Genomic DNA, 129181 nt, shown 5'->3' with positions numbered 1-129181 from the left:
TTTTGATCAAGGACAGAGGCATTGGGTTCCCCACAGCTGGGATTATGTGTGGCTGTGAGCTGCCCTACACAGGTGAAACTGAACTCAAGCCCTCAGCAGGACCTGCACATGACCCTGACCACAGAGCTACCTCTCTAGCTCTGCTTCTTTGTTTCCTGACCTTAATCTTTTGATGGGTACAGGTTTTGCACAGCACCCTAAGATCTGGGTCTCCACATTAGGGCACATGAGTTCAGCCTGGTCCTCCCTCCCCCTTATATTAAAGGGTGCCCTACCCCAACTGGACGGTCACTGGAACATTTGTCTCAGGGTTTCCCTATGGAGAAGCTGCTCTCCTGGGATTTGCAAGTGCCATGTGGAGATATGTGGGGACCATCGATGTCCTCTCTGGCTCTGCCTCAGTAGCACCGCCTGGATTTTCTGATTCCTTCCCCCTTTTCTTATTGACTTCCTTCTGCAGGAAAGAGTTTCTCTTTCATCCCATTTATTCATTTTGTATTTTTAAGAATTTCATACCTATAAACAATGACATATAATCATATCTACTCCCGATTCCCCTCTAACCCCCTTATAATGTCCACACCCTCATTTCTTTTTTAAAAATGGCTACCTACTAAGTCCAGTTTGTGACGTTCATGCCTGCACGGGTGTGGGGCATCCACTGGATCATGGGAAGCTTACGAGTGGCCACACCCTTAAAGAAGAACGATTCTCCCTGCCTCAGATGCTATCAACTGCCCATAGCTCTTTGCTAAGGGGTACGGCCAAGAGAGCACCTCCCCCATCTATAGCAGAATATTGGCTGTCTTGATCTGGTGCAGATAACCATACTCATTGTGAGTTTGTGAGTGTGGTAGCCATTGTGAGTTCGTGAGTGTGGTAGCCATGTTGTGTCAGAAGATGGCGTTCACAGCACTCCTTCCATTCCTTTGACTCTAAAATTTTCCCCTCTCCTCTTCCACAGCCTTCCCTGAGCCTCACTGGTGGGTGGTGACATAGGTGTCCTGTTCAGGGCTGAGCACTCAGTCTCTGGTCCCCGGTACAGTGACCAGTGAGGCACCTCTCTGTTGGCTGTCTGCTATAAAAGCAAAAGCAGAAGAGTTTGAATGTGTATGTCCTCCATAATCTCACAGGGAGTGACACTCTTAGGAGGTGTGGTTGTGGTGGTGTGGGCGTGGCCTTGTCGAAGGAAGTGTGTCACTGTGGGGGCAGGCTCTGAGGTTTCCTATGCTCAGGATACTGCCCAGTGTCTCAGTCAATTTCCTGGTGCTTGCAAGATGTAGGACTCTCGGCTACTTCTCCAGTACCTGTATGTCACCATGTCACCGGCATGATGATAACTGACTGTACCTCTGAGACTGTAAACCAGCTACCTCAATTAAATGTTTCATTTATAACAGCTGTTGTGGTCATGGTGTCTCTTCACAGCAATAAAACCCCTAAGACTAGTTTGTCTCTTACCACATTTCTGAGGAGCCCAGGCCTGTCAGCACTGGGAACTGGGTGGACACCAGAAGTTTGTTTATTTATTTATTTACCCAGATTCAAAATTTTTATTTTCATACTTTTAAAAAGGAATTAACCAGTCAGCAAATGGCATGCTGAAAACCTTTGCACTCCTTATTGCACAGAAATGCCAAGGTCAGAGAAAAAGCAAGAAGACACTGCCTAAATTGACTTGGGCAGGGCTCTAGCAGATTGTCCGTTTTTTTCAGAGGTGAAACAAAGAAGAATCATATCCAAAGCAGTGTGGCAGGTCTGCGCTTGGGCACTGGCAGTTCTGGTATTGAACACCAGGGTCCTGCCTCCTCCATCTCCCCACACCCAGGAAGAGCAAGCAGATGGTACCCAAAGGGCACTGTGTGCACATGTTCTGACCTGCCAGCATGTACTGGGGTGGCACAGTTGCTGCTTCTGTTCTGCTTGACTTGAAAGAGCGGATTGCAGAGCTTAAAAATGCTTCTAGAGATCACAGACCCACAGACTCCTGGGGCAAAGAACACAGCTGGAAACCTTCTGCAAACTCATCTAAGACCTGTGTGAGCTGCAGGCCGTGTCTTTGAGAAACAAGAGCACCTACAAGCATCTATGTAACGGAAATTCACCACCAGTCTTGACTACAGTGCCGTAGGAGGCCTCAGCTCAGAGCCAAAGTGCAGAACAGGGAGAAGGCCCTGGAATTCAAGGAAATGCCCACCAAAACACTAGCGGAGATGCAAGTTAAAGAAACCAGAGCAGGAGTCTGAGCAGACAGCTCAGGGGGTACAGCACTTGATGAGGAAGTGTGAGGGACTGATACTGAATTTCCAGAACCTGTGTAAAGCAGGGCATGGTAGCACCAATGTCCTATGGTGAGATGAGACGAACAAAGGCCAATCTCCGGAAGTTCATGGACCAGCTAACCTAGGGTACGCAGTGGCAACCAACAAAAGAGACCGGTACCAAACAAGATGGAAGGTGAGGACGAACACCTGAGGTTGTCTCTGACCTCCTGCACTCACACAAATAAACACACACATGTGTGCACACACACACATCCATGCACGCGTATCATAAACGCAGAGGGCCTTCAGTGGCCACACAAGACAAAGACTAGTTTTTGCAAAACTAATTTGAAAACCTCTCAAACAAATAAAAAAAAAAACAGGTATGGAGCACGCCCTCCTTTGGGCTTCATATCCAGGCCCACACCTCCAGCTCCTATACTGAGGCCAGTCTGGTCCTAGGGACCACAGGTAAGAAATCACCCACTGCTTGTTAACATCTCTTAAAATCCACCCAAAAACCTCAGACTCCTCCCCCTCCCCTGGACTACATAAATCTGGCAAATACCTTTGGCATAAGACTTCAGTTTTACTGGTGGCCAGCTAGATCACAGGGACTCCATGTGAGACATTGCCCATCACCTGCTAACATTACTTAAAGCCTGTCCAACAGCCTCAGAATGTACCCTCTCTTCTGGGCTCCATATTTTGGCCCCAAAGCATCAGTAGAAGACTTCTGTTTCACCTGAGGCCACACCAATACTAGGGACCCAAGGAAAAACACTGCCAACAGCCAGCTAAAACTCCCTAAAGCTGGCCAAACAGTATCCCCTTTCCTGAACTTCATATCCTAACCCACAACCTCAGCAGAAAATTTTTGCCATGTAGGAGGCCACACTGCATTAGGAATCCCAGAGACCAAGCAGGTACCAAGAACCCCAAAGGACACATATATACTTGGAACCACAAGACGAAGTTGACACCCAAAACCTGAGGTCTTACAGGCCACAAAAATTCCACTGGAGACACCTTACTGGACCAGAACCCCTGACCACTTAGGTCAGAAGATCAGAAAGAAAACAGAAACCAAGGAACAAAACATCCATCCAACACAGACAAATTCAGGAACTAATACCTAGACCTATAATCATCCCAAACACAGATTCTAAACACCAGTGTAAGAGCACAATGAGCAACAGAAAGAGCAACATGGCACCACCAGAGCAAGACCCAAATAATGCAACGCAGCTGAAGCACAAGAGAATGACCTTAAAACCAACTCTAAGAAGTCCTTCAAGAGGAAATGAAAAAAATTCTCTTAAAGAAATTGAGTAAAAGACAAACAAAAAATTGGAGGGAATCAATAAATCTCTTAAAGAATGTCAAGAAAACCAAAAGAAAAAACCAAACAAATAGGTGAAGAAACTATTCAAGACTTGAAAATGGAAATAAAAGCAATAAAGAAAACACAAACAGAGGGAATTCTGGAAATGGAAAATCTAGGTAAATGAACAGGAACTACAGACACAAGTATCGCAGGCATTGAAGATATGATAGAAGCAGCAGATTCACAGGTCAAAGAAAATGTTAAATCTAAAAAATTCCTAACACAAAACATCCAGGAAATCTGGGAAATCATGAAAAGACCAAACCTAAGAATAAAAGGAATAGAAAAAGATTAGTCCCAGCTCAAAGGCCTAGAAAATAATATTCAACAAGATCATAGAAGAGAAATAGCTTAAAGAAGGACATGCTTATAAAGGTACAAGAAGCTTACATAACGCCAAGTAGACTAGACCAATAGAGAAAGTCCCCTCACTACATAATAATCGAACACTAAACATACAGAACAAAGAAAGAATATTAAAAGCTGCAAAGGAAAAGGGTCAAGTAACACATAAATGCAGACCTATTAGAATTTGGAATTACACCTGACTCTAAAAGCCAGAATGGCCTGGATTGATGTCTTGCAAACTCTAAGACAACATAGATGCCAGGCCAGACTACTATACTCAGCAAAACTTTCAATCACTATAGATGGAGAAAACAAGATATTTCATGACAAAGTCAAATTTAAACAATATCTAACCATACACCTAGTTCTACAGAAGGTATTAGAAGGAAAATTCCAATTCAAGGAGGTTAATTACACCCACAAAAACAAGGCAATAAATAATCTCACCCCAACAAAATCCAAAGCACACACACACACACACACACACACATTACCACCACCAACAAAATAACAGGAATTAACAATCGTTGGTCATTAACATCTCTCAACACCAATGGACTCAATTCCCCCCAATAAAAAGTCACAGGATAACAGAACAGCTACAAAAACATGATCCATCCTTCTGCTGCATACAAGAAACATACCTCAACACCAAATACAGACGTTACCTTAGAGTAAAAGGTAGGAATTTTTTCCAAGCAAATGAACCTAAGAAGCAAGCTAGTGTAGCCATTCTAAAATCTAACAAAATAGACTTCCAACTAAAGTTAATCAAAAGAGGTGGAGAAGAACATTTCACAGTTATCAAAGGAAAAATCTACCAGGAGGATATTGCAATTCTTAACATCTCTGTCCCAAATGCAAGAACACTCACATTTGCAAAAGAGACATTGCTAAAACTTAAATCATATATCAAGTCTCACATATTAATTATAGTAGATTTCAATACCCCTCTCTCACCAATGGACAGTCATCCAGACAAAAACTAAACAGAGAAATAATGGAGCTAATAGACATTATAACTCAAATGGACATAACAGATACCTACAGAACATTTCACCCAAACACAAAAGAATATACCTTCTTCTCAGCACCTCACAAAAAATTCTCCATCAGATACAAGAAAATTGATATAAACCCCTGTTCTTTATCAGAACACATGGGTTAAAGCTGGATTTCAACAAAGAAAACCTACAAACTCTTGAAAACTGAACAGCTCACTACTGAGTCAGCAATGGGTCAAGGAAGAAATAAAGAAATAAAAGACTTCCTATAACTCAATAAAAATGAATGCACAACATACCCAGACTTATGGGGCACAATGAAAGTGGTGCTAAGAGGAGAGGTCATGGCACTAAGTGCCTTCATCATAAGGAAACTAGAAAGATCTCATGCTGTTAACCTAACAGCACACCTGAAAGCTCTAAAACAAAAAGAAGCAAGCTCACCCAAGAGAAGTAGAAGGCAGGAAATAAGCAAACTGAGGGTTGAAATCAATAAAATAGAAACAAAGAGAACAATAAAAAGAATCAATGAAACAAAGAGTTGGTTCTTTGTGAAAATCAGCAAGATAGACAAACCTTTATATGAACTAACTAAAAGGGAGAGCAAGAATGTGCAAATTATAAAAAACAGAATTGGAAAGAAGGCTATAATAAAAACACTGAGGAAATCCAAAGAAGCATTAGGTCATATTTTAAAAAGCTGTACTCCACAAAATTGGAAAATCTAAAAGAAATGGATAATTGTCTCAATAGATACAGCTTACCAAATTTAAATTGAGACAAGATAAACAACTTAAAAGACTTCGTACTGACTGGTTTTGTGTGTCAACTTGACACAGAGAGGAAGGAGCCTCAGTTGAGGAAATGCTTCCTTGAGATCCAGCTATGAGGCATATTCTCATTTAGTGACCAATGTGGGAGGGCTCAGCCCATGGTGGGTGGGACCATCTGTGGGCTGCTGATCTTGGGTTCCTTCTATAAGAAGGTGGATTGAATGAGCCATGGGAAGGAGCTCCTCTCCATGGCCTCTGCATTAGCTCCTGCTTCCAGCTCCTGCCCTGAGTTCCTGTCATGACTTCCTTCAGTGATGAAAAGCAATGCTGAAGTGTAAGCCAAGTGAACCCTTTCCTTCTAACTTGCTTTTTGGTTGGGGTCTGGTGTTTTGTCACAGCAACAGAAATCAAACTAAGAAAGAGCTATAATAACCCCTAAGGAAATAGAAGCAGTCATTAAAAACCCACTCCCCAAAAAGCTCAGGGCCATATGGTTTTAGTGCAGATTTTCAAAGAAGAGCTAATTCCAACACTCCTCAAACTACTCCACAAAACAGAAACAGAAGAAACATTGCCAAATCCATTTAATGAGGCCACACTGATACCCAAGTCACACAAAGATGCAACAAAGAAAGAGAATTAGAGGCCAATTTCCCTCATGAACATTGGTGCAAAAATCCTCAATAAAATACAAACTGAATCCAAGAACACATCAAAAAGATCATCCACCACGATCAAGTAGGCTTCATCCCAGAGATGACAATGTAATCCACCATATAAATCTGACAACATAACCCACCATATAGACAAACTGAAAGAAAAAAAACACATGATCATCTTGTTAGATGTAGAAAAAGCCTTTTGACAAAATCCAACACCTTTCATGATAAAAGTTTTAGAGAGATCAGGGATACAGGAAAATATCTAAACATATAAAGTCAATATACAGCAAGCCAACAGCCAACATCAAATTAAATGGAGAAAAACTTAAAGCAATTCCACTAAAATCAGGAACAAGACAGGCTGCCTACTCTCTCCAAATCTATTTAATATAGTACTTGAACTTTTAGCTAGAGCAATATGACAACAAAAGAAGATCAAGGGGATACGATTTGGAAAGGAAGAAGTCAAAGAATCACTATTTTCAAACGATGTGATTGTATACATAAGTGACCCTAAAAATTCTACCAGGGAATTCCTATAGCTGATAAACAACCTTCAGTGTAGTGGCTAGATACAAAATAAAACAATCACTAGCCCTCCTATACACAAACAATAAATGGGCGGATAAAGAAATTAGGGAAACAACATCTTTCACACCAGCCACAAATAATATAAAATATCTTGGTGTAACTCTAACCAAGCAAGTGAAAGACCTATATGGCAAGAACTTCAAGTCTTTGAAGAAAGAAATTGAAGAAGATATCAGAAGATGGAAAGATTGCCCATGCTCATGGGTTGATAGGATTAACACAGCAAAAATGGCCATCTTACCAAAAGCAATCTACAGATTCAAAGCAATCCCTATCGAAAATCCAAAACAATCCTTCATAGACCATGAAAGAACAATACTCAACTTTATATGGAAAAACAAGCAAACAAAAACCCAGGATAGCCTAAAACAATCCTGTACAATAAAAGAACTTCTGGAGGTATCCTCACACTAGAGCCATAGTGGTAAAAAAACCACATGGTATTGGCATAAAAACAGACAGGTTGAATCAGTGGAACCGAATCAAAGATCCAGACATCCACATACCTATGGACACCTGATTTTTGATAAAGAAGCCAGAAATATAAAATGGAAAAAAGAAAGCATCTTCAACAAATGGTGCTGGTCTAACTGGATGTCAGCATGTAAAAGAATGCAAATAGATCCATAATTATCACCCTGAACACAATTCAAGTCTAAGTGGATCAAAGACCTCAACATTAAACCAGATACACTGATAGAAGATAAAATGAGGCTAACCTTGAATGCATTGGCACAGGCCTGAACAGAACACCAATTGTGCAGGCACTAAGATGAATAGTTAATAAATGGGACCTCTTGAAACTGAAATGTTTCTGTAATGCAAAGGACAAAATGGCACCCCGCATCTGACAGAGGGCTGATTTCCAAAATATAAAGAACTCAAGAAATTAGACCTCAACAAACCAAATAATCCATTTTAAAAATGGGGTACAGATCTAAACAGAGAATTCTCTCAACAGAAGAATCTCAAATGGCCCAAAAATACCCAAACAAATGTTCAACATCCTTGGTCATCAGGGAAGTGCAAATCAAAACAACTCTGAGATTCTATCTTTCCCCTGTCAGAACAGCTAAGATCAGGAACACAAGTGACAGCTCGGGTTGAGGAGAAGGAGGAGCAAGGGGAACACTCCTCCATTGCTGGAGGGAGTGCAAACTTGTACAGCCATTTTGGAAATCAATATGGTAGTTTCTCAGAAAATTAGGAATTGAGCTACCCCAAGAGCCAGTTATACCATTCCTGGTCATATACCCAAAGGATGCTCCACCATACCACATGACACTTGCTCAACTATGTTTTATTCATAATAGCCAGAAACTGGAAACAACCTAGATGTTCATCAACCAAAGGATAGATAAAGAAAATGTAGTACAATTACATAATGGAGTATTATTCATCTACTAAAAACAATGACATCATGAAAATTTTCAACAATTGCATGGAACTAGAAAAGATCATCTTGTGTGAGGTAATCCAGACCCAGAAAGACAAACATAGTATGTGCCCACTTCTAGGTGGATATTAGCTGTAAAGTACAGGATAACCATGCTACAATCCACAGATCCAAAGAAGGTAAGTAAAAGGGAAGGCTCAAGGAGGGACAAATGAATCCCGCTGTGAAGGGGAAATAGAATAGACATCACATGTGGACAGGGAGGAGAGGCCTCAGTGGGAGTGAGAGGGTGGGGATGGGCATGGGAACAGGAGGGATCAGGCTGGAAGAAGATAGAGAAGAGGGTACTGGGAAAGAAAATTAGAATGAGGGACATCTCTGGGATGAACTAGGAATCTATGAGGGTGACCCTAGCTAAGACTCCTAGCAATGGGAGATACAGAGCCTGATCTGGCCATCCCTAGTAACCAGATAAGACTTCCAGTGGAGGGATTGGGACCCCAACCCAAGCACATAACCTCTGACCTAAAATTTGCCCTGACTACAAGATATGCTGGGACAAAGGTGGAGCAGAAATTATGGGAGTGGCCAACCAATGACTGCTTCAGTTGAAATCCATACCGTGAAAGGGAGCCCACCCATGACAATGCCTGGAGGGTCAGGACTCAGAGGCTGAGCAGTTCAGAGATCTAAGACAGAACCAAATGTGTCTGGCAAAGAAGGGAAAAACAGTTAATGAAATGATTCCTAATGTAATCTGTTATAACCATAGATCATTGCCTAGCACAATTGTTATCAGAGAGGCTTCACCAAGAAACTGACAGAAGCACCCACAGCCTCAGGGAGTCCTATGGAAGAAGGAAAGGAAGGGGCCAAGAACACCACAGGAAAACACAGAGTCAACTTACCTGGGCTCATGGAGGCTCATGGAGACTGAACTTCCAGCCAGAGAACTTGCATGGGACTAACCTGGACCCTCTTCATATGTGTAGCAGTTGTGTGGTTTGGTTTTTTTGTGGGACTCCTGGCAGTGGGAGCAGAGGCTGTCTCTGACTCTGTTGCCTGCTCTTAGGACCCTTTCCTTCTTCTGAGTTGCCTTGTCTAGTCTTAATAGGAGAGGAGATACCTAGTCTTGCTGCAACTTGATATCCCACATCTGGCTGATATACACAGATGACTTGCACTTTTCTGAAGAGAAGGAAGAGGGAGTAGATTGGGGGTAGAGGGAGAAGGTTGTGGGGAGGGACTAGGAAGAGAGGATGGAGGGAGGGAGGAATAACTGTGATTGGCCTGAGGAAAAAAATAATTAATTAAAAAAACTATGAGCCAATACAACCTCCAACAATGTTAAAGAAGGAGAAGAAAGGACAGGTGGTGGTAGTAAAAATCTTTATTCCCAGCATTCGGGAGGCAGAGGCAGATAGATCTCGGTGAGTTCAAGGCTACCCTGGTCTACAGAGTGAGTGCCAGGATAGATAGGCTCCAAAGATACATAGAGAAACCTGTCTCAAAAAAACAAAAGAAAACAAAAGAATAATTTCTTTTAAAAAATAACCATCCGGGAGCCTTCATCCTGTGACTGATGGAAGCAGAGGCAAACACATAATTAAGCACTGAACTGAACCCAAGGAACCCAGTGACAGAGAGAGAGGAGTGATGAGCAAATAGGCAAAGAATGGGCTGGCAAAACCAGCAGAGACAGCTGATCTGAAGGGGAGAGCTCTTGGACCCTAGACTGACAGCGGGGAGGCCAGCATGGGACTGATCTGGACCCCCCAAATGTGAGTGTCAGCGAGAAGGCCTGGGCAACCTATGGGGCCCTGAGCTGTGGATCAGTGTCTATCCCTGGAATACAAACAGTCATCGTGTGCCTATAGCACAAAGAGGGATGCTCTCTCAGCCTGGACTCTTAGGGGAGTGCCTGGACCCTACCCAGAGTGAAATGACAGACTCTAGATATCCCCTATGTGGAAGGATTTGGCAATAGGGTGGGAGGGTGGGGGGGAAGGGGAGTGAAGGAGGAGGGAAGGGAGAGGGAACTGGGATTGACATGTAAAACAAGCTATTTAAAATTAAAATAAAAAATGATAAAAGAATTAAAAAAAATAAAGAGAAGAAAAAGAACAGCAAACACTGGAAAGCAGAATCTGATTGCAGATTTCTAAAGTCACCATATTCTTCCTGACTTTCAGCAAAAAAAATGACAAGACTTAACAAAAACTGTTTTCAAAATGTGACTTCTGGTAGGTAAAAATGCTCCAATGATGGCCTCATATCCAAGAGTATATGGGAAGTACAAATTAGTTAAGAAAAAAAAGAGAGATCATGAAGTTGGGAATTGGGGGTGATGGGACATGGATCTGAGAGGAGTTTGGTGGAAGGGTGGGAAGTGAATATTACCAAAATATATTGTATGAATGTTTGAGATTCTCAAAAAAATTAGCAAAAATATTACATAAGAATAAAAAGCCTGATAATGAAACAAGGAAATATGGCCTATTGAAAGGAACAGTGTAAGTTGTCAGGAAACTTGGTTGTGTTCAGATGCTGGGCTAGTAGACAAGACTCTAGTTTAACTACCCTTCAGAAAATAGGGAGAAGTCAGATCAACAAATGCTGAAGGATCTACCGCCACTAAACTCACCCTGCAAGAAATAAAAGGTCATTAGACACCAGCTCAAAACTGGACCAAGAAATTAATATCTCCTGTGAAACTAAATATGTAATACAAAAGCCAGTATTATTATAATGTTATTTTGTAACTCCATCACTCCACATATATCTTCAGCAGGTTTTAGAAGACAAATGCATAAAATAGTTATAAATTATTGAGTACATAAGTTTATAAAGATAAAATTATGACACCAGTAACATAGGAGACAGGCGATAGAGTTTCATGCAATTCAAGTTAATTTGGCATTGATCTGAGATGATTACAACTTTAGGGTGTTATACATGACTAAGGAAGCAAGCACACATCTACAGAAAACACAGAAGAGATGAGAAGGGCATCAGCAAGTGCCACTTCAAAAGTCTAAACACAAAAGACTGTGACAGAGTGAGGGACGGTGAGGCCAGCAGACAGCAAACAAGGCAAGAAGAGGAAATGGCGCTGAAAACTCCAAAAGGGAAGTGCACTGGAAGCTAGAGCAGTGACCAGCGGAGCAGAGCACTGGCAACCACCGTGAAAACCCTCGGAAGCAAAGGTGACCCTCTGAGAAGAACAGCAAATCTTGGGTTAGGTTTAGCTAAAGACAAGCTACCAAAATTAGAGGGAAAAAAGGGTTTTGCTATAGACTTTACAGAAATAAAAATGATGAGGCAAACTCTATGAACAAAGTATGCCAACATCTGATAATCTAGAATAAACACACAAATTCCTAGAAATACACAACTGGCCTGTGAAGGAGCTGGTAGGTGAACAGACATACCTGCTACAGATCTTGTGAGGAAACCAAACCTTCTGAAGAAAGCAAAGTTCCCTGGGACCTGCTGGCTTTACTGGTGAATTTGACAGTCTTCATTTGCTTTCTCTTACTGTGATAAAACACCATGACCAAAAGCAAGTTGGGGAGGAGAGGGCTTATTTTACTTAGACTTCCACATCACAGTCATTGAAGGCAGTCGGGGCAGGAACTCTAGGCAGGAGCCTGGAGGTGGAAACTGAAGCAGAGACCCTGGAGGAGTGCTGCTTAATGGCTTCCTCAAACTTATTTCTGATATCGTTCAGGACCACTTGCCTAGGGGTGACACTGTCCATAGTGGGCTGGCCCTTTCCATATCAGTCATTGGTTAAGGAACTGCACCCCAGACTTTTGCCACAGGCCAGTCTGGTGGAGTTATTTTCTCAGTCATGGTTCCCTTCTCTCAAATGACTCAAGTGCGTGTCAAATTAACATAAACCTGGGCAGCACATTTACCAAATGTTTAAGGAAGAATTAATAGCAATTCTTCTAAAACTCTTCTAAGATACTAGAGAGGAAGGAACATGTCTTGGATCTCCCCATGAAGCTCAACATCTAAGCTAGAAGAAGGTACCACAATACAGGAAGTCTAATTATGAATTTTAAAAAAGATTTCTAATTTTTTGTATGTCTATGAGTATATGCCATATGCTTGAAGTCCCTGCAGAGGCCAGAAGAGACATCAGATCATTTGGAACTGAAGTTACAGACAGTTGAGAGCTGTCATGTGGATGCTGAGAACAGAACCTGGGTCCTCTGAAAGAATACCAAGTATTCTTAGCCCCTGAACCATCTTTCCAGCCCACCACATTGATGAATATGTTTTAAAAATTATTTGTTTATTTATTTACTTTGCATGTGAGAGAGAAAGAGAGACAGAGACAGAGACAAAGACAGGAGAGAGAAACAGAGACAGACAGAGACAGAGACAGGAGAGAGAGACAGAGACTGACAGACAGAGAGACAGAGACAGAGAGAGACAGGAGAGAGAAACAGAGACAGACAGACAGAGACAGAGACAGAGAGAGGGGGTGTACAGTTCTTCCCAGCGGCCAGAAGAGGGTGTTAAATCCCCTGAACTAGGAGTTATGGGTAGTTGTGAGTCAACCTATGTGGTTGCTGGACACTGAATTACAGTCCTCTGCAAGAGTAGTACTCACTCTTAACTACTGAGACCCCAAGTATTCCATTATGAATTTTAGTGTAAAAATTTTCCCTGCCAAACACTAGCCAAGTGAATCAGGTAGTCCTTAAAACAACTGACAAGAAACCACTAAGAAACAAAGGGTTTATTTTGTCTCATGGTTTGAAGATGCACTCCATCATGATGGGGAAGGCATGGCAGCAGGAGTGTGATGCAGCTGGAAGGTGTAGGTGGGGGTCCCCATGAGGAGCTGGAGGGGGAGATGAGCTGCTATTATGATCAAGTTACACTGTATACACGTATGAGATGCTCAAAGAACAAACTACAAAATTTAAAAGAGAAGGATTATACAGCATGACCAAGAGCTTCATTCACGGGATGCAAAGATGGCTCTGGAAATGAAAAGTCCATCAGAGAGATATGCCACATTCATAGATTGAAGAACAGTAACTGTGGTCACCTCGATTGATATGGAAAAAACATTTGCAAAATTTCAAAACTGCTTTATGATTTTAACCACATACTCAACAGAGTAGGAACTGGAGGGAACAGATCAGACATAGTGGAGATCATGTGTGAAATCCCCACAGTTAATTCAGGGCAATGAAACCTCTCCCCATGTTCACTGTTGTGTTTGAATTTCTGGACAGAGAAAGGTAAAAAAAAGAATTCAAAGTCACCAAACTGGAAAAGAAGATGTGAAATTACTCAGTTGATAGAAACATCAGTTTACAGACAGAACCCTTGAAATCCCACCACAGAACTATTCAAGCTGATAAAAGCAGAAGTTGAATACTACCAAAAAACAGGTAGAGAAGGAAATTGAGAAAGTGATTTTGAGGTTGGAGAGACTGCTTGGTGGTTAAGAACACAGGTAGTTCTTGCAAAGGACCTTGCTTCAGTTTCCAGCACGGACATGATGACTCTCAATTGTCTACAACTCTAGATCCAGGGAATAGCACACCCACATCCATGCAAATACCCATACACATAAAATACAAATTTTAAGCAAGTTTAGAAAGAAATCAATTTCATTTGCACAGCATCAAGGAGAATAAAATATTTAGGAATAAATTTAATCAAGGAGGTAATACAGAGAACACAGGTAAGGTAACTTTAAAAACCCAAAGAGAAAAACACTCACAGTTACGGATTTCAAGACTATATTGATGTAACACAACTCAGAAGAACTTGTAATTCCATATGATCCATATCAATTTTCCAACAGTGAGGACTGGAAAAAAATGGTTCAAGGGTTAAAAACACTTGTTCTGCAAGAGCAAGGAACCTCATTTGAATCCCCAGTACACACTTAAGTATTGTACAGGAGTAATCGTTGGAGTAAGCTGGCCAGCTAGACTAGCTGTGGGAAATGCTGGGTTGAGTGAGAGACCATGGCTCAAGATATAAGTGGAGAACTATCAGGTAGATGCTTGGCACTAACCTCTGGCCTCCATATGCATGTGCACACACATACACACATGTGTGCATCACCCAATGGTTATCTTTTTTTTGATAAGTTGAAAAGCCACCCTAAATTCATATTGAGTATCAGGAGACTCCAAGATGGTTCTATTTATGTGAAAATAGTATGTATAATATATACATATGTAATACAAAATGAATAATATTCACAACCAAAATAGTGTCATGCCATCTTGGGGACAGACACATAGCTAGGGGCTGGAGCTGAGCACCCAGAGGCAGGGTCTCTTTGCCTATTGATAGTTGACCTGTGTGTCAAGAACACTGGATGTTTTTGAAAGATGGTGCTGGAAAAACTGGATAGATAGAAATAGACAGAAGCCCAAGAGTGAAGTTGGACCCTTACCTCTTATTAGTGGCACAATGGCCTCCAAGTATGTCAAGGGCATAAACATCAGAGCCAATTAACCAATATTCCGAAGTGCTTAAGAGAAAACAGAAAAATCTTTAAACAATTGAGTTTGGCAGTGATTTACCCCATAGCTCTTTTTTTGAGACAGAGTCTCTCTATTTAGCCCTGGTTGACCTAGAACTCTTTATATAGACCAGACTGGCCTTGAACTCACAGAGATCCACTTATCTCTGCCATTTAAAAAATGTGCCACAATACTCAGTTTGTACAACATATTTACGTAAAGCAATGTTCTAAGCTTTGACTATTTTAAGATCAAAGCTTCAACTAGCTCTAAAAACATCAAAGATTTTCTATGTCTTGCAGTACCAAATATTCAGCCAAGATGCAATTCTTCATGCAAAAATAAATTAGCATACCTGGCGCTAAAGGAACAGCCCAGTAACTGGGAGCACTTACTGCTCTTCTAGAGGATCAGAGTTCATTTCCTACCACTTACACTTGGAGGCGCATAATCACCTTGTAACTCCAGCTCCAGAAGACTGTACATTCTATTCTGGCCTCTGAACACAATACATACACACATGTGTGTACACACACACAAGCACAACACACTTGTATGCATTCACACATGCATGTGCACACATACACAATACTTAGTAAAAACCCAAGCAGTTCATCTCATTAGCATGTAAATTTGCTTTTATCTTTAACACATGGCAAAATTACATTTACACCCAGTAATTTTTAAATAAATAGATACTTTACTATATATATCCTTTTTTCTCGAGAAGGGGTCTTACTGTGTCTACCTTGGAACTCACTTTGTAAACTAGGCTAGTGTCGAACTCATGAAGATCTGCCTGCCTTTGCCTCCAGAGAGCTGGGATTAAAGGCATGCACTACTACCACCTGGTCAGGAATTGTTTTTAAATAAGTTTCCCTATGATTTATCATCAGCAATTATTTGATTTGTACCAATTGTATATAGCCAATGTCACATGTCACACAGGTGCAAAGATTTTAGGAGCCAAAGCTCAGGGAATGAAAGAAAGCAGGGAAGTCAAACTTGATCAAAATTAAAACCTGTTGGTTTTTTCAGAGATGCTACTTCATGTAGCCAAGCTGGCCTCAAACTCTTTGTGTCACTGAGGCTGGCCTTGAACTGTTGATCCTCCTCTTTCCAATTCCCAAGTGCTGGGATTACAGGACTGCACCACCATGTCTATTTAATGCAGTGCTAGGGATGGAACCCAGGGCCTTCTGTATGCTGGGCAAGCACTCTACCACCTGAAGCAGAACCTCAGTCCAGAGTCAGTGGATAAGAGCGCTATCTGCTCTTGCAGAGGACCCAGGTTTAGTTCCCAGCACATGCACAATAGCTTGCAATTATATGTAACTCCAGATCCAGAGGACCCGGTGCCCTTTTCTGACTTACAAGGGTACTGCATGCTCACAATGCACAGACATACATACATATAAAATAAACATATAAAAACATTCATACATATAAAATAAAAATAAATCCACTTTCTTCAGAGATAATCACAGGATAGGAAAAGTGTCAATCACATGTTAGATAAAGGATTAATGTCTAGAATATGTAAAATATCGAGTAACAAAACCAACAATAGACAGTTGGGAGAAACAAAGTCAAGAAACCCAGTTAGTAATAGACAAAAGATACCAATAGACATTTTCAAAGAAGGTTTATGACTATCCAATGAGGGCAAGAAGGGTTCTCACTGTCATCTACAGACAGGGAAATGTAAACCGAGCCACAGTGAGACACTACCTCACACCAACATGGTGGCTGTTACCAGGGGGAAATATTAGGAGTACAGGGTTGGAAAAGTTACAGATAAGCTGGAGCCTTACACATGCCTGGTGGGAACCTAAGATGGTACAAATGCAGAGAAAAACAGTCAGGAGGGTTCTCCAAAAGTTCAACAGAGAGACTATGCAAAATTATTCTACAGCCCAGCAACTTCCCCTCTTAGTCTTTATCCAAAGGACTAGAAAGTATTGATTCAGATACTTGTACATCAGCATCCATGGTAGTGTTGCTACAGCAACCAAAGTCTAGAGCCAGCCAAGCATGTCCATCACAGATGAATGGACACACTGGACTGTTACTCAGCCTTAAAGAGGGGATAAATTCTAGCACATGCCATTGCATGGATGAACTTGGAGGACAATATACTCAGATAATTGAACTAGTCACAAGAGGACACATGCTGCTGTGTCTTCTTCTGAGGCTTCCAGAGCATCAGGAGGTGAAGGATGGTGTATTAGTTAGGTTTTCTATTGCTGTGAAAAGGCACCATGACCATGGCAACTCTTATAAATGAAAACATTTAATTTGGCTTGCTTCCATTCCCTGTGAGCAGCTCTTACTGATAGGTATCTCATGACTCTGGCATCTCTAACATGTTGGGGTCTCCAAGGCAACCCAGGCTTCAACTTCACAGCTACATACAATAGCCTCTCTACTAACCCTCCATTCAGGGACACCCCTGACACAGGACTGGCTGGCCTCAGTGGCTTTCTTTAGTCCCAGAGACAAATTAACCCATTTAATCTATCTTTAACTCTAAAGCCAGATCTATAAGACTAAAGCTGCCGCTGCTTACTGAGGCTAGAACATGGCTCCCTAGTTCAATTACATCTTCACCAAGTTTCTATCCTTCACTGCCTAAGATTGGCTGTCTCAAAACTTGCTCTGTAGACTAAGCTGGTCTCAAACACAGACATCCATCAGCCTCTGCCTTTGGAATGCTGAGATTAAAATTGTGCTCCATCACACCAATCAAAGTTTTTTTCTTTTTAGTTCCTTTTTGAAAGTTGGGAATTTAGCTGGGTGGGATCTTGCCCTGAGGTCACCACTCCCTTTACTCCATTTCTTAATCCATTTATATCCTTGAACACAGAATTTAACTCTATTCCACTTCCTGGTGCTCCTTTTTCCTCAAAATTTTCATTTTGCAATTCACCCTGCTCAGCTTGCTCCTTTCCATTGTGATCTTCATGAGAGTCACTGCTAGTAACCATACAACAGTGTCTGTAGTAGGCTGTTTTGAGATTTTCTCTGCCAACAGAATTCATCCAAAAATTTTCTACTTCAACCTCAGGCAGACTCTTTAGACAAAGACAAAAGGCAGCCACTTTCTTCACCAAAATATCACAGGAACAATCTCTAGGCAACTTCCTAAAATTCTTCTAGGAAACTTCTTAAGTGAGACCCCACAGTGCATCAGATCACACTCAGCACCACTGTCTTCCATGCTCCTACTAGCATGGCCCATGAAGCAGCACTTAAAACATTCAACTGTTTTTCTAATCCACAGTCTCAAAGTCATATTACTCCAAACAAAAACATAGGGAGGCTTCTCACAGCAATACCCTACTTCTGGTACCAACTTCTGTCTTAGTTAGGGTTTTCTATTGCTGTGAAAAGACACCATAATCATGGATACTCTTATAAAGGAAACATTTAATTGGGGTGGCAGTTTACAGTTTCAGAGGTTCAGCCTATTACCATCATGATGGGGAACATGGCAACGTTCAGGCAGTCATGGTGCTGGGGCTGAGAATGTTAACATCTTTCAGCTAACAGGAAGTCAACTAACATGCTTGGTGGTATCCTGAGCATAGGTGGTATCCTCAAAGCGCATCCCCATAGTGACACATTTCCTCCAGCCAAGTCATATCCACTCCAAAAAGCCACACCTCCTAATAGTGCCACTCCCTATGAAATTATGGGGACCAATTACGTTCAAGCTACCACAGACGGGTTGTCAGAGCTGGAGGAAGTGAGATGGAGAGTCCATGTTCAACTGGACAATATTTGTTTTTGGAAGACTGGAAGTTCTGAAGGGAGATGATAGGAATCCCTTCACATGCTTCATGCTCCTGAGCTGTATGCTTAGGTGTGGAGAACATGGGGGAATTTTATGTTAGATCCCTTTTATGACACTCAAATCTCATGTAGTTCTGCTTAAATATTCCTGTTAATCTCCTCAACTCCTCCAACTAGAGAAGAACTCTGAAATCCCCCTTACCTGCCCTGCCCATTTGTCTTGCTCCCTTACTCTATGCCCCAGTCTTAGACACACCTTTAAAGGCTCCCTGAAGCAGCTAATCGATGCCCTAGGGTCTTTGCTCTGATGTTTAATCTCTGGTATCACCATTCTCTAATCTTCAGGAGGCTACCCATCACACACATGCTCTGATACAACAGGTGACCTTCTCTTGGCTCCTGGATAACTGTGTTGCTATCTCAAAGAGCCCAGCTTTGTTGTAGGATTTTAAGTGACACCATGGATCTTGTCATACCCCTGCCTGGGTCAGCACCAAATCACAGATAGGTTTATCAGATACAAAAAGGGTACAGAGGGAAAGACAAACAGAACCAGGAAGCATCTGTGTGAGGTCCATGGTAGACATAGGGGCAGCCAGGCACGCTCTGGGTACCGGGTTGGAGGTGTATATTGAGCCTTTCTCATGTGGTGACAGCTCAGAGGACCAAGATGCTAGAGTCAGGGTGATCTGTCCAACCCCAATAGCTTCTCCAGTGCCACCATACAGCATCTTTGGTAACAAGCTGGAGTTTGGCGGCCAGGAAAGCCATGTATTCTCTGTTTCCTCTTGGAGACTAGTCTTGCTAGAAACCTCTGAATGTATTGAGGACATGGGCCTGACCATTTTGAGTCAACATGGGCTCTCTGTAGTCCCGGAGAACCTTTGTCTATAGGGACCTTGTTCACCCCTAAGCTCTGTGTGGCCCAGTTCAGTTCCCTTTGTCCTGGCTGGCCCTGGACTCAGAGGCCAGGATGAAGGACAGGGTCCCGCCCCAGGCTCTGTGGTCAAAACCACAGGGCTGGTTCCTGGCATAGCCAAGGCACCCACACACACACACACACTCTGCACTCCAGGAGGCAGCTGGCCAGTCACTTGCTCTCCCCCCCCTGCCAAGCAGGAACAACCATATCCCTCCTGTCCCTCTCCTCCCTGTCCACAGCTTCCAACTCCCTCAACTGTGAAGAGGTAAACTCCGAAGGCTGTGCAAACAGGCTGGGTGGCCACCACATCCGGGATATCTCAACAGCCGCGACCCCAACAAGCTGTCACCCTTCCATCCCAAGAGATGTGCTCAGTGCCAGAAGAAGGGAAGGACTTGGGTGGGAGCTGCAGTGTGTGCATCTATTGGGTGCCTACTGTGTGCTGCCTGTGGGCACAAAGGCTACAGTGTTTTGTTTTTTTTCTGAGTGAGGATGGACAGGAGTTGGCAGTGTCACCTGAGCTGAGCTGGGGGTGGATGAGGCCCACTGGGCTTAGTTCAGTGAACACGGGGTGCCAGGTCCTGGGAAAGGGAGAGAAACTGGTAATGTCACCAGCTTTCCAGGAAGTAGGTCCTTCAGAGGTAGGAGTGCTTGGGATTCTCCAGCTGAGGGCAGCTTATCAGAGAATTAAGTGCAGTTGAACACCAGCTGTTGCCCAGTCTGTGCGCAGGTAGGAAGGCCCAGGAGAGCAAGTTGTAATAGAGGTCTAGGCAAGCCACTGCTGGTGACACATAGCTTCTAGGAAGGGGCATTCCACTCTCCAGACCATCTCTGGGTGCCCTTCAGCAACACCAGTTAGCAGTGGAAAGAGGAACTAGACATGATAGAGGACATTGCCGATCTGAAGGCGCAGGTGGGCAGCAGACAGAACTAAGGTCTGATGTGCCATCCCAGAGGCAGCAGCGGGCCTCTAAGCAGGAGCCAGAGCCCCATGTGTTATACACATTAATGTTCCTTGAATTAAGGAAACTACAGACAAAGGTGAAAAACAGAGTCAGCCTGGCAGCCAGCCTTAGCACACCTGGGGGCATCTGCCATGCCAGGAGCAAATGTGAGCAGTCTCTTGACATCATTATCGAGATAAATTCTACATGGTATATTTTTATCCCCCTGACTACATCCAAGGCCACAGCTCAGCAGCATGCACAGCTGCCCACATCCACCTCTAGAACTTTCCATCTTCCCATGAAAAACACACTCTTCAGCCTCTGGCATACCATCTTACTTTCTGCAGCTCTGACAACTCTGGGGTCCTTCCAATAGTGTAATCCTACAGGGCTCTCTCTTTAGAGGCTAGGATCCTCAAGGTGCACTCAGGGTATCAGAGTACCCTCTTTATTTGAATGTCTATATACTATTCTACTGTAGGGATGGGCCATTGCTTGCTTAGCCATTGCCCAAGCCTTTGGGGTACTCCTGTTTTAGCATCCATGGATGGGGTCCCTAGACCAGGAGTGACAGTATTAGTCATTTTTTTCTCTTTTTATGAGGAATGTACCTAAGAGGAGAACTGCTAGGCCATACAGAAGTTCTATTTTTAACTTAAGTATCAGGATGTCCCCTAGTACTAGCCCCACTTGACTGCCCACTGCCTGAGCAGGGTCCCCACCTCTCCACACCCTCACCAGCACTACCTGTGTTCTGCTGTTTGATGGTAGCTGCCATGTTGGTGGTGAGACAGTTCAAAGGCTTTTCATATGGACTGGCACACCCCTGGAAACTTTCTCAGACTGCTATGATCCAGTGTGCATTGCTGGTGGCCTCACAGCTGTAAGAGAAGGGATGGGAACATCTAACAGGAAAGCAGTGCTGAGACATGACATTCTGCTCTTTGAGCAGCCTAGAAATGGCATTGGTGGGTTTGTTCACTGTCGAGGAAATGGCTCTCCACAACCCTCGGGAAACCCAACCAAGACAACTGAGAGAGCTGAGCCTCTGGGACTCCCATTCGGGATGGGCAGTAGGGTCAGGAAACTCCCAGTTATTCCCTCGCCCCACTGTGCCCCTGGTATGGGTTTCACCAGTTCCATCAGTTGAAGCTCCAGACAGGTCCAAGGCCTTTTAGGACCCTTGGCCATCTCCTTTGTCAAGGCCTAGGGTTAATAAGCTGGTCCTGGGAAGAGGAAGAGGGAGGTCGGTGGCCTGCATTGGCCCAAACCAGTACTGGGCCTCACTTTCACCATGTACATGAGCTGTGGAGCAGACAGGAACCCAGAGATGCATCCTTTCTCAGAATCTGTGAGGGTTCCCCTCCTCCCTGGACCCCCAGAAACTACACAAAACAGGGACCCCTCCAGATCCATGGCCATCTGGATGGAACACAGTCAAAGTCCCCTGGCCCCCATTTTCCAGGCTGAGGAATGACTCAAAGAGGAGTGGGCTCACACTCAAGCCTTGTCCATTCTTTTGGAGCTCAGTGCTAAGCACCTGGGGTTAGCTTCCCAGGCAAATACAAGCCAAGGTTGCTGTCCCCTTGACCCTGATCCTTGTAGTGTCCAGGCTCTCAGAGGAGATGACATGGGGCTGCCTGACCAAATACCCACCCCACAGGTCCAGGGCTTCGAATCCAGAGTAGTTATCTCCACCCCCTGGCCAAGTGCTGGCCCTTCTTTGCCCTGTCCACTCCTTCCCAATTCTCAGAAGCTGCAGGGGGTGGGGGCACTGTGTCTGGTGGCACAATGCTACAAATCCTTCCTCCTCCATGGCCCTTTCCTGCCATGGCCCCTCCCCAAGAGCAAACACACGTGGCTGTTCAGGGAATAGACAGTGCCTGGCCTGGCCTAGGAACTGGGCTCTGGGCCAAGGTCTTCTGCTATATAAGTCCAGGCCCCCAGGGAGCAAGCGCCTTGTCTCAGTCCCTCCTGTCTGCCCTCTGTGCTGCCCCCAGGATGGGCAGCAGGAGCTGGAGCTGGGCTCTGATCTGGGCCTCTGTGGCCTTGTTCACGGTGTGGCCAGCAGGTAAGGCAGAAGCCCCTTGCCCTCTAAAAACCATCTTCCCAGAAAGATGACTTCCAGTTGGGGATTTCCCCTCTTGAGATGACTGGCACCTCCCACTGTTCCCAACACCCTGGTCCTAGGTCTTGCGGTTCTCCGGGCTCAGGATCCTATGCCCCACAGTCTAGCTATGTCAGTAGCCTAAAGGCCTGACTTCAATGGAGGTGTCTGGAAGAGGTTAGGTCCTCTAAACCTTGACATACGAACCCTGGAAAAAACCCTGCGACAGCCGTGGCTTTGAAAATGAGCAGGAATAGGAGGTGAATGTGGGGACCACAGAGGTCTTTTTGAGTCAGAGAGGTCCATATCAGATTAGCAGGGACAGAGACTCCTGGTTAGGACAGTCCCCACTCCCCCGCCCACTGCTGGGCTCACACGTACCAAGGTGATCTTCACCGAGGCTGGGGCCTTCTTGGTGAAGTGGATTCTACCTCCAGGTATTAGGGCTGGAGCCAGATCAGATGGATATAATACCCAGTGCTGTAGTCAGAACCCTGGGCTGAGTCAGGTGGGCTGTGTGACCCCTGTCAGTTTTCCTTGCCTGTTTGTTCTTGAGAAATCACAATACTAGTACTGCCAACAGAATTGGAAAGATGGCTCCCACAGGGCTCAGCAATAAGCACTCAGAGCTAGCCTAAATCCCCAAGTACCATGAACTCCCCCATCTCTGCTCCCTAGACTGAGGCTGAGCAGGAAGGAACCTTACTGTATCTGTGAAAGAAGACAGACAGTGAGGGAGAGTGGTGTCCCCAAAGCCCGGTCTTTGAGAGCCAGAGAAGCCATGGTTGTCCCTCTTGCTCCCAGGGTTATCTGCTGGCTGGTAACTACTCTCCTGGGCCATAGGCCTCCATAATGTGTCTCTCTATGTCAAGCCCTGTCTATCAGAGTGTTGAGTTCACCTGGTGAACAGTCAGCCCTCCTTCCCCTCTCATGTTACTTGGGAAGGGCAAATTGAAGCCCTGGGTTGGGGGAACATGCTTTTGTGACGACTGTGCCTGGGGTAAGGGTAGAGGCTGGGCCCTCACATAAAGAGGATTTGGTTCTTGTCTGGATTTTGTGGTGTGTGACTGACAACTCTCTGGATGAGTGGAGACAGAGATCTCAGCTTGAGGGGGCATAGATCAGAAGTGCTCGGGGTGGGGAGTATCTTCACCCATGGGGCCCTCCAGCAGATGGCACAGGACAGGCTGGGCCAAGCACACTTGGGAGAGGCTGTGGATCTGGGATCAGTGATGGACAGAGGGAGAGGCCGTGCCCTCTGAGAAATGCAGTCAAGCGGGGCCCTTGAGGAAGGATTAATGCACAGGACGGTCCCTGCGGTTTCCAAATGTCAGTTGGACACGCTGGGAAAATCAAACAGGAAGCCGCTCTGCCCATGGCACCGGAGCATGTAGCCATCTGGGTCTAGGCTTGGAGAACATGGTCTCCTGTAACAGATTGGCCTTAAGGAATCATCAGGCTTTGGAAGCTTGAAATGTGGAGGCTGAAGCTGTCTCCTGGGCTTCTAGCTGTTAGTCTGTGGAGGTGGCCTTGCCCAGAGGCAGTGGACAATCCAGGCCACTGAGAGTGGGCATTCTACACCAAGAACTGAACATTCTACTTGCCCTGACTCACAGATCCAGACTGGGGCTGCCTCTGATCATAGGTTTCTTTCTCTTTGCCCCTCTTAGAAATCTCTAATTGTGTTCTTCCTAACAAAGCCAGACTTCGTCTTTCAAGGGACTCAAGTGATGGGGCTGACAGTCACCTCTCAACAGAATATCACAGTTCTGATACTAACATCATTTCCTAATTTGCTTCCTTGAGCCACCAGCAACATCTGCCTTACTACCGGCAAGACCAGGTGTCACTCCATAGGTGCAGGCAGCGAGGGCTACTGCAGGGGAGGGACTGGTCTGGAATGGCCAGAACTCCTGAGGACACCTGGGTCTTTGGTGATGTTTAGTGACCGAAAGGTACTACAGCCGATGGGGTTGGCATCACCAGCCTCAAGTCTGTTCAGGTTTCTATAGATTACAGGAAGGCCTTGACCTGGGACCAGAGACAGTTCATGTGCTTCACAAGCCACAGCAGTGGCCATGGCCTGATGGCTTCTTCTTGACTCATGATCCCCTTTACTGCAGAGAGCCAGAGCCATCTAGAGCTGAGCTCGGAACACCCGGAACTCACTGCAGAGGGTCAGAAAGCATATAGTGGTACGTGGCTCAGACTCTGGGTTGGGGAGTTGTATTCTGGTGGCAGGGACAGCAGTGAGCGGGATGGGGCTCAGGTGGTACAGGCAGATGGTCTAGTCATTCTGCCTGAAGGCAGTGCTGGGCACACACAGCCAGGAGCATCCAAAAGAGGAAGAACTCCTGGGTGGACAGGAGATGGATTCCAGGGGAGAGTCTAGAATTTACCGTGGAGAAAATAGGTAGCCTGGAACCATCCTGTTAGTCGTGGGCTTCCTGATTTCCTTGAGGTGGGCATTGAATAGGGTGGGTGGCCAGGGAGGATATCCCCAACCACATTCCCAGTGTGACCTGGCCTTTCTCCTGCAGCTCCCACAGCCTTCTCTACCCAGCATGTTACCTTCATCCCGCCTATCACTGTCTTCCCCAGCATGAGCCGTAAGTGGACACTATCTATTGCCAGCCAGGCCAAGGCGTGGAGGAGGGGGTGGACTTGCCAGTCTGGCTGAAGCTGACATAGGGCGGGGCCCCTAAACAGCTCTGGAACTTGCCCTGGGAACATCTGTTGGTCACCTTGGGGTTTCTGGACTATAGCAAATGAAAGGGATGAGGAATGGGTCTGGGTCTTTAGGTTTTATTCAAGCAGTTCAGCCACTGGGATAGCAGAGAGCTGGCTCACATAGCTGTGGGTAGCTGGCCTCTCTGCTCCAAAGACATTGCCTTGGCCCCAGGAAGTTGTCCCTTGGGTATCTGGGTATGGAGTGGTGGCATCTGGTGACTCCATCTGGTTTCCCTGTAGCCGTAAAACTGGCACACAATGGAAGAGTGTGCAGCACATGGGGTGACTTCCACTATAAGACCTTCGACGGTGACATGTTCCGCTTCCCTGGCCTCTGTAACTATGTCTTCTCTTCACACTGTGGGGCCACCTACGAGGACTTCAACATCCAACTGCGTCGTGGTCTTGAGGGTTCCAGGCCCATGGTCACTCATGTGGTCCTCAGGGCCCAGGGACTGGTAATTGAGCTGTCCAATGGCTCTGTCCTGGTGGATGGACAGCGGTGAGTTGGACCTTGAAGAGAAGTATGTTCAGGTCAGGCCTTTAGAGCCTACTCTGCCCCCACTTGGTGCTCTGGGGAGGGGTCAGAAGCAGACCAAGTGGGGAGGACAGCCCCTGCTCATCCTTGCTGAACTTCCTGTCTAGGGTGGAGCTGCCCTACAGCCGTGCAGGTCTTCTGATGGAGAAGAGCAGTGGTTACGTGAAGGTCGGCATTCGGCTGGTCCTCACCTTCCTGTGGAATGAAGACAGTGCCTTGGTGAGGACATTCACCACAGTTCCCTACAGCCGCCATAACCCTGCAAAGGCCTTACACAGGCCCTTGCAGCCTTAAATAATCCCTCTCAGTTCCACAGATCTCCAGACACCCCCATAGTCTCCCACAGTCCCTCTATAACCCCCACAGTTTCCACAGACCCCACAAGCTCCCCACAGATTTCAGAAACTCTCAGAGTCTCGCATGGTTTCCCACAGTCTCCCATAGTCCTTACAGCCTTCCCCATATCCTCACAGTTCACCACAGCCCCCTGCAGCTCTCTTATAGGCCCTGTAGTCCCAGGTCCTATTACAGGGACTCTGCAGATTATTGGAGAGAATGTCTTCTCTAGCCCCATGGGCAAGTGAGGTGGGAAGCTGCCAGGTAGGCCCTGCAGGCAGAGCAGAAGCCCTGAGGCTGGAGTTGCTCTATGTCACCCTCAGCTGGAGCTGGACTCCAAATATACCAACCAGACGTGTGGGCTGTGCGGCGACTTCAACGGGCTCCCAGCTGTCAACGAGTTCTACGCCCACAGTGAGTACCACTGAGTCTTCAGGCTAGGTGGTCCCAAAGGCTAGAGAATCAAGGACATCCAGAAGGGACGTGGGAGGGGGTGTTGCAGAGACACTGAGTAGGTGTGTGTGTGTGTGTGTGTGTGTGTGTGTGTGTGTGTGTGTGTGTGTACATGTTCCAGATAGATTCCTCTGATAGCCACCTCAGGAGGTCTATCTCTTAATTGTGAGCTCTCTTTCGCAGACACCAGGCTGACCCCTGTGCAGTTTGGAAACCTGCAGAAGCTGGATGGTCCTACAGAGCAATGCCAGGACACCCTGCCCGCAGCTGTCAACAACTGCACAGACAGGGTGAGCACTTTGATCATGCCACAGTTCCCAAGGCTTGGGACAGTGAAAGTCCTGCATTAACTGATATAAGACCAGAGAACTCCCTGGCCAAAGTCTGAGGAACACCTTTGGGTGACCAGACAAGGACTTTCCAGCTCCCAAACAGTCAGGGAGTGGCCTCTGAGACCTGAGGAGGCTGCTGCTTGGGCCTGAGGGAGGCAGGGCAGGTTGGCTCCCCTCAGTGAGACCACATGAATCACATTTTGATGGAAGTCACAACCCATTCACCAGGGCACACAGATGTTCTCTGTGTGTAGATTATGTGTATGGAGGAAATGTGTGCCCACCACACAGAGGGCTGAGGTGGACACTCAAGGAGTCCCTTCTGTAAGCAGGGAGGACTCATCCTTTGGATCTGACCCTAGGATCCCTGAAGCTAGCAGAATATCTGAGTCCTACCTAAATTGTAAAGTGAATGAGAATGTTGTCAAAGCCTGGCCTAACTGGGGGTGCTGGGGTAGGAAGATGTTGAGTAGCAGCACTGAGTCCATGGGGGCCAACTAAGGGTGGGCGTTATCTTTATTCCCCTCTCTTTTGAGCCACCACACGGGGGTGCATTCTGCATCCTTCTGGGTGCACAAGTCACAAGTCAGCATGTTTTAGAGCCTTAAAGTAGAAGGTGGGAGAAGCAGAGAGTGTTGGGTGCCTCCCTCAGAGCAAAGGAGAGCTCTATACCTAGACATGGCACACTATTTGTGTAGAATAATGTATAAGGAAGATGGACAGATGGACGGATAGGTGGATAATTGAAATACGGGTAGATGAATGATGGATGAGTGGATGGATAGATAGAGTAGGTGATTGATGAATGGATGGGTAGATAAGTGATGAACTAATGGATGATGGATGGCAGATGGGAGGTGGTTGGATGACAGATAGATGTGGATGGACAGATGGACAAATGGATGTGTGGCTGTAAGGAACATCCAGGGAAAGAAGGGGCTTCCTGCATGGCCTAGGAGGGTCAGGGTCCCTACTACAAGTGTTATGACAATCCTGCTTGAGGGTCAGAAGGTGCTCATCTCTCTCTCTCTGTGCTCCCCAGGAGAACATCTGCCACCACGTCCTGCTTGGCCCTGCCTTTGCTGAGTGCACTGCCCTGGTAGATGTCAGCATGTACTTGGACGCCTGTGTCCAGGACCTGTGCCTCTGCCCCACGTGCCCATGTGCCACCTTTGCTGAGTATTCCCGCCAGTGTGCCCACGCAGGGGGCCATCCACAGAACTGGAGGAGTCCTGATCTCTGCAGTGAGTACCCTCACTACAGCATAGCCCAGGGTCTTTCTAAGTGCCAGTCTTGAGCATAGAGTCTGGTTGGGAAGTCAAGGTGGAGAGAGCCACTTGGGAGGGAGGGTGAATGTTAGGGTACTAGGAGGTAATGGGAAAACTGAGAGGAAGATGCTGTGCCTGAGGGTTCTTGTGGACCTGTTGGCCTCAGAGTAGGGACCCAGCTATGTCCCTGGGCACAGCAAGAAACTATGGCTCCAGAACCTCAAGGTAGGGTCTCCTGCAGAGCAGTGGCCTCAGATGGCCATAGGTAAAGATGGATGTGTGGGAAATGCTGGGCCCCTGGTTTCTAGCCTACTGCTTTGGCTGGCAGATGGCTTTTTTTTTTTTTTTTGGTTTTTCGAGACAGGGTTTCTCTGTAGCTTTGGAGGCTGTCCTGGAACTCACTTTGTAGACCAGGCTGGCCTCGAACTCACAGAGATCCGCCTGCCTCTGCCTCCCGAGTGCTGGGATTAAAGGCGTGCGCCACCAAATGCCCGGCCCTGGCAGATGGCTTTTTGGGACCTCAGTGGACATGGGAGCAGGGAGTGGGCATGGCTCTCTGACTGTCTGAAGCGACCAGGAATCACTTCTCCTAGGTCAAGTGCTATCTCTGTTACAGACTGGACATGCCCTTTCAACATGGAACACCACGAGTGCAGTTCACCCTGTGTGGACACCTGCTCCAACCCCCAACGCTCTCAGCTCTGCGAGGACCACTGCATGGATGGCTGCTTCTGTCCCCCAGGTAGACCCTGTGCCCTTTGCCCCCTACCTCCATGCCTTCCTTTGAGTCATGGTCTCCACTTCAGCTGACCCCCTCCACTTCTAAGGACAACGAGCCTGGCTAGGGGTTGCATACTATGGCTAAGGGTAGGGTGGAACATTATTAACAAGGCAGAGATATGATGATCTGCGTACAGAGAACAGGTGTCTTGAGTCCCTGAGGTCAGTTGGAGAAACTGAGGCCCAGAAGAGCTTATCCTAAACAGCTCAGGCTGAGGCAGCATTCTAGACTAGGGGACCCTTCCTCTTGCCTAGGACTGGGTTGTCTTGGAGGCAAGCTGCCGCATTCTGCCTGTGTGTGTTGGGGGGCATCTGTATTCACTGTCCCCTCCTCCAGGCACTGTGCTGGATGACATCAGACACTTGGGCTGCCTTCCCCTGGAGCAGTGCCACTGCACCCATGGTGGCCACACTTATGCTCCGGGAGAGTCCTTCAACACCAGCTGCAGCTCCTGGTAAGCTAACCAGCCTTTGTGGAGGAATGGGGGTGAGGCTTGCCTCTTCCTACTGTGCCCCTTCTGCTCATGGACTCTCCCACAGCACCTGCTTCGGGGGACTGTGGCAGTGCCAGGACCTGCCGTGCCCCGGGACCTGCTCTGTGCAAGGCGGGTCTCACATCTTCACCTATGATGAGAAACTCTACAACGTGCACGGGGACTGCGGCTACATCCTGTCCAAGGTGCGGCCACAATCCTGGCTCACAGATATCAGCTAGGGTCCTGTGAGGGTCCACAGAAGGGGTGAAAGTTACGGTGAACCCCTTTGCTGACAGGGAAGTCCCAGGCCCCAGGACAAGCTACCTGTGGTAAACCAGGGTACCCGAGGACAACTCTGGAACCCCTCCCGGTCTTGAGAAGTTGTTCATACGGGAACTCCACATCCAACCTTACGTCTTGAGTTTCTTGACAGAAATGTGCAGACAGCAGCTTCACTGTGCTGGTGGACCTGCAGAAGTGTGGAGTGACAGATACCGAGAACTGCCTCAAAGCTGTGACACTCAGCCTCAATAGTGGGGAAATGGTGAGCACTGGGGCTCTGACTACCAGTGACAGAGGTAGGAAAGCATATGGAGTAGTGACAAGTCAGATGCCCCCCAACACACAGAGAGGCCTCGACTCCCCCTCTAACACTCCAGGTGGTAAGCAGCCACTACCTAGGCGGTGAGAACCCACTGCTAGGCAGGCCTGAGCTTCCTTCCTGGCTCTGTCACTGGGCTGGGGAAGTTATTCGATCAGAATTCTTCCTATACGTGACTGGATGGATCCCATGGGTACTGACTGTGTCGCCATATACCAGGTCATCCGGATCCAGGCTAACGGTGCTGTGTTCCTGAACTCCATCTTTACCCAGTTGCCCCTGTCAGCAGGTGTGTGGCTCTCGGGGACAGCAAGCCAGGGCTGGCACCTTCAGTGAACAGTACTCTTTCAGGCTAGCTCCTGGCCTCAGGCAGCTCCAGTGTTTCCTATGGGGTACCCCTTGTTCTGTGGAAATGCTGTGTCTGGTAGTGCCTCCCATGCTCTATCTGGGACAACTGACAGTCATTTACAACCCAAGCATGTTTGGGGGCCTGGGGAATGGGACTTTTTTAGGTGCCCTACCTCCTGTCCCAGCCAGCACTGTCGTGTTTGGTTGGCCAGCTCCCAGCATGTCTAACACCTCTTACCTTACAGCCAACACCACCATCTTCAGCCCATCATCCTTCTTCATCGTGGTGCAGACAGGCATGGGGCTGCAGCTGCAAGTGCAGTTGGTGCCCATCATGCAGGTGTTTGTCAGGCTGGACCCTTCCTATCACGGCCAGATGTGTGGTGAGGCACCAGTGGGCTTGAGGATGGGACCATGGCAGAGGGACTAGTGGGGGGTTGGCTTGTCCTAGCTCTAGACTGTGAAGTGGGATCCCTTGGGAGCTGGGAAACGTTGGCTCCAGGACTCGGTGGAGACCCCATCAGCACCCAGCACACCTGACATCTAATCAGTAACCTATGGAGTGGTCTGGGAAGACATCCAGACGCGCTGCCCTGTTAGGGTCTCATCTGCGGATAAGTTCTGGAGTCAGACACGAGGAAGGGACTTTCCTCATTTGATCATGATTAGAGGTACAACAGCCCTGGGGAGAGGGGCCAGGTTGAACAACCTGCTGACCTCCTAACCCCGGTCCCTAGGCCTGTGTGGGAACTTCAACCAGAATCAGGCTGATGACTTCACAGCCCTAAGTGGGGTGGTGGAGGGCACAGGAGCCGCCTTCTCCAACACCTGGAAGACTCAAGCCTCCTGCCCCAATGCCAAGAACACCTTTGAGGACCCCTGCTCTTACAGCGTGGAGACTGGTAACCATCCTTTCCAGTCTTTGGCCACTCTGACAGCCCTTCCAGGCCACATGAACTCCTGGGGGAAGGGCTCAGAGGACCCCCATGTAGGCAGGAAGGCATGAAGGGTTAGGGTTGGGGACAGGGACAGGCTCTGGGAAGCAGGTGAGGGGCAGCCCATATTTCTTCCTTCCCTAGAGAACTATGCCCAGGAGTGGTGCTCCAAGCTCACTGAAAGCTCAGGAATCTTCTCGGCCTGCCATGCCACCGTCAGCCCAGCACCCTTCTATTCGGTGAGAACATGATCTGCTGGCCATGGGTGGGACATGTTTAGGAGTCCTTGGCTGTTGGATTCGCAAGGTCTCACACCACTACCCACTCTGGTGTTTACTTCTCAGTTAAAGGCTTTACCAACTGAGAAGCTGAAAAAAAAGGTTCTGGGGGCTCAGAAGGGTCCTTAATGGTCTTAGTGTGTGTCCAACCTCCCTCTTGCAAGGACAGCAGGTGCTGGAGCAGAGTTACCTCATGGTATTGTCTCCCCAAGCTCCCCCTTAAAGGTTTCTTTCTATGGTTGTCCCCATTAACATATGGCAGAGCACTCCAGAGCACCTTTTGAGGGGATACAACTTAACCCTAAATAGCACTCCAAAGCCCTAAAGCACATCACTCCATCTCCAAGGGTGTGTTTCCAGGATCCTACTTCCATGACACTTTACTGGACACACCATCCTGAGCCTAGCTGGCTTTTGTCTCAGTATTCCCTGCCTATCCCATCCAGGTCCTCTATGTGCAACCTAGTTAGGATGACACCTCAGATACAAATTAGACCTGCCCTTGTCTTGTGGAGACTCCTCTCCAGGGCCCCTGCCTTCCAGCTTCTATGCCCAGAACCCCCAGGTCTGGTCTCCGTTCTGGCTGCCACTTTGCCCTGTGACCTCTGACACTGTCCTTAACATGAATCCCAGGCCTCCCTTCCAAGACACTGCTTGTCAAAGTCTCTCATAGGGTGGCTCTTGCTGGGAGGCCACAGGTCCAAGCCTTGACTAGGGTTTGACTGATGTTGATAGGAAAGTTAAATAAGCAATGAGGGATGCTAGGAGACAGAGGTACCTGACTTCCTGCACTCTTGTCTCCCAGAACTGCCTGTTTGACACGTGCAACTGTGAGAAGAGTGAGGACTGCATGTGCGCGGCCCTGTCCTCCTATGTGCATGCTTGTGCCGCCAAAGGCGTGCTGCTCAGTGGCTGGAGGGATGGCGTCTGCTGTGAGTGTTCTGTGGAACAGCAAGGCTGCTGTCAAAGGTTATACCTCCCCACAGTAGCCATCTGGGTCCTGTCACTCTGGCATAGGGAGCACTTGGGACCCTTGACAGCAGCAGCTATCAGTCTCCTGTCCTGTTTCTACAAGAACCTTGCATCCTGTTGTGTCAACAATGGTGTCACTAGTCTTTAGCAGGGGAGAACAAGGGCTGGGCCAGTTCACCCTGCCATTGGTCTCTGTCTCATTCTTCTTCCTATAGCCAAGTACATGAACAACTGCCCCCAGAACAAGAGCTACTCCTATGCAGTGAGCACTTGTGAGCCGACCTGCCGCTCTCTGAGTGAGGCCGATGTCACCTGTGGCATCTCCTTTGTGCCCGTGGATGGCTGTACCTGCCCCGAAGGCACCTTCCTGAACGACAAGGGTCACTGTGTGCGTGATGAGGAGTGCCCCTGCTTCTTCCATGGGACTGTGGTGGCTCCCAGAGAGTTTGTTACGGACAATGGTGTGGTGTGGTAAGGAAGATCGCCCTCACCCATCCTCACAGTCTGTGTCAGCGGGATTGCTAGCTGCTAGTCCTTCTAAACCGGAAGTTTGTGTGGCTTCCTCACTGATGGTTTCAAGACATACTTGGGGCATGTTGGGTGTCGGGGGCACCTTTCAGATCCCCCGAGAAGGGGCCGAGAGGTTGTTCTGAGAGTCCTGCGGTATCAGGGCAGAAGCACTGATGAGCACTTCTCAGCTGAGACCTTACTCCCTCCTTGGCCTCAAAGGCAGTTCCTCTCAGCTCACCGTGTGGGCAAGCTTTCTATTACTACAACAAAAAAGCCTGGAAGACATAGAGAGGTCTGTCTTGGTTCACAGTTTTGGAGGTTCAGCCCATGATAGGATATGACTGAGTGGCCCCATGGTTTTGGGTTTGTTATAAGGTTGCACTTCATGATTTGTTTTATATGCCAACCCCAGTTTCTCCTTCCTCCTATCTTCCCATTCCTTCCCCCCACCTCCCATCTACCTCCATTCCCTCTTCCTTCCATGGCAGTCAGCAAAGCATGGTCTATCATGTTGAGGCAAGACCATGCTCCTCCCTGCATCAAGGTAGGGCCAGGCATCCCAGAATGGAGAAGATGTTCTGAAAAGCCAGCTCATGTGCCACTGACAGGTCCTGATCCCACTGCTAGGAACCCCACAAACAGACAAAGCTATACAACAGTCACCCACATGAAGAGGGCCTAGATCAGTCCCATGCAGACTCCCTAGCTCTTAGTCCAGAGTCTGTGGGCTTTGGTTTTCCTTCTTAAGAGCATCGCACCTTCAAGTATTACCATAGGCTAGTCACAATGTGGAGTCCAGGGTCTTCCCAAGGACCCCCAACAGCAGGCACCCTCTTGGCTTTGGGAGGAGACAAGGAGGCCCAGACCTTGGTGGGGTGTGGAAAGTACTGGGGGTAGGATGTAGGAGACACTGGGCCCAGAGCAGGGGTACTGCTGTTTCTTACAGCTCGTGTGAAAATGGGAAGTTGACCTGTCTTGGAGCCCTGATGCAGAGGAGCACAGGTACCATTCCACCCTGACTAGCCTGTACTTTGCTATGGCTGCTGTGGCAAGATGCTCTGGGGAGGAGGGCCCGTGGGCTTTCTGGCAATGTGGCCACAGAGCTCTTGGAATTGCGGGCTATATACCCTCTGGGATAGGTCCACAGAGCCTGGATGCTTGGGACAGAGCACAAAACCATGCAAAACTCAAGGTTGCTATAGTTCTAGCAGCAAGACAGGGTCAGGAGACCACAGGAACCAGAAATGTCCTGCTCTAGGCCTCTCTCACATGCTTGTCCTCCCCAGAGTGCCAGGCGCCTATGGTATATCTGGACTGCAACAATGCCTCAGTGGGTGACAAAGGGGCTGAATGCCTCAGAAGCTGCCACACACTGGATGTGGACTGTGTGAGTCCTCTTGCTTGCAACATCAACCTTCATCCACCATCCTAAACTACAGGAAGAGTGAGGTCGGGGGGGGTTGAGTCACTGGAAGGTTAGTGGCTTTGGGTCTTGCTGACCCTGGATGGCCTCCTCCTGAGCACTCCCAGGACAGGGTTTCCTTGGTTGGTGTCCTGGCCACCTGAATAGGGATGAGGGAACAGGGTGTTGTTTCAGAACCTGACCAGGCTACCTGTGCCCACAGTTCAGCACACACTGTGTCTCGGGCTGTGTGTGTCCCTCAGGGCTGGTAGCAGATGGGAATGGGGGCTGCATTGCTGAGGAGAACTGCCCCTGCGTACACAATGAAGCCACCTATAGACCTGGGGATATCATCCGGGTGGACTGCAATAACTGGTACGTTTGGGGGGCCTCAGAGGGGGGAGGGTCAGTAGTATCTCGAGCAACACTGGTCTGAGCTGACCTGGCCATTTCAGGACCCTCAGCATGTGTCTTGGGGACCAAGGTATCCATAGGACCCCATTCTATGGAGGAAGGGCTATTCCTCCAGCTTGGGGTAATTGGATACCCACCTACACAAGACCAAAGCTTGATGTACTCTGAACTTAATTCCCCAAGCAAAGTGGCATGTTGGTACAGAACTGGGACAGCCATCTCCAAGGACAATACCTTTGTCTGCAATGACCTCTCCTTTCACAGCACCTGCAGGAACCGCCGGTGGGAGTGTACTGATCGTCCCTGTATGGGTGCATGTGTGGCCTATGGGGATGGCCATTTTGTCACCTTTGATGGTGAACGCTACATCTTTGAAGGCAGCTGCGAGTATACCTTGGCTCAGGTGTGTGGTCCCTGGCCCCTCCCAATGAGTCACCATTCTCTATCCTTCCCACCACTCATTTTGAACTGTGACCAGAGCCTCATCTCTTCCCTTCTCAGGACTACTGTAGAGGCAATACCAGTACTGATGGGACCTTTCGTATTGTCACTGAGAATGTCCCTTGTGGAACCACGGGAACCACCTGTTCCAAGGCCATCAAGATCTTTGCGGAGGTTAGAGTATATTTGTAGCCAGTGGGGACTGCTTCCCTCCCTAGGTGGCTCTACCCCTGGTTCTCCAGCCATAAGTTATTCTCAAGGACAGAATAGCAAGTGATCCAAACCCAGGGCTTTACAATAGCAGACTACCGTCTTCCATCCTTGAGCCAGAGTTGGACCAAGACAAGCAGGATCATGCTTCCTGTAGGTCAGGAGGATCCTTCCTGCCTTCCTGACTAGGGGTTCCAGCAGTCCTTGGTTTGTGGCAGCATCACTCCAGTCTGTCTCTGTCTACTCATGACCTTCTGCTCTGTGTCTGTATGTCTCTGGTCATTGTTGGACAGTCACTGAATGGCTTAGATGATACCCAGGTAGTTTCAGAAAACCCATCTCAAGATCCTACAAAGGCTCTTTTTCTAGGAAAGTGTTATTTTAAAGTCCTGGGAATTGTGGGTATATTTGGGGGGATAGTATGCTCAGAACCCCATTTCTGGCAAAGGAAGTCAGAATTCACAGAGCAGAAAGCAGGGCTGCTGGCTTGGGATGTACCTTAGTTAGGGTTTCTATTGCTGCAATAAAACACCATGACCAAAAAGCAAGTTGGGAAGGAAAGAGTTTATTTGGTTTATACTTCCAGATCATAGCCCATCATTGGAGGAAGTCCAGACAGGAACTCAATCAGGGCAGGAACCTGGAGGCAGGAGCTGATGCAGAAGCCATGGAAGAGTACTACTTACTGGCTTTCTCAGCCTGCTTTCTTATAGAACCCAGGACCACCAGTCCAGGGATGGCATCATCCACAATGGACTGGCTCTCCCCCATTGATCAGCTCCCTGAAACTGTTGTATTGTATTTCTCCATCTGCAGAGCTATGAACTGATTCTTCATGAGGGGAACTTCAAGGTGGTAGAGAGAGGGCCAAGTGGGGACCTTCCATATAAGATCAGATACATGGGCATCTTCCTGGTCATTGAGATCCGCAGTGGGATAGTCGTGTCCTGGGACAGGAAGACCAGTGTGTTTGTCCGACTGCAGCAGCATTACAAGGCAAGTGTGGCCACCAAGCAACCTGCTTCTAGACCTAGCTAGGATAAGTCTAGGGCTGGCAACTGACAAGGCTATTGAGGAATGGGTCATATTGAGAAGCTCTAGTCACTGAGACCAGCCTTCTAAGAGAGATGAGTTGAAATTACAATGAATAATGGATGTACTGGATTCATGACTGATGAACCAGCTTTGCCCATGGGCCTTATAGAGACAGACTCTTCTAAAGAGAATAAGTTCAAATCACCCACCTGCTCCAGGACCCACTTCCCACATACATTTGCAAGTTCACTGTATAATCCCAAGATAGACTCTGTGCCACCTTACCTAACCTGCTCAGGATTCTCTCTCCTCATGTGTCTGCAGGGAAGGGTCTGTGGCTTGTGTGGGAACTTTGATGACAATGGCATCAATGACTTCACCACACGCAGCCAGTCTGTGGTGGGTGATGTGCTGGAGTTTGGAAATAGCTGGAAGTTCTCCCCATCCTGCCCAGATGCCCCAGTTCCCAAGGACCCCTGCACTACCAACCCTTACCGCAAGTCCTGGGCCCAGAAGAAGTGCAGCATCATCAACAGTGAGACCTTCGCTGCCTGCCACTCCCAGGTAGGGTATGGTCTTGGTTCACAGGACTTGAGGTTGCCTGCTTTTTCCTGGTAGGAATTGACTAGACATACAGTGGACATCTGAGGACCATCTTTGACCCAGTAAGAGCATATAGTCCATTGCCCTTGGTTTTTAAGTTCTAGGTCTAAATCTCCTACAATATGGGTAGGAAATCATGCATATATCCCCATCATGTAGTCATCAACACTATTTTGGGACCAATCTTTGACTACAGTCTCCATTCATGGCCCTCAATCAGGCATCTTCTTTACCCTCCTAGGTAACCCCCAAACCTATTCAGTGTGTATCAGGAAAACCATCAGAACTCCCCCAGAACAGAGTTCTGGCTCTCAGTAGATTTCCAAAGGCTACCTCCTGTTACTAAATCTAAGACTCAAGTGTCCAGCTAGGAAAGCTACTTCATAACACAGGCTTTCTGGCCATGATAAGATAGGGCTCATGTAGGGTCATGAGTAGCCAGTGCTACTCACTTGTGCTGAGCACCCTGGGTCACCTCACCCAACCTCATGAGCAGGTGAGCAGCAGTCTCTCTGGCTACCCTGATCCATGGTTTGGCTCACTGTGCCCTGACAAGGCTGACTTGGATGTGCCTTTAGTGGCAAAAGCAAGAACCTGAGTCCACTCTGGAGTCTAACAATTGGCACAGTGTGAGTGGGGGGCCCTCTCCTCCACAGAATTAGACAACTCGCCCGTGTTGGAGCTGGTTAGCCACATGTCCCACAGCTGTACCAGTCTGGAAGTTAAACAATGCTAGATGAAATAGCCACCACTAACTATTTCCTTGGGGTATGTTCTCAGGGGTATGGAAGTTCAGGTGGGTTCTGGGTACCAGCAAATTCAAATGGATGGGGGACAAAATTTGCTGTCCCCTGGTGATCCTCCACTGGAGTGAGGTATAGCAGGATGGCTAGGAAGGGGCTCACATAAAAAGTCCAAGTAGAGACCCACCAGAAGTCATGTGAACAGCAATGCAGGGGAAAGTCAGCTATGGGAGGCCATATACAGATAGGCGGCCAGTGCACTGAAGCAAGAGCAAATGACAGAGTTGGGACCACAGTGCAACACCCTGCAGGCATGAAACTTGCAGATCATATGAGCCGATCCAAGTAAAAGGACCCCAGAGAGTATTAGCGAAGGTATACAGGTGGGCAGGTGCACATGTGTGAAGGTAAGTAGGCGTAAATGTGGGGCAGATATTTAGGCATACAGATGCATGGGTGAGTGTGCAGGTAGGCACACAGGCAGGCATTTGTGCAGGTGTAGGTAGGCAGGTACACAGTGTTGTGCAGTGAGGAGCTGTGCAAGTAGACAGATGGATAGGTACATGTATGGACAGGAGAGAAATTGCACAGGTATAGGCAGGTTTGCATACAGACAGGTGTGAAGGTTCATAGGTAGGCAGGCACATTGGTGTACTTTCAGGCATGTGCATATGTGGGCAGGTACACAGTTTTCCAGGTGTGTGTGCAGGTGTAGAGATGAACCGCTGTACAGGTAGATGGGTGTGCAGGTGTGCAGATAGACATATAGGCAGGTGCACAGGTGGCCAAAAAGATAGGTATACATCTGGACAGGTATGTAGGTATATGGGTACACAAGTGTCAGGTTCTGGTATGCTGATGTACAAATGTGCTATGCATTAGTGAGTGGGAAAGGTGACGTTGGACAGTTCCCACTTGGGACACTCTGATAGCAGCCATAGTACTAGATCAGGATTCCCATAGTGTGGGGTTTGAACTACAACTAGCTCCATATCCTCCCCACATTCACCTGCTCTCTGGGCAGACATTGCTATCCTCTCTGAGTGGCATCTTGTCCCCTCCATTCCAGGTTGACTCTACCAAGTACTATGAAGCCTGTGTACATGATGTATGTGCCTGTGACTCAGGGGGTGACTGCGAGTGTTTCTGCACTGCTGTGGCCGCCTATGCCCAGGCCTGCCGTGATGTGGGTGTGTGCTTGTCCTGGAGGACACCAGACATCTGCCGTGAGTGGGGATCTGTCCGTGGTACTGAAGGGTGGGACTGTGAATGAGGTGGGTGGTAGCCTCTATACTTCCCTCCTGGCTTGGATGTTTGGATTCTGGCCACTCTGGTGTGGTGTGTGTGTGTGTGTGTGTGTGTGTGTGTGTGTGTGTGTGTGTGTGTGTGTGTGTGTGTGTGTGTGTATGTGTGTGTGTGTGCGCACGCGTGCGCGCACATCTATATATACATGTGGTTCTTTGACTCCTGATATGAGGTAGTTGAGGTTGGGGACTCCAGAACCTGGCTTAGGGAATGAACCTAAGGAGGCCGTCGGCCTAGTTGTAATCTGGCATGAGGCCTAATAGACTCTGCCTTCTGTGCTTAGCTCTTTTCTGTGACTACTACAACCCTCATGGGGAGTGTGAGTGGCATTACCAGCCCTGTGGAGCACCCTGTCTGAAGACCTGTCGAAACCCTGCTGGACACTGCCTTGTTGACCTGCAAGGCCTGGAAGGTGAGGGTGGAATGTGATGGTGGAGGCCTTCAGGACCATCCCCCATGCATGGTACCTCTAGGGTAGACCCAGTGTACTAGGGGTTCTCTACCACTGATTAGGAGCTGGGCATATGGATACATGCTCACAAGGATATAAAAGTCAATGCTACCCCTGCATGCTCTAGGTTGCTATCCACAGTGCCCACCCACGCAGCCCTTCTTCAATGAGGACCAGATGAAGTGTGTGGCCCAGTGTGGATGCTATGACGATGATGGAAACTACCATGACATTGACACACAGGTTCCTACAGCTGAGAATTGCCAGAGTTGGTGAGAGAGAATCCAGGGAGGGAAGAGGATAGAGACCCAGAGTGGTTGGGAGAGGGCAGGGGTGGGCTAAGGCATGTGTCAGCTAGGGGATGCTCATAGGTCCTCAGAGCCCCTGTCTTCCCTCCAGTCTCTGCACCCCTGGTGGCCTTCAGTGTGTTCACAACCTTACAGGTAAGCAAAGGCTGTGGGTTTGGGGTTGGAGGAAGGCTGGAAGCTGTGGACTCTGAGCCAATACATATAATCTCCAGCCTGCACATGTACCTATGAGGGCCGTACCTACCACTACAATGATGTTGTCTACAACACCACGGATGGCCTTGGTGCATGCTTAGTGGCCATCTGCAAAGACAATGGAACTATAATACGCACAGCTGAGGAGTGCCCTGAAGTCTTGTCTACCACACCATTTACATTCACCACTACCTTGGCATCCCATGCCACATCAGGTAAGAACATATCAGGTTCTCTAGAAGCCATGGAACTTCTAACTACTATGTTAACCCAGGGAGAATCTTGGTCACATCTGGGACAAGGGAAGATGATAAATTGTCAATGCAGGGAACTGTAGCTACAGAGATATCTTTGGTCCTAACTCATTGTCTAGTTTCCTAGGCTCTGCCTGGTATCCATGACTCTCATCCCTCTTTGATTCCCTAGGAAGCCTTAACACAACTGGTAGAGCTACCATTGGGACCAGAGAAATTGTCAGGCACCATTTGTCCTTGGTGTACACACTTCAGTGAGATGAGCTCTCTCAAGACTGCTATCTAGGTCTTGGAACAGGTTCAGAATGGCCCTAACTTGTGTTAAGATGAAAGTCATCTGTTTCTTCATGCTGAGATGGGAGGAACTGAGGAGGGCTTTTATCATTTTCACACAGGCTCAGCTCCCACTGTGTCCCCTGTATCCACTGTGTGTGTCCATGAGGTCTGCCACTGGTCCATTTGGTATGATGAGAGCTACCCAGAGCCTGGAATGACAGGTGGGGACTTCGAAACATTTGAGAACCTGAGGCAGAAAGGGCACCAGGTGTGCCAAACTCCTGCTGCCATTGAGTGCCGTGCAGAGAAGTTCCCCAGCATGGACTTACAGAAGCTGGGTCAGAAGGTGAACTGTGATTCATCCTGGGGGTTGAAATGCCTCAACAGTGAGCAGAGCCCCCCAATCTGCTACAACTATGAGATGAGAGTTCTGTGCTGTGATTATGTGCCTTGTACTTCTTCCCTGACCTCAGGCACAAGTACCACTCACTCCCTGCCTGAGACCAGTTCAGAGCCCACTTTGTCCACTCTCAGTACTCATACAGCATCCTTAGTATCCCAGTCCAGACCCTCCTGGACCACAGAAGGGAAAAAGACATCCCTGGATAAAATTCATAGCTCACGGCAAACAGTAACATTTACCACAAAAAGTGGGGCCACTTCATATCCAATTGGGTCCACAAACTCAGTCAGCAGCCTCCCTGCATCCAGCCGTACCTGGACTACAACAGTAAAAGAGACCACCTTACACACAATGCCTAGCTCCCAGACAAAATCAATATTTACTTCACAGACAGGGTCCACTTCCACAGCCAGCATGATCACGCAGAAAGTCAGCAGCCCCATGACCTCCACCAGCTGCCAACCCCAGTGTCAGTGGACAAAGTGGTTTGATGTGGACTACCCCACATCTGACAGGGAGGGAGGAGACATTGAGACATATGACAAGATCAGGGCCGCTGGGGCAGACATCTGTGGACAGCCTCAGGACATCCAGTGTGTGGCCCAGAACTACCAGGACATGAGTTTGGACATGCTGGATCAGAAAGTCAAGTGTGATGTCAACTTTGGTCTGGTGTGCCACAACAGGGACCAGGGAGACAAGTTTGGGATGTGCTACAACTACATCATCCGTGTGCTGTGCTGTGATGTCAGCCACTGCCAAGGACCTACCACCTCTGCAGGGACACCCCCAACACCAGGAACTGCCTCCACTGCTACACAGACCCTGTCCTCCAAGCCTTGGCCCAACACTAGTCCAGTTGACACCTGGTCTCCCTCAGACTCCATCACCAGCATCTATGCCTCAGAGATGCCCACCCTTGGGATCCTGACTACAAGGGTGTCATCACCACCCAGCACTCCTCTGACAGCCACCTCAAAGACCACTCAGCATCCCATGAGTTCAGCATCCTCTAACACTGTAGGCAGCCTTGAGACATCCACCAGCTGCCAACCCCAGTGTCACTGGACAAAGTGGTTTGATGTGGACTACCCCACATCTGACAGGGAGGGAGGAGACATTGAGACATATGACAAGATCAGGGCCGCTGGGGCAGACATCTGTGGACAGCCTCAGGACATCCAGTGTGTGGCCCAGAACTACCAGGACATGAGTTTGGACATGCTGGATCAGAAAGTCAAGTGTGATGTCAACTTTGGTCTGCTGTGCTATAACAGGGACCAGGAAGACAAATTTGGGATGTGCTACAACTACATCATCCGTGTGCTGTGCTGTGATGTCAGCCACTGCCAAGAACCTACCACCTCTGCAGGGACACCCCCAACACCAGGAACTGCCTCCACTGTCAGTTCCAGGTCAGTCATACGCACTGCCTCGTCTGTGTCCAGCATGCCCACCAACATCAGCACTACTGAGTCTATTTCATCCCCCCCAAAAACCACAGTCTTCACCAGGGCTTCTTCCACAGCCACACTCACACCCAGTGAGACAAAAACCTCATCAAAGCTAACAACTGGTCTCTCCTCAGTCCCTACAACCATGAGTACTACTTCCACAGGGTGTAAGTTTCAATGCACCTGGACAGATTGGCTGGACAGTGACAAACCCCAACCTGGTCAGTTTGGGGGAGACATTGAGACCTACTATCATATTAGAAACAAGACAGGCATTCAGATATGTGAGAAACCTGTGGACATAGAATGTGAAGCTATTCTCTTCCCCAACATGTCCTTCCAGCAGCTGGGCCAGGAGGTAGTTTGTAATGTGGACTTTGGGCTCATCTGCAGGAATAGCAAACAGGTCAACAATCAAACCTGTTTCAACTACCATATCCGTGTACTGTGCTGTGAGGAAGATACCAGCTGTTTCAGCACAACTGGATCACTGTCTACCACCTCCAGTCAAGTGACAGAATCCACTAACACAGCAGGGCCACTGTCCTCCACGCCCATATTGGCACCTGGATTTCACAGTACGGTGTCCATGGCCACAAGCAAGTGGCCATCAGAGGAGCCAATACCTTCAACTTCAGTCACAACTCTAAGGCAACCCTCTTCCGCTAGGACACAGAGGATTGTCTCCATTGCCACAACAAGCGCTACAAAGAGCTTCCCTATCTCTAGTCTATCTACACTCTCAGCCTCTCGCACCAGCTTTTTCCAAACATCAAAAGAGCCACATTCAGGTAAACCAAACACAACTTCACGGACAGCCTCTTCCAATGCAGCATTCAGCACACAGATGGTCACTTCCACAGCCAGCATGATCACGCAGACAGTCAGCAGCCCCATGACCTCCACCAGCTGCCAACCCCAGTGTCAGTGGACAAAGTGGTTTGATGTGGACTACCCCACATCTGACAGGGAGGGAGGAGACATTGAGACATATGACAAGATCAGGGCCGCTGGGGCAGACATCTGTGGACAGCCTCAGGACATCCAGTGTGTGGCCCAGAACTACCAGGACATGAGTTTGGACATGCTGGATCAGAAAGTCAAGTGTGATGTCAACTTTGGTCTGGTGTGCCACAACAGGGACCAGGGAGACAAGTTTGGGATGTGCTACAACTACATCATCCGTGTGCTGTGCTGTGATGTCAGCCACTGCCAAGGACCTACCACCTCTGCAGGGACACCCCCAACACCAGGAACTGCCTCCACTGCTACACAGACCCTGTCCTCCAAGCCTTGGCCCAACACTAGTCCAGTTGACACCTGGTCTCCCTCAGACTCCATCACCAGCATCTATGCCTCAGAGATGCCCACCCTTGGGATCCTGACTACAAGGGTGTCATCACCACCCAGCACTCCTCTGACAGCCACCTCAAAGACCACTCAGCATCCCATGAGTTCAGCATCCTCTAACACTGTAGGCAGCCTTGAGACATCCACCAGCTGCCAACCCCAGTGTCACTGGACAAAGTGGTTTGATGTGGACTACCCCACATCTGACAGGGAGGGAGGAGACATTGAGACATATGACAAGATCAGGGCCGCTGGGGCAGACATCTGTGGACAGCCTCAGGACATCCAGTGTGTGGCCCAGAACTACCAGGACATGAGTTTGGACATGCTGGATCAGAAAGTCAAGTGTGATGTCAACTTTGGTCTGCTGTGCTATAACAGGGACCAGGAAGACAAATTTGGGATGTGCTACAACTACATCATCCGTGTGCTGTGCTGTGATGTCAGCCACTGCCAAGAACCTACCACCTCTGCAGGGACACCCCCAACACCAGGAACTGCCTCCACTGCTACACAGACCCTGTCCTCCAAGCCTAGTCTGAATGTGACCAAGACTCATTCAGCTTTCACCACATTAGCAACAAGCCTCTCAAAAACTCTACCAGGCTCTAGCCACACAGCCACTCTTGTTACATCATCTGCCAGAAGTTCCCTACATGTTTCAAGTGTCAAGGAAACTAGTAAACCAGGAAAGTTCTCCTCTATCCATACAACAGTTGGCATCCTGCACAAAACATTACAGTCATCAACACCTGCCCTGACAACAAAACAAACTTCCTCAACCGGAACCTGGACAAGAATACTTACTGGTACAATTGGCTCTGTCTCCTCAAAACTTCCACCCACGAGCCTGGAATTGACTACAGGCATAAAAGAGCTCTCTACCAGTACACCAAGGACACAGACGCTACCAGTAACAATGACTAATTCCACCAGCAGCCAGGGCAAAACCCACTGCCAAGCCAAGTGTAAGTGGACAGAATGGTTCGATGTGGACTCACCAACTTCAGGGGTAGTAAGAGGGGACATGGAGACCTATGAAAACATCAGAGCTGCTGGTAAGAAGATTTGCCAGGCACCAGAGAAGATTGAGTGTCGTGCAGAGAACTACCCTGCAGTGAGCATTGATAAGGTTGGCCAAAGAGTAACCTGCAACCTGGAGACAGGACTGGTCTGCAAAAATGAGGACCAGACAGATGATTTCAAAATGTGCTTCAACTATAATATGCGTGTGCTTTGCTGTGATGATTATAGCCACTGCCCCCACACAACTGCTGTACCACATACATCTACCACGAACAAGACTACAGTCAGCAAAGAGGCTACCACCATGGCCCCCAGTTCAGCAACAGGACAAGGACACTTCACTAAAGCTACCACCTTCTCAAACACTGCACAAAGTCTGATGACCAGCATTACCCACACAGGATCTACACCTTTCACATTCTCAGGCAGCAGCCCTGTGACCTCCACCACCTGCCAACCCCAGTGTCACTGGACAAAGTGGTTTGATGTGGACTACCCCACATCTGACAGGGAGGGAGGAGACATTGAGACATATGACAAGATCAGGGCCACTGGGGCAGACATCTGTGGACAGCCTCAGGACATCCAGTGTGTGGCCCAGAACTACCAGGACATGAGTTTGGACATGCTGGATCAGAAAGTCAAGTGTGATGTCAACTTTGGTCTGCTGTGCTATAACAGGGACCAGGAAGACAAATTTGGGATGTGCTACAACTACATCATCCGTGTGCTGTGCTGTGATGTCAGCCACTGCCAAGGACCTACAACCACCTCTGCAGGGACACCCCCAACACCAGGAACTGCCTCCACTGCCATGCTCTCTAACACTGCCATAAACACTTCTTGGACTTCCTCTGCAACCCTCAGCAGTGCTTCAACTACCTCCATGTCTACTTCCAAAGAGACTCAGCCCTCATCTTTGCTGAGTACTAGGATTACAGCCATGTCTACTCCACTCTCTAGCTCCAAGGGCTGCAAGCCTCAATGTACCTGGACAGACTGGATTGACCAGAGTTCCCCTACACCCGGGAATTCTGGCGGGGAGTTTGAGACCTATGCCAACATTGGAGCAGCTGGAATTGCAATATGTGAAAAGCCCGTGGACTTAGAATGTGCTATTGTTGACCAGCCCGATGTGCCTTGGCAGGAATTGAGACAGGTGATCAACTGCAGTCTGGACTTTGGTCTGGTATGCAGGAACCTGGACCAGATGGGGCCCTTTAGCATATGCCTCAACTATAGAATCCGTGTGCTTTGCTGCGATGACTACAGTCACTGTTCTAGCCTCCCTTCCAGCACCATAACGTCAGGCCTGTCCTGGTCTACCCACACAACCACAGTCCCTTTCACAACCACAGTGTCCTCAAGCACTGAATCCACCTTTCAAACCAAGCATCCCTTCAGCTACCCTGTGTCAAGTACTAAAGCATCCACATGGACCACATTTCCAGACTCAGGCTGTGTACCTCGATGCACATGGACAGACTGGTTTGATGCAGACTTCCCTAACCCTGGTCCCAGAGGTGGGGACTTTGAGGTCTATGCAGTGTTACGTGAGGTTGGCTTTGTGTTCTGTGATCAGCCCAAGGATATCCAGTGCCGCTCTGAGAAGGAGCCAGACAAGCCCCTGGAAAGTCTTGAGCAGGTGGTTCAGTGTGACGTGCGATTCGGGCTGATATGTAAAAATATCAATCAATCAGGGCCTTTGCAATACTGTGACAACTACCATGTGCGCCTCCTCTGCTGTGACAACAGCCACTGCACCACACCACCTACGGCCACCTCCTCAGCCACCCACTCGTCCTCCACCATCCCTTCCACCTCTCCCCTGTTGCCCAGTCACACTTCCCCAACTTTGAACACCGTGACTTCTTTACCTGAGGTCACTGGCTCCGTTATGCCCCACTCCTCCTCCGTAGGACCCACTTACACCTCTCCAGTTTTGACCACAGGAACTTCACCTGTAGCCACGGGCCCCACTGTCCCCACTGTGGCCCCCTCCCCTACCTCAGAGACCACTCACACCCCTCAAGTTTCCCGAAGCAGCCAGGTGACCTTCAGCATGCGTACTGCTTCTACCTTGGGCCTCAGTACCCTCAAGCCTACTGTCTTCTCCAGCCAATCATTTTCCCCTTCGCCCTGTTTCTGCCGGGCATTTGGACAGCTGTTCCTACCTGGTGAGTAGAAAAGCCCACGTTCTCCCTACCCCATGTTCCTTGTCCACCTGGGTCAGTCAGCCTTGGGAGCTACGGGCCTTTTCACGAATGCAGAGTTCAGCCCATGCCCTCTCTGGAAATTCCCTCTCCGTCAGGCAGGCTGTCCTTCCTACCCTAACACTACCCTGCCTCTTCAGATGGGATGTGGCTATGTCTTTCTGTTTTTTTTTCCTCCTACAGGAGATGTCATCTACAATAAGACTGACGGAGCTGGCTGCCAGTTCTATGCCACCTGCAACCGGTACTGTGACGTTGACCGCTTCCAGGGTGCCTGCCCCTCCTCTTCATCTCCAGAGCCCTCTACTCCTACGCCTTTGTCCCCCCTGCCTCCTGGCTGTGATAATGCCACCCCTCCTCGGCAGGTGAGCCTCCCCTCCCTCTACCTCCCTCTGATGTGCTGTGGATCTGGGTTCTCAGGGACACCTGCATTTGGGTTGAGTCATGGCTAATTCTCAGCACCACCTCAACCCTGTAACCTCTCTTAGTGACCCATCTTCCAGTGGCTCCTGTTGAGAGAGGTGCACGGGATCTGAGGTCATCGGCTGGAGCTGGCTGCCTTCTGGGATTCATAGCTGTAGGGACCTGGGGCTACAGAAATGACAGGCTTGAGTTTCCACATGACTTCAAGGTGAAGAAAGACCCTATATATCTTCTGCCTCAGGTGAATGAGTCCTGGACCTTAGAGAACTGCACGGTGGCCACGTGCCAGGGAAATGACCAGATCATCCTCCTAGAGCCGGAGCCTGTGGACAATGTCACCTGCGTCAACAAGCACTTGCCCATCAAAGTGTGGGACCAGGAGCCTTGTCACTTCCACTATGAGTGTGAATGTGAGCAGAGGGCAGGCATGGGTCAGCTCAGCAAGACGGGACAGGACTGAGGCATTTGATCTCAAACAGCCCATGTAAATGTGCTAGCCTGCAGGCATTGTGTGCAAAGGGAATACGGATGTGGCACAGGCAGGGGCTGTGTGGCCAGAGAAGTTAGGGTGCAAAAAGCCACAGTGGGAGTCCTTTCTTGCAATCTTGATGACAACTTCCATTACTGAGTGTTAAATGCCTAAAACTGGGGACTTAGAACAGCAAACCATGCCCGAGCTAGAGTCAGATCAAGACAGTCAACTCATCCCTATGGAGGACCCTTCTTGACTTTCCTAGGTAAGGGCTACAGGATTCCTTGACTTGTGGCTTCATCACTATATTCTGCCTCCATCTTTTTATGGTCTTCCGCTCCATGTCTATCTCTCCTGTCTTTTATGAAGTATGCTGCCATTTGGTTCAAAGGACATCCAGGTAATTTGGGATGGTCCCATTATAAGACCAATGTCACATTCACAGATCCCAATGTAGATATGGTTTGGAAGATGCCTATTTTATAGATGAAGCAGCTGTGTTCCCTTGAAGAACAGTTCCAGAGGCAGTGCTAGGTATCAGGGCTAGGAAGTGAGCCTACAACTGTAGGTATCAGGGCTGGGAAGTGAGTCTACAACTGTAGGTATCAGGGCTGGGAAGTGAGCCTACAACTGTATCTTCCATAGGTTTCTGCAGTGGATGGGGACGCTCACACTACCTGACGTTCGATGGCACCTCCTATACTTTCCCGGACAACTGCACCTCAGTGCTCATGAAAGAGATCCACCCTCGTCATGGCAACCTGAGCATCCTTGCTCACAGCTACTACTGTGGGGCTACCACCAATGTCACTTTCTGTCCCCGTGCCCTCAGTGTGTACTACAACTCCATGGAGATTGTCCTTACCATCACCACCAGTGCCAGTGGGAAGGAGGAGAGCCTGGTGAGTCTTAGGAGCCCCAAGGTCACACTGCAAGCATGAGGCCTGGGTATGGGGTGACACAAGCAAAGATGAAAAGCCCTTGGTACCAAAAGCACACTCCCCTCTGCAGAAATGACCTGTAGGAACTGTCCTAGGGAAAGAATAAATGCCTAGCTGTAGGTTGAGGAATAAACAGGAATGTCCCTGGTGTTTGACAAAGCAGCATCCACTGCTGCCTACCTGGCCCCCTGGTTACTGGTTCCCTCTGGACATACCTAGATCATATGGGACCAAATGTGGATAAGATCAGGTTCCAGCAAGAATGGTGTGACAGTGTCCTTGAGTGGTACCACCACGATGAGTGTCAACATTTCTACCATTGGCACCAGCATCACCTTTGATGGGCACATCTTCCAGATACAGTTACCCTACAGATACTTCAGCAACAATACTGAGGGCCGGTGTGGTGAGTAGCATGTCCTGGCTCATTCTGCATCCATAAGTGGGGGTAAGGAATGGATCTACAGAAAACAGCAAGAAGCTGATTGTCATCCCTACCCTATTTACCAGGTACCTGCACAAACAGCCAGACAGATGACTGCCGCCGGCCAGATGGCACCATAGCTTCCAACTGCCAGGACATGGCCAAAGACTGGCTGGTGCCTGGGAACAGCAACAACAGCTGCTTAGCTCAGCCTAGCCCTCCCCCAAGCACCACCCCCCAGCCTCCAGTGTCCAGCACACCCACTTCTACCCCGTGCCCTGCTGCGCCTCTCTGCGAGCTGATGCTGAGTCAGTGAGTCGGCCTTGGAGTGGTGGGCCTGAGCAGCAGTCCCCTTGCCTAGCCTCCCTCCTAGGCCCTGAGCTCCCAGTCCTGACCACTCACTGTCATAGGGTCTTCGCCGAGTGTCACTGGCTCATCCCTCCAGATACCTTCTTCAATTCCTGTGTCAGTGACCACTGCAACACCAATTTTACTGGCATGCTCTGTCAAAGCCTGGAGGCCTATGCAGCACTCTGCCGGGCCCAGGGTGTGTGCATCAATTGGCGCAACGCCACTGGAGGGCTATGTGGTAAGTTGGGAGCATCCAACTTAGTCAGGGCTCCAGTCTCCTTGGTTCTTCCGAACCTGTCTGATGATGCTCTCTGCGCCCACAGACTTCTCCTGTCCACCTACTAAGGAATATAGGCCTTGTGGGCCCCTGCATCCAGCATCCTGCAGCTCCAGGTGAGTGCCAGCTAATAGGGAGTGTGGAGGTAGCAGCTGGCCTCCCATGTCTGAGCTCTGGGACCCCACAACTGGCTCTTGGAGCTGCACCTCATTTCTGACCCTATACTTGCTACTCCTCCTCACACTAGGACACTGAGCATTTCAACTGGGACACTGACAGAGGGCTGCTTCTGCCCTGAGAATCAGCTCCTCTTCAATTCACGCATGGACATCTGTGTGCTGGAGTGTCGTAAGTGCCATTCACCTGCTATGGGGCAAGGCCTGTCTTCCTACCCCTGCCCCCCATAGGGTCCTCACCTGCCAGGCCAGGATCCAACACATCTGTAGACCCTCTTCTGCCCTGACTAATATGTGAGAGGATGCTGGTGAGGTCATTAGTCCTTCAGGTGTCTAAAGGCCTCCTGTGAGCCTGTCACCATTCTGTCTAAACTCTGCCGCTTGGAGCTGCTCAGAGAAGCCGTCTCCCTTCACCGAATGAAGTACCAGACTCTCAACATCCAACCTCATCACTGACTGCCTCAGAGACCCGAGACCCTCAGAATTCTCTAGGGCCTTCTGTTCTACCCTGGGAGAAGATGTGATATCTTGGCTTGGGGTACAGGTAGCCAGGGCTAAGAGCACAGTTCTCTCAGCCTATGACCCCCTTCTGCCTGGCCTTGAACCCCAACATCTCCAGTAACAAGCTTACTCATTTCTTTCCAGCCTGCGTGGGACCAGATGGGCTACCCAAGTCTGTGAGTGGTGCTGCTCCCCTGACCCCCACTTGAGCTAAAGAAGAGCAGGAAGGAAGTAGGGCGGGTGGCTAACTCTTCACAGCCCAGGAGGCTGATTGGGGATCCTGGGTTTCCTCCCTGCTGAGGGCAAACAATGACCTCAAGTTGAGTTCAGGCAGACAGGCTAGGGACTTTAGGACCTCATGACCTTCAGAGATCCTGATTTGGCTTGTTTCAGCCGGGAGAAAACTGGACCAGCAACTGCCAGTCCTGTGTGTGCGACCCCAGCTCTGTGTCGGTACAATGTGAGCCAATGCAGTGTGAGAGCCAGGAGCTCCCAGAGTGCACAGAAGCTGGCTCTGTGTCTGTTACCAGGCCCAGGGCTGACAATCCATGCTGCCCCGAGACAGTCTGTGGTGAGCACCCACTGGGGACGCAGAGTCATACTCTAGCTTAGCTACACTGGGCCACTCAGGTGGGGGATGGTTTCAAGATGCTTCAGCTTTTGACCTGAAAATAAGGCTGGTGACCTCTGGTCTGACCTAACAGCAGAGAACTGGTAAGGGCCAAGGGGATAAAAGAGTGAGGGACTTGATGAAACCCAGAAAAGCCATGAAGCATACTAGGCTCCAAGGAAAAATGACACTAGAGGCCACCAGTTTTCCCAGAAATGGAGAAGATGGGGGCTGACGGTGGGGCAAAATAGGCAGCATCCTGACAGGGCATGTCTCTACAGTTTGCGATGCAACCACCTGCCCCGAGAGTGTGCCCACGTGTGACCCAGGGTATGAGCTGATCCAAAACCATGAGAATGGCAGCTGCTGCCCCAGCTTCAGCTGTCGTGAGTAGAAATGGGGCTGCAACAGCGGGGGAGGGGGACTCACTGAGGCTGGTTGCATTGGAGTTCAGGGAGGGGGAGGAGCAAGAGTCTCTGTCCCACTGCCCAGATGCATACTCAGCCCCCTTTCCTTTCAGAACCTTTGATGTGCACACACAATAACACCTTCTATGGGGTAAGGGCTCAGCTTGGGCAGGGTGGACAGTAGAGGTAGTCAAGGCGGGTGGGAGGCCCATGCCCCCCAGTTCCTGGTCCTTGTCTTGGCATCCTTGCCATAAAGGCAGATCTGAAGAAGGTATCTGGGTCCTTAAGACAAATGGCCGTGTGTGTGTGTGTGTGTGTGTGTGTGTGTGTGTGTGTGTGTGTGTGTGTGTGTGTGTGTACTGTGGAAAGCTTCTGGGTCTCCCAGGTTACTGCTCACTGGATACCTGTGTTCAATTAGGGGAACAATTACACTTTGGGGGAGAAGAACTGGGCCCATGGCCCATGCTTGGACTCAGCTAGGAGTCCTGACCTGATATGAGCTCACTCCCTGCCTCCACCTTCTCTCAGTGCCACCCTCCTCATCTGCTCTAGGTCGGTGCGAACTTCCTAGGAGATGATCACTGCCAAACATGCACCTGCTTCTCTGTGGGCAATCAAGAACCAAAAGTAGAGTGTAGAGAGATCCTTTGTACCACCTTCTGTCCCCAGGTGAGCTTGTGTCCTGGCAGACATTCTGAGAGGCTACCCATCGTAGCCCATCACTGAGAGTCCTCCAACTGACTATAATTTTGAGGTTTTGTTTTTTTTTTCTAAAGGGAAAAGTAGGGGGATGATGAGGACTGGAGGACATCCTTCAGGTTGATGAGCTGACTAGGAACAAGTCTAGTATGGTACCAGTAGACCAGCAGTTCTCAGCCTGTGGGTCGCAATCCCAATTAGAGTCGCATATCAGATATCCTGCACAGCAGATTATTTACATTACAATTCATAACAGTAACAAAAGTATAGTTATGAAGTAGCAATGAAGTAATTTCATTAGGAATGCTGAGAACCACTACAGTGACAGAGAGGCTAAGAAGCAGGGTGAGTTAAGCTGCAAGACCTGGGAAGAGGGTACAATACTCATCAAAGACATAACATCTCAGCGGTTCCTGCTAAGGAGGCTCAGGGCCCCTAGAGCATACTCAGAGGGTGACTGGGATGAATGAGAGACCTGACCACCTCTCCTGTCCCCACAGGGTTTCAAGTACACGCTGAAGCCAGAGCAGTGCTGTGGGGAGTGTGTACAGAATGCCTGCCTCACGCCAGAGGGCCAGGTGGTGCAGGTAATAGGAGAGGCTGTAAGAGACCTTCCCCTGAGCAGGTCAACCACAAGTGGATCCCAATCTGGACCTCTGTTGTGTGTTTTGCTTTCCAGCCCAATGAAACATGGGTGAACAGTCCTGTGGATAACTGCACTGTGTACCAATGTAAGGTTGAGAATGGAATCCATATACTGACTCCAATCCCCACAGCCTGCCCTGATGTGTCCAACTGTAGGGTATGTGCCTGGGAGTCCCTGTCTTTGGGTGGTCCACCCTCGTCATGCCCCTGGAAGGTTCTGACCCAAGAAGTCTGTGTCCCTATGGTTTGTACCCCATATCCTAGCTCTGTCCCAGTCCTAGTTGTTATGTTCTTGGCCCTGCAGGGAACCCTAAGGAAAACAGGTTGCTGTTACTCCTGTGAAATAGAGGGTAAGTGGAAGAAACCTCTCATCTAGTCCTCCAGCTCCACCCAGTTCCCATCCAAAAGCAATTCAAGTTTCTCCCACTGGGTGGCAGATCCCACCAAAGTCTCAGTATAATAGAAGGGGTCGGTCACCCAGGAAAGGTGTGTCAGTTACTTCTCTCGTTGCTGTGGCAAAATCAATTTATAGAAGGAAAGCTGCATGTGGCTCATGGTTTGAGTGTATAGTCCCACCATGGCAGGGACCCATGGCAATATAAGCAGATGCTCATATATGTCTGCAGCAAAGAAACTTACTTTCTCATTTTCACTTAGTCTGAGACCCCAGCCCATGGGAGGTCCTGGCCACACTCAGGGTAGGTCTTCCCTCATAAGTTAATTTAATCTAGAAAATCCCTCAGAACTTCATCTATCAACTAGGTGACTGTAGATCCTATCAAGTTGACAGTCAATATCAACCATCATGGAGGGTCAGTCTTATTGGGTTCAGGGTCTGTGAGTGAGAATCTAGGGTCTCTGCACTGACCTGTCTTCTTTGCAGACTCAAGTAGATGCCACGTGCGTGTAAATACAACCACCCTGCAGTATAACGGCTGTGAAACAGAGGTGGCAGTCGACCTCACCTTCTGTGAGGGTTCTTGCCCTGGAATGTCCAAGTGAGTGGGTGCCTTGCCTCCCCAAGAATATAGAACCAGTAGCTACTTTGTCACCTTGGGTCTTACAGAGATTGTCTCCTTCTTGAGGTCAGGAGGCCACATATACCTGTGTGCATAAAACACATGGCCCATCTCCAAGTCAAGCCAGGGACAAACCTGGCTTAGCTATACAGAATAGGGTTTTGGCTGGGGACTTGTGTCTAGGAATCTGAATGTGTCTAGAGGGGCAAGCAGCATCAGACCCCTCTGTGGTCCCCAGATGGCCCTAGGCTGTGGTCAGCTGTGAACAGAAGTGACCAGGAAGGTTGAGCATTTGTGGTTAGAGAAGGCAGGAGGAAGGGTCCCAGGCTGGCTTCAGGGCTTAGGATGGCTGCCAGACAGAGAGTCTCAACAGGGTCAGCAGGATGGAAAGGGAGGAGAATCAGAGGAGGCTATGCAAGATGGAGTAGGGTTTAAAAAGAGCCCAGGAAGGGCAAGGCTGTGTGTTCAAGAAAGTAGCCATGGCGGACAGTCAGACGCCTTCCAAGAGCCCACAGAGGACCAAGAATCACTACCCTGCTAAGAGGATCACGGAGCTGAAATGCTGACCCTCCCCTGCCCACAGGTATTCCATGGAGGCCCAGGCCATGGAGCATAAGTGCACTTGCTGCCAAGAGAGCAAGGTCCATGATGTAGCTGTGACCATGCAGTGTCCCAATGGTAAAATCATCCAGCACACCTATACCCACATCGATGAGTGCAGCTGTGCCCTGGCCTGCAGCTCCCTGCCCATGACTTCCATGAACACTTCCTAGTGCCCAGTGCTGGAAGGCAATTGCATCCCCCAACCCCTCAAGTCCCTCCACCTGGAGCAGAACCTGCCCAACTGACCATGAAACCCTTAGGCAGGCATGCTCCATGCGGCCCACAAGAACCCTCTGTGGCCCCCACTGCATCTGCTCCATTTGGTGAAACAAGCATCGTGGAGGGTAATGGGACAATTAAGATCCATTCGAGGAGGGGGCCAGGTGAGGATTTGTCCCTTGGAGGACCCTCTTGGTTGTCTTGGCCTCATCTTCTGTGATGACATTTAGATGTCATGGAGAAAAACAGACAGCCTGTGGCTGTAGGCCTGTGTGCCCTTTATCACATAAAGAAGCCCTCTGCCAGTTATCTCAAGTGCACAAAGGCAGATGGGACTGTCCAAGCAAGACAGGCTACCCAGGGAGCTGTGTCAGGCAAAGTGGCTGCCTGCTGGAGGGGCTGTGGGATCTGGGGTTAGAGAGGGGCCTGTGCTCACCCTGCCCTAAGCTGCAATAAACCCTGGCACTGTGTGTCTCCTCCTGGTGTCTTTTCCTGCCCACTCTGCATGGCTTCCTGTTTGTGGTTTGAAGTTACCAGGGATGAAGAGTTATCAACAGGAACATGAGGGATGAGAAGCTGGCTAAGAGGAAAAGGGGAGAGGTACTTGTCCATTAGCTTGACACTTAAGAGTATGAGCAGGGCAAGGCCAGCCAGGAAACCACATACCAGCCTAGCTGCCAAAGCATCAGGGCATCACAGGCAGACAGAGGAGCCTGTGGGCTGGGGAGGCTCCTAGCACCCATTGGTGTGTGGCGACTGTAATGCTGTAATGGGCAGAAAAGAAGGGTGTTTTGCCCTGCTCAGACCCCAAGGGGCTGTGGCTGCAGTGGTGCTGGGAGCCCAGGTCTTTTTCTGCCTCCTCAGGTGCACTATATTCAAAATACCTGCCAATTTTTGGTTTACCATACAAGTGGCTGTCCTTAGCTCCTTTCTTTCCCTCCGTCTATCCAAAACGGAGAGTATTCCATAAGCATGGCAGGGAGTCGCAGGGACCAGGGTTGGGAAATGGGGGGCGCTATGGCTTGGGCTCCAGAAGTAGGAGGGGCAGGAAGGAAGCATGTCAAGAAGGATCCTCTATGTGGTGTGAGACAGAGAATGTCCTGGCTTGACTGTGCAGGAAGGGTACAAGATGACCTCCAAATGTATAGAATGTGGTCAATGGTGGGGCTATGACCTAGGAAGATAAAGACACAGTGGCTAGTTATGACCCCAAAAGCCTCTGGAGACGTAAGTAGAGGGGTCCTGCTATGGGCTGTGGGCTATCCTGCACTCCAGTGTCGCAGACCTCCTGTGCCTGGTGTTGGGTTCAAGGACCAGACTCCTCCCAAAAATGGCCAGTGAGCCTGCCTTTCATACACACTTGCTGAGGTTTGTCTGGCAGGCAGCCCACTGGGAAACATGGTCCAGAGACTGAAGAGGCAGCAGGTGTGCTGGGGGACAGCAGAAGGGCTACTGGGGCCAGCTTCTCTAAGCCCACCTTTGACCTCATGGTGTGGCTTCCGGGACAGAAAATTCCAAGTCCCTGTCTTCATGAAGCCACAGCAAAATGCTATTTCTTTCAACTCAGTCATCTCAAGCACCATGACTGGAATCAGGAACATCACCTGACAGAGACACTCTCAAATGGTGAGGTCTTCCATGTCTGGGGACACTCCTGACTACGGTCATAAATACAATGTGTGCAGTCACTGATCCATTTTACCAGTCAGGAAACAGAGGCACAAAGAGATGAGGGGTCCTGCTTTAGCAAGGCCTGTTCCAGCCAGATGGTAGACTCAAGAGTCCACTCTGGAAATACAAAGCCTGGCCAGGACCCAGGGAAAACCACAGTAAGACACAATGAGTAAACAAACTGTTCTAGGTCCACTTTAAATACATGCTAAGAGGGATTTCTGCCTCCAAGGTGGGAGAGTGGGCATCTCTTCCCCACAGACAGTGACAAAAAGAATACACAGCCAATTAAGTGGGTTAAGTTGAAAGCAGACTTCCTCCTGAAAGAGAAGGACATTAACAATACACCAACAATGACAGGGCAACACAAGGGGTCCACATCAGGAGGCCCAACACCCTCCCTTGTAGGGAATATACAGTTAGCTCCTAAGTACCAGGCCTCTGGGTCCCCGAGTAAGGCAGATTCAGTAAACAAAAAGGGATCAAGCACCAGGCACTCAGGTTTTCAGTTAAGGCAGTGTGGTTTTAAATAAATGATTTGAGATTATTGGTGATATACCTGTAGTTCCCCCAAAAGAAAGACTGGAAAGGAGCTGGGTGTGGTGGCACATACCCATAATGTCAGCACTCAATGAGGGGGCCAACCTGGGCCATACAGTGAGACCTGGTATAGAAAGAAAGGAAGAGAAGGCTGCCTGGAGATGAGTACCGGAACGTTCTTGCCGGGGTTATAGTCACAAGGCAGTAAGGGTACTGCTTAGCCTGAGGAAAACCATCCTACATGCTTCCCCATTTCCACCACCTGAAGCTTTTAAAGAGGCTGCAGGGTCCTGTTCCCATAGATAGAGCAGTAGAGGCCTGCAGTTCACAAAGGTGTTATTGAGTTGTCTTCAAAATACAAATGAGGGGCTAGAGAGAAGGTTCCATAGTTAAGAGCACTTGCTGTTATTCCAGACCATTAACAACCATTTGTAACTCATTCCTGGGGATCTGACACCCTCTTCTGGCCTCCATGAGCACTAGGCGTGCATGCACATGGTGCACAGACATGCATACAGGCAAAATACCATACCTGTAAAATAATAAAAAATTAAAGCATAAATGAGGGCCGGTGCCACACAAGCCTGGCTACCTGAATTCAATCCCTGGAACCTGCTTAAAGAAGTTGTCCTCTCCCCTCCACATGCCCATGGCGGCATGCACACACCCACACTTACATAGACACCATTCGCTCACACACAGTATTAACTAATGAAAGTTAAAACTAACTGAATGGGGCACTGGGGAGATGGCTCAGTTGGTAGGATGCTTGCCAATGAGCATGGGGATTTGAGTTGAACCCCAGAACCCACATAACATCAGGACGTGGTAGTGTGTGCTTTCCGTGTCAGTACTGGGGAGGTGGCATCTTGCCTTGCCAGTGAACTTGTAGTAGTGGTCACACCCTTTGGGCGTGGTTTCAGGTGCAGATGTGACTCTTAAGGTAGAGGAGCTGTGGGAGCATATGTTCTTGGGTTGCAGACAGCATCGGAAGGGCAGAGACTGCATCTTCTGTATCAGGAAGGCTGTGGCAATTATTTACTCTTATCTGTGTAAGTCCTTCCCTAATAAACACCTATTTATCATTTATCTTGGGTCTGGTGAATTCATTTAAACCCCACCTTTACCTAAGATGGACCATTAACCTCTACATGATGTGTATTGGCACACACACACACAAACACACACACACACACACACACACACACATCTGCACATACACACCACCAAAAATAAAAGTATTCATGTTGATCCTTTGTCTGAACTTACAACAAGGGTGCTTTCTCCTAAGTAGCCTGGGGAATCTCAATGGCCTAAGCTGCTAAGCAGGAAGGTAAGCACTCCAGGAAAGTGCACTCGGCAACTCTGCCTTGTATACCTGGGGGACCTGCCCAAGGCCCTGAGTGGGAACAAGGTGGACTCTGTTCCTCCCACAAACAGTACTGGGGAACGTGGATGACAGGAGGCACACACTACCCTTGTGAGCTCACAAGCATGGCTGGGTAAGGTCTGCTTCACCAGGGGCAGGGAGGATGCTTGGAAAGGAGAGGGACATGTCTTCGTCACTGTTCTATTGCTGTGAAGAGACACTGTGACCAGTTATTAGAAAAGAACATTTAAGGGAGGCTTGCTTATAGTTTCTGAGTTGGTTGTTTAGCATCAAGACAGGAAGCAGACAGGCAGACTGCTACTCTGGAGCAGTAGCTGAGAGCTTTACATCCTGATGCACAGGCAGCAGGCAGAGGAGAAACACAGGGCCTGGCATGGGCTTTTGAAACTCAAAGCCCAGCCCCCATGACACACTTCCTCCAACAAGACCACACCTCCGACTCTTCTCAAATGGTTTACCAACTAGGGACCAAGCATTCAAACCTATGAGCCTAGTGGGACACTGTCACTCAAAATCACCTTCTAAAGCTACGAGGAAGGGGAAGCTTGAGGAAGGAGGAGCCCCAGTGGCCCTACAGGGACAAACACACAAGTTCAAACGCCATGAAAGAGCTTGGCAAGCACCCACAAGAGGATTGTCAGGAAGCTGGACACTGACTTTTTGAAACAGGGTCTCTCAGTGGCCTGGACCTCACCAAGTAGACTGGTCTGCTGGCCAGGGAGTCCCAGAGATCGCTGTCTCCACTTTCCCAGTACTGATACTAAAAACACACACTACCATGCCCTGATGTTATGTGGGTTCTGGGGTTCAACTCAAATCCCCATGCTCATTGGCAAGCATCCTACCAACTGAGCCATCTCCCCAGTGCCCCATTCAGTTAGTTTTAACTTTCTTTAGTTAATACTGTGTGTGAGTGAATGGTGTCTATCTAAGTGTGGGCGTATGCATGCCATCGTGGAGGGCAGACGGCATCTCTCTGCCAGCCACTGAGATGGAGAGACAAGGAACTTGGGCCATGGGCGATGTGGCATTGCCTGACCATGTACAGGACAAATCTGGGGCATGGAATAAGGTGTAGCTGTCAGAGAAAAGAGACATGGACCCGGCACCCCAGCCCTAACACAGGCCTGGAAGAACTGACCTAGCTCTGCTGCGCTCTCACACTCTGATTATTCTTCCACCAACCTGCTGCTGGTGCCCTGGATCCAGCGACATCTAGCTTTCTGTATCTCCACAATACCTGGTGCCCTGGATCCAGCGACATCTAGCTTTCTGTATCTCCACAATATCCGGCTGACTGGCCTGTCTCCTGAAACCTTCTTCCCAGCTCGTCCACTGTCAAGCACAGTCCAGGTTATCACCTTGCTGAGTCTGTTAGCACTGTTTGGAAGGATGTACAGTCTTTAAGAGGCAGATCTTCAAAGTAAGGCACTGAGTATGGTGAGGTTTTACATTCAGAACTGCTGCCAGTTTGTCACTAGATTCATGTGGCCAGCTTCCTCAGTCTCACTTATGCCACCCCTCCATGATGGCCTTAAACTACTTTTGTCAAGTATTTGGTCACAGCAATGAGACAATTAGCAGATGCAAGTCTCTTCTATTCTCTCCTGGTGATCTCATCCTACCTTGGTACTTGTCATTATGTCCTTTACGGGGAGAATCAAAGTGGTGAGAACTGGATACCACCTCCAGGCTCAGCTCATGGCTGTGAACACTTTGAAAGAATATACAGAAGAGCCAGACAGAGAGACCTTGGGATAAGAGCAGAGAACAGATGCAGATACTGCCAACAGAGCCCTGTGCCTTCATCTACCCCAAGGGTAAACATTTAGGAGAGAAGATGGGCTTAAAACCCCCCCAAGATGGCAAGATGAAGTCCAGGCAGGAAGGTAGCAATGGTGCTCAGAGCATACATGAGGCTTAGTAAACAGAAGACCAAGTGCTGTAGAGGAGGGCTTGCCTCCTAACATGTTGACTGTATAAATTCCAGCACAGTGTCACCATGACTCTGCTAAAGTCTAACTTATCTACTAAGAAGTGTGTACGTGAGTCCCAGCAATAACAGTCTAGCCAGAACAGTGAAAAGAACAGTGATTTTAAGAAGGAAGATTAAAGTGGTAAGGGTCCTGTAGACAACACGGGCAGGGGAGAGATCCCTGTATTGCAGAGATTTAGAGTACAGTAACATGGAGGCTAAGGCAAAGGAGATTTGTAGATAACTGGACAGTGGCCAAGAAATGACACCTGGATCTACTCTACATTGTCATTTTTGCTGTGGGTGATGAATGGACAGACTCATGTGTGCTACACAAGCACTCTGCTGCTGAACCACATACACTCTGGGGAACAGCCATTGGACTGGAAACAGTGGAGGTTTGCACTAGAATGGCCCCCACAGGCTCATATATTTAAATGTTTGGTTCCTGATTGTTTACAAAGGATGGAGATGTGACCTTGTTTTAGGAGATAGGTTACTCAGAGTTGGGCTTTGACATTTCAAAAACTCACACCAGGCCCAGTTTCTCTCTCTCTGCCTCCTGCCTGCGAATCAGGATGTATGCTTTCAGTTACTCCTGTAGTACCAAGTCTGCTGGCCTGCCTGCCTACTACCACATCTCCACCATAATGATCATGGACTAACCCTCTGAAACTGCTCCCAATTAAATGCTATCTTTTATAAGCTGCCTTGGTCATAGTGTCTTTTCACAGCAATAGAAAAGTAACTAAGACAACTCAGACAGAGCCAAAAGAAGTTAAAAACCATAAATGCATTAGAAGAATACATGGGTAAATTTCCTTAAAACCCGAAAAAAGAAATCAACAACAATGTAAAAAGACAAGAGAGGGGGCTGGAGAGATTGCTCAGTGGTTAGGAGCACTGGATGCTCCTCCAGAGGACCTGGGTTCAATTTCTAGTACCCACATGGCAGCTAACAACTGTCTGTAACTCCAAGATCTGACAACCTCACACAGACATATACACAAAGGCAAAACACCAATGCACATAAAATTAAAATAAATAATTTTTAAAAAGACAAGAGATGGGGCAGGCAAACACCTGTAGCCTTGTCAGAGTTAATGCCTGCAACATGATGACGCTATAGTTTGGTTTTGTGGTGTTGAGGACTGAACCTAGGGCTTGTGCATGCTAGGCAAGCACTGTGTCACTGAGCTACACCACCAGCCCAGTACCTGCAACATAGAAAAAGAAGCCGGGGACACAGAAGAGACCAACAGCCTCAACGGAGACATGACCTGAGACTGGAAACCTCACGCAGCAAAGCAAATGTTGCTCAAATGCACAGAACCTGCTCCGTCTTGCTCTAGGTCAGGGAAATTCAAATAACAGCTGAGCTGCTAGAGCTTAACAAGGAGCCACAGAACCTGGAGAGATATGCACATCCCAATCTATGCTGGGCTTACTATCTCATCATCCAGGGATATATCCCTAAGATAGGCATGCCATAGCCATCCTAGGAACAGCAGAAAGGTCCCCAGGAAGAGATACTACAGTGGTGTGAGTTGCAACTGAAAGGAGGGCGTCTGTACAGCAGCTGGGGTCTTCAAGCACCGAAGACTTTGAATCAAACAGTTTACATGCTTGACACAGAACACAACCAAAACTAAAACCAAGTAATATTTGAAAACCAGCATCAACAAATGTACCTATGTCACCAAATGCACAGCATATAAAGAGGGACTTCAAATGCCTTACATGCAGTGACTGGCTAAACCCCAGTGAAGTCATGTGCCTCAAGAGAGCGAACTGCAAGTCAGCCTGCGAAGGACCCTGACAGAGAGCCATGTGTCCGGAGTTTCCATACTTTTCATATACTACCCGGGCCCTGAACACCAGGGAGTTGTGAGACAAAACAGTTGTGAGACTGGCCTGAGTGTGTGAGCTAGTATGTAAAATTTCAGAACAGCTGCTGAAACACGAGACCCTTACATCGCCATTTCAGGACTCTGCAATGACTTTAATGTGTGTGTCCACACCACCATGCCTCTTACAGATAGAGTGTTACAGGTAGGTCTTGGTCACATGTCCCCTCTGGATTTTATGGAGTCAGAAAAATGAATTAAGCAAGACAGATGAGAGACACCTGCTTCTGAACGTTCTATCCCAAAGGTGGCCCTACTTTGGGCTCTATGCTCCAGGCTCCAGCATTGAAACTAAAGGCTCTCAGTTATGGTCTATACAGGTACTCCAGCATCTTGACTCTGGGCTCTTGCTCACTTCAGATCCAAGGAGGACTTGATTTACCTGTTTTGGACTCTGCATGGCCTGTCAGCTGCAGTAGTTCTTATTAAACAGACCAAATGACCATGGGTGCACACCAGCTGCTGAGCATCCAAAGTCATGGGAAATAACCAGAGTTCTAGTCATGGGGTGAACAGAAGCAGACCTAGCACCTGGCTCTACACAGTCCTACCTAGCATGGGCACAGTGATATGCCACATGATGCCGATGTCAGCAATGGCCTGTCTTTGCTCTAACACTCGATCTGGTACTCTGACTCCACGCATGCACTAGGATACACATGCATACACAGCTCTGGGGGAGGAGGGGGGACTCTGATACCTCTAAGGATGTTTCTCAAGGGAGTCCTGCCTCTCCTTCAGCTTTGCTTCCATGTCAGCCTGAGGCTTGCAGATGGGTAAGACTCAGAGCTCCCACTAAGGAGGATGGCCTCAACCTCTGCTGTCCAGTTCATGCTTGGTTTTGAGTACATGTCCTTGTCAACTTGACCTTGAAAATTATATGGTCCTTGACCAGTCCCCACAGATCTTGCTGACCACACCTCTGAGATGCCCTTGGACCTAGAGCTTATCAGCGCCTCTGGCAGAGATTTGTCATTTCTCTGCTAGTTCACAGTCAGTCTGTTCAAGAACCTCACCTTACAATGCCTCTTCAAAGACCATCCCGACACAGGACAGCACATCCTCTGCATGTTCTCCACTGCCTTCTTGAGCAAGGCATTCTCCAAGACCTGACAAAGAAAAGGCCTCTCTTCTGTTGTTTGGTCTCTCCCCTCATCATCCATAAGGCAGTTCTGGGGTCTATTCTGGAGCACTGTTCACAGCTTCTAGGAGCCAGCAGTAGACCAGGTTAGCGCTGAGTGTATTTGCTGTGTCAGCAAACTCTTGTGTCCACCCTGCTGTCCCCCAGCAGTCAGCCAGGCCCAGGAACTTGAATGAGGCCCACTGAGGCATATGTACTTTGTCCTACTTGCTCTCAGTTCTACACTGAACTTGGGTCTAGCCTCCTGATCCTAGTCACTGGGCCAGCATTCAGAACCACCTTGTCCTGAATACAAATAGTGGCATACTTAACCCCATAGGGAGGCCTGTGTGTTTTATACATGATATCACCTGTGTCCATGGGCCAGGGGGCTATGCCAGCAGCACCTCCTCACATTCCATCCTGTCCCGATTCAGCACAGGTGACCACCTCAAAAATCTGCAGATGGAGCACCTGAGGCCCTTGTTGCCAGGAGGGAACCAGGTTCTTTCCAGAACCCCCGTGCCACCACTTATTCTCTAGGATAACTCCCAGAAGCACACCCAAACAAGGAACTCAGGCTGGTGAGTTGTTTGTTTTGTTTTGAATTTCTGAGACAGGGTTTCTATGTGTAACATAACAGCACTGGCTGTCTTAGAACTTGCTCTGTAGACTAGGCTGGCCTCAAACACACAGAGCTCTGCCTGCCTCTGCTCCCCAAGTGCTAGGACTAAAGGTGTGTGCCACCACTGCCCGGCTATTAAAGATGCTCTCCCAGTGACAGGGACTGGGAGGTTGGGGAGGCACCCAACCAAGCTGTCACTTCAGAGAAAGGCTCTGCTCAGCCAGGTCAGCAGGGACATAGTTTGTTCATTTGTAGATCACAGCAAGAGCCCATCCCAGCCAGCCCTTGGCTTCAGGACCATTCAGGGGAGGAGTTCTAGGCACTGCCAGCTCAGCATGTGGGAGCGAAGTCCCCTAAGAAAGTTCCTCCCCATCTCCCACATCACCGTTACCAGACACGAAACACTACGGCTGTGTGTAGTTCACTTTGTCCTTTGGGCTTCTCTGTAACCCCTGCATCTCACCAGTGTTGTCCACCACTGTCCTTCTGACATGCTGTCTCCCTGTACCTCCTCTGCCTGGCCCCATTTTTCAGCTCATTATTCAGTCTTGACCAACTTAAATAAGGGCATCTGGTCATGAAGAAGATCACCCTAAGGCTTGGTTTTTACCTCTCAATATTCAACTCAGTTCTTACCATTGTTGTGAGCTTTTAGTAGTCTGATGATTTTTGCTTGGTTGCAATGTTTTTTATCCTGTTTTTAAAATCTTAAGAAAAAACAACAACCCCTCTCCCCCCAAAACCCAGCATACATTCTTTGGCAAGGATTCCAAAGCATTGCTGCTTCTGATCCCAGCTGATAGACTGCTTCTCGGTGCTCCTAACCTTCCACTGCCCTGGCATACAATCAGTGTTGGATACTAGTGGACCTACATCAACTCCTGCTTTCCGGAAGGAACGCTCTTTTATTTCTATGCACCCGGACAGATTCTGGACAACATGATTATGGACCACGACCCAAGACAGCAGGAAGAAACTAAATCATGAATTCCTATTGTTTATCTCTTGCCTTCTTGTCCCTGTTACGTCAGCTTTTCACTAGCTTGACCTGGGGATGAGGATCTTACTCTTCTAACACCCTAGCGAGACAACAGTCCCATTCTTGAGCCAAGGCCCTGTCCTGGCTGAGGACTGCTATCAAACACCTTGCACCTGGGGCTTCAGATCTGTGTCCATCCACACATGCCCAGCACTGTGCCTCATCTCCAGGAAAAGCAGCAGAGGCCAAACCCTCCTGACCTGCTGAAATGTAATGCAATTTTCACTCTACCCTGAGGGTAACCCCCACTTTCTGATGAGCACTTAGGGAAGTGTCATTTGTCATAGAAAAGCTTTTGAGAATAAATGTCCCTTATCAGCATCATGTCTAGTGCTGACACAAACTTCTGTCAGCTGTTTGGACCACACTTTGCAGAGTACTGTTTTCAGGGTGATGCTCACTCCCAGGGTGGCCTTCCCCAGGGTGCTCACTACTAGGGTGCCTTCCCCATCTACTTACCTACTTCAAAGAGTACAGTCAGAAGAGGTCATACCAGCTTCTGCCTCAGCACATAACTTAGTTATAATGAAGCAAACATCCAATATGACCATGACCTCTCTACCTGGCCCTGTGTGAAGAGGGGCAGGTAAGCTGTGGGCAAGTAAGTTTAAAGACAGCTTGAGAAGAATACTACATGGGGATTGATGACCATGTGGGGAGACACAATGGGCCCTTTGAGAAATGGTGAGTACCCAGTATGGCCTGGAAAAGAAAGGTTAGAAGTACAATAAAGTCAGGATGTAATACTGCAATTGCCAGTAACACAACCAAAGCACTTGCCTGCTGCCACCCCTGCAGATCCCTGCTTCTCACTGGAAACACCCATACTGAATGCCTCAGGCTTGTCTTCCCAATCATCTTCAGTGCTGCTCCGCACAACCCTGGAGTGGCTCATGAACAAGGGGTTTATTGGTTCCCTGTACTGGTACATTGTGGGCTTTGTTTAAAAAAAAAAAGACAAAACAAAAAAACACTCTGGAACAAAATGGTAAACATTTCCTTAGAGGACTTTATTTTTCTATTTTATATAGACCACTTATTAAATTAGAAGGCTGAAAAGTAAAAAATATATCATATAATCAAAGAAAAATCTGGACCTGGACCCCATCCCCAAGACAACCACAGACAGAGTTCTGAGAACCATTCCCACCAACCTCCAGAACGTGTATCAGATTGACACCAATATCTGTAAAGAGTGACCTGGGAGGGAGAGGCAGAACCCAGTCACACAACACTTCTCTCAAATGGGTAGGTGTCATTCACATGGTGAGATGAAACAGTGGCCACGTCAGACCACAAACGTGCAGCAGGTTACAACTTCAGCCAACCAGCATGTCCAGAGAAGAAATGAGCCTGGGCCGTACCCAGACACATACCCACCCTACAGCTGGCTTGAGGGCAGGTGCTCCAGTGATCACCTTGTGATCAAACTTGGCAAGAGCAGCAATGACACCCAGTGAAAGTCTAGACCCCACCCAGAAGCCTGTCTACATCTGTGACAGACTCTGCCTTTGAGTTACTCCTTCCAGGTGTATCAACTTTTCAAGAAGTCCCCGGATGGGATGGAAGGCTAAACAAGTCGTGCTCTGATGCCTAGGCTCCTAGGCAGGCACTGACAAGCACTGCTTCTTCCCTTGTACTAGATGGGCTCTGACACAGTGAAATTCCAAGACAAGACAGCACAAAACCTAGGAGAGTAGGGGGTCTCACGAGGCCTTATAAAATGTGATCTTTCTTCAATCTATTAAAAAAATAAAATGTTCATGACAAAGGGAAGAGTCTGTGTTCAGCTTAAGTCTTAAATCTGTCTTAACCACCAATCTTCCCCATTTGAGCATGCACAAGTTGGTGAATGCTGCCTCTGAGTGCTCAGGGGTTGGCAGGAAATGGTGCTGCTCCCTCTAGAGCCTCACATGAACGAAGCGGTCCTTGCTCAAGCCATACCTCCTTAAGGCAGAAGCTGATGCACACCTGAGACCTAGAGACAGGTGCTGAGAACCCTGCTCTGCAGCGTCTCAAGGCTGCTGGTGACACTTATGGAGGTCCTGTCCTGCTTACCAAGCACAAGGCCACACAACAGTCTAGAATGGAGACTTCTGTGCCTGGCTGGATTACAGTAAGTGGTTGAATCTATTTAACAAACATTGGTCTTTCTTCTCCATTTTGCAGTTAAAGGGTTTAAAGACCTACAACTAAAGAAAAGTGCTTATTACCACCATCCCATGCCCACCATCACCACATACTGCCTTTGGGCTTACAAAAATAAATACTTAGAAACAATACATTTGACAAAAAGCACCCCCATGGATGACAGACAGAAAGTAGTATATTTTAGCTGACATCAAAGCTTAATCTGTGTTTTTAAAGGGGAAAAGACCAAAACCAAAGCACTAACTTTCTTATTTTAGGTTTTTCAAAAAGTCCCAACTGCTAGAAGTTACTTTCATGCCCATATTGGTGGATCATATGTCCAAGGCTGGGTACAAACTCTTGGAAAAAGAAGAAGCAACTACAATGTAACGCCACAAACATGTGGCAATGCTCGCCAGCTTCTTAATGTACCTATACAGTGCATCAGTTCTAAGAAAGCTTTCAAGGCTCTGAATCTCAGGACTAGGTGTCATCACTCAGTCCCTAAACAGATCTACAGCCAGATCATGGACCCAAAGGTTTGCAACCCAAAATATAATACACAATATCTACTAGACAAGTACAGGCACCTCTACCTCCATGAAGGTTTAATTTAAGCATGGGATTTTTATCACTCAAGCTGAGCTACAGTATGGGTCAACAGAGTCTGCTGCAGGTCAGTAGTGTCACAATGCCTGAATGCCTTTTAGTAGTAAACACATAGTGCCACCTACCCATCTGTCTCCTTCACTTGACTCTGGGCTGTGTGAAGAGGGTCTATCAACAACAACAGCCCCTGGAGTAACTCCCATAGTACTGGTACAAAACAGAAGGAGGAGGAAAGCAACCTCTAGCAGTGAGGGCCAAGGTGGGGCCTGCCCAGCCAAGCACCAGGTCTGGATACCTTCTGTGTTCACGCTGGATTTCTGTGGCTGAGGACAGGTAAGCTAGACAAGAAGTCAGACCTGCTGGATATGGCTGGGAAGCGTATCTTACGGGACCAGGACTAGGTGAGGGCCTGGGTTCACATACGACATCAGAAGGAAGGAGCTTTTAGCTTTAAAATTCTAAAAATAACCTGCAAGTAAGTGCACATGAGCTCAGTGCACCTTCAACAACCATCCCAGTTAGGCAGAATAACTTCATGACATCCACTAACTCGGAAGGATGCTGTACAAACTCTTAATGTCCTGGCAGGGTCAGCTGCTTTCTGTAAGAATGCTTTCCAGAATAGGGTGAGGGAGGGAGATGCAGGTCCCCAAACAACAGGACCACTGGTCTGTGCAGTAACAAGGCTATGCCACCATCACCCAACTAGAGACAAGGAGGGAGTTGTTCCCCACCAACAATGAAGAGGACTGCCTGCCTAGAACCAAAAATCCACATGCATCCCCAAAATAGGTGGGAAAGGGAGGCACAGATGTCCAAGGAAGGGGTATGTGGATGGTCTTTCATTGGAATCTTTTGGGGATGGTGACCCTGGGGAGCCTTGGGTGGGCACGTCCAAGGGTCAGTGGTGTGAAGCCAAGGGCCACAGATGGGTCTAAGACTCTTCACCCATTTGCAGCAAGGAATTGATGGCAGCATCCTTGTTCCCTCTCTGGGCTTCCAGCACAGAGCGGATTACTTCCCTGTCCATGTTGGGAAACATGTCCTGGATAGCCTTGAGATCCTCCTCATTACAGCGGGGCTGAGGAGCCACAGCTGGTGGGGGCATGGCCACAGGTACCATGCCAGGGCTGCAGACAGCAGGCATTCCTGAAAACAAAAGATGAAGTTTGGTTAAAAAAAGAGTGGGGTTAGCTGGGTGTGGTGGTGGTGCATGCCTTTAATTCTAGCACTTGGGAGGTAGTAGGTGAATCTCTATGATCAAGGCCAACCTGGTCTACAGAGTGAGTTCCAGGACAACCAGGGCTACAGAGAAATCCTGTTCCCAAAAACAAAAACAAAAACAAAAACAGTGGGGTCACAAAGCAGCAGTGCCAAAGGGAGAAATAATACACTTGACTTGCCTCAAGGGGAAAGGCTACCTGGAATCTCACTTGAAAACAGACCCAACAAGGATGCCCATGGCAGATAGTCTGGGCCATCTTCCTCACCACTGAGGTCTGCTCTCCTGATGTATTTTCTTTCTGAACAAAAATTCAAGTGGGATCTTTCCAATCAAACATTACAGGGAGCAAAATGAAAATTCGGTAACCATATGTGTTACTTCAAGAACTTAGGAGACTTGTCACAAATATGAGTCTTTACTGAGAATGTGGACAGCAAAGTATTATGCTTACTTCACTCCATACTCCTAAGTCTGCTTATGTCAACATTATAGAATTTACTTTCACAGCCTAGCAAAGACATTACAGTAGCAATGCATGCATTGGTAAGGCAAAGCTACATATAACATTTACATTTCAGAAAGGTTACTAACCTTTCACAATGAATACACACATCAGAAAGTACATGTTTTCAGCAGTCTAAGGGACCAGGGGAGCCAATTCTTTTGCCATGTGGGCAATGGAAGGCTCCATGGCTTTGGGCACCGTGCTAGATGAAGGGGCACAAACTGAGAAACAGGTTTCCTAAGTACCCTCTGGGCCAGGCCTTTACCTTTGTGACTTTGTCCTGACTGACCCAGACAGGCTACAATCACACACCTCACAAGTTGTCATCCTAACACCATTGCTCAGTCTTTCAGTGATAACAAAGAAGGGGATGAAATGCCACCTTCACTGAGGATAGTGGACTAAGACGGCAGCCTGTTCCTAAAAGGACTCAGACAACCTTAACTGGATGGATAGAGAGCCTGTGCACACGCACAGCCACTGCAGCAACACAAGGAGAGGTTCATGACTATAAGCAGCCCGGGCAACTCCTTGTGAGTTCTGCCCAGATTGTTCCAACATTTTTTCAGGCTAGCTGGGTACAGGGAAGAGAGGACTGGGAACTGCTGTAAAACCTACAGACCAACTGCATGGGTCAGCATAAGAGAGCAGTCTATAGTCATTTGCTCTCATAAACCAGCTCCTTGGGGAGGTCAGTGCATACAAAGAAGTAAAAGTGGCCCTGGTGTCTTCATCCTCCAGAGTGGACATCATAGTACCAATCCAAGTTTGACCTATCACCATGACTAAGTGTAGACTAACTTCTCAAAACTTCCTTGAATTTGTGAGAGCGGATGTAGGGTGACCAGTCAACTTTGTGAGCAAAAGATGGACAGGAGCCCTGCAATCTTGGGCCCTAAACAAGGTCTTCTCAGGTTCAAGTGGGTACAGGGAGGAGCCATACAGATGGAAATGAACCCATAGCCCACTCTAAAGCACCATGTTCAATAAAGGCGACTCAATGACATCATCTTGTGATAATGACAAAATCCTTCCTCTTTATAAACGGACACAAACTGATGGCATAGGACCAATTCATTTCTAATAGCAGGACACTTAGCACACACTATGGAGACAGTGAGCAGGCACAATTCAGTTAAACAAGAGTCTCTTCACCAATAGAATGCCACAAGGAAAAAACACAAGCAAGGGAGTTTTCATTCAAGAACTGGTACCACAGCATGGCAGCACAGACAGCCTGGGTCCCACAATGGTTCCACCACAACAGCTCAGAACCAACAACCAAAGGTCCCTGAGGCTTCAACTTCTGACTACATGGGCTCAGGAGCAGGCTGCATACCAAGGGACATTTCTAAGTGCACAAACTAGAGGATTTATACAGCTTGGCAAAGCAGCTGTGATCTTGAATCCAGAAGCGCAGACATAGAGAACAGGGGCTACATTTCCTGATATGCAAAGGCAGATGGCACTTACTGGCTATCCACTGCTCCCTGGGCATACGGCGGGGATGGACCAATGGACAGTGAGAACAGGTTAACTTGTGAGCCTCCTCATTCCCATTCTATCTCTAACAGACTTATTTCACCCACTGTCAGTGGCTTGTGTGCAGCCCTTTTGTCATACATGGTCTGCATATGTGTACCTAGCACCCTGAACAGTGAAGCATGAGTCTTTCCCAAGAGAACAAACTCTGCAGGTTAGCTATGGAGCTAATATGAAGCAAGAAGCATCATGTGACTTGACCTTACATTTGAGAAGCCAGAGAGCAACCAACAGTAAATAAGAATACACTGGGTGAACTGCTGCTCCTGCTTCTGTGTCCTGAGATACACTGAAAGCAACCACACAGACCAGATGGCAGCCCCTGTCAGTCTCTACATAGGACACCCCAAGCATCTGACAGGATGGCTCTGTCATCACAAACATAGGAATTATAAGAACCAAAGTTGGGTATCAAGTTTCAACGAAGCAGTATGCTTATTAACCCTACCAATGATTAAGATAAACATAATACAAGAAACAATTCAAGAAATTTTCTAGAACTGATTCTCCATTAGTGGAAGCCAGGGTTCAGGGAGAAGTGGCTAATTCTAGGGCAGAGGAAGGAAGGAAATATACAAGACAGCCAGAGGTTTCCTGTGTTGAAGCCAGGAAGTTCACAGAGCATGCGAGACATCAAAAAGCACACAATTCAGGAGAAGGGCTGGCCAATCTGGGGTCACTGAGTGACAAAATAATATAGTAACAAACTATAACTCAGAAAACAAAACAAACCTCAAGCCCACACTGCTACAGCTATCAGTGGACAGCTGAGTCTGACAAAAGACAGGCAGCGACTGCGACCTTGAATAAAAGACTTGAGCAGATATGAAGATGTTCTCAAGAGACTGAAAGGGCATACTGTCACTTCACCAAACACTAAGGTGTGAGCAGCAGTAAAGAGAGCAGCTTCCTAAGCAGTATCTGGGTACAGCTGGTCAGGTGGTAAACAAGGAAGACAAATAACTGTAGGGCCTGTCACAGTTCTGGGAAGACCTCCACTAGCCCCATAGCCTGAGCTCCTTCTTATAACAAGAGAGGATGAACCTGGCTGCAGTCCCAGAGCAGGTTCCCCTTGGGAAGTGTCCTCACTTCGAGGAAGCATGCTTACATGGGGACAGAGCAGACATCAGAGGCTGTCTCCAAAGGAAAAATATCCTTTTATTTCCGGGGTAGCTATTCTGTCAGTAGGAGACTGTTCCTAACTTTCAAATGTACATCAAAAGCAAGGATTAAAGTATATTTATAGAGGAGCTTTCCCTAACACACACATTCTAGAGGTATAACAGAATGAAGGACAGGAGCCAAGCAAGAGTAAACGGGTCAGCAACTTTTATTTTTTTGTTTAGAAGTAGTTCTGGTATTAGCAACTGGACAGAAGTTTGTCTCTGTTGCCTCCCTACCCATCTGCCACCACCCAAAGATATATGGTCAAGTCCAACCCTGGTGCCTACAGATGGGCCTTACTTGGAAAGAGGGTACCCTTGTTAGGATGAGACCATGAAGGAGCAGAAGACCCCTTGTCCTGTGACCAGAGAGGATAGAAACACACAAAGATACTGGGAGATGATGAAAACAGACTGCAGAGATATGTCCAGAAACATAGTAACTTCAAGAGCTGGAAAAGGTAAGAAGGGCCCTCTCTGGAGTCCTCAGAGCGGGGTTGTGGCCCTTGTTTTGGGCTTAAGGCCTCAGAAACTGGGGGAACAGATTTCTGTTGCATGTTCCCACCTGTGACCTTTTGCCTCTGCTACAATCGAGTACCCTTTGTGCTCACTGCATCCCACTTATTTCTCCCTCCTCAGACCTCCAACTCATGACAACTCAATGACAAATTCTGTGCATACACTGATGCATTGTTCAATCAGAGCATCAATGGGAGTGCAGTTCAAAAAGAAACCCGGGAGCCACTTTGGGAACCCAACCTCAGACCCCAGGATCCAGGCACGGAACTGGACAGATCTGGACTCCAGAGAGCACACATCCTGAGACCCCATTCTCGGATTTCTAAGGCTCTCTCTTCTTGAACAACCACACTCTTTTAAGGTCCTGGGTTCATGGCCCATTTAACTAGTTTGCCCTCTACTTCAGGCTGTATATTGTGGTCTCTGCTGGACTGGTGACAACGTCCTCCATTCAAATACTGCAGAGGCCTGGAGGCCTATGGACTTAACCCTCCTTCTCCTTTGCAGAGTGTTCCTCTTAGTTCCTGAAGGCAGATTTGTCTCAGGCAGAAGGCCTAAGCTCTGTCAGGACTGTTTTCAGGCTATGTGTGGGTGGATATCATTCCCAGGTCCTGTACTATCTTCCCTAGCTCAGCTGGCATAGGGGCTGAAAGGTTAATAAGTCACTCCATTCTTGCTGTGTGGGACCCTCAGACCCCACACTGCTGAGCCACAGCTTCTCTGTGCTGTCCCAGCTTAGGGACAACACCCACCCTGATCACTAACAACCAGTCATGTGGATCAGGCCCCACCCAGGAGCTTATACTATCTCTTGTCCTACAGACGCCTACTGCATTAGCCTTTGATCTCCTTGGGGTAACAGGACTACCACAGTCTGCTTGGATTCCAGTTCCCTGGATCCTGGCAGAGAATGGGGGGACTGCTGGCCCTGGGGTCTACTTTCAGAGCTACAGTCTTTCCCATTGGCTGAAGCCAGGAAGCAGGTATGGTCTCACCTGGCTTGCCCTTTTCTAATGGGAGGGCCAATTGGACAAAAGGCACTGTGAAGGCCACAGGAAGATTGGAAAATGAAAAATAAATAAAAATAAAAAAGTAAATATATAAAAGCCACATCTTGACTTTATGACCCAAGAAGATATTAATTTACATGGGTATTTTCAGTACAAGTCATGTTTTTTTAAGATGCAGTATGCCTTGCTTAACAGGAACCAGGTTTTCTCATTCCAGTGACCTATATATGAAAATGTACACAGACCACATTTCTACCCCTCTAAAAACTTCAACTCACCTCGCATGTGTTGGCAACTAAGGAAAACACCGTTTCCTATGGATGCATAAATAATTCCAGTATGACCCTGGAGTCAGTTTTAGAAGACTCCTCATTTGCAGTAGCCATCTTCAAACAATTCAAGCTTCATAGGGATACTGAGCCCTCCCTCCTCCCATCCTACTCTGTCTCAGGATTGCCTACCAAGGCAGCAGCACACACCTGCAATGGGCACATAGCCGACACCCTGCTGGTACACAGTTGGCATCAGGACCACAGGCTGAGGTGGCATCATCATGGCAGCTGGGAGGGACTACAACAACAAAGAAAAACATGGGGTCAAAGAGGACCACATCATATGTAAATCTTGTTATTTCCAGTCTCACAATATAATCCTAGCCAAAGCCCGGCCATTAATACCCAAGAACATAGAGTTCTCAGCAAGAATGTAGTGTGGCCACAGGTTCCACCTGCACCCACACTCCAGCACACTACCTTCCCTGGGTTAGAAGACTTGGGCTAAGACATACTGTAGACTCAGAGCTACAGCTACTGAAATGTGACCTAGAATAGGACAGGGCTAGGGAGACAGTTCAGTTAGAAAAGTGTTTGGTGTACAAACATGAGAACTTGAGTTTAATCCTTAGCACCCATATAAAAAGTCAGTTTGGGTGGCATGTTTCTATAATTCCAGGGCTAGGGAAACAGACAGGAAGATGCCGGAAATAAATGAGCTCCAGTTTCAGTGATAACAAAAGTTAGGGTATCAACCACTGGCCTCACATGAGCTGCCACCCCCACCACTCTTCACACAAAGCTCACTTCAGGGTCTGTTTTGGAGACAGCATCAGTATCAGTAGCTTCTCACAGAAATACTGTTTGGTTTTGTTTAAATTTACTTATTTACTGTGTCTTGGTGTTTTGCCTGCATGTATGTATGTGCATCCTGTGTGCCTGGTGCCAGGGAAGGCTAGCTTAATTAGAGCATCAGATCCCCTGGAACTGGAGTTATAGCTGGTTGTGAGCCACCATTCGGGTGTTGGGAATCAAACCTGGGATGTTTCACAAGAACAGCTAGTGCTCTTTCCTGTTGAGTCACCTCTCCAGCCGCAGCTCAAATAATCTTGAACTGAAGGTGAACAAGTACAAAATGGACCTTTGCTACATAAACTGCCTATTAAAGACAGGTAATACTAGCCAGACGGTGGTGGTGTGCACCTTTAGTCCCAGCACTTGGGAGGCAGAGGCAGGTGGATCTCTGTAAGTTTGAAGCCAGCCTGGTCTACAGAGCGAATTCCAGGACAGCCAGGGCTGTTACAAAGAGAAACCCTGTCTCAAAAAACAAAAAGAAAACCCAAAAAACAAAAACAAAACAAAAAAAGCCCTAAACACCAGAAGAAGAGACATGAGAAAGGTCAAACTGAGGAGGATTGTGCACAGGATGCTTAATACTCCCATGTTCTCACAGGCTCAGTAGCAACCAAAAAGAAAAGGCCTGGAAGACACAAAGGAGACAGAGGAAGTCCAGACCCCAGCCCTGCCTCCCCCGACTCCCCAAGGTTCAGGGCCATCACTCCCTCAGAGAGGTGCCACAATCTCTTTGTGTGTGGCCTCTCCAGACAGTGGACTCACCGTGTAGGACATGACCAGGTTGATCATGCCCTCCTTGTCATCACCCTGCCTCCCACTCAGGCTGTACCACTCATCTTCCACTTGGCCTTGCTTCAGGGACTCAGGGATGGTGATGTGGGTCCAAGCTATGCGGTCGTCCATGGAGAAGGCCCTCTGAGGAAGACAAGAGTGAAGTGACTTCATCACAGCCCACAATGACACATGTTATAGAGACCAGCTTTCCCTATGACTTTAACTCCACCTGAGCTGCCATTCTTCAATCTTTTTGGCAAGACAGGGTTCTTCCTCACTCCTCCAGCTTCCTTCAAGGAGCTTCCCATTAACCCACAATCCCAGACCTCCATGGATCATCCATAACCTGACTACCACTTCTGTACCTTCTGAGTAACCACCATAAGGTCAGGTCAAAGGACAGGAAAGCATCTCTGAGCTGTCATCCAGGCTCAGGGACGGACACTGCCTCCCTAGTCCTTGTGAGACTAGACATAAGCTGCAAGTTTCAAGCCAAGCAGGTACAGAAGAGGCAAGAGCTCCAACCCACTATCTATAGCCCCAAACCTCCTTCTCATATGCTCCTACTATTCTGAGGACACAGAAGGAGAAAGAGACAAAACACAAACAAAACCAGGAAGAGGCAACGGGACATTACAAAGGGGAGGCTGCATCCTCCTGGCCGGGCTGCCCATGCCCAACTCCTGTCTGGTCCACACTGCTCTCATTCTCTTCCCACTGCCCTTGCACTGGTTTAAGGAGGCAGGTCTACACATGCTCTCTAGAATTAAGCTACAGGAGACACCTTCAGTCACTTGAGCTTCCTGACTGCCCTCAAAAAGCTGCACATCTAATTGTTGGTATGATCATGGGACATTGCTGGCAGAGCCTGTGATTCATGCCTGCAAGAACAGTGTTCCCACCACTAGTGGAGCCTGATTCGCTTGAAATTTTACCTATCTAGGAACAGTTATTTTCACACTCTGCCCACACTTGTATCACTGGTGATGATTCCCAATGGGCACTGTCAAAGGAGCTGAGAGAAAAAAGCTGTACCTTGTCATTCAGCCACTAAATGCCAGGTGTCCAGGCAGGTCACACCCTGTCCCCCAGCCACTAAATGCTAGGTACACAGGCCTGAGCAGCAGTCATGCAGTCTCATAACTGCTAGGCACACTGCAGCACACCCAATCTATCAAATCCCAAACTTGGCCAATCTGTGACACTGGGGCATCCCTCACCTCATCGAAGATCTCAAGGTAGAACGAGTCCACACCTGGGGGCACCGTGCACTGGATGACCTTGTTCCAGCGAGGGTTCTTGGCACCATTATGTGCTGTGGGAGTTTCATAAACAGCATAGCCCAGACGCAGACGACAATAAGGGTCCATGCGAGTCATGCCATAATTCTTTGCCAATTTTGCCTGAAATGACAAGTTTAGAAAAATGAGGCATCCACCAGTAAAGAGGAAGGCAAGTCCTTACCTAAACTGCTTACCTCACAGGTATTTCCCAGTACATGAAAAAACAGCCTTTGAGTTCACCTAACCTTATCAGTAACTGGCTCCTGAACATGGTGCCAGTCAGTGCTGAACTCACATAACTCCAGGAAGCTGGCCACACCTGGCAGTGGGCAACTTAGACAAGATCTCTAATCTTAACTGTGCACTGGCTGTGCACATCCTAGGCCTCACAATGGAGCTTAGGTTGAGCAGGAACCATAGTTTACAGGAAAGTTGCACAACCCAGTTGCTACAAAGGGGTTAGAGAAACCATCCTCATGGAGGACACTACCCAGCATGGACCAATAGTGATTCTAAGTATCTTAGGCAGATCCCCTGGGAAACTAACAGGGATCTTTTGATTTTTCAGGGAAATTTTCAGGAGTAACTAGAATCAGCAAAGTTCTACTTATCCACATGGTAAATGAGTTGCAAAGGCTGAAATCCTCATTGCCATGCTCAAGAACAGCCTACTCCCTCTATTCCTCGGCCCCATCAGTCTTCAACAGGAATCTGAGACCCACCTGTACTACAGTAATGCTGAGGCGGCCCACAGTGCCAACTGCTCCTCCATACTGCAGCTGCTGGGCTGCCTGGGCATCCAGCTGGATCTGCTGCTGTTGCTGTGTGGGCGTTATACGGAGGAAGTCCTGGGGGAGTTCACCAATGTACACCTTCCAGCAAAGATTAAAAAAAAAAGAGTAGAGTAAAAACACATAGCCAAGCAGTCTCACAGTACTATCCTACTTCCCTTGGACCAGTGTTCACTCAGACCCAGTCCAGCTTACCCTCCCCTCACCAAGGCCTAGAGAGTGCTTGGCCTGCTTTTTCATCCATAAGATTTTCCAGCCTGCCTTCATTTGAGCTTGTTTCTCCTGAAGATGCACACCTTCATTGGAAAGTTTAGAACATGTCTCAGTCACTGAAAGGCTGGTTAACAGGGCTGGAGGGAGACCAGATGGGTCCTGAGAAAATACAATTTTTCAAGAAAAATAGGACCAAAACAATACAGAGAAACCCTGTCTCGTAAAACCAAAAAAAAAAAAAAAAAAAAAAAAAAAAAAGAAAAAAAGAAAAGAAAAATAGGAGAGGAAAGGTTATCTAAAACTCCTAATAGTGGCCCTGGATAAGGTTCATATTCTGGAGATGACCATAGAAACCTACCACAGAGGGAGACCACAGGAATACATGCTGAACCAGGGCTTCCCAGAAAGAAAACACGAGTTGGAAATGGCATACCTGCCTGGGGCCCAAGATGGGAGGGCCAAGGACCAGTGAGGGCAGCCATGGGAGCAAGCATCTATAGCTTCAACCAGGGAGACCCAACAGAAGGCAGAACTGCTTGTTGCCCAGTGGGTACAGGTCTGAGGGTTACATAGAAGAAATGCTCACAATTGAACAACAGCTGATGAAGCTCTGCAGGCTGAAAGCCCACTGAAGGAAGGGCCTGAGCACCAAACCACCAGACCACCCAGGTGCCTGAGGTGGTCCCACTATGCACAGATCTCCAGCACATACATTTTCAAAGAAGTACCAATGTGATGAATGTGAGCTGTAACAAAGTGAATTTTCTGAGAGCTGCTGGGTAACCAGGTTCTGTGGCCCTGACTGCCTCCACTGCACACACTACTGGCTATTCCACCTAGCTGTGGGCTCCCACTGATATGCATCACATAGACTTCCAGTTTCTGCAAGTTTTTCAGCTCACAGCACCTGTCTTTGAGGGGTCTGGCTGCTCTTTTCAAAGGTCCCTGAAAAAGGCCTGTATGATGGCTCACTCCTGCAATCCCAGTACTTAAGAGACTGAGGCAGGGGAGTATTGTGAGTTCAAAGCCAATCTGGGCTATATAGTGAGTTCCAGGACAGCTTGGGCTATATACCAAGACCCTGTGTCAAAAATAAATAAATAAAGCAAAAGTGCCTGGATCCCTGAGTCTGGCTCTTACCAATTCCCCATTTCTGTGTTTCCAGAAAATACAGACTAGTCAGAAGTTTGGAACCAACCAAGGATATAGTCCAGAGTTCTCTGTGAGCCACCCCTGACCCCTGAACAGTTGGTCTGATGATGTTCCCACTGCTCTCCTCTAACTTGAGAAAAAATAAAACAAAACAAAAAACACACTGTCAGGTAAGAGGCATAGTCTGTGAGGGGTAACTACTCAGCAACATGCCCTCTGCACCTCTGGGGTCACTCAGTTCAGAGCCAGGCTCTCACAGGCAGAGTCTTCCTGGAAAGTAGCTGTGGCCAGTGACACCCTCTCTTAACAGGAGAGACAGAGTTCCCAAAGCCTCTCTGGGACGGACAGCCTTTTCCAAGGCACATCATAGAGACTTCCAGAGAGTCCAGTGAGAGTCAAGAAAGGGATATGGCACAAGAAGCCAAGAACCAGGAAACACTGGGTTCCTCCAGAGGGATTTCTGGCTCACACCTGTGCTAGCTGCAGTGAATTTAGAGAGTGCACCTCCAAGATACATAACCAGCTTTATCTATGCATCATCATAAATGGGTGATTAGCAAAACCAGACTTTCTTCAGCCAGGTTCTTGGGATTAACCTACATAGGTCAAGTTCTCACGAGTCATAGGAACAACTACCAATTGTATCTCATGTATTGCAGCTTTAGGGCCATAGCAGGGCACACCTGTTGTCTTCTAGGGATATACTCAGGAGGGCAGACAGGCCAGTAGGTATTACAGTGATAGGTCAGGATACAGGCAGTCATGGGAGCAGCTTCAAACGTGGAGGTCAGGAAAGGCCATGTGGAGCAAGTCAGAGCTGTTTTTTAATTGTTTCTTATCTGTCCCCTTCTTGGGACTGAGACCTTCTGACAATGAGATTTCATATTATATTCTTCCAAGCTTTCATTAAAGAGAAAGAGACTAATGGGGTGGGGGATGGTTAAGATAAAATGTGGCTAGAGGTATAGCTCTGTGGTAGAGCACTTGCCAAGCATGCACAATGCACTAGGTTCAAAGGTTTAATACCTTTGTCCTAAAAAGATCAAATTCAAATGTGCTATTTTCAATAAAGATTTAATCTTAAAATTGTAAGTAAAAAGGAAAATTTTAACAATGTGAGTTTAACTGTGTTATTAAAGAGTAGAAGAATGAGCTTATGGTAGAGAATGCTAACTCACCCTGCCTTAGCCAGGTGAGCCATCATTCAAGCAAGGGATGTGAAAACACCACTCCGAATAACGTACCTCCTCCAAAAAAAACCAAGGGCAGCCTGAGAGATGGCCAAAGGCAAGGCATGGTACTAGGAGGTGCCAACAACAGGGAAGGGAAAAAGATGAATCTGGAGCCAGTTTCATGGTGGTGACAATGGTTTGTGGCAATCACAGAGGAAAAGTAGAGTAATAAAAGGGAGAACTTTTTTTCTATAGAATTTCCTTAAATGTAAAACTATTCAATTCACAAATTGAGTAGAAAAAAATTTGTCTGAACCCAAAGAGGGAACAGGAAGGGATGGGAAAGACTTCAGCCCAAACCAGACAAGAAACAATCTGGTTATACAACCAATACTTGCTGTCCTGGGAAGGAAAAGATAAGCCTGCCTGTTGCTGCAGGCCCCTGATGATTTTTCTAAATAAAGACACCTCATGCTACCCCTAAAGAAAGCCACCACTTAGCACAGTGAGGAATGCTTCAAGAGTAAAGGGTGAATAGACATTGGTGCAAATTATATAAAAGTCAATGACCACACAGGAAAATACCACCAATAAACAGCTATTTTTAGTAAAGTTTTAAAATACAGAGGTCTAGTGCTCGATTCGGCAGCACATATACTAAAATACAGAGGTCTAATCATAAGATGTACTTTTGCCATATATTGGTGGAGGAAATGTTTGGTATATTTTTATCATGGCTTAAAGACTTAGGAATATTAAATGATGAATTCTGTTAACAGACTCACAATGGATCTTTCTATAGTTTTACTTAAATGGAGTCCAATACTAACAAATGGCTTTAAACATGTAGGTTAAACAATTTCACTTCCAGGCACCAGACCCACGGAAAAGCTGCAGGAGTGTAAAGCTAGGTATGCTCACTCCTTGTGGCCTGGGAAAAAATAAAGAACCACCAAGTAATGTCTGACTTCCCTAGCCAGAAGCATCTGTGTGCCCCAGACTCATAGCCCTCAAAAAGAACATGGTATTTCTGTGTCCCTTAAAGAATGCAAGGAACCCCCAGGACCCTGTCCAAAAGGAGGAGCTGGCAGGCAGAGCACACTGGACTTTACCCTTGGCTCTGTGTAGCACTAATCTAGTGAATGAGGGCATACATGATACCCAATCCTTGCATCTGAGGCACACAGCCTATGGGATGGACTGAGAAACAAGTTGTCTCCCCTAGGGTTATCCAAAGGCTTTTGGTCTGCCCAGCATGAACGACCTGTGCTAGCATATCTGGGACAATGTAGGAAAAGGCAAGAAGCTACTAGAGCTCAGGGGGAAAAAAAAGATAGACAAGGACACAGTTACTTCAATGGGTGAGTGTCCACATGCGTGTGTGACTTGCATGTGTATGTGCATATGTGTGAGGCAATGGCACCAGCAAGCCTAGAGGGAGCAAGGGAGAATTCTAAAGATGCACCAGCTTATAGTTTAGAGCATCTGTGGCAGAGGTGATCTATTGCCTGGTGCCAAGGCCAGGAGAGCCTTCCAGAGCCAGAGATCATATGTACAAGAGTAGCTGATGCTGTGTCTCCCCAGACACTATAGTCAGCCCCAATCCCTGCCTTCAACAGGTACACTGCAACTGCACAGCCCACCTGTACCCAGCTCCTGTCTCGCTGGTGTCAAAGCAAAAATGGTATCCAAAAAGGATTTGATTACAGAAATAAAAAATAGCTCATAAGGACTTAGTAGCTCACTAGTTCATGGTATTTCCCAAAGGCTGGGTCTGGTGTACTCTCCAAGTATAAACTTGGCACATCCTCACAAGTCCTGACAACAGTTCTATAAACAGTAACCAGCTCTCAGTCAGAACTGAAACTGCACTTAAAGGCATTCAGTGATTTTCACTGAAAATCAAAGAATGGAAGAGAAGTAAAATAGTGACTGGGATGACAGCAGGACAGACTTACAGTGACCTGAAAAGCTACTGCCCACTGCAACTCTTCACAGAGCCCCCAGGAGCTACAGTGAAGGAATCTAAGATTCTTACTTGAAAGTAAGGCAAAGGGATTGTGACAACAGACAAAGAGGATTGAGAAGAAATGACATCTCAGATCTGAACAAGCATTGACTACATAAAAGCACTGCTGCTCAAAGGCACAACAGCACGAGGTGACCACCTGGGCACCACCAGCTATGGTCTTTGCAGAGACTGGAAGAGACAGAGATGCAACCAACTTCAAGTCTGCAATACTGTGTGTTGAAATTCCTGGGGTAACTGCCTAGAAAAAACAAATACACCATACCTTTACCAAACTTTACCAAATTTACTACTGAACTGAATTTTTAAAAATCTATGCTTAGTGAATCAAAGCAATAATAGAAACATGTAAGACAAATAGAAGCCTAAAAGAGTTTAAAACATATAAAGCTATTTAATAGATTCCACTACAAACTTGTACTTCTTAGGTTTGACTTTTAAGGATACAGCTATATGCTGCTGTGGGTAGATCCCTCTTAAATATAAATAATAAAATGTAAAGCCAAAAAATAAATGAAAGAAAGAAAAAAAAAACCCTGTCAAATACTTTCTAAAAGGAATAGTACTATCATACAAAGTAAAAGACAAGAGGCCAGTGGAGGTCACCATCTGGTGGCCACAGCCTGATGCAGGAATGCTAGACTTGTACCCAGGCATAGCCTCACCTCAGAATCCACGTGGGTGCTGGGAATTAAACCTAAGTCCTTTGGAAGAGCAGCCACTGTATTTAACCACTAAAACATCTCTTTAGCCTCAAAAGGGTCATTTTTGAATTTGATCCTATGATCTGCACTTGTTAACTGGATCTGTTGTTAAAGATAAGCTTTTCCCATCAGCCAGAGGTGTCTGGGTTGTCCCTAAACAGTTTCTAAAGTACAGCAAAATAAAGGCTTCTTAATTTCTAGTAATAGAGGAAAGAGTTCATTCTTTTAGGGTGTATGTCAGCTTTCTTTCTGAGTGTTACTGTCTACTGATAGTTTTCAGTCCTCCTGTGTGAGTTAGCAGCCTCCATGCCCATGCAACCTCACAGAGCAGAACCTGAGCAAGAGGATGTGCTCACAGCTGGCCATTAGGCCTGTGTCTCTGGGTCCCTGGGAATGTCTGCTCTAGATTCTGAGTACTATGCCTGGGTACAAGTCTAGCATTCCTGCATTAGGCTATGGCCACCAGATGGTGACCTCCATGGGTACTAAGAATGCACAAGGTATATTTACATATACACAGGCAAAATATTCTTACACATAAAATAATGTTAAAAATTTTTAACTCATCTTTTGTCATCTCTAATCAAGTCACTGGCTCAGGGAAGTACAGTGCTGATGAGGTTCCAGATAAGCATGGGCACTAAGGACCACCTAAATGAGGAAGGGCAGAGCCAGAGCCAATGGCCTTTAGCAAAGTTCTAGTTAGCCATCATCTCAAGCAAGGCAAATTCGCACCTGCTGGACTCCACAGAACACATCTATAAAGGAGGACCTTCAAAATGCCATCCCTACATCTGGTGCAGCCTCCAGCCAGCAAGACCTTCTGCATGCATCCCCACAAGAAATAGGGTCCTTAAAGTCATTCACTGTAGGAAAGGAGCAGGTGTGTGGACTGAGTAGCAAAGCAGGTAATTTCAAAATACCAGCATTTTCAAAAGTGAGACTGATATGATAGATTGTAGTGTCCTATGGTGGCTATTAAAAAAAAAAGAACTAAAAACCTAAAATACCAAATGTCAAATGTCCTGGGAAAAACTTTATTCCTTCACAATTATGAGGGTGCTGGCTGTCCTCCTCATACCTGCCCCCCCAAACCCTCAACCAAGAATAGAGAACCCTCCTAGCCCAGATGAGAGTGTCCTCAGCCTTCTATAGCCTCCCAGGACACTGTCTGTCCCCACTCATCAGAGGTGAAGGTCAGCTGTAGAAACAACTGCCCAAGCCTAGTTCAGGTTCCTGGGATGGGCACTCTGAACCATAGCCTAACCCCGTGCTGTGGTTACACAAAGAAGGCTGCCCATAGAACCCAGAACTGACCAAATGCGTACTTTATCTATGTTTGGAAGCCAGCATTCTGTTTATCTTTACAGCTCCACAACCCTGACTATGACATGAATAGTAGAAAAGAACTGCCACACTCTTGTCAGTTCTACTAGACCCTGTCAACTGGCTAAATAAACCTTTACAAATATTAATGAATCCAGAGGTACACGGGTAGATGATTCTAGGTGCAGCAGCCAGTGAAAAGGTGAAACTGAAAAAGGCATGCACTCTGAAAAACAGCACTTACCAGATGAAGTTCAAGACCTTCTAGTCTATAAGAGACCCTGGCCATAACCCATTCACTCTTCCCACACCAAGTCCATACCTTTCTGCTTTCAATGGTTAGGAGCACAGACCTGATGGTGACTGTTATTTTCTGGCTTTATATGGGTCACCATGCATAGCTGTGTCCCTGTGCTCCACTCTTGTGACTCAGTGTCTAATTGCTCTAAATATTGTGGCCACTAACACTACGGTGAAGTCCTGCACATCCCAAGCAAAGTCTGAGATACCTGTCACTGATGACAATTTCTTAGAGCCCAGACACAAGGTTACAAGTCATCAAGAGTGCTCCTAAAAACCATTCAGCTGCCCATGTTTATTTATACACTGTGTGGTCCCTAGAACACTGGGCAAGTAGAGAGATCAAACGTCAGGACTTGACTCCACAGATTCTGCCAGTATGAACATCATCTGTCACTCCCAATTACTCATCACAGTGTAGGTTATTCCAGCTCTGTACACACAGCACCAGTTTCCCTCAGCAACAGGGAAGGATAACTTCTTACTCAATTAATGACAGGCATTGGGCTCACCATCAGATGAATTCAAATGAAGACCAACCACAGAAGTAAGGACACTTTCAGACACACAGTAAGGAAAGGTCCACTCTGCCTGGCCATGTGTCCACTTGACAGGAAATAGGAAAGGGCAAAGTACTGGCTCCCTCCATCTTCTGGCAGCCATTAGCAATCTTCTGTAGTTTGGTGAGGCACAGTGACCATGAAGGATTGATGAATATGAAGGCAACCCCAACTCTGGAAAGCTCCATATCAAGTATGACAGTGGATCAGGAGGTTTGCTTTAAAGCCCTCCAAAAAAAAAGCACCTTGCCTGGGGCTTTCTTCAAAGGCAAAAAATCAGTCATCTACCCCAATGAATGATCTGTTTTACACACACACACACACACACACACACACACACACACACACACACACACCCTTGTCAACACCAAGCTGTCGGCGTGAGGGGCCTGGGAAACCAAAGGCTTTGTAGACACTTTCAATAACTTCTGGGAAGACACAGTGGAGCCATCAGAACTGTGTTCTACTACACACAGTCACTGCTAGCTAACCACAACCGACCCACACCAGTCTCAGAGAGCTACTGAGAGGACATCCACACTAGAGGTAGGAGAGACAGCTAGTATCGTAGGACACAGCATTGTTGGGTTTCCGAGCTTTCTGCCCCCTTCTCCTCATTTACAGATGAACAACTGAGGCTTGGAAAGGTAGCCACTAACTGGGCTCAAAAAGTGCAGGGAGAAGAAGAAACTGACACAACTAAGGACTGACTACAACAAAGTGGGAGCTTTCACCATCTCTGAAACCAAAGTGACCAGGACATCTCTCCTTCTGGGGGACCAGGAGTGTCCGGCCCCACTCCTCTGAGAGATCATGGGAGCCAAGACTATCAGTTTGGGAAATTAACAGGGTCAGGACCACTCTCTATCTGGGGAAGCAAGTGTCAGGGCCCATGTCCATCTGAGAGACCAAGGGGTTGGAACATCTGGAGAAGTAAAGGGTTCGGGGCCCTTTTTCCACCTGGGGAATTAAGGGGAGTCGGGATCCATTCTCAGTCTGGGAAACCAAAGAGGGTGGGGGCCCCTTTCCCATAGGCTGACCAATGGGGTCAGGTTCCTCGGGGTGGAGGACTAAGGGACGCAGGGCCCCTCTGCATCGCGAGGTCCGGGGGTTTCAGGGCCGTGAGCATCCAAGAAACCACCAAGCTCCGTCTTTTTCCACCCGGGAGACCCTCAGGACCAGAGTCGCTACTCCGTATGGGTACCCGAAGGTAGGACCCGCGCAGCTCCGGGACAACCGAGCAACTCGCGAGGGGCTGAGAAGAGGAGCCCGATCTCAGGCTGCGTTGCCCCAGTCCGGCCTTCGCCCAGAGGACTCACCGGCCCGCGCTGCGTGCTGACGGTGGTCGCCATGGTGCTGTGGCGGCCCTGTGCCTCACCGACCGCACAGAGACCCGCCGGGAGAGCTCTTCCGGCCCCACCACAACCTGCGTCGCCGACCGTTGTCCCGCGAGGCAATCTGCGCCTCAGTCAGCTGACAGTCGCCCCGCCCCGCCCCACCCCGACATTCCCAAAGCGCAGCCGCTACGCAACGGGTAGTCCCGCCCCTTCCGGCTAATCCGCGCATGCGTGCTACGGGCTGAAAGGGGGCGGGTTAAGCGTCCCGTGTACTCCTGCGCAGTGGTTCTCTCCTGTAGTGTGTGTTACCCCCTTAAAATGGCTGCCAGACTGTCTGCGCATGCCGAAGTCTGAGTTTTTTACCCGGCGGGAACCAGTTTGTTGACCTAGGAGCAGGCATCCTAAACACGTATGTTTATCTCAACTCCCTCAAGTCATCACAGCGTCAAGTCACCTGGCTGGAGATAAGCTATGAGACCACAACCGGCAGGTGCCTGATCCGCTTGAAGAAAGGAAAAAAACTGATGTTTGGCAGCTTGAGGAGAAAGCAGATGGCAGTAAAACCAGCTACCCTCAAGCCCTTGAATTACTTCAAAATGCTGTGGGAGGAAGAACATTTATATTTAAATTTTTAAAAAAGAAGCCAAGCTGAAGGAGAGGCAAGAGTGGGCTGGAACACTTCCACCAGCGTTGAATTTACTAAATGAATGGAAGAGGTGGAAGATATGTCCCTAGGAAACCCAGGCCACCCACTCTTACCTCTTGAGAGCACTCTCCTCAGAAGGACCTTTGGCCAGGTAGGCTCAGTGTAGTTCCTGTGAGGAGCTTACCCTGTGGTGGTCCCAGATCTGCAGGTCCACTTTCACTAGTGCTGCGGTAGACTTGGTACTACCTAGTACCAAATGTACATCACACCGTGTTCTCTTGTGTTTCATTCGTCCCTAAGACCACGTCTTCTACCTCCATTGCCAGTCTTTGCCTTGATAGCACATGGCACTGCGTCTGGGCTCTGTCCCTAGACAGTTGTCTATACAGTGCTCACTGGTCTCCAGCTCCTGTTGCCCAAAATGATAATCTCTATGCTGATGAAGCTAAGACAGACCAGGGACACAAGACTCGACACCCAATGTGGCAGACAATTTAAGAGACCCATAGCCGGGCGTTGGTGGCGCACTCCTTTAATCCCAGCACTCGGGAGGCAGAGGCAGGCGGATCTCTGTGAGTTCGAGGCCAGCCTGGTCTACAGAGCGAGTTCCAGGACAGCCTCCAAAGCCACAGAGAAACCCTGTCTCGAAAAACCAAAAAGAGAGAGAGAGAGAGAGAGAGAGAGAGAGAGAGAGAGAGAGAGAGAGAGAGAGAGAGAGAGAGAGAGAGAGAGAGACCCATGATTCCTTCCTGGTATTCACATCCCTGTACAATCCTTTCCGCTTGGTTATAGACAAAACCTGTGAATTGTGTCTAAAAATGCAGAGGACATCCTGCAAGTTGTGTAAGATTGTATCTGGCTAGCAGACTAGGAAATCCTTGTGACTAAGACCAGCTAAAACTGATTGGGTTTGAGATGTTCACACACATGCCCTTAAATGGATCCTAAATCTCTCAATGTTAAAGAGGTCCAACAAACAACAAAACCAGGGGAATTGTTACTGAGAAAAAACTTTATCCCATAAAACGCCCCAGTAAGTCTCCAAAGTCAGTTCAAGTGGCATAGTCTGTCAGAACAGAATCACAGCACTTGCTCTCTATTGGCTTAAAACTCTCTAGTGGTGATGGTCACATGGCAGTACATAACCTTATTTCTACTATATTTGCTGTAGATAGCAGCAGCTCTGGTGTATGTGGGCTGTGTTAGAATTTGCCAAGGTTACTTTGCAGAAACTTGAAAACTACCTGTTGTGCATAATGACTCTCCACTCATTGGAAAGATGTTATGAGTAGCGGAAGACATATGAAAGACACCTCTGTCTTCGTTATCTTATATTTGTCACCCTTGCTGCCTTCACTCTTGACTCAGATTTGTGGTACTTTTCTACTGATACATAAGACGAGGGCAACTTAAGGAAGAGTTAATTTTGGACTTATGGTTTCAGAGGGTTAGAGTCCATGATGGTGGAGCAGAGGTAGCAGGTAGCAGGTGACTGGAGCAATAGCTGAGAGGCAAGTATGAGGCAGAGAGCAGATTAGCAATGGCATTAGTCTATTGAAAACTCATTAAACACATTTCCTCCAATGAATCTATGCCTCCTAATCCTTCTCAAATAGTCATAGCAACTGAGGATCAAGCATCCAAACTCAGGCCTATGAGCTCAGCCACCACAAGATTCTATGCAACTCTTCATGTAGACACGTAGAAAGTCTGGGAAATGCGTTATTGCTGAGTACAGTGGCATTCATCTATGATCCTGACAATCAGGAGGGAGGCAGAAGGAGGACTGGGAATTTGAGGGCAGCCTGGGCTACAAAGCACGGGGGAAGTAGTTATATCCAAGACTGCCATGCACAGGCCTAACGGCCATCAGAGCTGGCATGTGCTGCTTCTTGCCAACCACTGTGATTCAATTATATAAGGTCCCATGGCCTTTTAAAGTTCAGACCAAATCACAAAGCCAGGATGTTTAAGCAATACATTGATGGTAGCTCTAAACATAACCCTTAACTTCTTGGGCTAAGTCAACTGAGTAAATTTCAGGGCCAGAATAATTATCCAGGAGAGGGAAAACATGGACAATGAAATATTTCCAAACTTTAATTTTCTCCATAAAAATCAATAAAAGCCTGATGCTTTCTTAATTGACCAAGCAGCCTTGTCACCTCTTCAACTGGAGTTAAGTCCCTCTGCTCATGAGCTGAAGTCTCAATAAGCTTTGCCTGTCTTGTTCATCATATTGGGCTTGGTGCCATTTCTGTTGCTTCCATACTATAAGATCCAAGGTAGTAATTATATAAATGTATAAGATTATCAAAACCCATTTGGTTGTGTACTTGAGTGATGGGGGAATGTCCTTCTGTATATATGTTTCTCTTATTGGTTAATAAATAAAACATTGTTTGACCAATAGAGGCAGGAAGATAGGTGGGACTAGGAAACAAGGAGAATTCTGGGAAAGGTAGTCAGAGAGAAACTGCTGGGAGATGCCATGTAGCTGAGGAAGGAGTAGCAGGTCTGGACCCTTCTCTGTTAAGATAAGACCATGTGGAAATAATTACATTATTAGAAATGGGTTAATAAAAGAAGCTCTAGTCATTGGACAACAGTTTTTATAATTAATATATGTCTATGTGTGCTTATTTGGGGCTAAAGCAGCTGTGGGATCTGGCAGGACAAAGAAAACTCCAGCAACACTTGAGATCTGTTTGTTGTGGTGTACACAAGTTTTATCTCAATAATTAAAAAAGTTAGTGACAAAACATCTCCTGTGTATCTGACATGGTTACTAGTCTCAGTTTATTAAAAAGCCTGACATATTTATAAGACAAAAGTAAAAATGAAAGAAAGGAAGAAACTAGTTGGAAGTAACATGATTGTTCCCCTACCCATTGTTGTGAAGTATTTGCTATGGGCTCATGTGTTTAGACATTTGGTCCCCAGTTGGTGATTGTTTTGAAAGTTTGCTGGACCTTTAGGAGATGGAGGAAGTAGGTCATTAAAGCCAGACTTTGAGGTTTCTAGACTGGTCTTCCTTTCCGCTCCCATCTGCCTCTCTCTCCTGCTGCCCCCCCCCAACACACACACACACTGACTGTACCTTCAAACTGTGAGCTGAACAAACCCTTTTTATCTTGTTTCTTTTTGTTGGGTACACGGTTACAATAATAAGAAAAGTAACTAGCACACAACTCTATGAATTCTTAGGAATGAGGGTTCTTGGCGGGGGGGGGGGGGGGGCGGGGGAGAGTAGCCAAAGAGAAGAGAGGTATGGGGGCTCAACTGAAGCACCAGCTACTCCATCCAGGAAAGCAGGTGTTGTGAGAATAGGGAGGAGCCTGAGTTGCTGAAGCCCATTCTCCATGAATTCGTGGATTAATGTAAAAAAGACCTAGACTATAAAGTGTTTTTTTTAAAGGATTTTAAAGACTCAAATATTCAGGGTACAAGCAGGTGCCAAATGTTACATTTAAGCATAGTTAAAGATTTTTTAATTAAATGCTTCTTTACCAGAATGTGAACAGGGATTAAAAACAAACAAACAAAAAATTATGAGGTAGTTGGGCATGCTGATCCCTAGCACTTGGGAGGCAGAGGCAAGCTTATCTCTGTGAGTTGGTGCCAGCCTAATTTATGTAGTGATTTTTAAGCCAGCCAGTGTTAAGAGGGGGGTGAGGACTGATCCCAGGATCCAAAAAGGAAGGGGTCAGTCTCAAGTCCCAAATGATGCTTTGTCTCTTTGGTGAATGAAATGGAGAGTTTGGGAGGGGTGCAAGTTCTGACGAATAGCACAGGGATTTCTAGCAATTGGAGAATTTTAAAAGCCACTGTCGGTGACAAATTTGCTCACTGACAACCCTTTCTGCAGAACTATATATTAACAACAACTTTGTTTTCACAAGTATCTTGAATTTATTATCTTATTTCCTTCATGGTGAGGGTGGTTGCATCCTTTGTTGGTCTAGCATGTCTAGTAAGTCTATGGCCTTTTAAAATGTATATGGGTATTTGCCTGCATGTATGTCTGTGCACCTCATGTATGCTTGGTGTCTAAAAAGGCCAGAAAGAGTCTTTCTGGGTGGTCCACTGGGATTAGAGCTACCAGCAGTTGTGAGCCATAGTGTCTGTGCTGGGAATAGAACTTCTGGAAGAGCAGCCAGTGCTCTTAACTACTGAGCAATATCCCCAGTTTCCTCTAATGTTATTTTAATACACTATGAACCCATGTATCCCCAATCTACTTTGATACATTTATAGGTGGTTCCCTTCTACTTGTACAAACAAGTGACTTTTCAGTCTCTGTGTTACAGATGGTGCTGTACAGGCGGTATTATCTGTATGCTCAAAAAGTGAAGCATTTGCTTGTCCATTTGCACTGGAAATGGAGCCACTCGGGGAACAGCCTGAAAGCCAACATTCCACACAATATAGGGTTGCTTAGCACACATAGCCTGCTGCCCCCACTGTGGTATTCTGGTGAACATGAGCAAGTTAGCTGAGCAAGGCCACTTGTGACCATGAGGCAATGACATGAGAACAATCAATGTCAATACTATCTGTGCTTTTTTATTTTTATTTTTTGTCAACTTGTCAGAAGCTAAAATCATAATGGGAAGAGGAGCCCCTCAACTGAGAAAATACTTCCATCAGGTCACTCTGAGGAACATTTTCTTGATTAATGACTGATATTGTATGGGATGGCGCAGCCCGCTGTGAATAAGTCCTGGCTTAGATAAGAAAGCAAACTTAGCAAGCCATGGAAAACAAGCCAGTAAGCAATGTTCCTCCATGGCTTTTGCTTCAGTTCCTGCCTTCAGGTCCCTGCCCTGCATGAGTACCTAACTTGGATTCCCTCAGTGTTGAAATATGATTGGGATGTATAAGCCAAACAAATCCTTTCCTTCTTGGGTTGCTTTTGTCATAGTGTTTGTCACAGCAATAGAAAGCAAGCTAGGACACAAGTCAAGCCAAATAAGCAGGTCTTTCATCCCAACTAGTGTGACAGTCATAGAGTCAGACTAGCCTCAGTCTCAAAGTTTCTTTTTTTTTTTTTCAAGACAATGTTTCTCTATGTAGCTCTGGCTGTCCTAAAACTCACTCTATAGACCAGGCTGGCCTTGAACTCAGAGATCCTCCTGCCTCTGCCTCCCAAGTGCTGGGATTAAAGGCATATTCTTTTTACATGAGAATTTCTAGAAGTCTAATTTAGACTTACTTCTGATTCCTAATAGCATCCAATTCAGAGGAAAATCCCACTTGCCAAACCCTCTCCCATAAATGCTGATACTGTCTTTATTGGGAAAAAAATCATCTTGATGTTTCACAAAGGAACCCATGAACAGAGTGAACGAATTTGGCAAGGTGATTTCTTTTTTCAAAACAGAGTGTGCCTGACCCCAAACACGGATATTAAGCACACTTACCTTCTGTCTTTCATCCCTGACATAGGGACCATTCTATTGGTGGGAGCTCAACTTCACATTCTGATGCCATTGACTAGTAGATGCAGAGAGGAAAGGGGAAGTTTGGGAAATAATGAACTTTTATTGGGATGACTACTTTTGGCAGAAAAAGTGTTTTTCATATCTTTGTTATTTGTCATATTTTATTTAGTTTGTGTCTGATGCACATGCATCATGTCCATGGGGGAGGGAGGAATAAGTAACTTCTGGGAGAGGAGACTCTAGCCAGCTGAGCTGCAATGCAGAGATAAGTAGGAGGACTCTTGTCGAGCCACCGGAAAGTTATGCAGAGAGCTCCAGGATTGCAGCCTTTGTGTTGGGGTGAGCTTTTCAGCAAAACAATAGCTTTTGAGTAATCTTTGATCCTTGTAAGTAATTCATCACCCTTATTGCTGTAAGAAATCTCAATAAAAACTCATCAGTTCACCAAATTGAACTTTGGTTCAAATGCCACTTTGGTCTGTTATGGGTTCTTATATAAGCAGGTGTGTGTGTGTGTGTGTGTGTATGTGTGTGTGTGTGTGTGTTGCATCTCCCAAGGGAAAAATCTGTCTCCCAATAGTGTCTATCTGTCTCTGAGTATATGCTTGCCATACTGCATGTGTGCATGTGTCAGAGGACAATTTGTGGGAGTTTTTCTCTCCTTCTACTACAATGAATGGTCTTAGGGATCAAACTCAGGTTAGGCTTGGCAGCAGGCACCTTTACCAGCTGAGACATCTGGCTAGCTTGCTATACTGCCCTCTTAAAGACTCTTTTCAGTTTCCATTATATGTGTTTTCATACACACAAGTAAGACACAACCTGGCTTTGCTCAGCTGCAGGTGTGCTCATGGAAGTAGCCAGAGGGCTTTGGCATACCCAACTTCCTAGTCCTGTGTGTACAGCTTCCAAAAAAGAAGTGAGCATCCCATACCCTGAATTAGATATTTTTGTCACAGCCTATGCCAAATCCCGTATAGTTTGTCACCATATGATGCCAATTCCTAATTTTTAACTCCTCCCAGCAAGAACTATATCCATGTGCCTATCACTCTGTACTAGAATCCCACTCCAAGAGTCTGTTTCCTGGGAGCACTTCTGCTACCAATTACTGTGTTAGTCGGAATCCCAGCAGGGAACAGATGGCATGCTCAAAAAAAAAAAAAAACAATTAATGGGGACACTCAGTCCTAGCAACCACAAGTAATATGCTGATAAGACACTTAGAAAATTCAGCATATCTAAGGATCTGTCAGAGAAGTGAGGGTATGGAGCAAATGCCCCCAGCAGACAAACTACAAAGACAGACAGGAGAAAACAAAAAAATTGTAACTCAGCAAAGCAGAAACCACAGGAGAACCTGGCACCTAATTGATGAAGTGCAAAGGACTCAGGCTCCCAAGAGGACCTGCTATGAAGCTCCATGCTTTGTGAGACTCACCCTCAAGCACTCTACCAAGTTCTCCCAGGGAAGATCTGTGAAACACCTCCCCAAGCATCCACAGGAAGGAAGGAAGGAGCCTGTTGTGAACCTTGTCTCCTGTCCTGCTTTTCTTAAGGCCTGCCCCCAAGAGAGAATAGTTTACCAGCACTGACCCAACCAGGGCCTTTCCACTCCAACTGACTTGTGTGCAAACCCTGCTTTGTCTAGTTTCCCACAGGAGAAGGGAGATGTGTCAATGCCACACAACTTAAAGTTGTGTGGGAACCTAAGAAGCTCTGATGTGGTTGACAGGACAGGCTTCTTGGTAATGGGTCCTTCCTATGCATGATGTCAGCTTTTCCAATAAAGATTACAGGGCACACTAGAGAGCAGAAAATACTACCTGGAGAGAGAGGGGTGGGGAGAGAGGGAGGGAGAGAGGGAGGGAGGGAGGGAGGGAGGGAGGGAGGGAGGGAGGGAGGGAGGGAGGGAGGGAGGGAGGGAGGGAGGGAGCATAGCCAGACCCAGATTCAGTAGGAATGTCAAAAAATTCAGAATGAGAATTCAAAACAACTATGGCTAATACCAGGTTGTAACAGGATTAGAAAACATGAAAGGGGTGGGAAAGGTAGGCCGAAGAGTGACCACAAGAAAATGACAGGGAGAAAAATTATCATGGAAATGAAGATTGCCCTTTTGTATTAACTAGGGTTTCTATTGCTGTGGTGAAACACCATGACCAAAGCGCAAGTTGGGGAGGAAGGGTTTGTTTGACTTACACTTCAGCATTGCTGTTGGTCACTGAAGGAAGTTAAGACTGGAACTCAAGCAGGGCAGGATCCTGGAGGTAGGAGCTGACGCAGAGGTCATGGAGGGGAGCCACTTACTGACTTGCTCCTCATGGGGGCTCAGTCTGCTTTCTTATAGAATGCAGGACCAACAGCCCAGGGATGCCTCACAGCTGGATCTCATGCAGGCATTTCTTCAACCGAGGCTCCTTCCTCTGGTGACTCTAGCTTGTACCAAGCTGACACACAAAATCAGCCAGTACACCTTGTGAGCTCATGTTATTAGACATAGCAGGAAAAGAAACTCCGATCTCTAGGATAGATTGGTAGAAACCTCAAAAGTGGAAAAGCAGAGCTGAGAGGCCTGACTGGAGCAGAGGAGATGTGGTGGTAACTGAGAAGGTGTGAATACCTCTGATGGGAATACTGGGAGAAGAATAAAGAGAGAAAGGAGCAGAAAAAAACATCTGAAGCACAGGGCTAAGAATTCTTCCAAATTACTGTCAGACATCAAACCATAGATACAGGAAGCTCAGGAAACATTAGGCAGGATAAACACAAAACCAAACTAAAGAGATATTTCCTGAAAGTCTTGAAAAAGGAGGGAAATCTTTCACACAGAGAGCAAAGATGATAATTAACACAACTTTGTTTCAGAAATGGTACAAGCAAGAAGATAGTGATGTGGAATGAAATCCCATGCTGGGATTGACTCTGTGTCCTTAAAACCCCCACAAAGCAGCAGGAACACACAAAGAAGTTCTCCATTCTCTTTTTAACTTAGTTTAGTTTTGAAGTGCTGGGACTTGAACCCTGATTTGCACACCTGGGAGACAAACACTACCAACTGACCTTTTTTCCCAGTCCAACAGACGCAAGTTCAGACAGGGGAGTCAGGAACTCAGACCCATCCAAAGGAAGAACACCAGAGAAGAAACTAGTGAAGGCTAAATAAAAACTTCGGTTTTCCTTATTTTTGGTTGCTATTTGTTTTGGGTAAGAATTGTCTGTCCTGGTGATACACACTGGTAATCCTAGCACTTGGGAAACTGAGGCAGATGGATTGTGAGTTTATGGTCAGCCTAGTCAGAAAGGAAGTTAGGAAAGGAAAAAGAAAAAGACAAGCCCAGGTAAAATAAAAAACAAGACCCATAAGTTTATTCAAATATACTCATAACGATGTCTTTGAGGATCTCAGCCTATATGTAGTTTTGATGAATGGAGCAGCCATACGGGAGGAGAATAAGAATTATCTTTTTTATTGTGTTCACACCACCCGTGAAGCTGTGCTGTGTTAGCTGTAAATATTTGTCTGTCATGAACTGAAGGGCAACTACTAATAGTTTTTTCCAAGTATAATTAATATGCATTTTAGTTCTCATTGTTGTAACAAATACATAACAGAAACAGTTTAAGGGCAGAAAAAAAACAGCTATTTTGGCTTAAAGTTTAAGGAGATAAGGTCCATCATGGTGAGAAATAGTGGAAGACCCAGTATCCTCCAAACTGCTCTATAAAATTCAATTTCTCAAGAGGCTTATATTTATTAGAAATATATACATATATACATAACCTCAAAAGATATATATTTTTCACACACATATGTACACATGCATTAAATGAAATAATTTTAATTAAAAAACATGACAGCAATTTCTAATACAGTTGGTTCAATAAATACTGTTGAATTCAGTATTTGTATCATATTTTCAAAGGATGACCAGGAAGTCACCTCTACAGTGATTCATTTGGGAAGGCTTGAATAGGAGGTGAAGTGTTGGGAAACAATGGGTATGTTGAAAGTGGAGCCACTTAATAAGCCAAGCATGACAGAAAGTTGCCCAGTAGACTAAAACAACCTGACAGAGCACTGAGTAGCAGTACATGAGAAGGTGGAGTTAATGGAGAGGAAGAACAGGCTAGGTGAGACAGAAAAGGAGTTTCTCACCTAGGGAAGGACATTGGGAGCCATCACAGGCACAGCAGTATGTTTATCACAGATTCTCAGGGGTGGAGAGACATAAGCAAAAAGGAAGCCACATGAGCAGCAAAGTGTCTGCTCACATAGGTGAGTGGGTGAGATGTCTTTCTGTCTAGTAAAATGTTACCCCATCCAGGTGAGCAGAGATGTGATTGCCCTTTACAGGTTTTTGGAAACCAATATTTTTAATGTCTTACAAAGAAACAGATGTATCAAGTCAAAGTAACATGGCAAGGCAAATTTTACTCTTGCAAACCAGGTGAATAAGTACACTGTGGCAGAAGCTGGCTTAGTTCTGATCCTAACTCAAGTAGTGACTGTCTCACCCCATTGGTGGACGCTCAGCCTCACAATCTGACACTATTAGCTAATTCACAATCAGCATGAAGAGGAGGGGTGTGATAGAGTCAAGTTTCAGGAATGTCTAGTACCCTGAACAAACAGGAATGTACACAAGAGTTTCACAAGATGGGGAGGTTTATAGAATATGGGCTAGCCATTGTTGACTTAAAAAAAAAAAACCTTTCTCACAAAGTGAACAGGAAAGAGGCCATCACCTCATCATTACCTACTAAATGTCAAAATGGAGGATGTCTCCTCGTCCTGATTAGCAGGGATGACACTGTCTCATCCTGGTCATCAAAGATATTGTATTGGGCAGGAAAACTACAAAAGGGGGAGGGGTATGGTGGAGGCCAGGAATTCAGTCAAATGCGTTTATGTCCTAGTGTCGACTCTGTAAGGAATTGCGACTTGAATTGAACATCAGTAGCTTCTGCGAATTGCCTACAGTCTCTTAGACATCTGATGCCAGTGCTCAGAGCCTCAGACTCAAGGAGATGATGATCTCTATATTGCCTACAGAAGTCTATTCTGTCTCTATTTTTGTTGTTGTTGTTGTTTCTATCCCAGGCTCCCAATGGCACAGGCGCCTTCAGGTTCATGGGACAGTATAGCATTCAGAGAGCCCTGATATGTTTCCTGCATGTTTTTAGGTTGCATTACTTTTTTGTTGCTGTATTTATACACAGATTCTCACTACATAGCTCAGGATGACCTTGTGTGTAAGATCCTTAGCCTTCTTGGTGCTGGGATTACAGGCCCGTGACCCCTTGCCTAGATCAGTGGACTTCTTGAGTGTTGAAGATGTTACATGACAGTTTTGAATACTTACTGTCTTCCAGGTGTTGCTCTAAGTCATGCCTGCCATCCCAGTGAATGGGCAACACAACCTAGTGGAGTGTGTTTTGGGGTCATCTGCATCAAGCTGAGGGTACCAGATGGAAGATGAAATGTTTACAATGTCTAAATCCAATAAATAATTCATATTCTTACAACTTATAACTACTAAATATCAAAAGGAATAAAGAAACTATAGTTAAATGAATCTGTGTTGTAAATTGATAGCATAAAAGTGAATCCCAAATGCTTCCCAGATACATCAAGGGGGCTCCCAAACTTACCAAAAGAAGAGAAACTAAACAACACTGAGATTCTACTTATGTTTATCAGAATAACGATTACAAAGGGAGGATGGCAAGAGCAGTGGGTGCTGTGGAAGAGGGGAAATTCTGGGTGGGGGACAGACGGTGTAGGAGCTCTGAAACATGATGTAGGCTTGCTTAAGGAAGTCAAAGACACCCTTAATGAGCTCCTTTGGAGTCTGTTCAGTAAACACTCTCACAGGGACTCACAAGGGAACGCACTTCAGACTGTCTGTTGCACAGTTGTTTGTGTAGCAGGAGTTGGTAGCTTAATTATCCCTCTTTAGAGGAATGAATAAGCACACTGTGATGGGTATTCACTATGGAACACCGTGCAGCAGGGAGAAGCAACAAAGCAGATGTTTACAGAACAACTTGCATACTTTTATTTTTAATCCAGAAAAATAGGTTAGACAGCAGTTTTCAGGGCATTGGGCATCAGGGGAGGAAAGCCAGCTCTCCCTGTGAGACAAGCAGCAAGTAACAAGAGCTCTCTTTGTACTGTATATTGCCTGGAGAGTTTCCAGGCTACAGTACAAAGAAGGGAAACTGAGGCAAAGATTCAGAGTCCCTAAGTTGAGAAGACCAGAAAAGCTTGAATTTTTTTTGGGGGGGGAGACTCAGGGAGGAGAGATCTACACAGAGAACAACAACGGAGATTTATAGAGACTTTCTAATGCAGCTGTCCCAGGAAAGAAATGGAGTTAACACCCTGAGCCCACAAGGGGCAGGAAAAGCTTATCCACTGCCAGTCAGAATTAGAGACCACATAGCTGTCCTAGAAGATGCCCAGAAAGGTAACAGGTACTCTCCCAGGGACCTGTGAGTAGTTTCATAAAAGAAGATGCAAATCCTAAAATTTTACTCACTAGTTTCAGAGCTTTTACTTGGAGCCAAAATTGATGGAACCACAAGAAACCAAGCAAATACCGAATTATACCTGGAGATCACAATATCCCTCTCTTAACATCCAATAGAACAAAGAAAAATGTAGTGAGGGTGTGAAGGACTCTAACAATACCTGATCAATGTTCATTTAAAATGTCAGCTATGGATTAGCCAACAACAGAACGTGCAAGTTGCATATCAAACATTTACAAAAACAGACCATGCTCTGGATCAGAAAAAAGTCTGAAATTATTAAAATAATAGGAAGTTTATTCTCTGGTAAAAATGGAATTAAACTAGAAGTCAGAGTGTGAGAGAGCATAAGAGAACATGAGTGGGGAGGGTCTGGAGGTCCAATAGATGGCTCAGTTGAGGGTATTTGCTGCTCTTACAGAAGACATGAGTTGTGTTCACAGCACCCATAAGACAGGTAGCTCACAATCATTTGTAACCCCAGCTCTAGGGAGATCTGATGCCCTCTTCTGGCATCCTTGGGCACTATACTCATGCACATACCTCCACAAAGACATACTCATGTACACAATTAAAAATAAAATGTTTGAAAATATTTTTAAAACAGATATTGAAATTTCTCATAATGTTTGTGGACTAAATGCAACCAAATAACCCATGCTTCAGGGAAGAAATAAAAGAGGAAACTACACAGTCCTTTGTAGTGAACAAAATAAAACATAAAACATAATGTTTTGTAGAATGAAGCTGAAGCAGTATTTAGGGGAATAACAGAACTAAGCATCTACGTTAGGAACGAAGGAAAGCAGCATTCTCCTTTGGACATCAGAAAATTGGTAGAAAATTAATAATAAGTAAGCGGGACTAGGGGGAGGAAACATACAATTCATGGAAGAAATCAGCAACCAAACCATGCACCCTGAGGAGACAAGCGGAGTTAATATACATCTGGCAGATTGGGAACAAGAAAAAAAAGACACAAGTCATTAGTACCACAAGTGGACAAGGAGACATCACTACAGCGCTACAGAGTTGAAATTCATAAGAGATTTTTTGTTGTTGTTGTTAAATGAAGCACCTTTGTCTCTATTGTTTGTTTGTTTTTGTTTTTTGCTTGCTTGCTTGTTTTTAAACAGGGTCTTACGAGGCCCAGCCTTTCTCCTCAAAATCCCGATGTGGCTGATAATTGCTTTGAACTCATGATCTTTCTGTCTTCACCTCCTGAGTGCTGCGATTACTGGGCCATCATACCTGGCTCTGACAAATTCTATGAAAGAAGCAAATGGTTAAAGCTTTTTCAAGAGTGAGTGTGGTGAACAGCCTTGCTTATTAAAGAAGTCTGAAACCCTGAGAAACCTCAGACTCAAACAGCTCCATGGGCAAGTTCTAGAAACAGTTTAGAAAGAACACCCAGTTCTGCAGAATGTAGCAGAGAAACATTTCACAATTCACTCTATGAAGCCAGCAAGCCAGTATCATTTGTGAAACTAGATGCAGTGGTATTTAGGGTCTTGTTATGCTTTCTGGGCATGTGTCCTCACTGTGTATTTCAAGTTGGTCTCCAGCTTGAAGGCATGCTCTTGCCTCAGATTTCCAAATGCTGGATCACAGGTGTGTGCTACTCTAACTGGCTAGGAAAAAGGTTTTAATAAAAATTGCCTGGATGTGGTGTCACACACCTTCAATCCTAACATGCAGGAGGCAGAGGCAGGTGAATCTCAGTGAGTTCAAGACCAGCCTTGTCAGCCTAATCAGTTCCAGGCCAGCTAGGGCTACATAGTGACAGCCTGTCTCAAATAAAATAAAATAATAAAGAAATAAAACAAAATAGAAGTATTTATCACTGAAGAGATGCCTCAGCAGTTAAAAGCACTGAAGACCTGGATTTGGTTCCTAGGATCCACTAGGTTGACTCACAGATACCTTTAATTCCAGTTTCAGGGTACCCCTTGCTCTCTTCTGACCACTGAAGGTACCAGGTATGCACAGAGTGCACATGTGTACATGCAGGCAAAACACTCACACACATACAAATAAAATAAGTCAATCTTTTAAACAAGGAGATTGTCTTAGGAATTGCAAGTATCAATATAGAGAAAGGATCAGAACATGACCACGGAGCCATCTATCTCAGGTATGCCAGGTGATTTCCATCTAAAATCGTCATTCAATGTAATCTCTCACATACTACACTAAAAAGGAAGACGGTCAACGGAAGAGATGCAGAAAGAACTTTAGAAGAGAATAAGGAAAAGCAACCCCTACTGTTTAGCAGTTAATTTTGTTTGGAGTAGTATTAGAACTACTGTCTGACACTGAACAAACAGACCAGTGTTGGTGGATGAAGGACAATGCTCCCAGGTTGTGGAGCAGGGTGCAAATGCCACTTATGTCACTTTTATTCAGGGCACTAAGAAAGGCCAAGCTCAGAGTAAGTAGAAAAAGAAACACAATGTATCCCAACTGAAAAATAACAAGCACAATTATCTTCGTTCACAGACAAAACATAAGTGGGGAAACCTACAAAATTGTTATTAGGATTCGTGAGTTTAACCAATTCCCAGAATTTATGAAAAGTAAAAAATGTTATTGTATTTCTGTAGCAGTAATATTCAGAAATTAAAGTTAAAGGTACAATTTATAATAACATCAAAATTACTCAGGAACTGGCTGATCAGGTAAAGGTGCTGCTTACTGCCAAATCTGATGTCCTGAGTTCAATCCCCAAGACCCACATGGTGGAAGAAAATTGACTCACAAGTTGTCCTTCAGTTACAGCCCCCAAAACACACAAATAAATAAATAAATACTTTTTTAAAAATTAAAAAGAATAAAAAGACACCCAGAGACAAAAAAGTGCAGAATTTTTATGCAGAAGGCATCATCAGCTCTTTATATCTAATAGCAAAATCAGCAGCTCAACTAAAATGGGCAAAAGATGTGGACAGAAAAGAACTGTGTATAGTGTTGCACACTTGTAATCCAAGCACTGGGGAGGTAGAGGCAGGGGGATCATGAGTTCAATGTCATTCTCTGCTGACTGTCCTTCAAACTGTGGGCAAACATTGCATTCAATGGCTTGGTCCAGCCTTATCCATCAAAGTCCAGATCTGAAATACAGTACTACATAATATATGTGCCCACTTCTCACCAGATGGACATACTTCCTCCTGTGTCTCTGGGAAGTCTCATAAGTGCCACCTTTCCCATAGCAGAGTCGCTCCTTTGCATTGACATGCAGGCTTCTGAGGCTAGTGGCCTCAACAAAGCCATGTCACAGGCTGAATCCTGTCTGCCCCAAATCTGTGTGCTGAAGTTCTGACCCCTAATACCTCAGAATGTAGCTGTATTTGGAGACAAGTTGTAGTGGTTTCAGTGAGAAATGTCTCCCATTGGCTCTGGCATTTAAACACCTGATGTCATATTGGCAGGTGTTTAGGAGGGTTTAGGAGATGTGGCCTTCCTGTAGGAAATAGTCTCTGGGGGTGAGGCTTTGAGATTTCAAAACATGGTGCCTTCTTGAATATTCCCCCCCCCTCTCTCTCCCTCTCCCTGTCTCTCTCTCTCTTTCTTTCAGTTCATGCCTCTTGGCCGACTTCTTCACCATCTGGCTCTTGTACATTGTTTGCATTGCAAAATGGCCAAGACAGTTTTCCAGGTCAATGACAGAGGCATAGTCAGCACTCAGAGGAGGGGTGTTACAGCGATTCTTTCCCTCAAGAGATGTAAATAACTGTCTACCCTGTTTTTATAGAATAGAAACGGCAAACTGAAGTATGACTCGACAAGAGTCCAGCTTGATGAACCTGTGTCCTCTTAGCTGCATAAATGGGTCCTCACTTCAGCTAATCTTTCACAGTCTGTATGTTCTAGTAACTTCAGAGACCACAACAGTAGAGCTGTGTAGAGCAGGCTGGGAGGTGCAGGAGAGAGTGACTGGGCATAGGTAAGGGTTCAATGACTCTCTCCACATGCTTCTTCTTTTGGGAATATCAGCAGTCAACACAATGCTGATCAGAATGTCCTTTCCACTGTCCTAGCCAGCCATGAAAGGACAGCCTACAGGGGAATTTTTGCCTTTAGGAGTTGGTCCCAAGAGGATAGACTCATTCTGCCTTAAATTAAAAAACAAGAGACACCGAGATGGAAAACTACAACTGTGCCTCTTAAATGGGTTCACCTGGGCTGCTGTCTGGGGACAAACCCAGGGAATGTGGCTTTCTCTCTCTTTCTCTCTTTCTCTCTGTCTCTCTGTCTCTCTGTCTCTCTCTTACTCTGTAACCCAAGCATCCCTTAAACTCATGGCAATCCTCCTATCCTCCTGCCTCACCTGAGTTCTGAGACTATAAGTATGGAACCACCACAATCATCAGTCTTTTTTTTTTTTTTTTTTTTGGTTTTACGAGACAGGGTTTCTCTGTATTGTTTTGGAGGCTGTCGGTCCAGCCTGGCCTCGAACTCACAGAGATCCGCCTGCTTCTGCCTCCGAGTGCTGGGATTAAAGGCGTGCGCCACCCCGCCCGGCCACAATCATCAATCTTGAATTTCGATCCTCCTGGTTTTTTGTTGTTGCTTTGTTTTTGTTTCTGTTTTTAAATCTGATCTTGTATAATCTTGCCTAGCCTTGTGCTCACTATGTAGCCAAGGCTAGACTTGACCTTACAGCAGTCCCCCTGCTTTAGCCCCCTGAGTTCTAGAACTATAAACCTAACAGTGTGGGCTTCTGAAAGCATGGGTTTGTCTTGCAGATGGAAGCTGCTGTGAGCCCCTATAGGGCTCAGGCTCCTCTGGTGTACGGAGAAGGGTCAGCTCTTCAGAGTATAGGGAGGAGCAAGGGGAAAACCACCCTTCTCCTTTTTGGCTTCTGTGTCCTTTTCTGTGCATATAGGGTCCAGATTCTGTGCTCAGCCCCACAACAAGGTGCCCCAGGAGCTTTAGCTTTCAAGGACAAAGCTAGGTATTTTTTATAGGTACCCAGATCCCTTTTCCCCATAGCTGCTCCCCTCCCCCCCCAAAAAAGGAGGGAGAGGCCAAGAGCTCCTTCTTAGAGCTATACCCTTCTCTCCCTTTTTAGGATTTAGTCACATTGCCTGAAGGGATGGATGTGTATTCCAAACCAGAGGCACTTTGTAGCTAAGAGAAAATGGGGGAGCAAAGATCCCTACAAGTTTCTGAGGTTTTCTTAGCAGCACTCTCTGGGGTGGCGGGTCCTGTGGAGGAGGGGTCATTGTGAAACAGAAAGTTTGGGATGGATGTGGGATGTGGATATAGGCCTTGAGAAAATATTGACTGTCACCTTGACAGCCTGAAATCACTGCTAATTGAGGTGGGAAGATTATTGTAGAATATTATTTTAAAATGTGCTACATTCATTTGCGCTGTGGAACAGTTGTTTAATGATGCTAAGATGTGTTGCATTATTTTATGTTGTATTTGTTTAACTCTGTGAAACTGTGTTACTTTGCCTAACTAAAACACCTGATTGGTCTAATAAAGAGCTGAATGGTCAATAGCCAGGCAGGAGAAAGGATAGGCAGTGCTGGCAGGCAGAGAGAATAAATAGGAGGAATCTGGGAGGAGAAAGATCAAAGAACAAGAAAAGGGAAAGGAGAGGAGGACACCAGGGGCCAGCCACCCAGCCATTCAGCTACATAGACAACCACGGAGAAAGAAATAAAGAATGATATACAGAAATAGAGAAAGATAAAAGCCCAAAGGAGAAGGGTATGCTGGGTAATTTAAGAAAAGCTGCATACAAACAAGTCAAGCTAAGGCCAAGAATTCATAAGAAAGAATAAGCCTCCATATGGATTTATTTAAGAGCTGGGTGTGGGGACCCCCAAAGAACAAAGAGCCAGAAGAGTCAAAAACAACTAGTAACATAAGATCACCCTAAATATGGACTTTACCATTCCATGGTGGGATGGTTTGAAAGAGGCCCCCAAAGGGAGTGGCACTATTATAAGGTGTGCCTTTGTTGGAGTAGATGTGGTCTTGTTTGAGGAAGTGTATCAGTATGGGGGAGCAGCTTTGGGGTCTCATATGTGCTCAAGATACCACCCAGTGTCTCAGTTAACTTCCTGTTGCCTGCAAGATGTAGGGCAGTTGGCTACTTCTCCAGTACCATGTCTGACTGCATGCCACCATGTGGCACCATGATGATAATGGACTAAACCTCTGAAAGTGTAAACCACCCTTTATAAGAGTTATGGTGGTCATGATCTCTCTTTACGGTAATAGAAACCCTAACTAAGACAGAAGTTGGTACCGGAGACTGGCGTATTGCTGGGAAAGACCTGACCATGCTTTTGTTTGGAGGAATTTGGACTTAGAGAATTTGGGATAGGAATGTTTTAAACACTGCTTAATGGGCTATACCAGTAGGAGCATGAAAGACAGTGGTGCTAAGAATTCTTTGAACTGTCAGGGGTTAGTTCAAGAGGTTTCAGAGGAGAATTTTATTTAGTATGTTGCCTAAATAGTGTCCTTCTGATATTTTGGTGAAACATGTGGCTTCTTTTTGCCCTTGTCTAAAGAGTCTGCCTGAGGCTAAACTGAAGAGTTTTTGTATTAATTCTGTTGCAGAGGAAATCTCAAAACAGCCTAGTATAGACTCTGTTGTGTGGTTATTAGTGGAAACTCTAAGGAAGATTTATAATGAAAAGGAGTAAGATCAGAAAATAAAAACACAAAATATACATATTGAGAAAGGGTGCACCAGGAAGTAGGATAGAGTTAAATACTGTGTTCAAGAAGATAAACTGATTAAGAAATAAAATAAAGGGAGTGGTGACCTCAGGGCAAGATCCCACCCATGACTATTTCCAACTTGTAAAAAAGAATTAAAGAAAAGCTTATACCCAGGTGTGGTAGTGCACACCTTTAGTCACAGCACTCAGAATGCAGAGGCTGGCAGATCTCTGAGTTTGATGCCAGTCTGGTCTAGATATCCAGTTTCAGGACAGCCAAGCTTAGGAAACGAAGGACAGAAAGCTGGTGAAGATGTAATTGCACAAGGGGGGCATGTTCCAGCCCCAGCAAGCAGCAGAACTGGGCAGCTTTGGCCACATGATTCTGATTTAGATAGAAGAAAGGAGCTGTGGAATTTGTCTCTGAGACTAAGGAAAGCTGCTGAGGCCACACATGTGTCAAGGGCATCCCTAAAAGGAGGCCCAGAGAGGCCATTGTATGAAGCTGTGAAGTTTAAGCCTGGATTGCCTTGGAGACCCCAAGATGTTAGAGATGCCAGAGTTTTAGGATACCTGCCAAGGAAAATTGCTAACAGGGAGTGGAACCGGCCTAAGATAAAGAAGTATGTAGCAGTCTACAATGCTGAAAGGAATTGGAGAACATTTTGACATCAGACATAGAGATGCAGAATTTGGAGTTTGCCCAGCTGGTTTTGGTCTTGCTTTTGGTCCAGTATTCCTCATATACTTCCTTTCCTATGAAAGACCCTTCAGTGTTTCTCTTAGGACCCTCGCCCCAAAGACCACCAGGGAGCCAAAATTCACTGCAAAACGCAAGAGGATTATTAAGCCTGCATGCCAGGGTTCAGCAGTCTTGGGAAGGAGTGAACCCCGAGCAGAAATTACAGCAAGTTTTTAAAGCCTGAAACCGCAAACGGGGTGGTGGGGATACAAGGGGAGTTTGGAAGTTGGTGCCAGACTTTCATGGATCACGTACTATTGTGGCTGTCTGGCTGACTGGCTCGTTATCTGTCTCAGGTAATGTCTGTGCCCTGGCTGAACTTTGTGACTGGCCTGGAACCTTGAGGTCTGGAGAATGTTCCCAAGTCCTTGAGGACTGAGGTCTGGGAAATATTTTCAAGTCCTTGAGGACCACCAGGGGAAGATGTTTAATTGTAGCAACTCACATACAAGGATGGGACAGCTTATTAACTTTCCAACTCTTAGCCGGGTGTTGGTGGTGCACGCCTTTAGTCCCAGCACTTGGGAGGCAGAGGCAGGCGGATCTCTGTGAGTTCGAGGCCAGCCTGGTCTACAGGCTGTCCAGGACAGTCTCCAAAACAATACAGAGAAACCCTGTCTCGAAAAACCAAAAAAAAAAATTCCAACTCTTGGGGGTCTAACTGTTGGGGCTCTTCACCTACACTTTGTAACAGTAATGTATATCCTGTGCCATAATATATTGGAAATATGTGATCTGCTTTTTGATTTTGATTTTACAGAGGATTACAGTTAATAGATTGCATGAATCTCAGAAAAGACTTTGAGCTTTGAACTTTGAAGTAAGTTTGAGACTGTTATAGACTGGGGATTTTTGAAGTTAGACTGATGAATTTTGCATTATGATGTGACCTTTGGAGGCCAGGGAGTGGACTGTGGCAGTTTGAAAGAAAATGGCTCTCAGAGGGTGTGACCTTGCTGGCGTAGGTATGATCTTGTTGCAGGAAATGTGTCACTGTGGAGGTGGGTTTTGAAGTCTCATATATGCTCAAGCCATGCCCATAGATACTGTCTACTTCATGTTGCCTGCATATTAACATGTAGCAGCTCCTTCTCCAGCACCATGTCTGCATGCAGCAATGCTCCCTACCATGATGATAACAGACTAAACCTCTAAAATATGTAAGCCACCCCAATTAGATGTTTTTCCTTTATAAGAATTGCTATAGCCATGGTGTCTCTTCACAGCAATAGAAATCCTAACTACACATGGGCTGGAGTCCTGAACTGAATTAAAAGAGAAAGTTCCTGGTGATGGGTGCAATGTGACCAGCTGCCTCAACTTTCTTCCATCATGACTTCTCTGCTATGATGGAAAATACCCTCAAAATATGAGCCAAAATAAAACCTTCCTCCTTAAATAGTATTTTATCAGGTATTTTGTCCTAACAACAAGACAAGTAAATAATATAAACCTCAAGGCTCATCCCAAAGATTTAAGGATTTCCTCAAACACACCACCAGCAGGGGACCAAAAGTTCTAACACATAAGTCTACAGAGACATTTTACATTCAAGCCATATAGCACTTCCCTTTGTCCTTAATGGTTTAACCAGTGACTTTGCAACTCAAATAATATGGAAATGAGTGGTACTGATCCTGGCCAGTTCCAGGTGGCCCAGCTGTAATACAGTTTTGCAGATTCTGACATAACAGTGTGTAGAGAGGTCAGGAGATAACTTTCCTCATGGTTTGATTCATTGTCTTTCTCATTTTTTTCTGCTATATTCTTCAGGCTAGCCCCTGAACTTCAGAAGCCTTCTGTTTCTGCCTCCCACCTCACATTAGAAGTGCCTGGACTCTAGGAGTGTGTTTCTGTGCCCAGATTTGCATAGGTTTTAGGAATCTGAACTCAGATCCTCATGGTTCTGTGCAAGTGCCTTATCCACAGAGCCACCTCCACAGCCGTTTCAAACTAAGTCTCTCACTGGCCTGGAACTTGCCAATTAGACTAGATTGGTCAGCCAGCAAACTTTGGGGTCTTCCTGTCCCTGTCTCCCCAGTTCTGAGATTACAATGTACATCATCATGTTTATAGTTGTTTTTTTAAAATATGTATGAGTGTTTACCTGGGTGATGTACATAAACTATGAGAATACAGTACCCATGGTAGTCAGAAGGAGATCCCCTGAAACTGGAATTGCAGACAGTTATGAGCTGCCATATGGGTACTGGGAACTGACACCAGTTCATCTGGAAGAATGCTCTTAACCACTGAACCATCTCTGGAAACTGGGGATTGAACTCAAGTCATCATGTTTACATGGAAATCATTTACGGAGCCAAACATGTTAGACAGCACAGATGAAGGACTCAGAACTCAGCTAACTTCCATGTAAAGTGGTCAGGCATCACACCATGGGAATAGAAATAGGTGGGAGACTCCTAAGACTCGGGAAGTTCAGGATGCTGGCCATAAGTATAAAACTCGGAAGGCTCCCCAGCTCCTGGGCTCACAACTCTACCCAAGGTTATATATGACCTCAGTAACTGCAGAGGAGGTGAGATGCCTCAGTAGAGCTGCCTGCAACTTGTGCTCTGGGAAGCAAGCTTTAGATTAAGATGTTGGTTCACCAAGCTCGTCCTGGGTGGAAATGAAGTCTCTGATCTGCCCTTGATGCCTTATCTACAGTGAACAAATGTTTTGTTCATGTCTTCTCAGAGAAAGTCACAACAGGGCAGGAGGACAGCCCCCACAGAAGTGGATGCATCTGGCTGTGATTCATGCAGTGTGGACTCAGAAACCCTTGAAAAGATTACTGATAACGTAGATTGAAGAGGGACTGTCTCCATCAGTTGTTTGTGGGGGGAAGATGTCCACAATTAACTGTGACCTATGACTCTGGCTCCATGGGAGGGGACATTAGGGACAGGATGGGGAGCGGGGATTCCAGTCCTGGAGTTCCTCCAGCCACCCCCTAGGACAACCTGCATTTGATGTTGAGTGCCTCAGAGAATGCTTGCTTCTGCAGGATACCACAGTGTTGAGCCCGCCTCTTTCAAGGCTCCCTCCTCCCATCCCGCACCCATCATTGTCCCCTAGCCTCCTCTGGACAATGTTACTAAATAGAGGGAGGAGGGGCCCCTGTTGAGAAATCAGAAATCATGATCCTGCCTGCAGAAACCAAGCTGGGGCTTCCAGCGCCACCTGCCGGCTAAGGTGAGTGCACCCCTCACAGAGCCAGTGGAGGGATAGAGTGGAAGGCCAAGCTGGGCAGCAGGGTGGGTGTTTTCCAGCTCTTAAGGCTCCCAGCCACCTACCCTCATCTTTTCGATTTTTCTGTTTCTGTCTCCCTGTCTCTGCGTCTGTCTTCGTCATCATGTTTCTCAGTTCACCTCCTGCCTCCTTTTAAAAATGCCTTTTATTGATCTTCTGTCTCTCTTTTCCCTGCCCTGACTTCACTCCCACGGCAAAGAGAGGCCCGCTTCCTGCTCTTCCCTGGCATCCTGGCTCTGTTTGTTTAGTCCCGAGGCCCCATTTTCAGGATCTAGAGGTTTTTCATGAGGCCAGAGTGTCCCCAGAGCTTAAAATCCCCCAGTGACTGCTGGCTGTGTGGCCCACTGGGCAGCATCAGGCTGCAATGGACAGCCTTCAGAATGGTGGCCGTTTGCAGCTGCTCACGCACTGACAGTAACTGTCCCTTTTCTGAGTCTCTGGGAATTAGTGCACAGAGACAGAATCGTTCCTGAGAGGACAAAGCTGACCACCTGGACCCTGGACCCTGGGCCCTGCTCCCATCAACACCAGGCCTACAAACCACAACTCTATTCCTCTGGCATCTCAGGACCTGGGGACAAAGCCAGAGCAGAGAGGAAAGCAAGGCCACGTGGGAGTGAACAATAGAGTATACACTATTGTGTGTGGCTGAGGTACATGAGGTGTTCCCCACATGCCTATGTGCAGCTGTGGTATATGGTTAGTCTTCATATATCGTGAAGGTATTGTACACAAAGGGGCCATGTATGCATGCATGTGAGTAAGTATATAGACACAAGAGTACATGGTGTAAACATAGACAAGTTTGGTGGAATGTGGGTGTTCAGTGGTGCATATGTTTATGGGGTGTGTATGTGGTTATGTAATACATTTAATGTCTGTTTTATGTATGCATACATGAATGTGTAATATGTACTGGGTATATTGGGCATGTAGGTATGCAGTTATCAGAGAGTGGCTGTGTGTATGGACATGTGTGCATTGTGTATGTAGGTGTAAGTGCACACATGTCCATGTGGATCTTTCTGAGTCAGTGTATGGGATTCTTCTTGTTTCTGAGGGGATCTTGGCTAATGACAGCCACCTATCAAGAGACGGGTAGACACTGCACCCACGTGCTAAGAGGACTCAAAAATCAATAGCACACCAACTGTGTATGTGTGTGTTGGCACCACACCACGACTGTCTCAAATTCTGTGTGAGTGATTCCTCAAATGGTTTCCCTGCCTGGATAGACCACAGTAGGTCACTTCTGATGTTGATAGAAATACATTTTCGTTGCATAAGATGTGGAGTGTAGGTACAAGAAGATAGATATAGAATGCAAAACTTGCAATCCTGAAAAATGGAACAATGAAAGTTCAGCTGCTACAATGAGGGATAATGTCTCAGTTATTCTTCTACTGTGATAAAACACTATGACCAAGGCAACTTATGAAAGAAAGTATTTAATTTGGCTTCCTGTTTCAGAGGGTTAGTCCATGATGCTGGAGTGAAGGAGTAGCTAAGAGCTCACATCTTGATCCGCAACCTACTACTTCCTGTCCCTTGAGCTGGTCTTTTTCTTTCTCTAGCTGTGTTGATTTGAATTAGAATGGCCCCCCATAGGTTCATATGTTTAGATACTTGATTCCCAGTTGGTGGTACAGTTTGAGAAGAATTAGCAGGTGTTTGTATTGGAGGAGATGTGTCACTCAGATAATTTGTAAGGCCATTTGGGGTCAGATCAGGTTCATTCTTTAAATCCATTTCTATGGGACTGTCCGAGGAGCCAGGCTGACTAGAGCTGGGACAGATAGTAGATAAACATGACTCCTGCTCCTGAGTCTCCAACTTTCTAATAGGCCCAGAAGGCAGAAATCCAGGATGAAGGCAACCAGGAGAGGGGTGGGTAGTGGCTTTGCCTGACACCGACACTATGGGTACCTAACAATAGGCTCAGCGAATATCCAAGTAATATAGTATGTCTAAATGTGAGCCTAGAGTCCCTAAAACCGTGGACAGCTCCCTCGGTCCTGGCTCCTGCACAGAGAAGCACAGACACACACACACACACACACACACACACACAGTCCACATGTCACACACCCATACATAAACAGACATACACGTACACACACACACAGACAGTCCACATGTCACACACACAGAGAGACCTAGACAACATTCACACAGCTCAGTCTCACACAGAGACCCAGAGAAACTCAGAGACACATATACATAGACATGCATACAGACAATCCACATGTCGCACATTCATACATATGTACGTGCGCGCGTGCACACACACACACACACACACACACACACACCAAGAAAGAAATATACCAGAAGAGAAAAACCACAGAAAAATACCTCAGAGGAGGTGGACACAAAAACTCCAAGGAGGTCCACTCTACAGTCTATGTTAGTCCGTGTGCCACACACACAGGAGATGTCCCCCTGCCCCATGACTGTCTCCTATGGCCTGTCCCCAACCCTCTCAAGATAAACGGTTTTCTGGGCTTGGAACTGTGGGTTCTTTACACTTGTGGAAGTGCACAGAGCTGCCTTTGTGCTTCCTAAATAAGACACTAGGAACGGGACCCAGTGGAGGATGAAAATAGCAGCTAGTCGTGGTGGGAAGCAGGTTATCTCAGCGCGAGGGCGGCAACGTTAGGAAGTCTATTATTGCACTCAGGCCCGCACACAGAGCTGAGAAGTTTGTCAGGAATAGAAATCTCTGCCTTAGCAGCCCAGGATGTGGCTCAGAGACCCCACCCACCCGGCCATGGCCCCTGACCTCTGCGTCAGATGGACAGAACCATTCCTTCTGTCTGAAATGAAGCACAAAGGAGAATTTACGGAGATTCAACATGCTCAGCTCCAAGTTTTGAACACATAGCTGCAACGTTTTTCTCTGCTTTTAGTTATGAATTTAATCCTCTCAGCCTGTCACAATTTTTGTACAGTTCTCACACATTCCTTGCTGGATTTACTCACAGGTGTTTGATATTTGAGGAGTATCATGAACATTGTCTCCACTTACCAGCGGTTTGATGCCACCATGAGAGCAATTGTGTTTTGTTTTGTTCTAGCTTGATTTGAGTTTAGTTTTTGTTGTCATTGTGGTGGTGGTTTGTTTGTTTTAGATATAGCCTAATGCAGTAGGAGATGACCTTTAGCTCCTGATCTTCCTGCCTCTGCTACTCAAGTATTGAGAGTATGTGCATGCATCACCCTACCTGGCCTGCAACTGATTTCTTACTCTATTTTTTCCTTTTTCTTTAATAATCTCATGTATATGTGTATATGTGAATGTGTTCTGGTGTTCGTGTGTTCGAGTGCGTGTCCATGTGTGTATGGGTGCATGTGAAGGCCCAAAGTTGGTGTCAGGAGTCTTCCTCGAGCATTCTTCTGCCTTTTATTTGTGCTCTTGGATTTGGATTTTCTCCTCACTAGCCAGCTTGCTCCAAGAATCCCTGTCTCTGCCTTTCGAGGCTGTAATTACAGGTGGGCCGCTGTACCCCCTTGGCACTTACTAGGTTCTGAAGACCCAAACTCCAGTCCTCTCATTTGAACCAAAAGCACATTACTTGCTGAGCCCTCTTCTCAACCTTACATTAATTTTTTAGTGGAGCAAAATACACATGATGTAAAATGTTCCATCTAAACCATTGTAAGTGCACAGCTCAGCAGCAATAGACACCTTCACAGTGTTGTGTGCCCATCCATCTCCAGATTTTCTACTCTCCAAGCTAAAACTGCTCCCTCTATGTTGATTTTGCAGCTTGCTTCAACCAGTATCACAAGGAGCCATGAACCAAGGGCTTGAACACAAATTCATTTTCTCATAGTCTTAAAAACTGGAAGTCAGAGATGAGAGTGTCACAGGGCTGACTCTCCCAAGGCCTCTCGCCTCTCTCTTCGGCTTGAAACGATTTCTTCTGTCTTTGCATGGTCATCCTCTTGCTGTTTGTGCCCTGAAATGCTCCTCTGTGTGTGTGTGTGTGTGTGTGTGTGTCTGTCTGTCTGTCTGTCTGTCTGTCTGTCATCTGTCATGTGTGTGTGTGTGTGTGTGTGGTCAGAGGACAACCTTGGGCATTAGCTCTTGCATTCTACCTTGTCTTTTGTTCCTTGATGCAGATGGCTGGCTGGCTGGCTGGCTGGCCTGCAGCCTTCCAGGGTGTTCTGTGTCACTGCCTCCCATCTGGCCATGGAGCGCTGGGATTGCAGATACATGCTCCCATGCCCAGCTTTGTGTAGGTTCTGGGGATTCAAACTTGGGTCCTTATGCCTGTGTGTCAAGTGCTTAACCACAGAGTCATCTCTCTAGCCTCTTCTTTTTAAATGTGTTTTATTAGCATAGAGCAATTATTCATAAAATGGATTTCATTATGATATTTCGTACATGTATATACTTTAGTTTGATCATATCCATCCCCTCATGATTGTCTATTGTCCCCTCCTACTCCCTACTGATTTCCTTCCTTTTCACAACTAATACCTCTTCTATTTTCATGTCTTTATTTTTTTCTTGGTGACCCAATGAGTTTCATTAGGGTGGCTTATAGGAGCATGTGCACCCTAAATCTGTTTCTTCTAAGGGCCCCAGTTCTATGGGTCAGAGCCAACCCTGGTAACTTCTTTATAACCTCATTACCTCTGACCTGACCCCATCATGGAATCACAGTGTGCAATACTGGGGTTAGAGGCTGGATTTTCCGTGTGTCCAACTGTGTTACATGTGAGAGCAACACTGCTTTTTCTATGTGTTCTCCAGAGCCCATGGTTGAAGGCAGGTTCGTCACAAGCCTCAGCTCCATTCATAATGTCAGGGATGGTTTATGTGACTCACTGGGGTGCTTGAAGAAGTTTCCTCTATTCCTAGTTTTTTAAATTATGAATGAATGTTAGCTTTTATTGAAAGCATTACCAGCATCTATTGAGAAGAACCAACAATTCCTCCCTTCCCTCTGTTCACACAAGGGCTTTGCTGATGAAGTCTTCAAGGGTCCGTTGTCCCTGGCATCCTATGTACTGTAAATTCCAGGCACACATCCCTTTGTTCTCTGAAGCTCATCTGCCCTATCACAATCATCATTTAGTTCTGCTGAAGTGATGGGCATAAAGGTCTCCTGTAGGACACAGGCAAGGTTGGGTGGGATCTCTCCCACGGTACAGGGATGTGTGGAGAAAGCATAAGAGCTAGTGATGAGTCTCCAAGGAATTCCTAAGTGACAGGATTAGAACAACAACATTGGTTCCTGTCACTTAAAACTTCTCTGGGATGACAGTGGCAGCTGATGTGAGCCATGCTGCTGCTCCAAGACCTGTAGGGGAGACACCTTTAGATGCCTGATAGATATACAAATCACCTGAGTGAGTGAAGAAGCATCCCCCCACCCTTTTTTTTGTTTTTACGAGACAGGGTTTCTCTGTATTGTTTTTGAGGCTGTCGGTCCTGTCCAGCCTCGAACTCACAGAGATCCGCCTGCCTCTGCCTCCCGAGTGCTGGGATTAAAGGCGTGTGCCACCACCGCCCGGCTCTTTTTTTGGTTTTTCGAGACAGAATTCTGGTGATGAGTCGGGACCCAAGTAGTGGAATCAGATACATTGACCCTAAGGTTTTGGCAAAGAACCCAAAACACCCGTATCTGAACAGTCAGGGTAGAAAACTTGTGAGGGAGGTTGGACAAAATGCCTCAGCAGGTAAAGGCACCTTTTGCCAAGCCTAATGACCTGTGTTTAACCTCCAGGACCATGTGTTGGAAGGAAAGAACAGATTTCTATAAGTTTTTCTTTGACCTCCACATCCATGCCATGCCATGCCATGCATGCATATATGCACATACAAATAAAATAAAACGAAACAAGCAAGAGAAAGGAAACTTGTAAGGGAATCAGATGGTACAGACTTGGAAATTCTCTGCAAACTTCTGGGAAAGATGCAGACCAGCTATGGCAAGGGGATGCTACAAGTCAGAACAGAGATGCATTTGCATGAGCGTGCAGAGCTGATCCAAGGTGTGCTGGGCTGTGTGGGGGCAGGCAGAGCCCTCGGGAGCAGATGCTCTGCACACTGTGACATTGGGAGGTTCTGGAAAGAGAAGGAAACCTTGAATCTTAGCCCGACTCTTCCATGAGCAGGGCAAGGCAGGGAAAGCACTGTTTTTAAGTAGATACTTGAGCAGGTCAGGCACCCCTGGTTCTACCACCTCTCTCATGTTGTCCTGTTGAACCAGTTGTTACAAATATCTGTGTTTATTTATTTGCTTGTTTATTCATATTGTATATCTATATGAGTTTATGTGGACCACTTGCATGTAGGTACCCATGGAGGCCATCAGAGAGTGTCAGATCCCCTGGAACTAGAACTGTATGAGCTTATAAGCCACCCTTGGGTGCTGGGAACTGAAGTCAGATCACCTGCAAGACCAGTAATTGTTCTTAACTGCTGATCCACCTCTCCATCCTCTAAATAAATCTTTTCTAATGAGAAAAATGAGTTTCCAGAGGAGACTGGGCCCAAGACCAGTGAAGATGGCAGCTCTGCCCTGTGGATAAAATAACCTAATGCTCACATAGAATCTATGCAATTCTCCTGTGTACCTGAGTTCTGCTCTCAAGACAGAAAACCCACACAAATAGTTGTGGGCTGTTTTGTTTGTTTGTTTGTTTGTGGTTTTCAAGATGGGGTTTCTCTGTGTAGCTTTGTAGACCAGGCTGGCCTTGGCCTTGAACTCACAGAGATCTGCCTGTCTCTCTAGTGCTGGGAGTGACACCACCATCTTCTTGTTGTGGGTTGGGTTTTTTTGACAGTACTTCTCTCTCTCTCTCTGTCTCTCTGTCTCTCTGTCTCTCTCTCTCTCACACACACACATACACACACACACACACCATACAGATGTACTTTGTAATACATATTTATCTCAGCTTCTTTGTATTGGGATCACAGACATGGGGTATCATACCAGGCTTTAATAGTTGGATACTGTGGGGAGGGGGGAGATCACCCATGCTTAGCACAGACAAAATTGCTTTCCTGTCCTTGGTTGAATTCTGAATGCATGATGTGTGTACAGAGGTGGATCACAGTCAAGTGTGTCTTCTTGACTCTGGTGTTCTAGATGTTTCCATTTATTTAAAATGTCAGATATAGTTCTTTAGTCACGGAATTATGTTCCAGGCTAATTAATAATATCCATTATGGGGCCAGCAAGCCTGAAGGCCCGAGTGAGAGCTCCACAACTCACATGGTGAAAGGAGAGAACCAACACCTACAAGCTGTCCTTTGACCTCCACACATGCACCATAGCATGTGCATGTACACACACAAACACACAAGCATACACACTATAAATAAATAAATGTAATTTTTAAATTCTAAAAAGATTGTTTTGTTTTGTTTTTTTAACTGCACTCAAAGTGTGGTGGTGCACATCTTTAATTCTAGCACTTGGCAGAGGTAGGAGGAGCTCTATGAGTTTGAGGTCAGCCTGATTTACATAGTGAGTTCCAGGGTCACAGTAAAGAGATCCTGTCTCAAACAACACACACTGCTGCCACGGGCAGGACAGGCATGTAACTGTCTTGAAAACATTAGGTGTTGTAGCTGTTGCCAGTTTTATGACAGTTACCAAAAAGTGCCATTAACCATCAACCCACCCCACCTCGCCCACTCTGTCTCTGGCTGATTTCTAACAGGGCTTAGCACACACCCTAGAGCTTTGCAGTGGATCATTCCCCTTTCCTAGCAGAAATACAGCTAGGAACCGTAGCCAGTGGATCTTACTTCACTCTCAGCAGCTTTGCTGGGAGCCCAGCGTGGGACTTGACCCAGATTCTGCCTTTTTGTCTGGGGGTGAATTAATGTTCCTTTGGAATAAGATTGCAGATGTTTCCATAGTCTTTGGAGATCTCGCCTGCAAACCCCATCCCCTTCATATCACTCTCCGCAGTGCCTCAAACTCATCCTGCTTCTCCTACTGCAGGGGTTCAAAACCTGGATCCTTCCTGTCTGCACATAAGTGCAGATGGGTGGTCCTGTTGGGGTCCCAGTAAGTGTCAGGTAGTAGCATCCCCAGTCGATGCATAGGCAAGGCCTGGTGTAGGACACAGCACCCATCTGGGAAGGAGCATCTATTATGCCTTATACACAAGGCCAGCTGACATCAGAGAAAATTTTTACCAGATACAGTAGGGCACCAGGAGAACTCAGTCATCGCCAAGCAGGGCTGGGCAGTGTCCAGGAAGGCCTCTCTGAAAGCAGGCAGGGGTAGTCTGCAGTTCCTTCTGTGGCAGGTGGTACAATCTGAGTAGATCTCCAGGAAAGCCATGAGCACTCACACTTCTGTTCTCTGGAAGGCAGTCTCTCACTGCCTAGCCCTGGGGGGCCCTGGGACCCTGGCTGGTGGATCAGCTGCTCCATGTGGTCCCCACCCTCTTTCTCATTAGGATGCAGATGAGGAATCTTCAGGTTGATGATGGATGATGGATGTCAGGCCCCAGGCTGACAGCACAAAGCCCCAGTCCTGGTGGTGGCCTGCACCTGCTCCATCTGGTCTGACACTGGGAGATAGGCTGCCTGCTGTGGGGGCGGCTCAGCGGCCAGCTGCTGGCCAGCCTTCTCTTTGTCTCTCATTCACCAGACTGTGGGATTCCACTTCTCAATGGAGGGGCCTGGCCAGGATGATGGGGTCTGATCAAGAACTGGGCAGCAAGGCTTTTCAGGTAGAGTCATCTGCTTCTGGTCTTCATGACCTGTTTGTCTTGTAGGGGCCTCTATCCCCTTTGGGCTGGGGGTTTTGGTTTCTGCCATCTTCTGCCCTGTACTTTGTCTCCCAGTTGGTCTGGGAGCGCCCAGGACATTCTGAGATCCTGGCAGGCCAGTCTGTCACTCACACCCAGGGCAAAACTGACCATCTGCTTGCCTATTGCACTGACCCACAACCTCAGGAGGGTGAGGTGCTGTCCCAAGAGGCCAATAACTTCAGGCAGTTCCAGGATGCTCCTAATGGGATTGCCACACTCACGTGGAGGCAGGAGCGAGGGAGGTGGAAGAGCCAGCCAGTCCCTCAAAACCCCTGGACCTGTGGGAGCAGATCTCACTCTTAGGCCTCAGCCTGCAGCCATGGAGGACTTCAGAACCGTCTCTGCCCTGGCTGCTATGGATCCTCTTCCTTGGCAGAAGGTGGGTATGGGGTCATTCAGTGTTCAGCAAGGGTCCAACCCAAGCCCTCACCTGGAGGTAGCAGATCTAGTTGCAGTATGTGCTACTTAGAGTAGCTCTTTCATAACCGGTGACACCCAAGTTGATGCTCGGCTCACATCCTGCTGGTTTCTGGAAAGGTCCATGGCCTGGGTGTTCCTGGGCATAGGACTTCCAGGACCATGTATTTTTAGCCCACATTTGATATCCTGGACTCGGCCCCATCCTCCACTCCTCGGGGAAGGGCCACTGCCCCACAGGTATAACAGGTTTGGGCCCTAACCAAGGGTCTGGGTCCCTTGCTTGTATAAGTACCCTGACCAATGTTATAGGGCTGTGGAGTTGTAGCGGGATACATGGAACCCCAAAGACCCACCTATGTCCAGTCTCAGCATGTATGAGGGCATCTGCATGACAAAAGGACTGTTACAGATGTAATCAAGTGGAGGAGCTCAAGAAGAAGGATGAACAGAAACGAGTGGGCCGTGAGAATGCAAAAGCAGAGGCTGGAGTGATGCAGATACAGCCAAGGACATAAAGAGGAGGCCGGGAAGACATTGCCCAGGCTTGCCCACCTTTCATGGCTCTGGCCCCAGGCCTGGGAGCAGTTGAACACCTGGAGCAATTTCTCAAAGGCACTCCCTCCCCCCATCTAAATGTCTGTGTTGGCATGTGTGCTTTCTGTGTGTGTATGCACAGGTACATACACTCATGAGTATTACCGTTCATTTGTAAGTGCGTGTGTATACTCGAAAGTCCAGAAGTTAACTCTGAGTGTTTTTCCTCAGGCACTGTGGGTCTTATATTTTGAGACATGGCATCTTACTCGGCCCAAAACTCACCAATCAGGCCGGATAGTCTGGTCAGTGAGCACGGGGATCTTCCTGTCTCTATATTCCCAGTGAGAGCACTTTGATCACCCACACATTTTTGTGTTGGTTTTGGAGATGGTGCCCTGGTCCTCCTCATGCTTGTGTGGCAAACATTTTACTGACTGAGCCATTCTCCAGCTGTATTAGTTAATTTTCTGTCACTGTGATAAAGCACCATGGCCAAAAGCAACTCACAGAAGAGTTTATTTTGGGTTTCCAGTCTAGAGGGAAAGTGCACAATGGCAGAGGAGGCTGAGAGATCCATCTTCAACCACATGCCAAAGCGGAGAAAGAGAACTGGAAGGGAGAGTGAGACGCCAGCGTCTCTAAGCCCACCTCCAGTGATGTACCTCTAAGCCCACCTCCAGTGGCGTACCTCTAAGCCCACCTCTAATGATGAACCTCTTCTGGCGAGAGTCCGCCTCCCAAAGGTCCCATAACCCCCCCAAAACAGCATCACCAACCAGGAACCGATTTTTCAAATATTGAGCCTATGGAGGACTTTTCTCACTCTAACCCCCACACCAGCTTGGGTTGCTCCTGTCTCATCTTGAGTCCCTATCCTAGAAGCGTAATATAATGAAGTTCTGGAAGCATGACAGACAGCCTGGGCCACTTACCCCTTTGCACAAGGCTCTTCTCCAGCAATGACACTGGTGTTTCTGGGGTTCCTCCCATGGGGTTTAGAAGGATGTTGCCTTAGGCCAGCTGGTGACCGAGCAGTACAAGAGACTAAGCAGTTGTCTAGTCCCTCCAACCACATCACAGGTGAAACATGATCAGGCTTACAAAGGACAGTCTGACACATGTTACAGCATGGGTGGACTTTGGGGACAGGCACAACAAAATAAGCCAGACACAAAAGACTATGTACTGTAAGAATCCACCCATAGGATGTCTGAAAAAGCATCGGATACACAGAAGCAGAAAGTAGGATGGAGGTGCTAGAGGTTGGGGAGGGGTAGGAAGGAAATGTTTCATGGGAACAGAATTTCATTTGGAGGTTTTGGAGGTGGATGGTAAGGGAGCTTCATGCTGCTAAGTTGTGCACTTGAAAGTGGCTAAGATGGAAAATTTTATACGTATTTAACCACTATCTTATTTTATTTTTAAATTTAAAATTTATTTATTTTTATTTTATTTATGTGTATAACATGATAACATGAGTACCTGGAGACTGTGGGACCAAAAGAGAGCATAGTATCAGATCCTGATCTACTGTGTGCATTCTGGGAACTGAATCAAGGTCCTTTGCAAGAAAACAAAGTTCTCTTAACTACTGAACTCCAGCCTCTATTTTAGTTAATTAATTAATTGTATGTCTGTGTGTATGTGGGTGAGTCAAAAACCACAGAGCGCATGTGGAAGTCAGAAGACAACTTGTGAGATCTGTATCACTCCTTCCACCATGTGGGTCCCAGGGATTGAACTCAGGTTGTCAAGGTTGGTGGCAGGAACCTTTATTCCCTGAATCATCTTACCAGCCCCTAAGGGGACTTCTGATATGATATCCAGGATATTCTTCAACTCCTCTGGGGTGAGGTATTGGCGCGCGCGTGTGTGTGTGTGTGTGTGTGTGTGTGTGTGTGTGTGTGTGTGTTGCCAAAATGCATGACATCACCTTTACCACACTGGCATTCCACTGGGTGTGATGGTTCCTTCCCATTTTAACAAAAGCCAGTGATTCAGGTATGGTGCCACATGCCTATAATCCCAGCACTTGGGAAGCAGAGCCAGGAGGATTATGAGTTCAAGGTCATCCTCTGCTATTTAGTGAATTGGAGGCAGCCCAGGGCTATGTGAAGCTTTGTCTCCTCCCCAAAGAAAGAAGGGAGGGAGGGAGGAAGGAAGGAAGGAGGGAAGGAAGAAGGAGAAGGAAGAGGGGGGAAGAAAAGGAAAGCCAATATACTAGGTGGAAAAGGCAGGGAACCCGCATTTGTTGCTGGGGCCCTCTTCCTTCAGTCAACAATGATAGGTGATGCAACAACAAGTCAATGTGGTAACCCCAATGGACTGTGAATATGCCACAATGTACTTGTTCCCAGCAATCCCACCCCCGAGGCCCCTTTCCAGGCATTAAGTGGATTGTTCACTTAATACCCAGTGCTGAGGTGCACACAGCAAGCATCAGTGGGACAGAGAGGGCTGGCATCTGGCACTGTTATCAGTACAGTGAGTGTATGAGCACTGTAGCCCAGGAAGCAGGGCATGACCAGGAAACACCACACACACACACACACACACACACACACACACACACACACACTGTCCCCAGCTATCCAGATGTGTCCCAAAGCCCTTTTCCTTTGCTCTCAAGGCTGCATTAGGCCCATTGTCCACCTGACCCAGCTTCCTGGAACCCCTGCCACTCCATCAGAATGTGCCTTGAGGGGCTAGGTGGAGGATCCACCTGCCAGAGAATCTTTCCTTTGGCTTTCAGACGAGTCCCTGGGTACCCTTAGGTCAGCACTCTCCTCCTCAGTAAGAGATTTTGTCCTGAACATGTATTAATAGCCCCATCTCTCTCACCTATGCCTTTGGGAACAATGGACATCTTGCAGGACTATTTGTTGAGTGAGGCAATACAGGTAAACGTCTTTGAGGAAATTCAGAGTTCTGTTCATAGCACCAAAGTTAGATCCGCAAATGGCAAAGTAAAGTGACAGGTCTTTGGTGTCCCAGGTTTCATGCTGGGGCTAGGGGAGTCAAAGGGACATGCTCAAATTAATTTAACAGATGACAGATGGTGTAACTACAAAGAGTGTACAGAGAGGGCTCTGGATATTTTGGGCAGGGTTCACTGAGAAACTACTTTTTTGCAGGGTCCTGATACCCTGCTGGGAGCCTGTGGCTTCAGGCTCATCCCAGGAGTTCCTGCTCAGAGGGTACAGACCCAGCCCAGGACTCTCTTTCTGGGACTGGCTGAAGGAAGCCACCTGTGAGAATCGGAATGGGATCGGAAGGCAGTGGGAGTGATGGTGGTGGCATTTCTACCCATAATGATACCAGCCAAATGATTTTTAAAAGGAAGGAGGAGAGAGAGAGAGAGAGAGAGAGAGAGAGAGAGAGAGAGAGAGAGAGAGAGAGAGAGAGAGAGAGAGAGAGAGAGAGAGAGAGAGAGAGAGAAGAACATGCTTTCCTGTGACTGGAAGATTCCATCCAGACCCAGCTTGGGATTGCTGAACTGAATTTTCATACCCTTAAGTGTCATAAACAGCTGTTTTGTGGCACTGTTTGGGAGATCTGTTTCATAGCATGGCCTATTTGGTGTTGAGGACACCTACTCACAAACAGCCATTGGCCGCTTCCTGCCAGTGTCCTCCACAATGCCTCACTCAGGGTCCCCTGTGTGTCTAACCAGTTAGGACGGAGGCCCTGAATCACACTTCATCCTGATTATGGGGACTTTTTTGCTATGGAGGAAAGTAGATTCTGACTTTAAGAGAGATTGTTTTTTAAGCTCAGGGATGGGGCAGGAGAGTCAGTGTGTGTGTGTGTGTGTGTGTGTGTGTGTGTGTGTGTGTGTGTGTGTGTGTGTGTTTTGTGATCTTCTCGAATGAGAACAGTTGACTAGCTCACAGTCTACATCCCTACCTTGGTACTACATACACCCCAGCCTTGAGGAGTCTTTTAAAGAATTAGCCTACTTTATGGAAACTGGGATACAAGTAGGCATGAGGGACCAAGCCTCACAGCCAAAGGAGAACAGGAGTGAAATGGCTGCTACACTCTAGGTCCAGTCTCCCCAACAGCCAACAGGCTTTAGACAGATGTGCAGGTGAGGAGGTGGGATGGCAGTGACATCTGTCCCCTGGGATCCTGCAGCTCCAGGAGCCCATGGCTCTAGCCACCTGATAGGCAGCTCTGGTCCTCTCTTCCCATGCCTGCTCTTTGCTGTAGTCCTGGAGTCCTCTGACTAGCCACTGACTGCACTATATGCAGCTCTCAACTATGGGTGGATAGCTATCTATTCAGAAATCTACAGTCAAGGGAAATCACAGCATCAGTCACAGGTGGGGGGATGAAAGCTCCAAACCCTAGGCCATGCTAGCTTCACAGGGAAATGGAGCATCCTCTGACAGTTTCAGCTCCCAGCAACTTCCGAGAGCTCTCAACCATCAGTGGGTTGGGCCCTGCCTGCCTCCACACGCGGGTGACGTCAGCAGAGATGCCCTGGCTTCAAGCCCAGCGCTGCGATTAGGAAAACACAATTCTTAGTATCCGATATGTTTTAATGAAAATGAAATGCTTTCAATTTTCCGTCTGGTCTGCTGTTTGTCTTGTCATGAGGAGGTCAGATGCTTTCTGCTGCTTCTAGACATCGGGACTGAAAGACCTGTCGGGAGGGAAAATGGGCAGCGCTACCAGGGAGCACTGGGTGCTCATCTGGACTGTGGCCTGAGGATGGGGGTGTGTGGCAGGAACCCTAGCCTGTCACCAGAGACAAAGTGTGGAACAGCCAACAACAATCCCAGGCCTGGCAATGTGCAGTACAATCATGCTTGCATGCAGTTGAAACAGGAGTGCAGGAGATTGGGCTGTGGCTAGTGTACTATGACTCCAGGGTATAGCTTACAATCCCTCCGATCCTGTGTCACACCTGGAGAAGCCACCTGAGCCCCCTTACAGCCACAACAGAAGCACAAAGGTCTGCCAGGTGCCAGTTTGCGGTCACTCTGTGTACACTGCATTAGCCAGGCAGGTCTGTTGGTCACGTCCAGCACTGGCATCTGTCTATCCAGAGAAGGAGCTGCCGGTTCTATGACAGGGCCTCAGAAAAAGCCAGGGAACAGCATTCCTCCCGTGGCCCAGGGCCTGGGCGACACAATTGCTCAGGAGGTGCTCAGGTGTGTTTGGCATTCATCCCAACATATCAGGGGAAGGCTCAAAGAGTAGGGGGCTCAGAGGGAGATGGGGAGAGATCAAGTCATGATTATGGGATGGGGAGCTGCGAATACAAGGAGGTACTGTGCAGATCCCAGGTTTCCCAGAGGATCAGTGCTAAGGGCACAATGAGGAATGGCGACCTCAACAATGAGCAGGTGCTTGGCCTCTGCTCTCAAGGCGAGGGTGGTGGGGTTGGACCCCAACGGATGTGGGAGATCTTCAGCTGTGTGACTCTTGCCGTCCTACCTGAATGATACCACTCAGGAAGTGAGGTACAATGACTGCTGAGCAGAGGGTGGACAAGGATGGAGAGGAAACTTCAAGCCTAGAAAACTGCAGTGTCTTCGATGCCCTCCCTCTGAGCACACCCTGTCCTTTAACCTCCCTCTGAGCATACCCTGTCATTTGAAAGGGGGAACTTCTAAGACCAGCATTCTTTTTTTTTCTCAAGACAGGGTTTCTCTGTGACCTTGGAGGCTGTCCTGGGACTAGCTCTTGTAGACTAGGTTGGTCTTGAACTCACAGAGATCCGCCTCCTCTGCCCCCCGAGTGCTGGGATTAAAAGCATATACCACCAGCGCCTGACGACAAGCACTCTTATAATCACCTGAACTACAATCTCTCCACAAAGATCCTTAACTGAGAGGGAGGACTGTGGGTTTCTTCATGAAACCCCACAACTACACTCACTCATAAAAGCCTTGACATCTGAAATGCATCTAGCTTCAGGGCTGCTGTGGGGCTACAGTTCACAGCCCAAGTTTTATCCCCAACCTGGACCCCGAGGAAGAGAGTCAGGGCAGAGCTCTGTGGCTTCTGCACAGAAGGAGTTGGAGGTCCAAGGATAATACTCCTGGGGTTAATAGAATTCACATTACTCTATGTATGAGCAAACATGGGGCAGTACAATGCATACTCAGTAGCCATGGCAACCATAGGCAGCTCCTTACCCTCCTGCATCACTTGGAAAACTATCAGGTCAGGACTAAGAGAGGACCATTGCATTAGAGGTTCCTGAGAAAGGCAGGAAAGCAACCTTTATTAAATGCAAATTTCATGAGAGACATTCATTTTGCAAAAAAAAAAAAAAAGGAAACTCGCCAGCTATTTGGGTACAGAGAAGTGACACACGGGGTTACCCGGTGTTGAAAAAAAAACTTTCAAAGAAATTGACTCAATGAACTGAGATGTTGATTTTAATTATCTGTGTTCACCATGACTGTGATGCTCTTCCCTGACAGCTGAGGAACGCTTTAGAGGCATGTGAGGCAGGAGATGTATATCTTTAAACTCTGAAAAGCAAACAGCAATAATAATAAAAACTAAATTGAAACCATAAATAGTCTTATTGCAAGCAAGAGCAGGCGGGATGAAAATGCTAGGTAGGGCACCTCTCCTGGCCTCCAAGCAGGTCTGTGGCTGGGACCTCACCTTTGCCTCAGAAGCCATCTCATTAAGTGAGTCAATACAAGGAAGTCTGAGCTAAAAACCCATGGTAGATGAAGGTACAGCTTACCATTCCATCTTGATTCAGCTGTTACCAGTGGGCTGGGAAGACTCCATATAGACAGTGTTTGCTAAATTAATTTGGACACAGTTTCTCTTTGCATCAATTTTTTGTTGCTCCAGAAATGGAGGGAAGAAAAAATAATGCATGCTCCTGGCAAATGCAGTACTTGCATTTACTGCATCTGTTTAATACCACCACTGCAAACCTCCTTCCTCTCTCCTCCTTCCAGGGTGTGGGTGCATGTTCCCAGCCTGCCCTCCACTCTGGTTGCCTTACTGTATGTTCAAGACAGTAAGGAGCCAGGATGAGGGCCCCCTGGTGCTGTCTCCTAGGGAATGCATTCAGGGGCCTGGGCTGTTTCCCAGGAAATGGATTAATACTCTCAAGGGATCCAAGAGGCCTTGGAAACAATGTCTCCTTTCCTTGCTCCCCATAATCCTGAATTTGGCTCTGGCTTCCCCAACCCTGGCGATGGGGCCCCCAGATGCCATACAACAATATCCCATGTGCCAGAAAGTAAAGGAGGAAAGGAACAAAAGCACCAATTTTAAAATGTGACTCTCCACCCTGCTTTCAGTTTTTCAAAGCGTGGGAAAATGCACACAGCAAAAAGCATCTGTGGTCCTTTTCAGATGTATCCACACGTCGGTCTCTTATCTGCATTTGGAGTGCTGTGCAACCCTTCCCAAGGCCAGTGCTGTGTTTTCTTAGCCTCATTTCCTTCTTAGACAAATGTGAATGGAATAATAGACAGTGTGGAGGAACCAGTGAAGATAAGTGGAGTACACCTTCCCAACCGCACCCCACATGGGCCTGAAGCTTGGCCACCTGCCATCCCTAAGCCCCTCCCAAATGTGTCAACACCCCTTCCAAGTCCAGGACCCACAGCTTAATTACTGTAAAAGCACTCCCAAAGTAGTGGCCTCTGCCCTGCGACTTATACTCCTTGGTCTTGGGTTATCTACTCCCATCTCTTTCTCTAGGTTAGCAAAGGCTAACTAGAAGCAGGCCTAGTCTGCAGGAATTCTGAACCTCTCCTGACTGTCCCCCCAAATGCTCTGTAGCCTCTCTCCCTAGATAGGCAGAAGCAGGCATGGCAATACCTGCCTGAAATCCCAACACTTGGAAGGCTGAGAAGGAGGATCATGGCAAACTTGAGGCCAGCCTGGAGTTCACGGAGAGAGCCTGTCTCAAAATCAAACCAAAAAGAAACAGGTGGAAAAGGCGAGGAATTTCACTGGGACCCTGCCTGACACTAGGTGGGGCAATGGGAAACGTTTTTTTAATGATTGTGTATTTAGTTTTTTTTCTGGCCTAATGACCTAATCTATTAAAATTAGTTTGAAACATTTATTGGGCATTCCTAGACAAAAGCCCTACAGGTTCATATGAATTTTTTCCATGTATGGCTGTAACCAAGTTGCTGATACTCTATTACTAGGTCCTTAGAAGTAGTGGGCTCCCTTCTTTTCCTTGACCTATCTTTATCTGGGGTTGGTCCTGGGTTGTGTTAAATAATTCTGGAAGAACTGGGAGGTTCTTCTTTCAGAGAGGCCTCTTGATTTGGATAAAGACCTATCTTTATCTGGGGTTGGTCCTGGGTTGTGTTAAATAATTCTGGAAGAACTGGGAGGTTCTTCTTTCAGAGAGGCCTCTTGATTTGGACAAAGGTCTCAGCAGCACTGGACCCCTCACAGCCCCTGTCCCCATAATACAATGGAACAAGTAGGTTCCACTAGCCATGGCACCCACAGTCACAGGTGCCTCTTAGCTAACCTCCTTGGAATGTACCTCAGTCTCCGATCTGCTAACCCTGGATGACAGCAGACTGGTCAAAGAGTTTGTGTTGGTGATTTCACAAAGATGGGGGTATGGGATGTGACATCTATTATAAAGATGTAGAAGTGGGGGGTTTATGGAACAGGTTTGGGTGGTCCTGTGCTCCAGGTGGTCCTGGCAGTGGAGAGTGACTGGACTTCAAACCTGTAGGTACAGCAGGGACACAGCTGTTCCTGGAGGGCACATCCAAGGGGAGAGTCTCTGCACCTGACCCTGGAGACCTGCAGATTGCTGTTGCCTAGATGCACACACAAAAGTGGTCAGCTAGAGAGAGGGAAGAGACCAAGAGGCAGAGGGTAGACTGCAGGTAAAGCAGTCTTGAAGATACAAGTTTGGGGGATCAGATGAACCTCGCCACAGACCAAGTGCTGCTGAGGCCACTGGAATGATGGAATTGTAGACAGGGAGGCCACATGACCAGAATGGCCCTAGAAGGTAGGGACCTGGCATCTCCTTTCCTTTCTTCTGTGGATCATTGGCCCTCCTACTCTCCTGTTCTACTTTGACTGATCACCTCTGGCCAAACCTAGTTGAATACTTTACTCCAAGGTTCCAAATACTCTCAGTGTTGCTGAAAAATCACCACTGCCCCTAGTGGTGCCAGCATCAGCCTGAGACTCACCCTCTGTGATTACCCGTGTGTCCCCATTAGCAGGCCAGTAGGGCTCATTCCAGAACAACACTTAGTACCCAGTGACCCTAAATCTACCACTTCCAAAG

The 129181-nt window shown here is 47.1% G+C and overlaps 2 protein-coding genes and 1 long non-coding RNA gene across 3 annotated transcripts; 2 read left to right on the top strand and 1 right to left on the bottom strand.

Moving 5' to 3' along the window:
* The first annotated feature begins 22571 nt into the window (after nt 1-22571).
* On the top strand, nt 22572-55582 carry Muc5b (mucin 5B, oligomeric mucus/gel-forming). The gene is made up of 49 exons (XM_040751372.1): nt 22572-22669; nt 24829-24900; nt 25246-25314; nt 25676-25937; nt 26081-26192; nt 26633-26723; nt 26946-27052; nt 28137-28338; nt 28979-29104; nt 29480-29597; nt 29683-29821; nt 30052-30162; nt 30439-30508; nt 30813-30950; nt 31305-31469; nt 31647-31741; nt 32586-32712; nt 32968-33223; nt 34209-34264; nt 34549-34649; nt 34888-35039; nt 35343-35481; nt 35580-35693; nt 36546-36725; nt 37089-37328; nt 39180-39336; nt 39699-39827; nt 39994-40138; nt 40266-40309; nt 40387-40584; nt 41019-47309; nt 47529-47710; nt 48010-48178; nt 48886-49142; nt 49401-49587; nt 49692-49917; nt 50016-50194; nt 50280-50349; nt 50481-50581; nt 51055-51086; nt 51304-51481; nt 51802-51906; nt 52041-52078; nt 52480-52596; nt 53127-53213; nt 53306-53428; nt 53576-53621; nt 54155-54269; nt 54874-55582. The coding sequence occupies exons 1-49, from the start codon at nt 22600-22602 to the stop codon at nt 55061-55063; spliced, it is 12678 nt and encodes a 4225-aa protein (XP_040607306.1). The 5' UTR covers nt 22572-22599; the 3' UTR covers nt 55064-55582.
* A 10786-nt stretch (nt 55583-66368) lies between these two features.
* LOC101832676 (toll interacting protein) lies at nt 66369-86988 on the bottom strand. Its single transcript, XM_005064192.4, has 6 exons — nt 86833-86988; nt 77989-78138; nt 77204-77386; nt 75972-76124; nt 74562-74652; nt 66369-69267 (listed from the first exon to the last, which is right to left on the bottom strand). The coding sequence occupies exons 1-6, from the start codon at nt 86863-86865 to the stop codon at nt 69053-69055; spliced, it is 825 nt and encodes a 274-aa protein (XP_005064249.1). The 5' UTR covers nt 86866-86988; the 3' UTR covers nt 66369-69052.
* A 97-nt stretch (nt 86989-87085) lies between these two features.
* LOC121142038 lies at nt 87086-98519 on the top strand. The gene is made up of 2 exons (XR_005879064.1): nt 87086-87647; nt 98317-98519. It is a non-coding gene; the product is annotated as an uncharacterized LOC121142038 (long non-coding RNA).
* The last annotated feature ends 30662 nt before the right edge of the window (nt 98520-129181 follow it).

This window comes from Mesocricetus auratus, unplaced genomic scaffold (assembly GCF_017639785.1).
Source record: "Mesocricetus auratus isolate SY011 unplaced genomic scaffold, BCM_Maur_2.0 Super-Scaffold_4256, whole genome shotgun sequence".
Classification (NCBI taxonomy): Eukaryota; Metazoa; Chordata; class Mammalia; order Rodentia; family Cricetidae; genus Mesocricetus; species Mesocricetus auratus.
This window is presented reverse-complemented; position numbering and strand designations above follow the sequence as displayed.

Excerpts from the sequence above, each read along its gene's own strand:
- Muc5b (XM_040751372.1), top strand. The coding sequence starts at position 22,600 with ATGGGCAGCAGGAGCTGGAGCTGGGCTCTGATCTGGGCCTCTGTGGCC. Across the intron at positions 35,694-36,545 it reads CCATCAAGATCTTTGCGGAG|AGCTATGAACTGATTCTTCA; the intron begins GTTAGAGTATAT and ends CTCCATCTGCAG. Across the intron at positions 49,143-49,400 it reads GTGGGAAGGAGGAGAGCCTG|ATCATATGGGACCAAATGTG; the intron begins GTGAGTCTTAGG and ends GGACATACCTAG.
- LOC101832676 (XM_005064192.4), bottom strand. The coding sequence starts at position 86,865 with ATGGCGACCACCGTCAGCACGCAGCGCGGGCCG. Across the intron at positions 76,125-77,203 it reads ACCTTGAGATCTTCGATGAG|AGGGCCTTCTCCATGGACGA; the intron begins GTGAGGGATGCC and ends TGTCTTCCTCAG. Across the intron at positions 74,653-75,971 it reads ACCTGGTCATGTCCTACACG|TCCCTCCCAGCTGCCATGAT; the intron begins GTGAGTCCACTG and ends TTGTTGTTGTAG.